Genomic DNA, 137,456 nt, shown 5'->3' with positions numbered 1-137,456 from the left:
TTTATAAGAAGGTCACCTATGTGAGTATGAAGTGGGGCCGCTTCTTTGAGAATTTAGGAAGGCGAAATTCTCGAGAAAATACTTGCAGAACCAGGAAGGGGTGTCATGGCCAAAACGAACCCAATAGTGAGAACTGAACTGTGTTGGAGAAGTTCCGTGTGATGCCTGTTGTCTCGGTTTACACAAACGGCAGAACAGTTCAAGACAACATGTTCACTGGTCAGCCAGTAAATCCGATAGGTATTCACAAGGGAAGGTTCAAGGCCAAAAGCTACCTATCCTATGCGGAATTTTTCCTTTGTACTCTCTCTCGTATCAGCTTTGTCTCCCGAGTCGGATTCAGTCAATTTCATTCATGTGGGGGATTGTTGGAAAAATGGAATTTTAACCAAAGAGAATTTGGTGGGACCCACACCGCGCGAGGTGGACCTAAATTCCATTGAGAGATGAATGAGAAATTGTCTCTCAAAGTGGGTTTTGGACCGACAACAGTGCACGGTTGAATGGTCAAAGCTGGGTTGATTACCCAGAGTTATTACCCATGATTGTGTATTCAATGTCGAGAATAATAACTGTATCAGTTTTATTTCAGAATTGAATTGCGGAATCAATTCCCCTATTGATTATTGGCTCCTCCATAAATATTCGTATTCATTGTCGTATTGATGGTAGAGGCTCCTCCTTCAGCTATATAAAGGGACCTCTATCTTTGGTTTCAACACACCGAAAACAATCCAAAGCATTCTTCTGCAATACGATTATTTTTTTTCGAGAGAGAGAGTACAGACACAAGTTGGTTCGACGGGCAGTCTACGGCGGTGCTCCGGCGGCTGAGTGGTAACCGAGTCAACCCTGGGAGACGAACACCGACACAACCTCCAGCACCGGTGAGGCGGCGAATTTGTCTTAAGGGCACCGTTGTACAAAACGGGTCTCGGTTTGGAATTGTCAAAACTCTTTTTACAGTTTATGTTTACATTTCATATTCTGTAATTTTGCGATTCATGTTTATGTTGTAATTTTCAGAAATAGTAAAATTGTTAATTGTTTTCCGCACTATTTTCCTACAATCTTAAGTCTTGAGCCCCACAGAAATATGCGGTTGAGGAGAGTCTGGGGCACCACGTGACGGCGCCCCTAGGGCCCCAGGGGCATTGAATAATTTTACTTGATTAGAGGTGATAAACAAGCCAAATGAGAGTAGTTGATCAAGCTTAGTTTTAAAACTTAACGAGCTTCAAATATAAATGACCGGCCTTAGCTTGTTTATGAGACAAGCCGATCTCAAATAGCTTGAATTTTTCTGAATAATAATCGAACAAGCCGAGCAGTAGCTTGTTTATGTTTAGTTTGAATTCTTACTTAATTTTTTTTAATATCAATTTAATTGTGTAACAAGCTTTCAACAACGAACATGGCCTAGACTCAGAATAACTCCTTATTCGGTTGTTGGTTTGGAAAATTTTTGGGTTTGATTTTTGGGCATTGAGTAAGAAGAGAAAATAAAGTAATAATTGGGAATAGGGGTAATGAGTGAATAGAGATAGAGAGAGAAATGAAATTAATGATTGGATATAGGGATAATGAGTTGAGAGATAAATGAAAATAATAATTGAAAATATAGGTAATGAGTGGATTTGAGTTTGGAAATTCCAACGCAAAACTGAACAAGGGCTAAAATTTCACACCCAAAACCGCAAACACAATTTATTACTAGAACACATACAAAATCATCTCACTCACATCACACTTACACACTTCACACGATACAAATTATATATAGAATCAAGTATAGAGAAAACGCAGATAAATAAATAAAAAGTACAGAGAATACAAATCGCTAGCCACTTTGTTTGGCCCAATAAGTCAAATGGCTTATCTCTTTGTTTTTATTTAATTTTTTTCGCATTTGTTAATTTGTCGTCAATTTTTTGAAGATTAATGGTTGAGGAATCTAAAAAGTAAAAAATTAAAATCGAAACCTGAATTTTTTTATTAAAGACAAAAATAAGCCAATAAACTAATTTTTTCGTCTTTATTAAAAAAAATTAGGTTTAGATTTTAATTTTTCTTTTTAGATTTCTATTGTCATGATGAAACAATAATCCACAAAAAATTCACGAAAAATCAACAAATGCAAAAAAAATTTGAATAAAAACAAAAAATAAACCATCGACTTATTAGGCCAACCGGAATTTAGCCTCCCAACATCCATCAGAATACCCCCACCCCAACCAATTAATTAAAAGCTTATAATAACACACATCAGGAAGGACAAACTCTTACCCACGCCAATTTGGGTTGATGCCTCATCATATTATATTATATTATATATCCCACCTTTTGATAAAAGGCTGAAATTGTAATCTGGTAGCATCGTTGTCCACTCTAATGCATCCCACCACTCCTGATAAGTACTAGTGACCTCAATTCTCTTCAAATTAGGAGCGCTATTAGCGTCGAAGGGGAGTTTTCTCAGCTTCGGACAATTTCTTATCCTCACCTCCTCCAGTGATTGCCAACGCATGGGAACACCTTTGAAAAAGCTGACAAATTCGGATAAGTCCTCGAGCCACAATCTCCTCAGTTTGGGCAGAGCCTCGTGTTCGACAATTTCATCCTCTGGAATCATCCCCTTCAAACCTCCACAATTTCTTACCCACAATTCTTCCAAGTTGGATAGTTGCTGAACCATGAATCCACTTGAGAAGACCTGCTTAATTAATGGGCATTTCACTAGGTTCAAATCTGTTAGGTTGGTAAAGATGTTTGCATTTGGTGGCAGTGGTGGTAGTAATGCTCCCTCCTCCATCTCCAAACAAAGAATTGTCTTTAATTTCGGCAGGTCAACCAAACGTAAAACTTCTAAATTTGGAAAGGCACCCATTTCTAGCCCATTTCTGTCGACGATTTTTTTAAGCACGACACATCCTTGAATCACGCAATATTTCAACTCATACGTGTTGTGTGCACCCACTTCTAAAAGAGTATTAAGTTTTTTATGACCCCTCAATCCAAAACAATTTGAACGCCTAAGTACATCCTGTATGGCTGAGGGAAGACCGCTATCCCTTTCTCCTCCTCCTTCATAAAATAGACACATATTATACTCCTTTAATGCTGTTAACATAAATGGATTGATTAAGGGCCCACACTTGCCAACAAAGAACCAGAATTGCATCAATCTTCCCTCTTTCCATGATCTGCTATTTTCAAGAAAGTGCTGCAGATTACCTACTCTCCGGAAGTCAAATTCAAGGGAAGAAAGTGAGCTCCACTCGCTTAGTTCTTTCGCAACAATCTCTGTACTTTCATCACTCAGCCAACTTGTACCTGAACTACTACTTTCAAGGGTAAATACTTCAATCTGAGACAGTCTGCATATCACTCCAGCAGGGAGAGCTTTCAAAGAGCGGCAATTTGGAAGGACAAGTTCTCGAAGACTTTCCAATTTAGCTATTGAAGTTGGCAATGATTTGATGCCGGTGCGTGACAGATCCAAAACTTTGAGGTTAGGCATGTTGTTAAAAAAAGTTTTTGGTATCACCCCTAAATAGCCATTTCCTTGAAGCAACAATGTCACGAGCGCCGGACAGTTTGGTGATTCCGGTAAATTGCGCAAGTCATGATTGATAAACGATATTCTTGTTGCCTTTTCCCATTCCACCGCATTTGGAATCTTCTCTGAAGAAATTCCGGCTCTCACTAGATGTTGGGGTTCTCCTCCTTTTGGGGAAGTCATTGCTAAAACCAAGTCTCTAACAACATCGTGCATCTTCACACATTCATCTTCATTGCAATTTTCCAACAAAGACGAATCTATGAGAGCTCGCAACATTGCATGTCCCTTAACATGTGCCTCATGCAAAGTAAGTTCCCTAGAAAGAATCCCCTCGGCTCTCCAATATCCTATCAATTTAGACTTCTTAATCTCGGAGTCTTCTGGATACAATCCACAAAACAAAAGACATTGCTTTTTTTGAGTATCTTCTAAGTGGTCATAGCTAACCTTTAGTATATTGAACACCTTTTCATTCAAGTCTTTAATGAAAGACGTAGCAGGGGACCTTAATTCCCTTAAGAAATTCTCCCAAACGTTCACATCTTCCTCCTTCCGTAGCACACCACTTACGACCTTTAGCGCAAGTGGCAAGCCATCGCACTCTGTGACAATGCTTTCAGCATGCTGTTTGATGGCGGGACGCCTCACGACATCTCCCACATTTGCATAAAACATCTTCCGAGCTTCCTCTTTTGGCAAAACCTTCACCTTGATCTCAATATCGGTTCCCATCTGACGACAAACTTCGAGCTTTCTGGTTGTTAAAACAACTTTGCAACCATTGTTCTGATTGGCATTTGGTAACCCTACAGCATCTAAATCCACCATATTCCAAACATCATCTAAAAGTAACAAGTACTTCTTGCCGTTAAGTTTCTGACGCAGTTTAATTGCTACTCTCTCATCAGACTCACCCTTCGTTTCTACAGATAAACGCTTCCCAACTTCTTCTTGTATCGTTCTAATGCTTTGAGATTTCGAGACAGTCACCCATATCACAAAATCAAATATTCTTGCGATTTCTGGTGTGTTATTCAAGAGTCTCAAAACAGTTGTCTTCCCCACCCCACCCATTCCCCAAATACCAATCTTTAGGGTGCTTTTGGGTTGCATTTTGTCCAATACCATGTTGAGTGTACGATTTGCGGATTCTGCTAATGTCGAAGGGGGGTCTGGTTGATTCTCAACTGTAGCTATTGGTGCATTAACGAGAAATCCTCCTTCAAACTTAGACTTATCGAGGAGTTCGTTAATGTCATCGATCATGTTTACAACTCGCTTACCAAGCTCTGTACGAGCAAAAATGTCAAGACATAATCCCCCAACACATCTCTTCTCCTCATTCAACTTAGGTTGTATAGTCTTAACCATGGTTTCCATCTCTTGCACCTTTCCTATCCAATCATCACATTCATTCGTTGCAATTTTTTGCGGATTAGATTTTTCAATTTCAGCAACAATATCCTTTAGTTTGAGACTCAAGTCATGTGCTTTCTCACAGAGCACTTTCCTATTCTTCAACAACTTTCTGGCATAATTGATGCGTGTAGCAATACGAGCCCATAAACACTTCCCAATGTCGCAGACAGGTTGGGTGCAAGCTGCAAAAGCTGTAAAATGCAAGCAATACGATGATTAACAAAAAAATTGCAAGTTTGATTGTGGTTGCTAGGTTCTTAAGGATAAGCAATTTGAATAGTTTCCTTCAAATTGCGTTCATGCATGCGCTTGAAGCTAAAGATTCCCTTCTAAGTAAAAATTGGAGTGAAACTATATTAAAAGCACATGCACCTTGGGTAGATAAAATAATCTATCTTCACTTGGTTACAAGTCAAGTAAACTCACTTTTACATAGGTTTGGGTCAACAGGTATCAGGTGGAATGGTATTTTTAGTGACTTTTTCCTCAAACTTAGATTTGAGTCAAGATTTCCTTTTAACGAGTCGAGATGCCCTTGCTAGGAGATTTACGATACAAAAATATAACAGCAGAACCCATGTAATCCGCAATCATTGGGGGATTATGGCTGAGTAACAAAAATAGATAACAAAAATTATGGCTGAGTAAGAGTTAATTAGAAGTAATATGATTGGCTAATTAGATTAACATTGTCAATGGCTGTGGTTCTCTAATTGTAAATGTGTAGTACTTACAGAGCCGGCTTATAGCCAAGGCGAGGGAAGCGAGCGCTTTGGGCCCCCGAAAAAAATTAAAAATGAGGGCCCCCAAATTTTTAGGATTCATATATATATGTATGTATATATGGTCCACAAAAAATTGCACTAGACTTCTTTACACAAAATAGGTCCAATTGAAATTTAGGAGTCACAAAATAGGCCCAATTGAAATTTAGGAGCCACAAAATAAGCCCAAATTGTGAAATTATTCATTAGAAACATTAATGCATTAAAAAAAAGAAAAAGAAAATAACTTAAAGGTCGACAGGAACTAGCAAGGAAGATATAGCCAATCAAAAAAGATCAAAAAAGAAAAAGAAGATATAGCCGATCATAAGGAGTAAGTACGACAGGAACTAGAAACGCTTCATGCTTGAGGAGTCGAAGGGGAGGAAAGACAACAACCAACGACTGTGGACGGAAAATACTTGCACACGGAATTCCTTGAGAACTCTCTTTTACTATCTCCAACTCTCCACCTTTACAAAGTAAGTTTTTTATTATCTTAACCAGTTGACCTAATTGTTTGATTTGAACCGTTTGGATTCTGTCGAGGATGAAGCGTCGATGTCCTCTTGTGCAAATCTTGAGGATCTCTTGAAAAGTGGTGAGTTTTCTGATATTGATGGGGGAGATTTATTTTCAAAATTAAAAGTTTTGAAGAATGTTTTGCCAAAAGATAAAAGAAAGCCAATTGATCTGTTGAATTACTTGAAGACATTGGATGGTTGTTTCCCGAATGCATGGATTGCATACAGAATATTGTTGACTATACCGGTTACAGTTGTATCGGGGGAAAGAAGCTTTTCAAAGTTGAAATTGATCAAAAATTATCTTCGGTCAACCATGTCTCAAGAAAGATTAAATGGATTGGCTATGTTGTCTATCGAGAAGGAGTTGGTGAAGCAGCTTGACTATGGAGATTTAATCAGTGCGTTTGCAGCAAAAAGTGCGAGAAGAATAATTTTCAAATGATGGATTTTGAGGTATTGTAATAGTTGCATTTTTTTTGGGATAATTATATACTTTTATTTTGTAATGGTAAATATTTTGTATTGGTTTTTTTTATGACTCTTTGTAGATCACTTTTGTATGAAAAATATAGGGTGGCCTCATTCAAAAAGTTCGCTTCCGACCTCCAAAACTTATGAGCCAGCCCTGAGTACTTATGTGGAGATATCCATTTTTGAGGCTCTTTAACACTGGAGAGAGGAGAGGTCCAAAAACGAAAAACCTTTATCCTCCTCTCTCCCTGCTCTTGCTTCTCTCTTCCTCCTCTCATAATCCGGCTCAACCGTAGCCACCACCATGTTGAAAGGTGAAGTTGAGAAAAATACTTGTAGGCTTGATCAGTCCAAAAGTTATTGGGTAAGAAAAAGAGACTATTGAATGAATTGGCGAGTAATACCTTGAAGACCACTCAATTCCGAGCTGCATTGTGAGCAACTCTAGAACTTGCATCTTCGCCTATTTATATATAGGTGTTGCTTGTGTGCCGTAGCAAGTTATTGAGTGAGAAAAAAATAGGTTATTCAATGATTTGATTAGAAACACTGATTCAAAACTAGCCAATTGAGAGGACCATCACGAATCTCGCCAATTGAGAGGACCATTACGAATCTCTTTCAAAACTACATATCTTCATCCCATAGTGCTGGTCTACTATTTCATTTTGCAATATTCAGAAATATTAAAATCCTTTTTGAACAGTCAAACAAAAAAGTGGTCAGAGTTTCATATACTGAACCTCACAAGTGAATATGATTGTAATAAAACTAAGGAACAAGGGCATTGTTAAAAGGAAAATGATAATACCCAAAACCATTTAGATAAATGTCAAAAAAAAATTAGTGCATAATAGTGTTGTACTCTACACAGTAAAAGGAAAATATGGTAAGAAGAAAATTTTCAGCTGGGCTATTGGGGAATAGACAAATTTCACGGTTCATTTTATTAAGGAAAATTCTAAAATCAGCCCAGTGGGCTGACAATAATGAGTGTGAATTTGTATTAAAGGGTATAAAAAATACACAGAAATACGTGTTTTTCTTGTCTTATAGTGTGTTTATTGTCATCCCAATGACAATAGCAAGACCGTTTTATTAAAACGAAAATGGTGGCAAGTGGTGGTTAGCAGAGAATATATTCAAAGATGGTCGCTAACAAGAGTGCAAATAGCCATTAAAAAAAAAAAAAAAAAAGACCAAGTGAAATCGATGTGATCGGGGCCATCACCTCCCTAAGGGTCTGGAGTAGGTACGATTTCACTTGTTTCTATCTTCCCAAAGTAGTCTATCGTCCTCCCTTAAATTTCATCGGCTATTTTTGCAGCAAAAGTCCATGAAAAAGTCACAAGAAAATGTTTGTCAGGTGACCAGCTGCCAGAGGAATTTGTCACAGTGGCCGGACGTGGTAGTTATAGGGAAGGGCATATTAACTTAACAAGTAGTGGCAATCTTTGCATCTAGGAGGCTTCGAAGAAGAAGAAGAAGAAGATAACGAAAATTTTGCTTCGAAAATTTTGCTTCAATTGCTGAGGGAGGTCCTGAAAACATGGCGGCATTGCAATTCCGTTGTCAACCGCACGTCAGCTTGTGGCCTAACAACACACGTCAGTCCTAGTAGGAGTGTACAGCAGGTATTGAGGAATGTCATGAGAACATGGTATTTTTGGAGTTTATGGGCCTTTCTAATGGGTTAGACTTTTGACCTTAATTAGGATTAGAAGGAATTGACTAATGAATAAAATTTGGCAAGCCCAATCTCCCATCACCTAAGCGCGAAGATATAAATTCAAAACACAAACACGTGAATGTAAATATTTACCTTCAGCCATGGGAGATACTTGGAAAAATATCAAGACGTCGAGAAAGAATCAGCTACTATTTCCTTCCAACACTGGAGCAGAGAGGATTGGAGAAGCAAAAATGTTGCATTACTGGTAGCAACTTGACCTGTATATTCAGATTAGTTCATTTGGGGACCAAAGGATAAACATCAAGAATGATGATTACCGTAAGATATACTTTGAAACTTGCTACAATGTTGGCATATTAAGCTAAAATACAAGTATTAAAAGAGGAAAGTGATTTTCACACCCCTCTTCTTAATCCACCTAAGGTGACAAAATACCATATCTAAAAAGCAAATTCTCACAGTTCAATGTCATTATGTCAACAATGCACGCGTTTGGTGGCAGGTATGGTGGTGGAGGGCGCGAGAGGGTTGGGGGGCATCTAATGGTGATGGTCAATGGTTGTGTGAAACTAAAATTACGACTAAAGGTTGGTAGAAGACGAGAGAGTTTTGCACTACATTAAACTTTGTAGGTGTGCGTAGATAGAGAATTCCCCTGGACGTAATTTTTCAAATGTACTTTTGTCTTACATTTGCAATGTCAACCATTCGTCTTTTGTAAAATTAAACTTATCATAGACTAAGAAATGCATGATCTTTGAAACTTGAGATATAAAAATGAAAAACATATGTTTGGGAGACAAAATGGATAATGAAACTAATTTCACCAACAAAGTCATAGCCATTTTGTCCAAGGGGATTTGGCAAGAGGTCCTTTATACAAGGTTTCCCATGATAACGGAACAATGTAACTAGTTGACCACCCACAACCACGCAAATTAAGTGTCTAAATTCAATTTTTTATGGAGACTGTAGCAACTGTCAAATGAAAGCGATATGATGAGTTGACGATATATGAAATTTGATTGGGTTGCTTAGCTTTGTAAGCACAAGCAATGCGGTGTAAGAGGGCAAATTGAGCTCGTTTCTTAGTCAAATAAATAATAAAACAAAAAAAAAACAAGAAAATAAGATCAGTAACCACATTGTTATCTCCTTATAGTTCTTTGATCGTTTTTCTTATTTCATTTTCCCCTTCAAATTGGCTCTTGCAAATTCCTTGGGACCTCATGGACATCAAGGTGCACAATAAAGTAATCGTCCAAACTGAAAATTGGTTTGTTCTAAGCTTCATCTAAATGATTTGAGCAACAACTGCCATTTTATTTCTACTTCTTGACAAAAATATTCCTCTGTGTGCAACATTTCTCCCTAAGGATTCCGACTTAATGACAGACCACATGGTCTATCATTCCTCTTCTTTGTTCTATTTACTTCTCTTTAATTTTTGGTTTTTACTGAAATCATATATGGTCTTTGGAGTCACAAATTGATTCATTAATTAATCATCTAAAATTGAGTAAGCTAAATCAACTAGGAGACGACTAAGGGTCATCATCGGGCCGGGCCGGCAAGTCGCTGCCCAAGCCCGCCCACGGGACGGGCCGATCGGGATTTTTCTTTTTGGCGGGCCGGGCTACCTACCATAAATTGAAGCCCAAGCCCGGCCCATAGGCTAGCCCAATTGGCGGGCCAAAAGCTGGGCGAGCTTAAATTTCCTTGGGCAAAACTATTTCAAGGGAAAAAAGAAAGGGTTTTGTGGGATTTTGGGCTAATAGGGGGCCCGTTGGCGGGCTTTTGGGCTACTACCACGGGCGGGCTGACAGACCGGGCCTATGGCGGGCCGAGTAAAAATTCATAGGACCGAGTCCGCCCATTACAAATTACAGGTCGGGTAAAAGCCCGGACGGACGGGCTTTGGACGGGTCGCGGGCCTTCGAACTAAATGATGACCCTTAGAGACGACCAACTGCACTAACAATGGTTTCTCACACACTCTTGGTTCACTTGGTGTTTTATAATCTTCCATACACGTTCTAACATTCTAAATAGTGATTATTATGCTAAAATGTTTAACATACACTTTAATGGTTTGACATTGACCTTAGAAATTCTATGAACAGACTAATATATTCTTTTCCGTTGGCACCTCGTAAACATTGTGGTGCTTATTTATTTTTGTTGTTTTCGTTTTATTTTAAAATTTGAGGGGCTTGGAGGTAGGTTCTGTATTTGTGACTAGCAGTTATAGAAGGGTTTCTATACTCTTCAAACCTCTGTCAATGCATTTCATTGCCTATTGTACTGTTTTCATCTTTGCATTTTTATGATTAATGAAAAAAAATTTCGCCGTTCAAAAAAAAAGTATTAGTTGAAACATAGACAAGGAGTAAATGAACTGCGTAAAATTACCTTAAGCCATGAGAGTAATTAATTGGAAATTCTTAGCAATAGTAACTTCGGTCTGAGAGGAATGGAGAAGCAAAAACGTTGCATTAACAGGGAAAACCTTGACCTGTATAATATTTCAGATTAGTCCATGTGGAAACCAGAGTACAATAATATGATATAGTACAATGGAAAATTGCCATCATATTGCACCGTAAGTTACAGTAAAAGCACTAAAATATAAGTGACAGATTCGGGGTCTTGAACAACGATCCGTTCCATTGAGTAATTTTAAAATAAATTTCCGAGTAGGCATACGAAAAAACAACTCGATCGAATAACTATATGTGTTTCATCCAATCCTCTACCAGTTTGCAGGATCTTGAAACTGGAAAAAATTTAGAAAATTAAATGAAGGAGCTACAGTTGTCCAATCAAGCTGATTTTTTTAAGACCTACCCGAAATTTTGTTTTGAACTTCCTCGATGGATCGGATCATTGTTCAAGACCCCGAAGTGGTGCAAAAAAAAGGGTCGGTGCACCGTGCACCACGATTGGTTCGTATAGACGGACTCTTTTATCCTTAACACTACACATAGGTATACTACATTTTTACACTACATCTTATGTGAGGTCCATTTTGGATCCCAAAAAAAATCAAAAAATATCAATAAATTTTAAAATATTATTTTATGGGTCCAATAAAAAATCAGCTTAACGGATATCAGTGAATATTACTTCTGGATTCGTTAGGGTGAAACTATTCAATTTTTTGTCATTCATTAAACCTAACCTACTATATCCTAGGAAATTTGGGAAGGGAAATAAGTGCTTACGGGAATCGATTCAATCGAATCCTACCTATGTGCATGGAAATATAAAGGAGACACCAACTGCAATACATCACTTGCCTTTTATACCTAATTCAACTTCATAAAGTTGTAAGATAAATCTTTTTAAGGTTTTGAATATAATAACCTGTTAATCACAATACTCTCTTTTGTCTACAATACAAAATTATGCTTCAGAAAGTTAAATTTATGAAAAAAGTAATAAATGACTGATAATATGATCTTTTAAAAGTTAATTACAAACAGAAATTGTAAGAAAAAATTCAGCGTCATAAGCATTTTGTACAGCTGGACTCGGTGACAGGTATAGGCCATAGGGTATGCCGTGTTTAAAAAATCTCCGATGCTTATCTATTTTACAGTAATACTTCACACACAGCAAAAGTTTACAGATTTGTTGTGAGGCCCACTAGCCTATATAAATAATCCAATCTGTTCCTTAAATGTAAAATATTTTTCAACGCCCTCCGCGAAATATTGGCTCAATCCAATATTTTTAGGTGCTCGATTTAATCATTTAACTTTTCATTTGGATTTCAGGTTAATGAAAAGTTAGATGATTCAATCGGGCATATATATGTATCGGATTAATCTGATTTTTCGCAAGAGCTCTTGAAAAAATATTTTACATTTAATGAACGATTCGGATCATTCGTGTGGGATTCGGAGTGGGCCCCAAACACGGATCTGTGTGCAATCTTTGCAGAAATTGTCAGCGTTAACAGACTTACTGCCCAATTTATTCTCCATAACCAAAATTTGAGTAAAAAACTTAAAAATCCATCTCCAATGTCACGTACCCATTTGCATATCCATCTTAAGTTCAACCCATTTTCTCACCCAAATTTGGAAAGACTCAAACTCATAACCATTTTTTTCAAACTCTCTTTTCACTCTTATTAATTATAAGTATGTCCCTCATTAATTACAAGTATGTCATTTAATAATAAATTTGGATAAAAATATGAAGAAAAAAAATCTATACCATGTGGCCGTGCCCAAGCGGTACCCGAACAATCTATCCGAACCGTCCAAAAATGTGTTGAACGGCCCAAATTAAAGCCTTTTTTTCTTTTCTCACCCCACTACTCTCTCGTTTTTTTCTCTTTAAATTCGAGCCGTCATAAAGAGTTAAACACATGTTACCACTAATATTTCGACATATTTCTACGTCAAAATAGTTTCTGTCCAAAATCAGGAGGACCTCCACTGGAAGTACTTGTCACTTCGGCGTTCCACTTTCTTTTTAAAAGTTCTTTTTGAAAAAAAAAAAAGTAATTTTAAACTAAAAAATTATGTATTTAAGTAAATAATTTTTCTATTAATATTAATCTTGTTTAATAAATCTCATTAAAGTCTTTTAAATGGTATAAAAAAAATTAAAAAAATTATTTTTCATTTTCATAATATGTGAGTTTGAAATTACCTTCTTTTTTTTAAAAAAAAGGTTTAGAAAGAAAACGGAACAGGTTCTAAGGCCCCCATTTCAGAACACGTTCTTAAAAAATAAGTACTTATTTCATATTTTCAAATTCAAAAATAATATAAATGAAAATTAATTTTTTAATTTTTTTTGCACTATGAGATTTTTCAAACAAGATCCATATTTCATATTTTTATATCTCATTAAGCCAATTATTTTTGAGTTTGAAATTATCTTTTTAAAAAATAAGTACTTAAAATCCGTTCTGGAACGGGACAGCCAATTATTTTTGAGTTTGAAATTGCCTTCTTAAAAAATAAGTACTTAAAATCCCTTCTGAAACGAGGCATAAGGTCCCGTTCCAGAAAATTACTTAAAAAATAAGTACTTATTTTAAAACTTTTTTAAAAAAATAAGAAAGATTATTCCACAAAATCTAAATAAGTAGCTTATTTCATATTTTTAAATTTAAAAATAATATAAATGAAAAATAATTTTTAAATTTTTTTGCACCATATTAAAGATCTCAATAAAATCTATCAAATAAGATCTATATTGATAGAAAAATTATTTGCATAAACACAGAATCTTGAGCTTGAAATTATCTTCTTAAAAAATAAATATTTATTCACTTTTTTGTGAATATGGCTTATTATTAGACAAAAATAAGTTTTTAAACCCATTGTGAAACGGGCCCTAAGCAAGTGTATCTTCCACTGAATTTTTTTATTTATTCTTTTTGATCCGCTTTCACTGAATAACGACTTGACCATTTTTACAGCAAAATATGGAAGAAGAAATGCCAAAACGATTTTCCGCTAAGAAACTGAGAAACTATTCAGATCTGTTCCAAGTTTGTGAACAGAACATCAAGGAAGAAAAAACAGAGAATTTGGGAGCAACAGTAGTTCATTACCAGAATTAATTCGGGGTACTAGATCTTCCACCGGAAATCGGGGTGTCGGTACTACGACCGAGGTAGTAAGAGCTACCGATTTGCAGTTAATCTTCAGAATTCGGGGTGTTTTCGCCAGAAACAGAGAAGAAGGATCAGAATTGAGATGAGAGATCTCCAGAGAGAGAGAGAGAGAGAGAGATTTGTGTTTCCAAGTGTTACGGACGTACAGTTCCAATTTGATCCTATCTCAAAAAGCAGAAGTCAACAGTTTACTTTCCACCACCAAAGAAAACAACTACTGTACATGAGAAGATTACCAATGCTCTGAACCCCACATTTCTTTGTTGTCAGAATATTTTTTCTGTCTTTAATGATTTTTTTTATCATTTAAAAAAATGAACCTTTTTTTTTCTATTGATCATAATTTTATACTTTTTAGATTTCTTTTGTCGAAATAATTAATTAATCTAAAAAAAACATGCAAATCTAACAAAAATTTAGAAAAAACGAATTAAAACAAAGAATAAGTCAAGTTTAGAGGAACTTATAAGACCATGGATGGATCCAACTATACATTCAGCTAGTTGGAGAAAAAAAATAAGAAAATTAATATTCGCGCTCTTAAAATTACTTATGGCGCTCCATTTATAAAGTGAAGTCAAATTATAAATAGAGTGCCGTCAATAATTTTGGAAGCGCGAATATCAATTCCTAAAAACAATGGTTGTTTGAACATAAACCCAACAAAGGTGCTCAAAAAAGGACAGAGAAACTTTTAATTACCTGATCGGTGCCACTCTAAAAGTCTTCTGGCCAAGTCAACTTTTTTTTTTGTTTTTTGGGTAACAACTTGTATTCATATGTCCTGTCATACAATTTGAAGGTGGATATTCAACTCAAGTGGACCACCACAAATAATGGAAAGAAAACAAAGGCTAACCCACAATTATTTTCTTGTTTTGGGAATCTCCATTATTAATAAAGAAGACAAAAAAAGGGAAGTGAGGAAGATGTTACACAAAGCTGCCAACAGGCTACAACATCACTAAAGTTTACTGGATGACCACAAAAATTTGTCAAGCAGTGAACAATGCGGTTACAGTTAAGCGTACGGGGAAGAAAAATGCAGATATTTGTAAGAGCGTGCAAGTAATAAGGGTGCAGGATTTAAACAATGAAACAATGGAAAAAGATTGTAATTCAAACCGGTATGCAAGTCAGAAAGCGGCACGTAATTGATCAGACTAATTTTCGTTCCTAACTGAAAGTAGAAATGTATAGCTCCAAGTACGTACACATGGTAAAGCACCAGAACTTGTGCTCGTGTTTCATTTGATGTTAGGAATTTCCCCAACTAACCATTTAGACAAGTTAACAAACACTTGGCGTGCAATTGTACAACCAAGTCCCCAGTTGAAGCATGTGATGGCTAATCTCAACAAGCCTATCAAATATGAAATCAACTATAAAATGCAGCTAAGCAGTGAAGTAATCAGCTGGAGTACCACAAGTTTAACCTATGTACGTGCGCTAACTATCAAGCGATTAAGAATAAGCAAACAACCATGAGTCCGATTAACAATTTTATATTAGTAAAAAAACAAATGTTTCGGTGATATGAGAATTTTTTTTTTTTATGACTGCATTCCTGGGCGAGCTTCCGCGCTCCTCAACTGATTCTGAAACCTGAAGTTAATGATTGGGCAAGCCCTCTAGTCAAAGACGGAGTTAGGAATTTTTTTTCCCTAACAGTGACGAAATGTATACTAAAAAAATAAAAAGATGCATTGCAATATGAATAATCATTGACTCTAGGAAAAACTCAATAAGGGATTTTTTTTCCGTATAGTACAAATACCATCTATTTCTCAAAACAAACTCAATGAGGGGTTTAAAACATTCAATAATTTTTTTAACGTCAATAATTTTTTTATTTGCTCTCTAAGTTGAATTGATTATTGAAAAATTGAAGAAGACTATCTTTTTTTCAATGGAGTTTGAGAAATTCACACAAAGAGCCAAACAATAAATGACTTTTTAATTTTTCGGAAGTCCACTATTGCACAGTGCCGGCATTGGAAATTTGGAAGTCCACTAAATGAGAAATTCACTATTGCTGAGTCGTGCACAATGTCAACTATTTTGATTTTGGTTAAGTTGATTTAGGTTGAAGTGTGGATTTTTTTTTTCCTTAATTAGACCTCATCCTTTATATTATTTTACTTTGGCCCATTAGATTTAGTTTTGGAATACTATTTTGGATCTTTTTTCTTGAGAAAAAAATAGAGGATTTAGGACTAGTATATAGCAAAAAATAAGGAAAAAAATCTAGAGGTGGCAAATCGATATAAGTTGGGGATAAAAAAAAATTTTACATATAATAATTGAATTTTCTAAAATTCTTGCCGTGGCGGCCGCCCGTACTAGACCCGCCCCCTGGCTACAACCTTGCCTCTAGTGGTTCTAAAATTTGAAATGTTTTGCCTCCGTAAGATTCAAATGTGCAATCTCTTGGTTTTGACGATAGTTTTTGTGACACGGTAAAAATGTGATTGGTTTTGAGAAGGGACTCAAGTTGAGAAGAATGGCATCTGACTAGTGGGCAATGGCATTTCTCACATCTTCACTTTTCATTTCCTGTTTGTAGGGGCTCACTATATTTGGGGATATGGAGTAAGACATGCAAATTGCAATGATATATGAATCGTTTCTAGCACGATTAACGCGCATAGATTATTGGAAGGAATCCTTATGGAAAATACCTCAATTTTGTTGTACGAGTATTTCTCTCGTCCATTTGATGGCGCACAAAATCTCTTCTTGTCAAGAGTAAAACCGCCAAAGTAAAAGAAGCAAGTCATTGGCGGCTCCAGAAACTTGTGGTAGGGTGTTCAGAAATTACCTTAACTCTTCTAGTTGATTTATTCACCAATAATATATGTAAAAAATCTCATAAATTAGTACAAATAAGGGGGTAAAAATACATAGCCTCTATTCTAAAAAAATTAACTACGAGGCGAAATAAGAACTCAAAAATATATAATACTTCCTCTGTTTCTAAATAAATGTTAGGTGCGCAAATCTAGACTTTTAAAAATGTCACGACCCAAATCCATGGTTATAAAGAATCTGTGACCGGCCAGTGATTTAAGAATCACCTTAGACCTTTACCAACTCATGTCCGTAAAATTATTTTATATGAATTGCCAGTTTTATTATGAATTGATAAATAGGAGTGTAAAAAAAAAATACATATAGAGCTCTCTAATGTACAATCGAAATACATACTCACCCAACGACGTTAATTTACAATCTGTGGCCCACAACTACGGTACCACGAAATAACGATAGCTTTTAGTTATTACTGTAATATCCCAAAATTTTCATTAAATAAAAAATTTGTGATATTATTTCAGAAAAATTATTTCCGTTATTAATCAATTTTTGGAATATTAATTTGATTAAATAATAGATGTAATTTTAAATTCAATTTGGATGTATTAATACCCACAAAAAATATTTTCTTGGCTGTCGAGATTCCTGTTCCGTAAATCGAGACTGCGATTAGTCTCAAAATATTTTATTTAGACTACGGTATTAATTTCGTAATTTTTCAAAAATCAAACCACGTTAGCAATCCAGAAGAACCGGAAGGTTAACAGAACCCAACGCAACACACCTTCCTACCAATCGACCCTTAGTAGATCAATCTATTGGGCGGATAGTCGTAGTCAGGGGACCGTCGTACACCGCGTGACCCCGTTTCCGTGCCCGCAATAATAAATTCTCCCACCCAATGATTCACGCCAGTCGCCAGCCCCTTTCCCTTTCCCTTTCCCTTTTCTTTTTTTTCTCCTTTCCTTTTTCCCTTGCCCCCTCCCTTACCCGACAAACCAGTCTTCTTTTCCTTTTCCCACCCCACCCCACCCCACCCCACCTCACCTTATCTTTTCTCTTTCCACTTCCCACCCCACCCACTCCTCTTATTGTGGGGGTGTTTAATTTTTGCATTTTCGGATTCTCATTTTTCTTTTTTGGGTGTTTGGCATTTCATTTTGAGAATGAATTATGGGAGAATGGATTTTCGGTTTTTGGGTTTAGAGGCAAACACCTAGAAGTAGGTCTAGAGGTGTTTTTCACATTTTTGCATTTTTGGATTCTGTGGTCAATTACCAAAATACCCACTTTCCTCCCTTCATTTTTGACAAAGTAATAAAGACAAAGGGCAATATGGTAAAAATCCAACCCATAATTCATTTTCGACAATCATCTACCAAACACTACTACATTTCAAAATACATTCTGCACAGATCTTTCAAACATTCCTACCATACTAAAAATACATTCTGGCCATAATCCAAAAAGCCAAAAAGTAGGTTCCCAAACACCCCCATATACAACATATACTCTTCTTAGGCCTCGTTTGTTAAAAGTATTAGATGAGTCGGGATTCATAAAAAGATGAAATTCGTAATTTGCAGGTTTGTTTCGTATGAAATTAGATGATGAGATTATTTATATCATACGTATTTCACATAGAATTGGATTGGATTGATAGTATACATTTTCATTTTTGCCCTTACCAAAAAACTAAAGGATAACAACACCATGCATTATGCATCAAAAGCAAACCGGTAAAAAATAAATAACCAAAGCCAATATCAACTGTTTATGTATTAAAAATATAGTTAAAAAATTAAGTGTTCCAATTTTTAATTTCTCTGAATCGATGCGGAAATTTTATTTTTTTAATTATTTTATCCTAAATGGTCATAATTAATTTTTAACTTTAGGGCTTTCATGAAATAGTCATAGAACCAAATAAAAAGCAAATACTTAATTATAAGAGCCCTAAAGACAAATTAATTATGAACTTTTAAGATAAAGTGATGAAAAAAATAAGATCTTTGCACCGGTTCGAACGGATTGAAAATTGGAGCACTTAAATTTTTAATCATATTTTTAATATATAAACGGTTTTACAAAATTTAGTGCTCCAATTTTCAATCCGTTTAAATTAGTGCGAATATCTTATTTTTTTTATCATTATATCTTAAATTGTTATAATTAATTTTTAGCTCTAGAACTTTCATATGAGAGCCGTAAAAGAATAGTAGGACCAAATGAGGACAACTTTGTCCCTTTGAATCAACCCACCTGGGATAGGATTATGAATACTAAGTCCCAGGAGGGATTCGTAATAACCCCTATGGAACTCACTGTTCATCCCAACAGAGTAATAATCTGGTTATCAAACAGGAGTTTTGGAAGCCTTTGGAATTGGTAGTCCAATCCTAAGGTATAGTCTGATTATCAAACGGAGCCTTAGTCTCAAAATATTTTATTTAGCCTACGGTATTAATTTTGTAATTTTTTGAAACCGAAAACCAAACCATCCTACACCGCGTCACGTTTCCGCGCCGCAATAATAATTCTCCCACCCCATGATTCACGCCAGCCCCTCTCCCTTCCCCTTTTTGGGAAATTGCAGAACAGTGGGAAGAGGGGCAAAAAATACCCAAGTCATGAACCAGTTTTTCAGAATTCAAAATTCATGGAAAGGAGAAGAATAATTCCAAAGACATGGAATTCAAAACAAACCTTGACAAAAATACCCCCTTCTCTTACACAACGTTTTCCCTCCCCAAAACGTGAAACCCTCCCGCCCCAAATCACTCTGAAACCCTTGCGCCGAAACCCCCCCCCCCCCCTCGCTCTCTCTCTCTCTCTCTCTCTCTCTCTCTTTGTTGCTCTCTCCCTCCCTCTCGTTGCTCCCTCTCTCTTCCTCTCTTTCTTGCCAACCGACGTCCAGAGAGCAGCCCTCTTCCTCGATCAAGTTTCGGAATTCAGTGGGTTTGAACTTGGGGGAATTTCCAGCACGGATTTGTTGGAAGCAAAGAGCTAATTCTTCGAGTTCAGGGTAAGAGTTCTTGACCTACACAACTTCAATTTTATCTCATTAATACGCACTTACTATTATTTGTTCCAGTGCTTTATTGTTGTTTTTGCCACATTCTTCAATTTTATCTAGGTTTGAGCTTCCGAAATCCCCTGGGTTGGAGATATTTTCTACTGTTTCTTGCCGTCTGTAACAGGTATTTTTCTATGATGATTAGTTGTTTTGCTTTTTCTGGGTTACAGGGTTAATATGTCGTGCAGAGGTTTGTTCTGACAAATTTTCTGGATTTGTATCTGTTTGATTTCGCTGTGGGGATTGATATAGGGGGCCCATTGATATATAGAACATAGAACTTTGATTTTCAGTTTCCCATCTCTTTTTCGTATGCCATTTCTCGTGCATGTGTTTGTTAGGATTTTGTGGTAATTTTTTTTTGATGTTTGTGTATTATGTGTTGAGACCAGTGGCACTAAAATACAATTAGTCACATGATTAGGAACAAGAACACATATTTTGCCGTGGGTATATTGGTATTAGATAGGGCTATGAATACAATTTTGGGATGGCAAAAACAGTTGGGAGTTAATGCATGTATTATGTAGTTATCTAGGCATAAGATCAGATCTTAGGGCTTGATTGTTTTTGGATACCGGAAAATTTGCTAGAACATAAATAGTGTACAACGGAAAAAGAAAGCAACCTCAGTGTAAGGGAGCAAAAAATACATGTTCATGACATTTTCACTTATGTGCATTTAGTCTCTCTCTTTTTTAGAATACTTTTTGCAGCTAAATCTTTAAAAGATCTAACCCATGTTTTGTGGTTCATTTTCATTTTGCATGTTAAATTTAATGGAGAATTTGATTTGTTGAATTTATTATTTATATTTGATTCATTGATCATAATTTAGTAATTGATATTATTAGTTGGCTTTGTCAATTGAAGCAATATTACGTCACGTTGACCCGTGCCTTCAGGCACGGGCATTTGCTAGTGTTACATAACTTAAAAAGGAACCTCATTTCATACTGACCAACACACAAGGGTAAAGGCACAGCCATTCAGTGAGTTAAAAACATGGGTCACTGCCCTTAACAGTCTAGGGCGTACTTTCTTACATGGAGAGCAACAACAGTTCTTACAAGGAGAAACATTAGGTGACTTAAAGAGCAACTATTATATTTTCTGGAAAAACAAACTTCCATTGCAATGGGGGTACAGAATGGTGGATCAAATGTTGGTATCAATATAGTACCTTTTTCTCCTAGGGGGAACTAATGGGCAAGTCTCAATATTGCCCCTTCTATTCCTCACTCATACAATGAAAAAAACCAATTTGCGTACAAACAAAGACACATAGACGAAATGAGAGAAGAGAAAATAGAGAAAACTGCAAAAAAATTGAAACACCCAACCCAAAACATTCCTTACCAGATGCGTACGTTTTCCGTTTGGAGGACAAGATCTTGCTTCTTCTTCCGTGGAATGGAAAGAGTACTGTACCATAGAGAGAGATGAAGTCAGAGATGAAGAAGAGGTGAAGGAGAAGAGGTCGAGAGGAGGAAAGAAGCAGAAGAAACCCAAGAAATCCTAACTCTTGTTGTTCACTTCTAGTCGGTCGTCCTGTTCAGAGCCGTGTGGGAATTGGGGGCAAATGAATGAGAAAGATGGATGGGTGGATTTGAGGTTTAGGGTTTTTTTGATGAGGGGCTTCATAGTCTTTTCATGTGACCTTTCCATGTATTGGAAAATACTTTTCTCCTTCCTATATTTACATGAATTTCCTAAAAACTACTCCATCACTTGGGCATTGTTTGCCCCATGGACCACTGTCCGGTAATTCTCCCCATTTTTTTTTTTTCCTCCTTTCCTTTTTCCCTTGCCCCCTCCCTTACCGTACAAACCACTCTCCTTTTCCTCCTTGGCTCCTTTCCCACCCCACCTCACCTTTTCTTTTCTCTTTCCACCTCCCTCTCCACCGAAACCGCCACCACTGCCTAGAACCCACCACCAGCCGTACCTACTCCTCCAGCCGCACCCACCTCGAAACCCCACCACCCGGCCCGTACCCATCACCACCGGTGGGCCTGCACATCCCGGTGCCTTAAAAAAAAAAAACAGCCGTGAGTTTCGTGCGCCACCGCCACCGCGGGCCCCGACGGGGTGCCGCCGGACGCCGCCTCAAGATTTCGAAACCACCACGGCGATCCACGAACACCGCACAACTCTTCCCCAAGCTTAGAATCGCGTTTTAAATAGTTTTCCAGAAACCCGAAACCTTAATCTGCGTTTTAATGGAGTTTAGAACTAAAACTTAATTCCTGTTGTGGATGATAACCTGATTTTAATTAGAGAAGTTAATTAATTATTATTTAGTCCTGTTTTCATTAATATTTAGTCCTGTTTGTGATAGAAAATCAGTGGTACGGCCTGAAATTGAATTTTATTCGTAAATTGAATATAAGCTCTTGATTCATGTTCAAGGGAAACATGTGCATGTTATGGAATTATTAGATGATTAAAAATTTTGCTGTATTAATAATAGAAAATTTCTCGCTAAGTAGTTAATTTAAATTGTAAAAAGAAAAATATAAAAGAGTTTCTAAATTAAATATATATGGAAGAAATATTTTAGCCCTAAGATATGGTATTGATTAAACCAACTTGTTAACAAAATTCCGTATTTAAACTAGTGTACTTGTTACACAGGAAAATTATTTTTAAGTATTGAATGAAAATTAGAGGAAATAGTATTTTAAGAAATACAATAATAGTTAGAAAATATAAGTTGATACTTCCTCCGTCCCAAAATATTTGTCCGGTCTGCAAAACGAGGACTTAAAAATAATACATTTCTTTCAAGAAAAAATTCAAAATTTTTTCATAAATTAAAAGAACTCATCGATATCTAGTGAATTATTGAAAAAAATTTAAATTTTTCTTGCAAAAAATATATTATTTTTACGTCCTCGTTTTGCAGACCAAACAAACATTATGGGACGAAGGGAGTATTACGAGATAAAAAAAAAGAATAAAGTTTAGTAAAAACTAAAATTAGTAATAAATATTTTACAATAAAAACTAGTTTGTAAAATCTATGAATATTATGAGAGTTTAAAATAATGTTTAAACGGAAAAATAGTAGAAATGTTTTATAAAAATACTAGATGTGAGAAATAGACTTAATTTTAAGTGTAGTAATTAATTGTTTGACTAAATATTTATTTTGTGGTAATAAAGAAATAGAATAAATGATTTCGAGAATACTATATAAGTTGATATCATGAATTTATAAAAGAAAAAAAAACATTCATTCCTCTTGGTTCCCATTTTTTAGAGTAATTTTTAACTTTCGACACAGTTTCCAATAAATCTCTCTATCTCTCTCCACTCATTATCACTCAACCCTCAAAAATAACTTTCTAAGAATTAAACCAAACAAAGTGATTATCTTTTAAGATAACGATTTTATTCAAACCGTCGTATACATATTTTTGACTTATTCGTCAATTGATATTTAATAAATTAGAATATTGTTATGTCAGACTTTATGCATGCGATATTGTGTTTGTGAGTTTTGTATGCTGTTGATTATTATGTGGATTATGGCAATTTGAATTGCCACGTGAACGTAAAATTGGACAATAGGAACATTGGGTGGTACTCGAGACTTAAATAAGCGATTAGACGTTTAAACTCAAGGGAAAGTGAAATGTTGATAGTCACCGTTGTGACGGTTACGGTCAGGAGATAGCCAAAGTGGCCGAGGACCGTTGATTACTGAAAGAATGGGTAACGGTATCGGCACTAGTGGTTTAAGACCGGTGGATTTTGATAAATCATGTAAACCCTGAATATGGCACTGCTGGATTTATCTTGTGGAATTTCAGGGGGTGTTTTTATTGGTTGAAACCGGAGTATGGGTATCATTTCTCACGGTTGGTTGGTTTATCATTTGCCCCTTGTGATGGTACAGCCGAGTTCGATCTGACATGTAGTTTGGTCTTATTCGTCTGGGACCCCAGGCTAGGCAAGTAAGGAGAGGGTAATTTGGTAGAGTTGCCATATTTCAGAGGTTGTTTTTCATGGTGGAGAGATCTAAAATTCACTAAAAATCAAGAACTATCTAAAAAAGCTACTTGTGACTGCGTATCGTAATTGCTGTATAACTTTGTGTTATTTTCATTGAAATTGCAAATTGTGGTATCGGGTTTTAGGATTTATACTTGGTGAATTATCACTCAGGATACGTTTGTATCCTGATAAATCAGTTGCTTCGGCGATCAATTTGCTAGAGCGTGCAGGGTTCTACAGTGGAGCAGTTGATACAGGTGGGACCCCTGGAACGGAGGCCGGGCCAATGTTGCTTGAAATTCGTGTTAAAACTAGAGTCGCTCTAGAGTTGTTTTTAAATAAAATGTTCGTAGATTTTTGTATTATTTTGAGATTATAATTTTTGTATAAGCAAAAATAAAGGCCTAGAAGTTTGTAAAAGTTAGCGTATTTTAAAAGTAATGCGCCTGAAATTCCTTGAAAAATCGGGACGTTAAAATTACAAATTTTGAGTCTAGCAACATAAAGTCACGACAACAATAATCATCAACTATTAGCTACGTACACGATATTCATGTAGCCAACTTTACCCCTGTGTCCTGGAATGGTTTCATAAACACAAAACCATTCCAGTGAGCATCACGATATACCAAGGTTACATAATTCACATGAAAAATATCAGATAACAATTATTTAAGAGAGAGAAGTCAATTTTCAGGCTCGAAACTGCTAAACTACATTTGAGAAAATACACATATCGAACGATGCATCTATCATGAGTGGAACACCGGCATTTGATCTGGGGAGCGACCCCATAGGCAGGAATTGATATCAAGTCCCTAGGATACCCGGATATATCCTTTAACACTTTGGGCGCCAAAACTCAACGCCCAGATTTCTTTTTCGATATGCGTAATACATTTCATTCTTTTTCCTTTAAAATACAAATCCCATGCTTATCATTGAAATTCCATCTTTCCAATTATGCTCATTATGGAGGATCAAAAAAAAATTATGCTCATTATGCACTAGACGTTTCCATACAAGTCGTCTATTTTCACAAATTCAACATTTTATAGTCGCATTACATTAAAAATAAATTATGTAACCAAAGTATATTCGTAACTCACCTTTGAAGAGTGAAACCCAAGCTAATATACGTACAAATTCTAATAGCCGGCACCCAAACTGTGGAAAGAGAGAGGGAGCTCGCCGACCTTGTGGCTCGCCAGTGATGGGTCACGCCGGAGCGGAAAATGATCGGAGATGGAAGCGTCGATGAGGATAGATTGGCAGTGGATTTTCTCTAATTAATGGAAAAGAGAGGATAGATTGCCTCCGTGATGAAGCCTTCCCTTGGATAGCAACCATGTTCGGACTTTCACCGAATTTGGAGACCTTAGTTATGACCAAGTCGTCTTCCAGCTCTTTCTGGGTGTGCTTTTCAGAGCCCTCTGTGATGAAGCATTCTATCTTCTCTTTATCTTTTTTTCTGTTATCTGTTCGTTCCAGTCAATAATAGCTTGTCGTGATCACTAAATTGAAGCGTGCCTCTATATTGGAAGTGAAAGACGTACCATTTCTCGAGATTGGAAGTGATTCGTTAGAAATTACTTCCCTGACACGTTTATGCCTTTGAATCTCTTTTGAAATGGCCTTTATGTGGGCAGTTGTATTTAGTGAGCATAATATGCCCTCCTTTGCGTAGATTTATTGACACCCTTTAATGTATTGAACTTTAGCATGATGTATGAGTGCAGGGTTGTTGGAAGAATGAAATTGATTGTGACAATGCAGAGCACTACTGGACAGCCCAAAAGAGGATTTTCAAGTGTTTGTCGCCGCATCTCGAAGAAGTTGTGTTTGTTGATTTAAGTTGGTTTCACGATGAATCCAACTTCTTCTCTTTTGTACAATTTCTTTTGAAGATGCAAAGGTGCTGCAAAAGATTACTCAAAATGTCAATGCTAGGTGATGCATTGCCAAAGGAATTTTTTGTAGCAGCTAACAAGTTGTTGACCTTTCCAAGATCCTCTCCTGATGCAGCAGTTATGTTCTGCAAGTGAAATGGACAACTAAGAGTAACTCCACTTTCTTGCTGAAACATGCATTCCTTTTATCATTACTGGTTTCACATTTAACTGTTTCTATTTTGATAGTGCTTGTAGCCGTGTCTGAAGACTGAATATTGTTGGCTTTACGGGAGATGAGGGTAGACTGAATCTTGTTGGCTTAAAATGCAAAGATGCTAAAGACTGTTGATTCCGGTGTTATGAAGGGACAGGTTGACAATTACATAGAAGTGTGTGTATCTCCAAGTTCTCTGAAGTGAGCAAAACTTGTTTAGTTCTCCGAGAACCACGTTTGAAGGGAGTAACCATGTTCTCTCAGCGACACCATGAGTTTCCTTAGTTAGAATTGCATTTGTTTCAGCAACTGCTATTGTGAGATTTGTAACCAATGGATGTGCCCCTGTGCAAATGAGTATGCACGTTTATTTGATTTGCTTCAGTCTAGACTGCTTATTTGCTTATTCAAAAAATATATGCTAATGCTTTGCTTGTCCAGTACCGGTGTCCTGTGATGGTCAATAGCCTTAGACCTGAAGAATTACATAACAAGTGTTTTCTTTTTTTTTTTCTTTTTTGGGATCCGGTTTGTCAGTTGTTTGTGGTCACACGGGATGAAGAAGTCCACTTCATTAATCCTTTATAGAAGAATTTCCTCAAAATTAGCTGCCGCGCAGGGATGGTTAGTGCAGATTTTAATGTTTGTTTGATGAAATGAAAGCTTGGGGGAAACCATGTTGACAGTAGTGCTGTGGGGGATTTCCAATATTGACTGCAATGTCGAATAGATGAGTTGTCCATATCAGCAGGGATGCGGGCGCGTGGGAGGCAACACGGAGGTGAAGTTGAAGCCCTTTTGGCAGGAGGTGTTTTGCCAATTTTAGGATTTGGATTACGTAACCTGTGCCGTTGTTCAGAGACATTTGAACCAAAACCCAATTGAGAGTGAGAGAGAGGCAATCTCCATTGATGGGGAAGAGAAGATTCTGGTGTTCAAAGAAGTTTTTCCAATTTTACTAATAACGATTGGATTATACTGAATATATTGCATAAGTTGGAGGTGGCTAACTAAGAAAAACTGAAACTCTGCGGATCGTGTTCACATTTAACATTAAAGACCGAGGGTTTTTGCTAAGTGTGCATCTGAAAATTGAATAAAGAAATGGAAAAGAAGGGAAAAAAAATTTATAAAAAAAAAAATCCCCATTGTTTGGTTTCTAGAAAAAGAGAGGGAAAGTTTAAAAAAAATTTAATTTTCTCTTCAATTTCTTTTCACATTCTATCTAATTTTTCTCTTCATTAATTTCTCTTTCTTTCTATTTCCATCTCCAAATTCCAAACAGAGCCTTTATTAAATGAAGTAATAATAATCGTCAAATTATTTCTACTTATAGTAATTGATAATTTGATATATGAGAGAAAAATAATCTGCTTAAAAGCTCGTAAAAATGAAAACTTGACTATCAAATGATACTAGTATTTGCTACGGGCTTTCTCATTCCCAGTATGGGATATCTGCCGAAATCCCAATCGGCAATCCGCCAATACCTCCTTTCAAAAACGAAAAATTTTAAGAAAATAAATTAAATACCAATCCCTCATGTAGTCTTTTGGGTTCGAAAATCATGTTCGAAAGAACCTACAATCCTCTCCGGTCAACAGATGCACTCTCCGACTAGAGGTGATAAACGAGTTAAAGGAGCCCAACAGTTAGTTGATCAAATTTGGTTTGATAACAATTGATCAAATTTGGTTTAAAAATTTAATGAGCTTTAAAAATATATCCTGGCTTAGTTTGTTTATGAGACGAGACAATCTCAAACGAGTTTTAATCAAGTCAACACGAGCTGATCTTAAGTAACTTGAATTTTTCTTAAAAATAGGTCAAACATGACTAGTAGTAGCAGTTTGGTTTGAAATCTTGATGAGAATCAAAAATATGTTCGAGCTTGGGTTTTTTATGGACCCGGGGGCTCTGCTGCCCGAGGGGCGCAGGAGCCCCTGCCCACACTTGGCCACACGCCAAAAACGGTAACGTTTTGGTTAAATAAAAAATCCCAACCACCAATTTGCAATCCTATGAAGCAGAAACGTGATTATGAGACCCTTAGAGACAAAATTTGATTATGTCTCTTTAGAATAATATGATCAGAATAGTAAGATCTTCACACCCGTTCAAACAGATTAAAAATTGGACCACTTAATTTTTTAATCATATTTTTTAATATATAAACGGTCTCAAAAAATTAGTGCTCAATTTTTCACCCCGTTTGAATCGGTGCAAAAATTTTGTTATTCTTATCATATTATTCTGAAGGGTCGTAATTTATTTTTATCTCTAGGGCTCTCATAATCACATTTCTGCTCCATATGGTCCTAAATAAAGAATATATACTTAATATGAGAGCCCTAGAGATAAAAATGAATTACGACCCTTCAGAATAATAGGATAAGAATAATAAGATCTTTGCACTGATTTAAATGGGGTGTTAAATGGGATGAAAATTTGAGCACTAATTTTTTGAGACCGTTTATATATTAAAAATTATAATAAAAAAAATTAAGTGGTCCAATTTTTAATCTATTTGAATGGGTGTGAAGATTTTACTATTCTGATCATATTATTCTAAAGAGACATAATCAAATTTTGTCTCTAAAACTCTCATAATTACGTTTCTACTTCATAAAATTGCAAATAAGTGTTTGAAATTTTTTATTTAACCAAAACGTTGCCGTTTTTGACGTGGGGCCAGGTGTGGGCAGGGGCTCCTGCGCCCCAGGGGCAGCAGAGCCCCCGGATCCGGTTTTTTATATAACAAACCAATCTTGTACTAACAAAAACAAAAACAAAAAAACTTTTACGACTAACAAGTTTTCGACAACGAACACGAGCTTAGTAGTAGTAGGTTGGTCAGTTTGGAAGAAGCCCTATCGCCGACCACCCCCCGAAAGAGGTAATGGGTCAAGTTTGGAGGGGAAGCCACGTGAAGAAACAGACAGTGCAGCCCCAAACCACTAAACCGATGCGGACGACCTCAGATGGCCGAAACGGAAACCGATGTAGTAGTCGGAGGAGGAAACCCGGCGTTGATCGACTCAGTAAGTTGCCTGACTCTGTGCTCCTTCATATTCTCTCTTTCTTACCAATCGAAGACGCGATCGGAACCGAGGTTTTGTCGAAACGGTGGAAATCCCTTTGGACTTACTCGCCGTCCCTCATTTTCCGTCAATATACTTATGATGATGATCCTGAAGACGAAAGACCAATTTCTCACGATACCTACACAGAAGAATGGATCGTTTTGGAAGATCGCAACTTTGTTGCCTTTATTGACAAAACCCTACTTCTTTCCAACTGCTCCAAGGTCGACAAGTTAGAGTTTGATTTTCAATACAAGCCGTGTTTGGCTTCCATGGTCGATTTGTGGGCTCGCTTCGCGGCAGTGAAAGGAACTGAGGAGCTTCACCTTTTATTCCACGATGAGAATATTTATGCGGATAAGAATCGTCGTTACGAGTTGCCACAGCATCTATTTACGAATTCGTTGTTTCGAGAATTGAACTTCCGTAACTGCAGGGTAAACCCTAAAGGGAATATTGGCTGGAAATCACTGAAGAAGTTGTCGATTGGCGAGGTGAGGTTGAGGAATGAGTTGCTAGAGAAGATACTATCGAGTAGCCCGGTGTTGGAGATGTTGGAAATATATTGGTATGAAGGCTTCAGCCGTTTGCACGTCAATAATGCAAGTTTGAAGAAACTTATCGTGAGAAGTTATCAGGGTCCCACTCCCTCATATGAAGAAGATGAAGCTGAAGCTGAACACAAAAACGAAGAAGCCGATGCTGAAAATGACAATGGAGAAGATGAAGCTGAAGCTGGTGGGGCACACGGTGCTGCAGAAGATGCAGCTGATGGCGGCAACGCGTTGGAAGGAGATTTAGCAGATGGGGAAAACCCTGCTGAAGAAGATGAAGCTGATGACTGGCACGGCTTTGATCCGGAAGGGCTGGAAATTTCGGCTCCTCATCTCCAATCATTGGAGATTTCTGGACGTCTAGCGTAGAACTGCCAGCTTATAAATGTATCGTCTTTGGTTGACGCTAAACTCGCCTGCAACTTGAAAAGTGATGGAGGTGAAGAAGATGTTATGAGGATTCAGAATGAGTTGGGAGGACTTCTCTCGAGCTTTGCTCGTGTGACGAGTCTCGCAGTAGGTACTTGGGCAATGCGGGTTAGTCTACCAACAATCCTTTTTCATTGCGATTGATTTTGATGAACTATTTATTTTATGCTTTCCTCTTCAGAAGAAACCAAACGAATCTTCTATTTAGGTTTGCCTATAGAATTGATTTTATATGATGCTTGAGTTTTGTAACTTCTCATGTAATTTCAATATTTGTCGCTAGGAAATCATTCATAGGCTATGAAGCACGGATACGCCTAAACCAGTCACGTACAGGTATCGGATACTTTCCAGATACAGATACGCATCCGATACGCCCCGATACGTATCGGATACGGCAAATAAGTATCCTGTAATTAAATTAAATGTTTTAATTTTCGGATACGCGAGGGATACGGCCGGATACTTTTGTGATACGGTGGCAGTCACACACACAGCGAGAGAGAGAGAGAGAGAGAGAGAGAGAGAGAGAGAGAGAGAGAGAGAGAGAGAGAGAGAGAGAGAGAGAATCAGAGACGAGAGAGACGACTGGAGAGAAAGAGGAGAGAGAGAGAACCAGACGACGACGGCGGCAACTAAATCGACGACTGATTTTTGTACCCCTTTCGATCGACGAAGACGGCAGCTAGATCAGATGTAGATCGTTATGTTTTTTTGCCGGGTTTCTCTATTGTTCTGTACTTATATATATAGAATACAAAAATTACACCATAGCCCCTTAAGTTATTTTTGTTTTGATCATACCCCTTAAGTTCTTTATCACGACACTAAAGTCCCTTAATTTCTAAAAATTACAGTTTTATATCTCCCAGACTCCTAGTTTTATATTTATCTCCCAGTTTTACCCCTAACAAATATAAACATTACATCATTTTGACTTCTTATGCCTAGTAGGAGACTAATAATTATGAATATATATAATTTGCACAGTCGTATCTCCGACGTATCCGTATCCTAGTTTTTTAGGTTTTGCCGTATCGCCATATTTGTATCGTGTCGTATCCGTATCCCGTATCTGTATCCGTGCTTCATAGTTCATAGGGCATTTCCATACAGCCATTGATGTTGTGAATGTTTCTTGTATTAGAACGGTATTGGATGAAACCATTAGTCTATAGCACGGCTTGAGAGCCTTAATTTGCAATTGATAACAACTTCACCTACGGATTATTGACAGGTTGCCTATTTCCCTAATGTTCCACCTGCTGCACATATTTGGGTGTACGGCTTGCCATCAGTTTAGACTTACCTAGAGTTGTTTGTTTGGTAGAGATTTATGCCGTGACATGACCAATTAATTGGGAGCCAGATATTGGGTTTGAGTCGTCTGACGTGGAAAAACAAAAAAAGAAAAAAGAAAAAGCTCTTACTGAGCCTAACCATGTTCATGTTTCAGTGCGTGACTGCATGTTTTTGTGTACTTAATAGCTTCAGTCCACAATTCTTGTCCGAAAGTAAAAAAATCTAATTTGGTGCTAAGCACTTAAATCCTTGGTCTGCAGTACTTGTTACTTTTGCCCCAATTTTGTAAAAGCTCTACCCTCCTTCGCTATGTAACTATCCAAAGGCATGGAAGGGCAGAAATCTTGGTATTATGGTTTTCTAAAACTTCTTATTTTGGTAACTCTCTAGGAGTCATCTTTAACCTTGAATGTGGACCAATGTTGCGGATACATGAGCTGAAAAATTGAATAGTAGCATCTGTCAAACACTTAAGAATATTCTATTCGGTTGTTTCATTTTTTTTTTGTCTTCTGTCCATTGAAAATTTTCCTTGACGGGTAAAGGAACTATCATCCATGGAAGCAAAAGGCGTGAGTTCTCCGTTGTTGAATTGCACTTCTCTGACACTAGAGGCTTGGCTAGGGGATGACGTCTTCCCTTGGATAGCAACCATGCTCGGGCTTTCACCGAATTTGGAGACCTTAGTTATGACCAAGCCGTCTTGCGGAAGTAATACGGTGTGTTTTTTCAGAGCCCTTTCAATGTCTTCTTGAGATTATTTCATGAGATGTGCAAAAGTGGTCCTCATTATACATTCCATATTTTATGTATGAGTGCAGAAGGATGAACTTGGTAGCTACGAATTACAGCACTACTGGACATCCCAAAAGAGGATCTTCAATTGTTTGTCACTGCATCTCAAAAAAGTTGTGTTTGCTAACTCAAGTTGGTTTGGCTATGAATCGAACTTCTTCTCTTTTGTACAATTTCTTCTGAAGAATGCAAAGGTGCTGCAAAAGGTTATTATCCATACGTCAATGCTAGATACTGGAATGCCGAAGGAATTTTACGTTGCAGCTAACAAGTTGTTGACCTTTCCCAGATCCTCTCCTGATGCAGTAGTTATGTTCTGCAAGTGAAATGGACTACTAGAGAACTCCACTTTCTTGCTGAAACATGCAGTCTTCTTATGATAACTAGTTTCACATTCACTTTTTGCTTAAAGTGCAAAGATGCTCAGACCGTTTGATACTGGTGTTTCAAAGGGGCAGGTTGACGATACATAAAAAGTGTTAATATCTCAAAGGTCTCTAAATTGAGCAAAATTGTTACAGTTCTCTGAGACCCACTTGTGAGGGAGTAACTATGTTCTCTTAGCGACACCGTGAGTTTCATTTGATGGAATTGCATATATTTCAGCTGTTGTTGTTGTGAGTTGTGTAACTATGGATGTGTCCCTATGCAAATGAGTAGTATGCACGTTTATTTAATTTGTTTTCAGTAAACTGCCCATTTGCTTCTCTGGCAATTTTTATGTCATTGCATTGCTTGCCCGGTACTGGTGTCCCATGGTCAATATCCTCAGGCTAGAAGAATACCAGAACAAGTTTATTTTCTCCTTTTGTAAAGATAAAATTGTTTCGCTATTCTATGTGCAGTAGATATAAAGAGAATTGGTTAAGAGGTTACTTTAATGGCTCATCTTCTGAAATTGTCACATTACAACAAGAAATGTCCTATAATGGTGGAAGGGTTTACTAACCTTGGGAACTAAGGAAATGGTTGTCGCATTCCACTCCTTCAGCAATAAACCATTATAAAAAATGTACATTATAGCTACCACCAAAGCTAAACCAACCATCTTGATCTCAATTCTGTTGGTAAAAAGCTGAGTTGTACTTAATTTCCTCTCAAGTATTGGGTCTCATTAACTGATCTCCTAATTACTGATCTCCTTAATTTCCTCTCAAGTAATGGGTCTCATTAACTGATCTTTAACAGAGACAAGAAATTTGTTTTGAATAGCTTGAGCCAACTGAACCTTTGAATCAATTCTGAACAGAAATTTACTTCCTAATAAACCTGTATAGTAATCAACAAAATCCCCAATTTTATAGCGTTAGGTTGTCAATCATATTCCCATTAGCATCCAACAAACTAAGAATTGTATTTCTTGCTCTGTGTACCCAATTTTTGTGGGGGACAAATTGTGTTAGGGAAATGATAATGCCAAAACTGTTTTTGTTGTATAAGACTTTTATGCACTGGAGTTTTGGCATTATCACTACTCATTGTGTTATGATCCCCTAATGCGTTGACTTTGGACCTTTTTCTTTTGACCTTCATAATTGGAAATGATAAGCTTCTTTTCTTGAGCTTGATAATGCACTGTTGTGCAACAATAAATGCAAGACATTATATGAACAAATGAGCTTTAAGAGCTGAAAACCAATCTTTATCTCCGGAGTCCTGAGTTATACTCATGCTGAAGTTTTGGTTTGGTTGCAGGGGTTTAAGGCTTAATTAATTTAATACTTGTTAATACCAAACTATTCGCCACCGACTTCGAAAAGATTTTGTTTGTAATTTTGGAAAGGCTAATTAGACGAAATTGATTGCGCAAAAATGGATTACCAACTTCTGCAATCAGGGTAATAAGAGTGCAAGTTTAACCCCAAGGAAAAGTAGAAACTTAGAGCAGCGGCATAGCCGCATAAATATCATCCATTATTTCCGAAGTACCAAAAATAATATAAATAAATATCATCTATTAGTCCAGATGATTTTAATACGGTGAATTGTAAGGTTTGCTCATTTTCATAATCACCTACCGAGTGAAAAAGTCGGGGTATTCCTATCCCCCTCCTTCAGAAATTTTCAATATAGCTTTTGAAGCACGTAACTCTTCTCTTGCATGAACCGATTTCCGAAGAAAATCATTCTTTCGAAAGATCATCGTCCTCACCATCATCGTCACTATCCTGCATGTAACATTCTGGAACCTATGGCCGCAAGTATTAGCATTCTATAACTGCAAAACTTTTGCTATCTCTGACGTGTACAGCAGCAAACTTGGAGAAGTCCCATACTACACACACACAACCCCCCCCCACCCCCCAAAAAAAAAAAAAAAAAAAAAACCCTTCTGTCTGGACACACCAATTCAGATGAACTACGGACAAAAAGTCTCTATACTAAATTGAAGAAAGCCCAGAACAACATAACAGACAACAATAATCAAAATTCGCCGATTCAGATGCTTTACTAAACTAGTAGAAGGATACCTTTCCAGTTTCCCCCAAAAAAAGCACTAAAAGGAACAACATAACAGACAACAATAATCAAAATTCGACGATTCAGATGCTTTACTAAACTAGTAGAATGATACCTTCCCCCAAAAAAAGCACTAAAAGGAGAACTCAACCACAAAGAATTCACCAACACTAAACCCTTGACCAGATTCTAACAGAGCCTAGTATTTTTACATCAAGTGACTACCATATATAAACCAAATGGAATGATAACGTCCAAGAAATACCTCACAGCACCAATATCAACATGGTTTCCCCCAAGCTTCTCATTTCGTCAAGAAACAACATTAAAATCTCCACTAACCAACCTTGAGGCAGCTAAATTTGAGGAAATTCTTCTAAGTTCATTCCATAGAGCCAATCTATCAGACATAGTACTTTTTTTTTATCTGGTATAAGACGAGGTACACTAGGCAAAACAAAAGTTACAGCTTTTAGGCCACAGTTTGATGAACTTGAACAGAGATACATTGTTCTTCCGATCAAGTCATTGAACGAGAGAAATCATGCTTCCGATATATCAAACAATGGTGTTATTATTACTACAAGGACCATCAAAATTAACATTGGACGGTACTCCTCCAAATGGTCAATACTCCACAAATCTCTGATTCAATCGAACTTAGATGATATTCACCCATAATACAGTTACTACTACAAATGATAGCTCATGCCGAACAAAAAAAAGTGTCAAGGATAGCTCACAAATCAAACAGCTAATAAAGTTCAACCTGTTGAACTTGAGACTACCAAGATATCCAATAGAGTGCATGGTTGCACTTCTAAAAAGAGAAACATTACATTCTACAAGCTCATAACTAAACTACACTCAGAAAATCAAATTACTGAAGCTGTCCATTTCACTCATAGAACATTACCATTGCATTGGGAGAAGATCTTGGAAAACTTAAAATCTTTTGGACAAATTCCGTATTCATTTTAACATTATCTCTTACAGCATCGAAAACCATCTTTTGCAGCATCCTTGCATTCTCTAGCAGAAATTGTACGAAATCAAAGTTCATGTCATGATATAACCATCTTACACCAGCAAACTTAACTTTCTTGAGATGCAGCATTAGACACCCAAAAGCCCTCTTTTGTGATTTCCAATAGAGCTTTTCATCAAAATTGCAAAGTTTGGTGAGAGTTTCCCCAAAATGCTGCAGATGTAAAATACATTATGCTCAAGTTGTATAAAACCTAATGCATAATGTGCGCATCTAAGAACATCAATGAATGCCTCTTATGCACAATAAAATTATTCAAATATCTTATGCAAAGGTCATTTACAAGGATATCTACGCACCAAAAGATATGGAAGTGATTCCATAGATTCACTTCCGATCACAAGTAGTGCAATAGTGGCTTATAAATAAATGAGATACAAAACGCACCTCATGGTAGCCGTTGGAAGAGGACAAGGTTATGACTAATGTCTCAAGATTAGGTGAACTTCCCAACAGGTTTTGTATACCAGGAAGGATTGTTTTACTGATACCCGCATCTAGTGTTAAACATACGCACTTCAGTAGTGGAGAGGGCAAAAATTTTGCTTCCATTATTGACAGCACCTGCCATCAGAGCAAGATGCAAAAGGACAAAGGAGATCAGAAGACTAAATTATTCAGTAAATCCTACAATTAGACTCCACATATTGCACAAATGCGTTGTGGATGTGCACCATTGTTTGATTTCCAGACCATGTATTTTCGAGCAATAGTAATCACAAAGTATTGAAAAGCCAGGATTGGGTTTTTTAAACCTAATAGTATTGGCTTTAATAAACAGGCACGGAGTTTATCTATCCACAACCAGCCTACAAAATAGACACATGCGGAATTAAGGAAACTTACATCATGATCTCATTGCGATACTCTCATACTTGATTAGAAGGACTGAGCAGTAAAATATGCTTATGTCCGCAATGATGGTTACAGACCTTAGTTGCAGGAACCTTCAACTATGCCCACGTTTCTTCGACGGAAACGCGTTTCCGCGTTCCCGTCGAAGGAAACTCCAAGAAACACGTCCCAATGATGACGGGAACTCGTTCCTTACCTATACGGGAACTTGCACCCAAAAAACGGTTGAGAGACTTACGATTCAAGTTGCAATTGGTACCTTTAAAGTTGTTTTGATCTTGTTAGTGAGCACATCTGATATTAACCTTCTAGAGTCATATCAATGCCCTTAACTTTTACGCCTACTTAATATGCACAAGAGCTCTATTGTGTAATCATGTGCTACAATAAAAATGTTGAAATATAACTAGAAACTTATAATTTTAATAGTAATATTTTATGTGGTAGAATAATATTTATATATATACATTTAACAATATAAAATTCCAAAATATATTTATAATTTTAATAATTTTTCCTAACCGCTCCCAATGGCGCTCCCACACTTCTGTGATCATCCGCTCCCCCGTCCCCACCCCCGCTCCCGCTTCGTGTAACTAAGTTACAGACTATGAAGCACCGACACTTCTAGAGGCCGGTGTGTCCCCGTCTCGGACACGGGGACACAGCAAAATACGTATGAAACACGCCATCCATTAAATTTGATGAACTTTTTGAGGGGACACGTATAGGGACACAGCTTGGGTTAAATATGCATTTTTGGAGGAAAAAAATAGGGGTAATTGTGTCTTACTTCAAATATTTTGTGTTAAAAAGTAATATGATGTATATATGATGCTTGTTTCTACATATTGATGCTTCATGCTTTTACATATAATAACTATGTTTTCATTCGTATAGAATAAATTTTATTTACTTATTTATATATTTTATCAAAAATCCCGTGCCCGGTGTCCGTATCTGTACTACATAGGTTACAGATGTGGTAAGACGAAAATATCTCCACGTGATCATTGCAAGTGAGGTTGTCAAGGGCGGAGGTGTATGCTATAATCTAGATGACCGAGCGCGTAATATATAGTGCATCACCATGAGTTTGTAAGAACCGCAAAATGGCAAGTGACAAAAATAATTAAGAGATGATGATGACTAGCAAAGGAATGGTAAATTTCATCTTCACTAAATCATCGGCCAAGAAAAGACAATTAGAGAAGGTTTGAAAGCCAATAATATGAGATGTTATAAAACGAAGTGCAAAAGTAAGCGAAACGAAGACCTCAGCTCCAAAGATGGAATTTCATTGTTTTCAGTTAACTTGCAGTGAGATTAGGACCTTCTGAGGAGGATGTATTTCACAAGGGACAGCAATTTGATAGTGTATAATTTCAAATGGCTACACATAAGTTATGTTAGGGCAGACGAAGTGTTCTTATGCACCCCATGAGTGTGCCATTTTGTTAGATTAGCATGGCTAAGGAGAAGACAGAGACGAGGCCATCACTCCATCCACTGTTTTTTTCCCCAACACGGATGACTTGAAATCAATATCTGGCTGGCCAAAATTAGTAAGTCATGAAATCAATGACAGTGTCCTTATCAATAAAATCTTGGTCTTAATTAATTACTTGACAAGATAATGAAAAATTGGCATTTTGCATATATACATGTACACAATTTGAACGGGCCTTAATATGATACACATAAACATCTGAGTATGCCTTTTCCACTTTGACTCTAATACCATACAAACCATTTTGCAACCAAAGCACTTGGAAAATAAGAATGTCAAAGAGAGCATTTTCACTAACTTGTACATAATTTCAATAGTAAAGAGAAACATACTAAATATGCCCAAACTTGGCAGATTTGAAGAGCAAAAATAGTAAAATTTAGTTTTAACTCCTTCAAATGCCAACAAAAATAAAACAATCTCAAGGAACTAGTTTTACTTATCTACTGACCACGGTTATGTAAATCACTCCGTGTTTCTGAAAAAAAATCTGAAAAGAAATTGATAATAAAATCATTCACGTTAAGTTTTGTGTATTGTTCAATGGCACAAGGAAAAGATTGTGAAAAGACCAACCTGTAGAGCCCAAGTACCTAATGTAATATTCTTCACATGGGCAAGGCTCTCAAGAAGTCCTCTCAAGATATTTTGGTCTCTTTCATAATCCTCCAAGACATCTTCTTCATGACGCAAGTCAAAACTAAGGGTAGCATCAACCAGAGAAGAAACATCCAGCAGCCGACAATTCTTCCTTTCCAAACAACCCAACATCTCCATTGACTGAAGATAAGGAGCAGATATTTCCAACTTAGAGTCATCAGAAATATTGATATCGTCCCAATATTCCCTCAGGATCAACTTTTTCAAACTTGCATAACCCAAATGCAAACGACTGACACCTTGAAAGTAATACAACTCCAAAATCTCCAACACAGGACTACCACGTAATATCTTCTGGATCAACTCATCACTCAATACCACATACCCAATTGACAATTTCTTCAGTGAATTCCAGCCAACCACTCCCTTAGGCGTTACTCTGCAAAGAGAAAAATGCAATTCTCGGAACGACGAGCTTGTGTATAAACGTCGAGGCAACTCGTACGGACAATACGCAACCATCGGATCCTCTGAAGCATTGAAATTAAGGTGAAGAACCTCAGTCCCCTTCGCTACTGCAAAGCGTGTCCACAAATTAACTTTGGTCTCGATACGAGGGTCGTAACTAGAACGAAAATTAACCGCGAATTTCTTCAGCATGGAGCATTTGCAGAGGGTTAGGGTTCCATCAACAAAGTCAGCAAATTTGAAAACGTCTCTCTCAACAAAATCGGAACGGTAGGAGCGGAATACGAGGGACGGAAGGTAAGTCCACAGGTACTGCCATCGTTTGGACAACAATTGGGTTTTGATGGCATCTTCAATCTGTAAGAAGGAGAGAATGTGAAGGAGTGAATGGTCAGACAACTTACTGATTCGATCGACGGTGCTCTCACTTCTACCCCTCCTCCGCCGCCGCTTGGGATAGGATTCCAAGTGACTGCTGAGTTCGTTAACTGGGCTCGTCGAGTCTCTGCTTATTCGACCGTGGTGGTCGAGATCGTGGCCGTCGCCTGAGTCGTTATCGTTTTCAGTCGACATTATTTTTTCGGAAGAAGGTTTAGGAGGCGAACAGACAAATTGGACCCCTCTAGTGCCTCTTAAGCATTCTTGCTTTATCCATCTTTCGTGCTTCTTTACCTGAGTCTTTCACTGATTTATTATTTTCATTATATTTTTACAAAAAGAAAATATATTTCATAATAAATAAAATGTAGGACCAAACTTGTGAAAAAAAGTGGTCCTAATCTATAAAATATGTCTTCCATTTCAAACTTATATTTAGCAACAACAACAAAAAATCTACTACTTTTTTTTGCTAACTTTTTTTATTTTTTTACTAAATAGTGGTTATTTTCCAAAATATTTAGGTAAAAATAAAAAAAAATTGCTCTTTCGATTCCTCTCGTCGAGACGAATCAATAATCCACAAAAGTTTTTCATAAAACTAACAAAAGCGAAAAAAAATGTGAATAAGGACAAAAACGAAAAAAAGTCCTAAAAATTGTTGTCGCTAGTGGAACGGGGTCTAATTTCTTTCCATCTCATAAAGAAACTCCACCATCTCCGCAACCCGTTATGGCTACGTTTTGCTTAACTTTTAGCACTTTTTGGAGGTTGTCCTTATAAAAAAAAATCACATTCATCAGTTTTGTGCCAAATTTTTGTAGATTATTGATTCGTCTCAACGAGAGGAATCGGAAAAATAAAATGTTTCTACTTTTACCCAAATGTTTTTACTTTGCGCCACGGGATCGTCGTCGTTATCTTCACGGCCTAGTTATCTCTGATAGTGGAATGCACTTTACTTCTCAGCTGTACTTTTCAAGGTTGATCAAGGTGGGTGCATGGGTTCGCAAGCAGCCTTTCTTCTCATCATGTACTTCTGGCATGTATTACGGTACGTTGACGCGCTACGAGTTTGAGATGATGCATAGTAAGGTCTCGATGGCGCGGATCCTTAATTGGATTGGGACCTAGTTTAGGGTTGGTCCGTGTCCCTGGGCTATCCTTGTCGTGTTCGTGAGCGTGAAATACCTTCCGGTGTATACATTTCCAGTAGAGGAGAGATTCATCGTAATATTACGGAGTCGATTTTTTTTGGATTTTGGATTGTTCATTAGTGAAGGGTATGGTGAGCGATTGAGGCAAAGAGTTGAATACCGATTTCCAATTGACTGTCAAAGTTTCCAAAGGAACTTGACTTTCGTAGAGAAACTGATTTCTTCCGGAAATACCTCATTTTCATTTTCTTCTCACTTTCCAAATGTGAAAATCAAAACAAAAAGAGAGTAGCTTCTTACCGTAATTTAATTTTCATACATTTCTTCTTTCCGTTTCCTTTCTTTCACAAATCCAACATCCAAACACCCTATGACCCTATGGTCACAGAAATCGTTAAGTAGAGGCAGAGGCATATAAAAGATCAATTTGAATGACCCCGTAACCCAGCAATTATATATTGTTCCCTGGACTAATAAAGGACAAACTAAGAACGGCTGCCTTGTGCCGTTGGTTCTTACCCTCCCCTCCCCTCCTTACAGGAGGGGGAGGTTCGTGCGCGTGGGCAGATTTGGGAGGTTCGTGCGCGTGGGCAGATTTGGGATCAGGGCAATGGACAGTCCCTGCACCCCCTAGTGCTAACCTAACACATCCCGCTACTCCGGCTAACTATACAATATTGGCACACACAAAAAAAGGACAAAACTAATATGTAGAAATCAATTTGATAAAATATAATGCAGTAGTTAAAATGAAAGAACACGATCAATTGAAACAACTGATCATTCATGAGAAAATGAATAGTTTATAAATAATTTCTTTTGATTCTATCTTGAGCCGGATGATGAAAAAAAGGATCTTCCCGATTCTCGGAGGATGAGCAAATTACCCTCCAATAAGAGCACATCCCCAATGGGGATGTATTTTAGAAGGGGATGGATAATTATTTTAGATGTAAAAAGTGGTTAAAAATTAGTTGGATATAAAATAGAACCTACCCCTATCTAATTGTGAGATGTAAAAAATGATGGATAATTAACTAACTTTTCCTCCTCCTTAATTTTCCTCAACTTTCTTAACCCTAATTCAAGTACTTCCGTTGAAAAATAATTTTGGTATCCGATAATTGAGGACTTAAAAAAAAAAAATTATTCCGAATTGCTTCATCTTGATCAGAGGTGAACGATTTTCCTCTCGCACTACAACTTTCCTCTGCCATAGTTGACACACTATTTTTTTTGGAGGATGTTTGTAGAGAATGGAGAAATTTTTTGTTGTGGAAATCTTGTTAAAAACACCCATTTATAGGTATGAAAAATAAAAAGCCCGTTGCTGAATTGATCCGTTGATCAATGGGCAAAAGATCAGTTGGGCTGATGATCAACGGTCGGCTCAAACCACAGTCCTGTCCATATCAACAACTCAACTTTACTCTCCCTATCTTTAAAAAAAAAAAAAAAACTTTACTCTCTCTCACTCTGTCTACGAACGAAATCAGTGAAACCCCCCACCCTCCCTCCCTCCCTCTACGAACCAGAGGAGATGAAACCCCCCGCTCTCTCTTTCTCTCTGCCGTTGATCTCTCTTTCTCCCGTTAAGGGAGCGACTGAAACCCTAGAGGAGATGATCACCGACTGTTCCGTTGATATCTTTGTCTCTCATCGGCGAGATCCCTCTCTCTTCCTCTCTCACCTCTCTCTCTCTCTCTCTCATTGGATTCCGGCAATTTTTGGTCACTCCGGCGAAGATATGCAGAAACCAGCGATGAGGAACAAATTCTAGCCAAGTTTCCAGCGATAACAGGTAACTCCGGTTGTCCATTTTTTCTGGTATTTCAGTTGGATTGGATGATGTTTGATGACCTGTAATTTATAGCTGCAGCCAAAAGGAGATGTAAATATACATCTCCCTTTCCATTTGTGCTATTTTCCATCTCCGAAATTGCTATTTTACATCCCCATTGGAGCAATTTTTTTCACATCTGGATTGTATTATAACTATAGCACCTGATTTTACATCCCCATTGGGGATGCTCTAAGATGGTGCATATAATGAAAGAGGAAAAAAAAAGTGAGGCAGGCTTGCCTCATGGTACCATGATCAGCGTGTGGCAATTTACATAAATTGCTCATGCAGCCTTCTCGTGTCCAACAAAAATGCACTGTCAACTAGCCTCCATTATCTCTCTTTAAGATGAGGAAGTTTCAAATTTAACTCCGATCACAACAAACAGATCACTTTTTCTTCTTTCATCTAAATTTCACTCGAGAAAAAGGGACCCAAACTTGTATCTGAACTCGCGCACGCACACACACACAGAGAGAGAGAGAGAGAGAGAGAGAGAGAGAGATGCAACAAACCTATGTATTTGCATGGTATAAACCATGGCTTAGGTTTATATGCATTAAAAAATAGTACCAATTGTGGGAAGGACCAAGGTTCCAGACTTGTATTTGATATTTTCAACAGATACAAATAATAGCTTTACACACAGTAATAATTTCTTCAGCTTTTACACAATAAAATATATATATACTCCTCATTGACAATCCCAAACCAACGACGTATAACCTCAGTTTCAAAGGGAGCCCATTCTCCCAACGCATATTGTACAAACCACCTTTACCAGTATAATGTGATCGATAACTTCCTATTATAGCTCATAATACATTTGAAAAGCAACATTCCTTGGCGGAGCACCCAACTACACTACTTGGATACCTGGTTTTGCGCCGGATGGATGGCCCTGTGGTTTTGTTTGGCACATAGCTGACATCAGACGTAACCGTCCGGCAATTTCTGTAAACGATGGACGTACAAAAGGATCGGGGGCCCAACACTGCTCCATAAGCAATTTCCATTCATGGTCACAGTAAACAGGCACGGGTGGCCTCAGTGTGTTATTTACAATACCCCCTGAAACCAAAGACACAAGTAATCAAACAATATGAATCAGGCCCCATTGCATAAAAATATATTGCGTACATCGGTGATACCACAAAGTGGTCACAACCCACTGGAATGACAACGGTAGGGACCACGATATCATTGGGTGCCCCTTTCAATAGAGTCTTTTCATTTGTTGGTCACACACATTGTATTTCGTAATCATCATACAAGATATTTTTCCCACTCCAGGAGGTAGTGGAAGGAGGATTCTTTGGCATAGTGATGCGATATTACAGCCTCTACTTCAAGCATAACGATAGAAGACATGTGCATCTGTCTGTGCATATGCATGTGATTGTGCGGGTTATCTAAAAAACAATACTGCTCCCCTCACAATCTAATGAAAATTGCTTCATTTACGGGAGTGATAGTATTAACCAGGTCTCATAGCCACCGGCCTTTTCTTGACTTACTTGTCAAAGGTACATTATGTTGCCATAAATAAAAATGAACTTGTGCTATCCTCTTACTGAAGATGTAAAATAATAAAAGATAGCATCGTCAAATGGCAAGTATCTGTTTCTGGGGCTCTGTTTCTGCTTCCTTTGATTTTCCATTTCTTTACAGCTTTGCTCTGTTGCTTTCTGATTTCTAACCTTGAAATTCTCACACATAACGTATTGTAATAAGTCCTTTTGTCAATCCTCGTCCATTTGTTTTCGAGTGGTGCTAATAGCAAAACTGTTTTTTTTTTTTTGATAAGTTAATACCAAAACTGTTTTTGTTAATAACAAAACTGTTGTGCATAAAAGGCTTGTACTATGTGCAAAGTACAAGACTAATATGCACAACAGTTTTGACACTAACAAAAAACTGTTTTTGACATTATCATTTCCCCCCTTCTTTTTTAGTAATGAAGGTGTTCCAATGAGTGTTCCAATAAACCAGACTAATCTCTTCAGCCCCTCACACAGTCGTTTTCACGCGTTTGCGTAAGGTGAGGCGGCCCAGAGGACAAATCACTGTCGAGGAAAATCGAGCCTACGGCCTTGGGGTGGTAAGCCCTGCCGAGGCAAGTCGAATAACCACTATGACAACCCCCTTCGGGTTAATCCTCTCCCAAATTTGTTTTCTTGGTTACTGTCCAACACTTGCCAAGTCATATAACAGTCTACATTTCCTTATTTCTAAGTTTAGTGACTGAAGAGGCTTCTATCTGCCATATGTTTTTGCAAGAAGTTTACAGACTTTATAAGAACTAATTAACATGTTGTATTTGTCAAATATGTGTTAGGGTTAATATGTTGGGGTTATCTTTTTATCGTTTTCACTGCAAGGGTAGCTTAGTTTTTTTTATCACGTTAGGGGTTGCATAAGTTTAATAAGAATATCGCAAAGAAACCTTCTTATCATTGTATTATTTTTATCTTTGCAATACAATATCTCTGTTTGGAATCTATCGTGGTATCAGAGCTGGTTGAAAGAAGGGAATAGCACTGGCTGCCGTAGCCGGATTTGCACGGTAGCAATCCCCGGAAAGCAGTCCTTTGCATCTCTTCTCTCTCTCTACATCACATCTCTCTCGAACAATAACATCGCAGGACTGAGTTTGGCTCTCTCCCATTTGTTCTCTTCTTTATCAATCTCTACCTGTACCTCCGGCCACCGGCAAAGCTCTAAACCCTAGGAATCTTTTGGAAAACCCCTGATCTGTTATAGAGTCGCTTTTTTTTTATTATATTAGACCCTAATTCGTGACTCAGATCATCGCTAGAGCTTCTCCTACCTCCAATGACTTCCGGCGAAAGCCCCTCCACCCTCGACGACTGTCGGCAACTACTTTCCAGCCACCGACGACTCTTGGTTGTTCTGGAAACTCTCTGATCTGTTGATTAGTGGCTGTTTTGGACTGATTTCTGTAAATAGCATAATCATATTTTCCCTCCGACGTTTGGTATACATCGTCGGACAACCTATTACGTCTGGTGTTAGTGGCTGTTTTGGACTGATTTCTGTAAATAGCATAATCATATTTTTCCTCTGATGCCTGATTAACATCATCGGACAACCTATTACCTCTGGTGACCTCCATAGCATCTCCGGTGACCTTTTTTTATTTGTAAAGTAGATTGCTCAGAACCTCCAGTTTAGCACTGGTCAGTACTGGATCACACTGTTCAGCACTGGGCCCCGTTTTTCGTGTTGTTTTTTCATTGTTCGGGAATTTTTTGGCACTATTTCAAACTGTTTGGGTGCTGTTTTGCAGTATTTGGGTACTATTTTGCACTGTTTGGCAGCAGTTGGGAACTGTTTGGCACCTATTTAGCAACCAATTTTGGCACAATTTTACATAGTTCTCTCTTTTATTCAGTTTTCATCATGGACAAACAAGCTAGGTTTGAAGTATCTTATGTTGCATCTCTCACTCAGTCAGTCTTTGTGAATCCATTTGTTCCACCTAGTCGGTATTTGGCTCCTCTTTTGCCTACTCAACCATCTGATTCATGTCACTGGCAAGTCTAAGCCACGAGTTGCAATAGCTGAATGCAGCTTTTGCCATCAGAAAGGTCATTGGAAGAATGCGCCTCCTAAGCTTGTACAGCACAAACGCAACTATTCCCATTTGGATGCTCTGTCATTTTCTCGACCATCACAGCAACTCCATCATCCGCGGGCAACCCCTTCAGTTTCTACTACTAGTAGTGTTCCATCTTCCTTCTCATTTGACCAATTTCAGGCTTTCATGGCTTTCTCCAAAAGGGGTCCTCAACAAGCTTCTTCCATGCCTATCACTCAATCAGGTTTGCATGGTTCTTTACCACAAATATCTTAACCACCCCATGAATTTTTTATCCCGGTTCTTCCCATCTTATGACTCCTAATCTTTCTCTGCTTAGTAATTGTGTTTCCCCTACTTCCCCATTAGTTGTCACTGCAAACGGATCCCCTACGAATGTTGTTTATGCTCTGGTTCTATTCTCCCTACTTCATCCCCTTTACCATCCACCCCTAATGTCTTCTATGTGCCTCAACTATCTTTTAGCCTTATTTCCACAAGTAAATTGTCCGATTCTGGTTTTAACATTTATTCTCTTCTACTGGTTGTATTGTACAGGACCAGGCATCCAACAAGCAAATTTGAGCCGGCCATAAAGTTGATGATCTCTAGACTTAGGAGAGCGTCCAAATTCCTATGGAGTCTAGTTCCACTGCTATCATCATTTTGTTTGGATGAGAAATCCTCTTTCTTCTTTGGCATTCTAGATTAGGGAATCTATCTAGTGAGTCAGTCAAGTCTTTTGGCTAAAATTTCTGTTAGTGACATTTCGGAGTTCATCGATTGTAAGTTTGCAACAATGTCACCTTTGCCTTTCACTAAAAGTAATTCTATTCTACTTCTCATTTTCAAAATGTTCATACTAAATTGTGGGGTCCTTCTCCAATTGCAACAAAGGATGATTCTATGTATTATGTCTCTTTTGTTGATTATTAGTCGGTATACACGGGCTTATTTGATGACACATAAATCTATTTTACTATTCATTCAATGGTTCGTCGTTCTGATTTGGGTGGGGAATAGTTTCTTTCAAAGTTTATAGACTTTTTAAACACTCATGAGACTATTCACCAATACTCATGTTCAAATACTCCTGCCCAAAACAGTCGCCAAAGAAAACGCTGTAATCTCCTTGACATTACTAGGTCTCTTCTTCTTTCTTCCTCTGTTCCTTCCGTGTTCTAGGGAGAAGCTGTGCTCATTGTAGCTTATCTCTAGAATCGGATGCCTTCACCTCTTCTCGCTGGTGCTTGTCCTACGAGCGTCTTAATGGCCAAGTTCCTGCATGTTTTTGGTTCAGCTTGCTTTGTCCTTCCAAAAAGGGACCACACTAAGCTTAGTGCTTATTGTGTCCTCTATGTAGGTATGTTATCAATCAGAAGGGCTATCAATGTTATGACCCTTTGACAAAGAAGTTGTATGGGTCTAGGCATGTTAAGCGCTTGCCCTTTTTCTCTCTTCCTCCCAAAACTGCATCTATAGCTAAGGATGACTTGATTCATAGTGATCCATTTCCGTCTGATGTGTCCACTGAGGAGAACATTTCTACTCTCAAAGTATCTGACCTTCCCACAGAGTCCTCTGCTCCTCGATCTACACTCCTTCCGCCATTTCCATATGCATCTCTCTTCGCAATGCAGCTTCTCCGGCACAGCCTTCCTGCTTTACCGCCCCTCAACCTGTCTCTTTGGAGACTGCGTTCCTTCTGATCCCCAGTATCTTCCTCGTGAACGTCGTCCAGTGTAAGACTTGGTTTTACTATTACTTGCTTTACTAATACCTATAACACCTTTCTCTCGTATCCGTACTCATGTTGAACCCCAAGTCATATAAAGAAGCTTGTAATGATCCCAATGGCATGAATGATGAGCTCACTGCTCTTGCTAACACTCAAACCTGGGATTTAGTGTCTCTACCGGTTGGTAAAAATATCATTGGTTGCAAATTGGTCTACAAGGTTAAAAGTCATTCTGATGGTTCTTTGGAATGCTATGAAGCTCGACACATTGCCAAGCGTTTTACTCAAGAATATGGAATTGATACTAGGTGACCTTTGCTTCTATTGCTTAGATGACCAAGGAGCGTCGTGGTCTCTCTACGTCAAGAATGCATTTCTTAATGGACATATGTCTGAAGAAGTGTCTATGTGCCCTTCTCCGGGCCTTTCTCACCCTTCAGTCTTGTTTGTTGTCTCCGACATGCTCTCTTTGGTCTTGAATAGTCTCCCTGTGCTTTGTATCAGGGGAGTCATTCTATAGCTCTACAGATTGGGTTTCAACAGAGTACTCATGTCTCAGCTCTTTTTCTCCGTCAGACTTTTGCTGGGCTAGTTCTTCTCTTGTTATATGTAGATGACATGATTATTACAGGATATGATTCTACAGCCATTCAAGAGGTGAAGTCTCATCTCTTCCGCAAGTTTGAAATTAAAGATTTGGGTCCTCTTTGCTATTTTGTAGGTATCAAGGTGGCTTTCTCCCCCAAGGGATATTGTTATCGCCGATGAAATGTCACTGATATACTCCATCGTACTCATCTCACTGAAGACAAGGTTGTCGATACTCCTCTTGAATTGCATGCCTAGTTCTTGCCTTCTGATGGTGTTCTCCTTGACAATCGTACAGAGTATCGCGAATTGGTTGGTTGTTTGGTGTACCTTACAGTAACTAGTCTAGACAATGCCTATGCAGTTCACACAATTAGCCAATTTGTGTCTACCCCTCGTTCTACCCATTGGGTCGCCTTGCTTCGTATTTTGCGCTATGTTCATTGCACTATCTATCAGCGTTTATTGCTCTCCTCTACTTCTAGTTTGACTCTTCGGGCTTGTGCTGATGCTGATTGGGTTGGTGACCTTACTGATCGGGAATCCACCTCTGGTTTTTGTGTTTTTCTAGGTAATTCTCTCATTTCTTGGAAAAAAAAGAAACAAATACAACTCGTTCCACTGCTGAAGCTGAAAATTGTGCTATGTCCCATCTACAACAAAAATTGTTTGGCTTCGTTGGCTCTTGTCTGTGTGTATTTTCCTTGACTATCTCACCCGTCTTTACTGTGACAACAAGGGTGCTATTCAGTTTGCCTATAATTCTGTCTTCATGAGCTTATAAAGCATATTGAGATTGAGTGTCAGTTCATCGTCACCAATCTTCAATTGGGCACTATTGACCTCCCTTTCGTTCCATCCTTAATGGTAGACTTCTTCACAAAGACTCACACTATTGCTCGCTTTTTCACTTTCTCCTTGGAAAACTCACAATGCTCGCTTTTGTATTTGCAATAAAATCTCTCTTTGTCTGGAATCTATCAGTATTGTTGTTCACTCAGGCTAACCATCGAAATGTCTACAGTAGATGTGGCATGTGATTCCAACCAATAACAACAATGATGGTTGCCAATGCACAACTGCAATCAATAAGGTGACCTACCTTCGCTATGGAATTCATTAGGATGCCTCTTCCTTTCAAACTTTTTATTCTAAATAAGCAAGATCAAGATGGATTTCACACAAGTCTTGGTTCAAAGATAAAGAATCATGTTGGAAGTTGAGATCGGGAGAAACCAAAACTCATTGTAATTATCTAGTAAGTATTTTTTTCCTAACAGAATAATTGGCCATTGCGAACTCCATATTGATTTTTTGCAGGTATAAACTATTAAACTCTCCTTGCTATCTTCCATACAAAGCAAAAGTAGATTGAATGACGTTTCTTCGAAGTTTAAGAAAATAAGGAGAATCAATTGAGCATGGACTCAAGCACCTATGCCCTTCTAATTGAGTAGACATATGGAGAAAAAGAGAAGAGGAACGGGAAAGAAGGGGGCAGAAGAGAGCAAATGAACATACCTATGATCGCTCCATAATGCATATTTGCATAAGGCTCCTCACCAGTGAGAATCTCCCATAGGACAATACCAAAGGAGAACACATCAACCTGCACCACCAAAAAAGTTGGTGTCATATACTTTAAAGGAGCATCTCTAGTATCTTTTCCTTTTTGTCTTTCTTCTAAGAACTCATAATTGTTGCTCTCTTGTCTCTCGTATAATTGCTTCTACATTCAGAGATAATCAATTGGCCAACTAATGAAAACATTTGTAAGTGCACACCAATGCCGTGTTTGGATCTTGGATGTATGAAAAGATCTACCGAGTAGAAAAGGTAATCAACATATGCAAAAAATTTCCTCTCTTTGCTCCTACCATTTATTTTCCCTCCACATATCAACACCCCAGATACACCCTATAAGAAATCTGGATGAAACAATTTAATAGGGAACCATTTGATTCACCAATGTTTATTGTTAATACACCCTCCGTCCCACTTTAAATGTTCCATGCGGAATCCGTGCATTTTCAAGCCCAAAAAAACATATTTCTACATTTTATTTTATTTTCTTAAACCAAATTAAAGTACTTAATGAGCACTTTAATTTGGTATAAGAAAATAAAAATATGTTTATGGGGGGTTTGAACTTCCACGGACTCCGGTAGGAGACATTTAAAGTGGGACAGAGGGAGTAACATTTAAGACTGGGAAACTATCATGTTAAATGTTAAATAAATTTCTTCTCTTGAATTAAGGTTCATCAAAACAAAACTCAAGGCTGCAAAAAAAAAAAAAAAAAAACTCTACTCAACAATCAGGAATTCATTTTCCGACATGGTTTGAGACAGATAAGTCTCAAGAAGATGACTCGTGAGACCTTACCTTTTCAGAAACCTTACTGCTGCTACCATTTAACAGCTCTGGAGCCATCCATGGAAGGGTTCCCCTAACACCCCCGGTAACCAATGTATTCCTTTTAATTTTTGACAAACCAAAATCACCAACCTGGACAAACAATGTATTAGGTAGCAGTTTGTGGATTTGGAATCAGAAATCATGAAAACATCTTGGCCCTATCACACCACCAAACAAGACCAATTTTTCACCAACTCTTAGCCAAAACCTTGTTAAAACGTAGAATAGATTAAAATATCAAAAAGTGTAAAACCAATGCATCGTTACCTTGCAAATGGGCCGTGAAGGATCTTTCAAGTTAACCAGGAGGTTATCACATTTCAAATCAAAATGCACGATATTCTTTGAATGTAAATACTCCATTCCAAATGCCGCATCCATTGCAATTATGAGCCGCTTGCGACGATCAAGCTGTCTGCACAATTATTAAGGGACAAAGAAAATGAAAGAAAGAGCGCTTCCAACAGCAGGTTTAAGGTATTTAAAGAGTAAGACATTACCTATCCTTGCTAACTAAAACATGTCTAAGAGAGCCGTTCACCATGTATTCTGTTACAGTGGCAAGAGTTCCTCCTGGTCCATCCTGCACCACCCCATAAAATGCGACCACATTGGGATGGTGAAGCTTTGAGAGAATATCAGCTTCATGCCAGAACTCTGCCGCCTGCAGATATATGCCAGCTATCAAATGTGGAAGTAAAAGAATTGGCATAAAAATCTCAATCCTCCGCAATAAAAGAAGGTTCAGATAACATAAGAACTTGCAAAGAACTAGCCCAAATCCAATTCCCAATATACCGGATCTGAAGCACTATTCATCCCCGCAAATTTGTAGTCAACCGAGTTTGCAGTAAAACTGCAACTGATAATGTAGGTTTCACGAGTAACACTGTGCTGGTTTTGCAAATCTGTTTTATCCATCAAGTAAACAGGACACAAAACATGTGTACAATGAGTGCAAAGAAGCTCACCAGTCTCTCTTGCTCAGATGAACGCCCTGTAAAACAGCTTTTCTTTATCCGTTTAATAGCAACGTCTGTTCCCCTCCATTTTCCATGATAGACAGTCCCAAAAGTCCCAGAACCCAATTCTCTCAACTCTTCAAGATCCTCATTCTTGATGATCTGCTTCAGCAACAGGATTTGAGAATTAGCCAAGTGACCAAATTAATTAAGCAGCCTCTATAATTGACTGAAATCCATTAACAGGTCACCACATGATCCACAAAATGACTACGGAGAGCACGTTAGAACTTCCAGTTCCAACAATGGGCTAGTGACGAACGATAGATAATACTAAGAAATAGAGTTTGGGAATTCCAGGAAAAATATTTCTATGAAAGTGGATGAAATAAAATTCCATTTCTGAACAGCAATGAAGTTCTCAAAAAATTCTCACTATGCCTAACACGCATCCATAAACCACCCCACATATGATGCATCTCCTATACACTTCGTAGGAATGAGTCATGAAACGCAGAAGCAACTATCTTCTCATAGTATTCTTAAGGATCGCGCCACGAAGAGAGAAGCACAGGGATGTAAGCAGATTGGATGGACGGTGAGTCCTAAAGAAACAAGCGAACCGAGTCTCATTCATTGCTCCCCAAGTATCCAACACTTAATTTTGACTGACGGGAAAGCAGAATACACCCCTAAAGGGCCATGCTGCTTATATGGATAGCTCTGAATCTACGGGATATGCCAGCAGGTATAAATGAATGAAACTGGAATTTGCAAAATGAAAGTCTCATTCCAACAATTCTCAGCTTTGAAGCTTTGATCCAATTTCAGGGCCCCTGTTCTATCCACTAAGCATGTACAAATATGAAGGGTGGAACGGTGCTGTAGGCACCGGTCGGATTCGAACCGACGGTTCCCAATCAGGTCCATGTCCTGCCCCTTGTCTGACTTTTCTTCACAGGGTGAGACTAACGACATCAACATAAGATGAGGCTTAACAGAAGAGTAAGAAGGTGGATACATCCACAAGCAGGAAAAAGATAGAAATGGTTATCTGTGAAAGTACAAATAGATGCTTTGTTCTGACAATGTATGATTCAGGCTTCCTCATTTACTGCACCCGAATCAAGAAACGAAAGAGGCTTGCACTGGAATTTGCAAAGTGAAAGTCTCATTTCACCTTTTCTATCCAAGGGAACCTAGGAGATCATCGACACACTGCCTGGCCTACTCAAAAAAGGCACACATTTTTCAAAGGAGAGACAAGTAATATTCTCCTGAAATGCTTCTTGTTAGCTTGATATGAATTTTTGGGCTTATTTCTTACCAGCTTAGGCTATTGGTATGAGTGTTGTTCTGTCTATCTTTCCCACACCTTTTTCAAGTCAATCTGTTTATCTCTCCACGTGCCAAACGGGTTGCACAAGAGGCTGAGTTTTGGTTTGATATATACTGTTGGTAACCATTTCCTACTAGGTTAAGCTTTTGGGACAGTTGGTGATTTCATACTTCTTATAATCTAGAGATGAAGAGATTCTTTCATCAATGAGATTACTCCCTCTCTCAAACACAACCAGTCAGGTTTAATTTGCTGCAAGAAAGCAGGAATCACACAGGCATAGCGTAGAATACACAACACAAACTCTTAGAATCCAAGCAGAAATAGTTCAACAACAATTGTGAGTCGAGCACTGTCAATTAACACTTTTGCAAAGTATGCCTGACGAACAAGAAAAGCGAAGAACTCTTCTATTCATATTTATATATAAAAAAAAGAAAAGAATAGGGCAACCAAGCAACTTTGGTTGAGTAGCACAAAGAAATATGTTAGAAAACATAGAAAAGAAACATGAGCATGCGCATTTTGTGGTGGTATTAAATAAAGGTGGTTTTCCAGAATGGTGGCCATTGCAGCTGCAAAAGAGAGTATAGTGGTAGGGAGTAGTTGCATTTGCGGTGATAAAACAGAAGCATTGATGTGGAGAAAATGGAAGTAGCAGTCAAGATGCAACAATTACAGTTACGGTGGAGGCTAAGGTGATACTAGGCTAAAAAAAGTCCAAATAGTTGTGCACGAAACTCAAAATGTTTTCGGCTTTTACAGTGACGACAACAGACGTGGTTGTAGCAGCTCCAAACTCCATCAATTGAAAGAAGGTACTAGTCAGAAATTACACCGGTGTTGGCACATTCATTGGTGACAGCAATAGTCTGACAAGTGAGCAAAATTAAGTAACAACAAAATTCTGTCTTCTCCCTTTTTTTTTTATCTTGTCTGTTTACTACCCAAAGAAAAATAAAAAAGGAAATAGATACTATTAGAGGAATCAAGGTAAAAGATATTTCACCAGAACGGAAAAAGAAAAACTCAGCAAATAATAGCTGCTGTGAATGCCATCGTAACCCCTTTTTCCTCATTTTGGATAAGTACATACCTGCAAGGTACTGAGATCAACTTCGTCCGGAGAAAGATCTACAAGGGGAGCTTGAGGCACCTCTACCTTCCCATCCTAAAAACAAGAAAAATACATTAGATAGTAGAAGAGCACCTGCAATTTGACGAAAGTGTATACTATATAGGAGAAAATTATTAATGCTGATAAATAGCACACCTTAATATCAGATTCTGGTGATTTGGGGTTAACCAAACCCTCGAACTGTGAGCTTTGATTGCCACTAAACTGACTGTTTTCTGGATGCAGAGTCATGCTGGTAGGCCCAACTGCACTAGATGACGGAGGCTGAAAATTAGCCTCATAATCAACATGGGCATCCATTCGACCCAAGGCAGCTCCTTCATTTCTCAAAGGTGGAAAACTATAATCTATAGGAGCTCCATTTTCTTTATTTGTCAGTGAGGAACCAAGGTGATCTTGATCCATAAGGGAAACATCTTTCCTGTGAAAATCACTTTGGACCAGCTTTTGGAAGAATGACCAACGCTTAGGCTCATGGTTCTCCATGTTCAAGCTCAAGCCAGTTCCATCACCATGCAGCGGATTGATTCCAACATCATCCTCAGCATTTCTAGCCTTGGAGAAAACATCAGACAAGAAATCAGGTGGAAACCGGTCGTTGATATCAATAAGGATATCCCCCTGCTCTGGAGTACCAATACTAGCGGATTCCACTAGAGATGGAGCTCTAACTGGGTTATCTCCCTGAGCAAATGATTCAGCATCACCCCTATGAGACACTTGTGACCTAGAAGCAGAATTTTCGAGGAGTTTACCAGAAGGTGCGCGACTTACAACCAGGTTTTTAATTGCAGATGTTTCTTTGTCAATATCAGACGGATATAGGTAGCTATTCACAACTCGAGCACTTTCGTGGCCATTAACTGGTGTATGCAATAAAGGCTTTAACCCAGGATTCTGAAACTTCGACTCAGAACCCTCTTCAGGAATCGTTGAACTTATTTTGTCACCATAACCTGCTGCCTCATGATACTTGTGAGATTGTGTGGGTCTATCTTCCACAGTTCGATTCATAAATGGCGGTTTCAGAGATGAAACAGACTGCTCCAATTGGGAAGCTATAGTCCTATCATTCAACTTATCCTCTGATTCTACAATCTGCTGTGACAGATCAGAACGTGCATGACTCAAAAGAACCTGAGGATCAAAAGAATCATCAGATTTTGACAAACGATTCAATTCCGCCTGCTCCCTAGGTATCCTCTCAGAATGAAAAACTCTCTGAGGAAGCACCTGCTGTTCAAGATGGCTTAACTCAGCAGAATCAACCCTGAATTCTCCATATCCGGGAGCAAAAGGTTTTCCAGATGCATTAAAGTGGTCATTATTGTCAGACTTGTTTGAGTTCTCTTCATTTATAGCTCCGGAGGAAAACGCATTACGTACGGAATCATCGTGCTTCTTGTGATTTTCAGCAGGCAACAAGAACGCTCCCATGTTAGCGGTAATTTTTGGAACAGAACTGTCATGTGGATGCGAAGAGACAGTGTATTCCTTTTCCAAAGTCGATGTCTTTCCCGGTTCACCCATTTTCTGGAATGAGCTGTCTCTTTGAATTTTTGCCTCTTTCACAAGCACTTCCTTCTCTAGAGTACGATTTTTCTCAAGTTCAACTAGGCTATCTCTTTTCACTTTCTCCTCCTTTGTTGAACTAGGCAATTTTTCTACAGGTCGCTGACCTGGCCCTTCCTTTCCAGTCATCTGCCCAGGCAAAGGTGTCCGAACTAAATTTTCCACAACCGGTGCATAGGTAGAGGGATAATTAACATTACCATATTGCAGCGGGATTGATGAAGGCACAGTACTAGGGTGGAGAGAAGGCAATGTATGCAGCTCCCCTGCATGATCCACCATCTGATTATTGTAAGCTTGTGAATTGGTTTCATATGCGCTAGAAGTGGTTGGGACCACCGGCTGAGCAGAAATATTTGTAGAAGGCATTCTAGCAGTCAAAGCTGAAGGTACAACCCCCACGGGCTTACCAGCTTCTCGCTCTGTCTCCCTTTCCACATTCAAATTCAATAACTCATCCAAATTGTTTCCTGAAGTACTTCCCAAACCAATTGAGTTCATTCTTGATCCTAGGTCCATGCCGTTCACAGCAACTACATATTGAATTTCAGAATCACCCTCGACACTGCCCAGATCCATCTGAGAATCATCCAGATCACTGCTGGAAAACAGAAACATCCTGAGTTTCTGAGATCCTCCATCTTCAAGCACATTACATTCCTCCATCATATTCTGTAAGTCCTCATCACAAGAAACAGATACTAATGCATCAAGATCCTCTCCAGGAAGCTGATACTTGATTATGCGGGCTTGATTGTAAATGGTCACAGCTTTCTGCATTAGTTCCTCCCAAGTAATTCCCTTACTTATTCGAAGGATTCGTGTTTCACCTCCGACATACCTAAGTTTTCCATCACTGGGACGCGGCAGGATTTTACCACCAAAACTGCAAAGAATCTTGACCTTTGTTGATGAGCCATCAGAAACAAGTTCTGATGATGTAAAACCATGACTACTACCCTTACGGCTTTCATTTCTTGATGAGGTATGAGGTACTGATTGCATGGATTGGTAGTTCTCTTTGTCTTCAGTTACAAAAGTTCCCCTTCTTTCAGACTCTTGGATACGGCCCTTTTCCAGTGGTGAAATGGTAGAAAAATCCGATCCGCTTTCAGAACCCGCATGACTTAATCCCAATACCCCCTTCAGCTCTGTGTAGTTAATTGCAGTTTTAGAATCATCAGAAGGATTTGGAATGAAGTGCTGCTGCCTTGAATTCATCCGCATGAATTCAAACTCCTCACCAGTCTGAATGGAAAAATTCAGCACAGGGCGGGCACCAACTGGAATATTGAAATCCGGAGGTCTCGCATTAGTATTAACGGAATTAGATGGATCCTGAAAAAATCTTTGATTTGCAGAACCAAGTCCCTCATTTCTAGGTTCCACGGAACCGTATTGAAGTTGCTCATAGGGCTTATGTGGCTCCGTATTTCCTTTTCCGGTATTTCTCTCCATTTTTCCAACTACACTGGTACAAGCACCCCAAGTGAAATAAAGTTGATATCATACTGAAACATTATAAGCACAAACTCTGTGCTGATTTCAGTACACCACCTATTACAAAAGACAGAATAGAAGTTCTCAACCAGGATTCTGAAACAAGGATTGAGCTCGCTCTTATTTCTACAATCAGTGATCCTGACAGACAACTCCAGCTAAACAATTGTTCAGGCAATCAATGATCTTTCACCAAGAAAGACAGGAACTGCAAAGAACATGAATCCAAGATGTAAGAGATTTAATATCAATTAATACAAGTTAAATTTAACATTGGCTAAACCTTAAGATGTGGGAGCTATACTAAATTTGAATAAGGGTGCAATTATTTTAGAGAGCTTCTCTCTTGTTAGTTCTCTCCGTATTCTATTTCTTCTGTTTATCTAAGTACTGAAACATATTTTCATATAGAATTATCCATAAAATATTCAGCAAAATACATATGAGAGCTAGTGTTCTTTAAAATAGAACTCAGAGCGAGCTCTAGGGGGAGGCTGAGGAACCTTCCACTTCGGGACCCCAACCCTAGACCCAAAAAACGGGCCCCAAATTTTGGTAGACCATGTGTTACGCACAATTATCTTGTTTGAGCCCAACTGAGCAAAGGATCCATTTTTTCTTGGTCAGGGTTGCATTTCAAGTTTGGACGAAAACGAAAAAACAAACCAGTTGCCGTTGCAAAAGGGGCAGAAGAGCATGTTTATTTTTGTCACATTCCACGAGGGATAGAGACACATTTGGTTCTTGGTTGAATATTTTCTAAAGCAACATAATCCTCTGTTTTGCTTTGCAATGTTACATTGCTTTGTTTCTGGTTCTCAATTTCAAAAGATACTTGAATCATTGAATAGAATACAGTTAAAGAAGATATATATGGTTCTAACTACCAAACTTTTGGCTCAAATACCACAGATGTATGCAAGTAAAAACTAAAACTGTTGAAGTTATTTGTTTGTTACCTAGGGGTAGTTTTGTACGGTACCATTCTTCATATAAATACAAAGTGTGAGAGAGAAACCTAATTTTGGTTGGCTCTCTTTCTCCCCAAAGTTCAAATGGTATCAGAGCAATTGATCTACTTAGGTGACATATCAATCTTCCTTGTTGATCCTCGTCCATCAACGAGGACTTTTGTTTGCCTCTGTTGTTGCTTCTGAAATCCCCGACAGGCCTTTTCGACACCGACAACTCGCGTTTACCTCCTTTTTTCTTCAGCCGACCCTCAAAATCCACAATCGACCATTTCGGAGCTGTTTTCCCCCATTTTGGCACTGTTCACACTCGACCCAGCCCCTTTTCAAACTCAAATCAAGGTTTCAGCAATGATTAGACCATTTTGATGCTCGAAATTGTCATTCGGGCCTTCAAAAAACAATTTTCCAGCACCCAGAAATCCTATATCATTTGATCTGGAGCTGTAAGATCACCGGCGACCCTCGAAGCTGGCTGGGTCAGACGTTACCTCCATTCAGCCATTTTGGAGCTCGGAACAGTGACCCATACCAGTGCAGTGCCCTTTAGGTGTTCGAATCACTCGATTAAGGCTCGAACAGCCTTCGGTTGGACTCGAATCAGTGGTAAGGTTCTCCAATCCACTCTTTTGGCACTCAAATTTTATAAATCCTAAGTCCAGATTTAGCCGTAAAACCAAAACCGTAATTTCTAACAAATTCATACAACATATTGACTACATCAACCCATTTCAAACGTAAAACACAAAAGCCCCAATTTCTTGTAAACCCTAATCAGATTTAACGCGAAAACCCAGGAAAAAAAAAACAGAAAAACCTAAGTATGATGTTGCATGACCTCAAAATCCTTGCATACACTATCTAACAGTTAACATGGTTACCTCTACAAGCTTGAAGACGCAGCGATCCAGCACGGGTGAACAGATTCCCACGATCTTGCTACCACACGATATTCTTCTCCGCAATCGAACTACGCTATTCAGGTCTTGGAGTGGAGAACGATATCACCATCTTCAAACGAACTACGCGATCTGATCATCCTTCATCGTCGTCCACGACGTCGTCTCTCGTCTCTCGTCTCTCTCTCTACGTTGTGGGTTCTAGGCAGATGTGTGTTGGATTAGACAGAATTAGCAAGGGGTGGGATCGGAAATTAATAATCCCAAGTGTAATCCACGTGTAATAGGGCGTTCGATTACGTAAGAATTAAATCATGAGATCTCAATTGTTTGATTGGAAAATAACAAGAAATAGAATAGCAAATTGCATTTTTCAATTTTACCCATAGGTGAAAAACTTGATCTGTTGAATTGCATTTTCAAATTTTTGTTGGACAATTTGCATTTTTTATTTTGACCAATCGATTTCAAGATTCTTATTTGGGCAACCATCCATGTGTCACTGTGACATATATTCAAAATAAACCATGTATATATTTTTTATTCATGTCCCATAAAAGTAAGGAAATAAGGAAACAAAAACAGATAACATCCACGTTATATCCAAATTTATTTGAGCTAGATTACGTAGGCGATTAAAGTCCAAAAGTCCGTCTTCTCGTCTCCCTCGTGATTATGCTCCATCTATACACAACCAAAATTAATTACTTTAATGTACAAGACAAAAATTTAGCTTGATATTATTTAAACTGGAATAATCCAAACTACACATAATTTGTCAATATAGATAAATCACCAATAATTAAACAATGATATTCTAACTTCAAGCACTTATTTTTCATTCTATTAGAAAACTGAGGCTAGATGTGGATTAAAAATCACTTTGACTTATTTTTTTACTTCATTTAATTTTTTTTATTTGTTAGTTTTGCGTCAAACTTTTATAGCTTATTTTTATCAAAACTCATAATTTTTTGAATAAAGACAAAAATAAATAAATAATTTTTAACTTATGGATTCGTCATTCTTAATTACATAAAAATGTAAAACACTATTTACGAAAATGTCATTATCCATATATTCCTGCATCCCTTATCCAAACAAATCAGGCATAACTAATCATTCCTAATAATCTCGTCTTGAACCATATACCGCTCCTATTATATATCCCATACCTCTGTAAACTTACCCAATAAGAAATTTACAGATAGAGACTTAACCGAAATTGTGTAGGTTCCACCACAAATTAATTTCATTATTATTAAAAAGTGTATTGATTATATGGATGATGCATAATTTCTACCAACCACAGCAAATAGAGAGGGTAAACAAAATGAGAATAAATTTGTTCACCCTTTTTCAAATAGGGTAAATACTACCCTCCATGTAATTTGTGAAAATTGTGTAGATTCCACCGCAAATTAACTACTATTATGAAAAAGTGTATTGATTATATGGACTCTACATAATTTCTACCAACCAAAGAGGGTAACCAAACTAGTCTATGAAATAGGAGCAAGTTTTTACGGAGGTGAATCCGGACACTCCAGATTTTAATAAATCTTTTTTTGGAAATCTCTTCTCTGATTACATTAAAATTTGAACTATCCAAAGTCAAAACAGACAAGCAAGATCGCGTGGCTCGGTAAACAGGAGAATCATGGCTATCCGTGAATAATAAATCAATCTCAAACAAAATTATTCTGTTATTCTTCGGATTCATACTTAAGGAGAATAAAGTTATAAACTGAACAAAGATGCTACATGCACAACGGTTGTGCAAAACATCAAACACAACCAATCTCCAGCCGTCTATTGTTGAAATAAATGGTGAAGATTCGTTCAAACTTTTCTTTGGAAGAGTTAAACTTTTCATTAAAAGAGTTTTTTTAAATTCTAAAGCGTCTAAACACATCTGAACGGTTAGAAGAATTAGTTACACAACACATACAACGGTTGTATGAGTGTCATTTCCCGTAAACTGAAATCGAATCTCTCAAGTTCCCCTCGCCATGGCTCTCCCACTCAGACCGATACCCTCCAATTCAGCCACGAACTATCTTACAACTCCGCCGCCGAAGACGACTTCACCGACGAAGTCACCAGCCACGCCCTCACCCCACCACCACCCCTCAAACACCCCAAAACCACATCAACCCTGTTCACAACCCAGACCTAATCTCCACCTTCCCCGACCCCATCCTCCTCCACATCCTCTCCTTCCTCCCCGCCGAGCACGCCGTCGCCACCGCCCTCATCTCCAACCGCTGGCGCCGCCTCTGGACCGCCGTCCCCACCCTCCTCTTCCGCCTCTGGTCCTTCCGCCGCGGCCTCCACGAATTCGTCTCCTTCGTCACCCAATTCCTGCTCCTCTACAGCAACTCCGATATAAAAAAGTTCCATCTCGACTTCAACTGCACTATCCATTACCAGTCCCGAGTCTACGGGTGGCTCCATTTCGCCACGAGACACAAGGTGGAAGAACTCAAACTGGACCTCTACACGCTCCACAAGGACGAGAGGTATCCCGGCGTGTATTTTTATAAACTTCCTCAGTTTATTCACAGATATGGGTTGTTGAAGAAACTGAGCATCAGTTAATGTGATGTTAGTCCTAGTGGGTCTATTAACTGGAAATTTCTTCGTACGTTATCGATTAGTTATGCCAAATTGAGTGATGAGTTGTTGAAAACCGTTTTGTTGGGTGCTCCAGTTTTGGAGTCTTTAGAGCTGTATAAGTGTGCTGGGATTAGGCGCTTGAATGTTGAATTGGCGAGTTTGAGGAAGTTAGTGGTAAATGACAATTGGGGTGATCGTGGTGTGTTGGAGATCTCTGGTCGTAATTTGCAGTCGTTGCAGATACTTGGGTTGTTGCATGAGAAGCATTGTCGGGTGAGAAATGTATCGGGTTTGGTTGATGTTACCCTCATGTTTCAGCTATCGAGTGATTGTGAAGTGGAGCTTGATGGGTTTAACTATGAAGAGTATCAGGGGATGTTGAGGGAAATCCTTGAGAACCTTCCTCATGTTAAGAAACTCATGATCGGGCAGTGGTGTATTCAGGTGAGGTCTTTTCTGTTTCAACATTGTATTTGCAGTTATATAAGCTTATCTTGACAAATGGGCATTCATATTCACTGTCTAAGAAAAAACTTGCGTAGCAATTTGAATCTAGGAATTGTAGTATAATATGCTGCCAACTTGTCCTTCCTCCTTCACTTACTAGATAGGCCTCTCTCTTTTCTTGTTACCTTTTTTTCTGGATTTTCATGCAGTATTAGTTTGCTATAGAAATCTCTGGAACTCTAAAGATTGAATACACAGGGTATTTGAATCACTTTTGATTATAATATTTGTATATTTTTTCAATGACCTGATAGCCTAAGACCCACATCCATTCTTAAGTTAATGTGAAGAAAAGTTGAATTAGTTTTAGGAGGAAGTGTTGTTCGTCTGAAGGTCATGGGTTTGATTTGTAGGGACAGCCTCATAGCTTGCAAGGGGAAGGCAGCGCACATCGACCCTTCCACAAACCCTGTATGTGTGGGAGCTTGGTGCACTGGGTATGCCCTTTAGTTTGTGGCCCAATGAAAGACTTACGTGAAATCGTGTGACTAATTCCCAAGTATTTTTAATTCTTTTTGAAGACAATCTTATTACTATAGGGTTGTGTAGGTGCTAGTGTTATGTTGTAATATATTTGGAATAGAAGCCATTTGCATTGTTGTGGACTTACAAGCTGGTAGGAACCCTATTGGTGAGGAGTACAATCCATTGGCTTGGCCAAAGTTTGGACTTGGCCTTAGGAAGATACATTATTTGATTCCAGATTCAAAGCAATGCTGATTGTACCCTCTTCAAATTCTACTAATTCACCTGACATTACTTCATTAAGACCATGAATATGAGCAATACCATCGCCTCCTTATATGTTTGTGCGTGAGTGGGTGCGGGTGCGTGATAAATCCAAAACTCGATTCAAACGAAGCCTCGATCCAAGGGAGTCTTAGTATCCGGCTCCTCAACCTATTTCTACCCATGAGGATATAAGAGTCCACTGATGGTAAATATTTAGCCTAATTTCCCATAGGCATAAATGCTTCGAGATGATAGAAATATGATCATTATTCGATGACCACGGGGAGATCCATGATTTTTTCCCCACCAATATGACTTATCTTCAGACCTTCTAGTATGAAAAGTAAGGCTTCTCTCCCATTTACAACAACAATTTTCAGTTAACGTACCAGGTTTCCCACTGCATTGCTGCTTAGTTTTGCTTACGTTGTTCTTCATTGAGCCTATTTGTTTTTGAGTCTTATCATTTGTTCTGTTCCCAATTTTGCGTCTCTTTGGGTTACATGCACTCAAGCACATTCCTCACATGGCTCTTTCTGCCTTCCTCTTTTATCTTGTTTGCTTTCTTAGCCTTCTTTTGTAGATGGGCGTTATCCCCTTGATGGTCTTCTAATACAGTCTTCGTCTTACTTAGTGAGAAACTAAAGTTCTCCACTCCTAGCTAACTGTTTCATGTTTTCTGGATGTTTTTTTTGCCACAACACTTCCGTGAAATTCTTCATTATTCTATGAGGAATTAATTCCCCAATTCGGGTGCAGGATGGAAAGATCTTCAGTAGGTATTCTCAATGTTGAAACAAGAACTGCCGTGTGGTTCTGTTGGTAATTGTGACCAAGGTGTACTGGCAACTAGTTAGAGGATTTTTTATCAAGATATTTTGCAAGTATTTTCTTTACTTTGCGTGCATTATATTTGACAACTGTAATGTCTTAAACAATTGTTTCCTTTTTTTGTTTGTGCTGAAAATAGCACTGTTAGTAGTATGCTTTCACTTGACTCTGTTTGTGCTGTTCTAACTTTTGCTCGTGTGTCAAGGTGTTGTCAATATGTGAGATGAGAGGATTGCCTTCTCCAATGTCAAACTGCCATCATTTGATACTCGACACATGCTTGAATAGCTGGGACTTCCCTGGGATAGCAAGCTTGCTACGTTGTTCGTCAGATTTAGAGACATTAGTGATAGACATTACACCGCCTCGCAGTACAAAGGTGTGTTTTCCTCGAATAATTACCATTTTGTTGCTAATGCCATAAATGAGGTTTTATTACTCTCTTAGAGTAGGACAGAGAATTTTTTGCTAAGAGGACAGATAGTTTCTCACTTGTATTTTTTCTCCTTCATTTCCTCTCAGTAGAACTAGGCCATTGACTGGATTTTTGAGGTTGGCATGATTCAAAAGAGATGGAAGAAGTTAGTCAATTGCCTCAATTTTTTGTTATGAAAATGGGGATGGTTCTTCCTCGGAAAAAAATTGGAACTGGTTCTACAATCACTGCAAAAAGTGCAGCACATATTGCACTTTATGTGGTTTGCGGTCAGATATTCCTACTTTAGAAAGCGTTCTCATTCTTTGTCTGAAGTTTCTTCATTTCTCTTAGTGTTACCGTCATTGCAGTTTGTGTTTGATGTGAAATCTTCTCGGAAGATTGATTAATATGTGGCGAAATACCTGGATTCAAAGAGCATGAATTTCGAGAATTCTTTGCCGAGTCTCAAGACTGTTAAAGTAGTCGGCTTTAAGGCAGAGGGTGGTCGGTCCGACTTTGTGATTGCACTTGTGGGGTTTCTGCTTAAGAATGCAAGGGTGTTGGAGAGGAGGGTTTTCTGTGCATTTAGGCCGGAGGACTTCCATCCAGTGGGTCCAAGATTTTTGAACTTCCCCAGATCCTCATCTTGTGCAGAGATTATATTTAAAAGCTAGAAAGGTAATCATTTCATGCCTCCCGGGGCAAAAAAAAATACTACTAGAATCACTGATATACTAAAAGGCCCATTCCGGAACGTAAAATAAGTCTTTATTTTTTAAGAAGGCAATTTTAAGTTAAAAAATAATAGATTTATTGAAATCTAAAAATATGTAATATGGATCTAATTTGAAATATCTCGATGAGATCTTTTATACGATTCAAAAAAATTTTAAAAATTATTTTTTATTTACTCTATTTTTTAGTTTGAAAATGTGAAATAAGTACTTATTTTTTATTTTTTAAGAAGGTGTTCTAGAACAGGACCTAATTACTCCACTAATTCTTGTAATCTTTTCAGTTGTGTGAGGAGTATTTGAATTATTGGTAAGTAAACTGTTCCTTAATTATCGAAAGCATTGTTCGCAATTATCAGAAACAGATCGGAGTATATTTGTCTTCCAATATATGGGTTTCGAGGTGACAATTTGAGTCCAGTAATATATGGTTTCACCCAGCATGTGTGCGTCAATTTTTTTCAATGTAGATATGTTCCAAAACTATATTAATGGAAATTTGATCAACGTGGTTTTTAGCTTGGTTAAATTTCTCAACGAGCTGAAAATATAAGCAATTTTTGCTGAAAAAAAAACAAACAAACAAACGTTGTCTATCATAAAAGTGGATTCAGTATGGATCCGATGTTAATTATAATTGAATTGAATTTTGATTAAATAAGTTTTCGTAGAAAAACTTTTGAGAGTGTACGCTGGGGCACACCAGGGTGCCATCTCAGGCTTTAGTATTGTGATCGAAACCATTAATTTTGTTCAATTCATCGAGTTTGTCGTCCGTTTAAAAAATCACATAATCGAACGTTGGCTCTACATTAGCGGAACGTGGTTTTCTTGAGAAAATGTTGAATGGCTACAATTCAGAATAAGGTTAAGGGGTGGTTTGGCATTTTAATTAAGTCAGAAAGTATTTTTGTCCTTATTACAAAAATTCGTATTTGCTAGTTTTTTTGTCAATTTTTTAAGGATTATTATTTATTCATGATAAGACGAATCTAAAAAGTAAAAAATTATGATTAAAACTCTTTTTTTTGAATAAAGACAAAAATAAATCAATAAGTCAATTTTTTTTTGTCTTTATTCAAAAAAAATAGATTTTGATCGTAATTTTTTATTTTTATATTCCTCTCGTCATGAAAAAACAATAATCCTCAAAAAATTAACGAAAAACTACCAAATTCGATTTTTTAAATAAGGACAAAAAAATCTTTCTGGCTTAATTAAAATGCCAAACGACCCCTTAGAAAATTTTTATTCCGTTAATTCGTTTACGTAAGTGTTGGCGTCCGAACAATCTTATTTTTTACTATGAATTTTTTTTCAAACTAAACGAGTCAACCAGGATGAGCAGCTCAAAACACTGATGGATGCACTATGCGGCACGTGCCCCCACTCAATTCAATTATTTTGTTTACAAAAATTAATTCAGAAATTAATTATAAGAGCTCTAGAGTTAAAAATTAATTATGATTTTTAAGGATAAAATGATCAAACAAATATGATTTTCGCATCAGTTCAAACAGATTGAAAATTGGAACTTTTAAATATCTGCTTTTCATTTAAGTTTACGGCTCTCTTAGGGTTCTCATTTGAAAGCTCTAGAACCAAAAATTAATTACGGAGTATGACTCTTTAGTATAAAATGATTAAAAAAATAAGATCTTTGTATTGATTCAAACGAATTGAAAATTAGAGCACTTAAGTTTCTGCTCTTCATTTGGTTCTATGAGAGTCATATGGGATCTCTAAAGACAAAAATTAACTATGACCCTTTACAATAATATGATCAGAAAAAGATCTTTTTATCTATTCAAATTGATTAAAAATTGGAGTACTTAATTTTTTGAACAATGTTATAAGCACACACAATCACATTATAAATAATTCACTAATGAAAAAATATGAGCATTATTTTTTCCAATTTTGCCCCTTGATGGTGGCTCTCATGAGAGAAGCCGTAAAGGGATTATAACTATTTTTGCGTTTATTTTTAGGAATTTTTTTGAAATTATTTCCCTTTTCTCATATAATGTAGTTTAAATTTATATTATGCTTGATTATAGTAAATTTTTGTTCAAGTGTAGTAAAAATTAATGCCCCCACTAAAGAGAATTCCTGGATCGGTCCCGACTACTACCATCAGAATGGGTTCTATGGGAAGAGCACATTCTCATGTTGCCGCTGAATATTCTCTCCTCTACAATGAGAGAGGAATTTTTTTAGCATGATAATCAGGTGTAATAGAGGTATTGAATTTCGATGTACCCAAAAATAAAAAATAAAATAATTTTCACACTCTCCTTTTAATCATCTACACTTTTTTTTTTGTTTTTATCCACATGAATTTATAATATTGCTTTTGGATTTGTGAAAAAGTGTATTGAGTAAAGGACAAAATAATAAATTTAAGTGAAATAAAGACAAAAAATGGAGTGTGAATTATAAAAAGATGTAAAAATCAATTTTCAATAAAAAAGAAATGTAAGAGAGGAATATTTTCTGCCAATGCATTTTTTGTGCGTTGACCACAAAATCTGTCACTGTAGCACAATGTTCGTTTTGGAATTTTAGGTAATAAGCAGAAAGAAGTAGATAGAGAAATGATAATAATAATTTAGAGAAAATTTATTATGGATTGTTCGTAGAAAGAAAATCTAAAATTCAAAATTCCAAAACGAACATGGCCGAATGTTCGTTTAAAGATTTTGGTTTTGGGATTTTAGGTAATGAGTAGATAGACAGAAAAATAAAAATAACAATTGTGAGAAAATTTATTGGAGACCGTCATGCAAAGAGAAAATCTAAAATCTCAAAACGAGCAGAGCTATGTCCTCGGATCTAGCAACGTGGCAGCCACAGAATAGTAGAACAGAGAACAGTGACAGAAAAGGAGAGGCAGAGGATCCGGACACCGGACCCAACCGCACTTGAGTCTTGAAAGGTTCTCCTCTCTCCAGCAAGACTTCAAGAACAAACAACACACGCGCAGAAGCTTTTTAAGCTTCGGTTTCTCAGTCTCTCTCAACGATGCGAACGATATTAATCTGATCAGAACTATCGATTTGATTTGAGCTCTTCTTTCTACTGATTTTCTATCTGTGGTAAGTGAATTCAGTGAGCTTTAGTTTCTTTCTTCTTCTTTTTTTTTGCGGTGTTGTTGTTCCTTATCGATGTCTTCATGTTCTATTGAGGTCTCGAATCGACATTAATATTGGAGGTCCTTATCAAGGCCGAAAATCCCCATCAATGGTGTCCTAAATCTTACTAGCAAGCACTTTTAGGTATTTATGCTTCAAGTAACAAAGGCTTAGATGGATTCAATCTTTGATTGTGACAACTGACAAGTGAGTAATGGTCTCCAATATGGCTCGAGTCGATGCCCTCATATGCCAATATGGTTGTTGTTCGACTTTTATTAGTTGTTCAATCTTGTTCTGGAAACTGTTGCTCATCTACCAATATGTGGGTAAGCTTCAGCTAAATCTAATGAAGGGTCACTATTGCCAAATCAGGCACATCAGAACAAACAATGCACTCCTTTAGAATACGCCACGTCATATTTTTCAAGAGGTTCTTTTGGCACGTACAATATTGCTTCTTCGTAGAGAAGAAGGTAATATGTAGAGAATTTTAGCTGCTTGGTGTGTCCAACATGGTGTTCTTTATAACTTCTTTCTTCACTCCAAATCAATATATCGCTTAAAACTTGTTAAAGCTCTAAGGAAATAGCCAAAGCCTTTTTATGCTCTGCTAATTAAGACCAAGAGAAGGGAAGGGGAGGAAGGGAAGAAAAACCAGTTGCCAGAGATCACCAATGGTCTTTCAGGTTTTGCAAGTCTCATGTGTAATTCTGTTGGCCATTTCAAGTCACGCTAGCACCCAAAAGGCCATCTCTCTCTACTCATTTTTCTAGAGTAATTAGTTCTATTTTAAGATTTTGGTTTTGGCGACCTATTTGGAGTGTCAGTGCTTCATAGTCCAAAAGGAAAAAGAAGCCTCAATGCAGGTTGGAAACTGAAACCCTATGTTCCTAATGAGGAGTAGGAACTTATGTGACCACATTAACTCCATGGTTTGGTACCCTATAGGAAATGTGTTTGTCATATTAGCAATCCAGGTTATCTTTTCTTTTTCTACAACTTCTCTGTAACCAATCAGAGTTTTCCCCTATGTTACCATGGGACGCTTGTACCCTAGCGAATTATGTTTTGGTACGCACATTACGAAACATGGTACACTTCCATTCCAATACGGTAAATTTCGATCCCCTAAAGTTTTCCCAAAAATGAACTTAGTGTAAGGTAAAAATCTAGAGGGCGTGGAATATTTGTTAGAGAAAATATCAACAATTGGTATTATGCTCCTAGAAATGTGTTTTGTATGGTTGATTTGAAAAAAAAACCATTAGTTTTACTTGATGTTTACCGCTTGGAAGAGTAAGTTCAAATGCATTATCTATAGAATCCTACCCCTAACGTACCACAATTTAGGCATTTGGCGTACCACATTCTCGTTCCCGTTCCTCATACAGATACGATATGCGTTCTCAGTGACATATGTTTTCCCAAAACACAGGAAATAATTTCATCTTCAACAAATCTGCTAAGTACTTCTAATGCATCAATGATATGGGACCTGTTCTTCTGTTTAATGTCTTAATTATATGTATATTCCTTGTCTTTTCTTGTTTTCCTTCTATTGATTCGATTTGATTTGCAAATGGATCTGAAATTTTACTGCCGCAAATTGTTGTGCTGTAAAATTGATTTCATGAATTAACAACTGTAGTGGTTAAATATGAGAATCTGAGCAATTTTGTTTCATCTTCAGTTCTATTTAGTTGCCACTTTGTGATATTGATGCTTGTGTCCCTGATGCTACTGTTGCTTTGTTTTTAGATGTATCTACTAAACTGGAGCATGATTTCCATTTGAGAAAGCTGGGTATTCATTACAATGTCAATGGCAAGTTCTTTAAGGAAATTAGTGTCATGTGTCATTCTTGATCTGGACGGTACACTTCTCAACACAGGTAAATTTGTGATCTGGTATTTATTTTTCTTTCCATCTTGTGCGTACTGTGTAATATTTCCCATCAGAACCTTGTGCAGTCAACATGTTTCTGTTCTATAGATATGTTGGTAAAGTTGTTGAGTGTGCACCAGGGCATGTTAAATGTTGTTCCAGTGTATTCAATGATGTAGTTTTGAGAGGCTTTTTCTTTGTATTGTCTCTTAAAACTTAATAGGATTCCTGAGATTTTAGATTTCGTTTCCGTTGCTATATGTCTCCACATTAACATTCATTCGTTTTAAATCAGAACAAAGATAATCTCAATTGTGGAGGCTTTTGAGAATTGATAGTTGTTTCAGCCTGACTATATGAGTTTTGTATTTAACGCAAAACTGAAGCTTAATACTATTTGGTTCAACCATCCTTTCTCATAAGTTAAGACTACTATATTAAAACATCCCACTTTGCCATTACAGATTTCCTCTTTCCATTCGTAACCTTTTGCTAATTTTATGACAGATGGCATAGTGAGTGAAGTTTTAAAGCTTTACTTGGTTAAATACGGGAAGCAATGGGATGGGAGAGAAGCTCATAAAACAGTAGGAAAGTCACCATTGGAAGCTTCAGCAGTGATTGTGGAAGACTACGGGCTTCCCATATCAATCAATGAATTTGTTTCAGAAATTACTCCATTGTTCAATGATCAGTAATATACTCTATACTGGCTTTCATTTCCTTTAACCCTATATGTCGAGAGATTCATGGACGCACTTGTATATGTGAAACTCTCCCAAAATAATTTAGGGTACGAGGCTCGGAGCCCTGTGAAATTTGGGCAGAATATCCCAATTTCACTTGGAAATGATATATGATCGGAAACGCAAGTCAACAGCATTTTGGTTTGATTGGTTGTGAAAACGTCTCTACAGGGAGCTGGAACCTATGTAGAATTAAAGAAATGCTCACATAGACCTAACAACTATTGATGACTTTCCTGAAGTTCATTCCCTTTTAGCTATATTACCCTTTACCAACTTTGAGAGGCTTGTAATATTTTTTTCCTAGGGGGAAGAAAAAAATGAATTCACACTTTGGACATGCGAAGAATGTTTCTTAAGACATTTGGACAAAATCAGGTCATTATTCAATTTGCGGAGCTTTTGAAGCAACTGGTGTTCTCACCACTATTGTAATTGCAGATGGCACAATATCAGAGCTCTTCCGGGTGCAAACAGGTTAATCAACCATTTGAGGGGCCATAATGTGCGAATGGCATTGGCTTCAAATTCTTCTAGGGAAATCATTGAAAGCAAAATCTCTTGTCAAACAGGCATGTTTGTTTGAAACCTCAAACCATGTTCCTCTACCAATAAGATAACATGATCTTAGTTTTTTGTTTGGCAATTAACTGTTGTGCCCATCATTTCCGTCTATAGGATGGAAAGAATCCTTCTCTGTTATTATCGGCGGTGATGAAGTGACAGCAGGAAAGCCATCTCCAGAACTGTGAGATGCAACTCCTTGCGAGTTAGATCTTTATTCTCTGCACCTAAAGATATGGTATTATAAAATTCAACTTTTGCATTTTGTTTTTGAAGATTCCTTGAAGCAGCTAAAAGGCTTAATATTGATCCACCCAAGTGCCTAGTCATTGAAGACTCCATGTAAGTGACCTTGATTCATTGTGAAATTTGATACTCTCTTCAAATTATCTTGCCTAAAACAACGCTGTTCATGATATTCATCTGTTTAATGTTATGAGGTTTCTGTGTAATTAGATGTCTTTAAAAGTGGCAAATTTCCAACTTGCCATAAGATTTGTTGACGATAAGGTAGCTGATGGTTTCAAACCTCGTCGATGTAGTGACGCTTTTATTTGATATCTTCACTGTAGATTTCTTGTAGGAACGAGACCGGATGTTGGGGTTTGAACTTCGTTTTAGATGTTACGGACTAATGTTTCACTAGTTGATCTGCTTTTATTTTGGGGATGTGATGGACAATTTGCTTAGGTCCTTAGGTTGTTTTCACTTGGACGTGGATCTATATGGATAAATTATGATACTGCTGGTAGGTATAGTCTTACTGATTAAACAATACCACCTGGGGTGGTGGTCCACAGCCACAGGTCTCCGTCTTTGGTGGTATCTGAGGTCACGGGCTCAAGGCTACTGATGCCCCCTTAATGCTGGGATGGTGGCCTCACGACTCGGGTCATTGGACCCCTCTGACTCCCCCCTTGCGGATCGCTTTGGCTCCAGGTGGGGCAGTGCTCACCATTGCTTTTCCGTTCCCTCTAGGGGACCCAATGGGTTTGGAGGCTCTATGGTCATGCCCAGGGGCAAGTCGCCACGCCTGGTCGCCCCCTCCATTCCTTTTTATCGAGCGAAAGAAAAAGTCAAAAGTATTCAGATTTAAAAACTGTTTAAAGCATGTCTGGTAATGATATACTACGAGATGTCCCAAAGCCATAATATCCAATAAGGATCAAATAAAGCTTTGGTTGATTGGAGTCCGAAAAGCTTGGCACTTGAGCTGATTTCAGGAAGTTGTCAGGCTCAGCTGTAGTTTTCACTTGAGGATTTGAGGCAGTTGTCATGCTTATCTTTAGCTTTCCTATGATGGAGAATTATTGGAATTGACAGATGAATATAACCTTGCCTGGAATTCAGTATGAACAAAACTAATATGAAAGAGAGGGAACTTCCCTTGTTCGAGTAAAAAACAAGGATGATTGCGGAAAGAGAGGTCTCCTACCCAATTTTACGCCCAGCGTCCTGCAAGTCCCTTGGTTGCTGGTCTATTGAGTTTTAAGATATGCAAGTTGAAAAAATGACGAATCCGCAGTAAGTTTTCTTTGCTAGGAAGTTGGCTCTGAAATTTAGTATATATTGCATATTCATTGCCCATGCAACGTGTGTGACTTCTTAATGAAAGTATATTATCAACTGTTGGAACATTTTGGTTGCTGGAATGATTAGAGTTGATTGACTTCATTTTAGTTTTTTTCTTTAAGTTATAGTTTCTTATTTTTCCAAGTCATTTGAATTTGTTACAAAAAGAAGGGAGAATTTTTACCATGAGCGGATTGTATCAATTGAGCAGATATAGGTTCCATAAAAAATTGTGTCTCCAGAGTGCTAAAGGCAAGCACGACATTACTATGAGCATAAATTCCCAAGGTATGGAACCCAAAAAGAGGCTGGCCCAATGTAAATGGGATACGATAGCTTCTTTATGGTCTAACACTCTTACCAATATATTATCTTTATTCTGTTCCAGATTATAATCTCTTTTGAAAAATATAGCTCGGAAAGCTATGTAGCATGGATACGGACCGGACAACAAGGACACGTCATGGGACACGACAATTTTCTTCTAGATATAAAATATTTCTTTTAGCTATGCAAACCTACATTGTAACAATTAAATATTTTTGTAATGACTTTTGTTGGAAGATATAGGTGTTAGTGAGTCAGGAGGGTATGAATGATCGTCATTCATTTCGCTCTATAGAATGTAGATGAATGTATGTCTTTCGGTTAATGAAGAAACCCTAAACACTTCTCATAATCACCTAGCTAATAACTTCTGTGGGATGCATTATCCACCAATGGTGTTTGCCTATACACATACACATATCTTTTGTACCAGACTTTTGGGCCAAAAGTTTTGAAATAGTTTACCATGGAAAAGCTATTAAAATTCCTACCGGAGTGTCTGACATGGATATGACAGTCTCTAGGAGTGTCGGCGCTTTATAGCCGGAGAGCAAAAGCTGCTATCATGATGAACCCTGCGATGTAGTGGTGAGATGTATATAACACATCTAAGTAAAGTCTAGTGCTATAATTGCATAAGCAGTTAAAAGAGTACATTTCATGTTTTTATAAGTAAGATGAGATGAGTGTGTTATCTAAAGTTATAGTTTATTTGGGGAATAAGTGTTGATTAAGTTTATTTGGTTATCTACACTTAATAGCTGATCGTTGGGTATAAGGGATTTTCATATTATTCTCCTTGTGGAATAAGTTTATTTGCTTCTCTTGCTAATAGTTTCTTACTCAGTTGAGTTTGTTTATCTACAAGGATATTCAAATTCTTCTCCACGTGGACATGGTAGTGGAATGGTTTCTAGTTTCTACGTTTTAAGGATAAAGTACTTTTACTACATGTTAGACCAGGTGTAACGGCCGGTAAGGCTGCTGGAATGGAAGTCGTCGCTGTTCCATCTCTTCCGAAACAATCCCATGTGTACACTTCAGCAGATGAGGTGATCAACTCTCTTCTTGATTTGCGGCCAGAAAAATGGGGCCTTCCACCATTTGAAGATTGTAAAGCTCTCTCACAGTTTCTTCCAAATTACAGTAAAGCAGATTCTATAGAACCCATTTTATTAAAGCCATTGATACTTAATTGCAGGGGTAGAGGGTACCTTACCAATAGAACCTTGGTATATTGGTGGTCCTGTTATTAAAGGATTTGGTCGCGGCTCAAAGGTGCTTGGAATCCCTACAGGTGTGTATATCTTTATCTTCTGGTTAACCTAGATACCGCTGCATAACACAGGGACTAAATGTTGCAGTGCCGGTAACGTTCTTCAAGTGGGCAATAGCATTGCTTATATTCATGGTCTTGATGAGGGAATGGAAGGTGAAATAGTGAAGAGGGTATAATAGCCATTTTTTAAAATTTGGAATAAAAAAATGTCGTCATTTTAATGTGGCTGTTAAATTATTCAAGAATGAAGCTTTGGAGAGGCAACATGAAAATTGCTCAGATACCCATGTGTGATCCCTATGTGGCTAGTTTCATGAACTGCCAAATATCCAACTCTGAATGTCATAGCATGAAATTACAATGTTTTCTGATTGGTATCAGGTTCTTTATGCTTTGGTATTCTATTTTGATGATTGATCATGCTATAATCTTGTGGTCTTTGATTTTGGGAAAGGTAGATTGGGTAACTGTTAAAGGATCTTTGATTATGTGGCTTGGAAATAAAATTAATGGTATACTTGTTTTCACCTTTGCCTTCATTTCATTTCCTTAAGTAATTGGACCATTTTATTATCTCAGCTAATTTATCAACTGAGGGCTATTCAACTGTCCTTTTGGAACAACCCTCTGGGGTTTATTTTGGTTGGGCTGCGTTATCAACACGAGGCATTTACAAGATGGTTATGAGTATTGGTTGGAATCCGTACTTTAACAACCCAGAGAAGACCATAGTGAGTACGAATTGCATCAAACACAGTATGTTTTTTGTTTGAGTTCCTAATTTTTCAAATAATGCAGGAGCCATGGTTGCTTCATGACTTTGATGATGATTTCTATGGCGAGGATTTGCGTCTTGCTATTGTTGGGTATATACGACCTGAGGTATCAGAATACAACAATTTTGTTTTTTTAATGTCAATACATGTGTGTGTATTTCTTGTTGCTGCATTCCATTCTTTTTTCTTAAAATGCGGTTTGGACCATGCAGGCCAATTTCCCTTCACTAGAGAGCTTGATAGAGAAGATTTACGAAGACCGGAGAATTGCAGAGACAGCGCTTGAACTTCCACTGTATTCCAAATGTAGGGAAGACCCATATTTGAAAAGCTCTCTGAATGGGGATAACAGTCATCTATAGCTTCTGCAATACTAGACTTTCGATCTTTTTTGTAAAGTTCTCACTTGAAGTACGGAAAGTATATGAGTACATACAAATAGGTATATACGCGTTTTGGACCCATATTGGGTCCCCAAAAAATGATCCGAGCTGCTCATTTTATTCAAAATGGTTTGTTTAAGGTACCTGTAAGAAATAAACTCAATGAAATAAACTCAATCCGATATCGGTAAAATGTTTACAGAATATACAACTTTGCTTCATAATCCAAACCTAGATTATGAAAAAAAAAGTTAGATGTCTCATAAATGTCGTTACTGATTTTGAATTGAGTTTATTTTTTATAGGGCCCTTAAACAAACTATTTCGAACAAAATGAGCGGCTCGGATCAATTTTTAGGAACCCAAAACTGGTCCAAAATATGTATGTACATATTTGTATGTACCTATAGCAAAGCTGCTTGAACTTGAAGTATAAGTGATTGAGATTCTTCTGAGTCTCATAACATTATGCCACTCCATGATATCGTTAATGATCATACATCTGTGCTGAGAAGTTGAAGTTGTGACTAGATATTGAAACGAAAAAGTTCACAAATGATTCAAAACATTGCTTGGTACGATTGTTCAGAAGTTTATTGATAAGCTGCAGTGGAGCTAGCTAGTTATCTTGATTTTCCAGGTGCATTCGTTGCTGTTATCCCCATGTGGTTGAACACTTTGGCCCTCCCCATTATGATCGCCATCACTCTCCATTGTTTTGCCTTCTATTGCTAATACTTTTTTTTTTTATCAGAAAAAAGGGTGGGAGGGAGCAATCAATGTAGCAACCCCTGGGCGTTATCATAAGGGCTTCCTACCCGCTTTGGAATGTTTGGTTGAGCGGTCGTCACTACAGCACCACCAAGGTATACTAGCTGGAAGCCTGGAAGTAGTACGTCATCCCACCTGCAGGACAAGGACATCCCACCTGCAGGACAAGGACGTACCAGGACTCGAACTTGAGTCTCGTATGGGGGAAGCATCTGGCCTACCAAAGTAGCCTAGTTGCGATTTCGTTTTAATCTACCGATGTCTCATCAATTCCTTCCATTTAATTAGACCGCTAGTACTCTTTTTAACATTTTTCCCATTTCGTTAGACCACCGGAACCGTCCACATCTTCCTTTATTTGGGTGGTACGTGACCTTATATGTCCAGGGTATAGCTTTTTCTGGGGAGAGAATTAAGAGAACAAGAGAAAGGATGAGATACGTTTAAGGAACCGGAATAACAAATGATTACACAAGAAATTAGAAGAGATTGGAAAATAAAGAAAAAACATGGCAAGTGGAGTGACAGCCCAATAGTCGACACCGTATACTCATGTGCATTTGACCAGGGTTTGCATAACAGTATATCAAAATTTGGAGCTTCCACTGCGCATATTTTTTTTAACGGCAACGAGAACATACATTACAAAATGATAAAAGGAGATAGTACAAAAAAATGAAAGAAAGAAAAGACCCAAGAGGGATAGGTTGATAAAATATCTACCACGACCAACCAAAACAAAACAAACCATAAACAGGTAGCCAAAACCAAAGCCTAAACTCCCAAAATCAATATAGCCACAAGACCTCAGCAGCAAAGAAAGTGTACTTATTGCTCAATGTAATTAGCTCAAGTATACTTTGAGATCAGACGTAAACTCAATGTGGGAGGAGGCGAATAGGAAGCCCTTTCTCTGGCAAAGGGAAAGGAGTGAACAAAATCTTCTCATTGGGATGTACTGTTTCCCATTTGAACCTTCCCACCACATTATACATGAAAACGAGTATCGCGAAACGGGCATACTCTTTCCCGGGGCACATCCGAGGTCCTGCTCCGAAAGGAATATATGTGTAAGGAGCCGGTCCGTCCCCTTCAAACCTCGAGGGATCAAACTTCTCTGGCTCCGGAAAGTAGTCTGGATTCCTGTTGGTTGAACTTGTACTGCAGTATATCTAATACAAAAATGTAGCTAGACCTTGATCAATAGACATTCAAAGAAACATAATTCAATATATAAAAAGCCTATAAAGCATGATGTGATGCAGATCAGATAGCTGAAGAGTACTTGGCAACCAGAAACGATTGGAGGGCTCGCTTTTTAACTGACAGCTAATCACAAATGAAATAGAACCCAATCATTTTTTCGGTTTCTAGATTTGATTCTATGAATCATAAAAAGAAACACCATAAACCAAAAAGAAAGATGGTATTGAGATGAGTAGCATAAGCTTTAGTACCTTCCATCCTTTGGGAATAGAGAAACCAGCATAAGTGAAGTCAGTGACGGCCTGTCGAAACATTCCTTGAGATGGTGGAGTGAGTCTCAGTACTTCACTTGCCACATTCCAAGAATACTTCATCTTCTGTATGTCCTCCCAATTCAGTGGCTCCCCGTCTCGTTTCGCAGCCGAAACCCATCTTTGCTCTGCAACCAAACAGAACCAGGGAAAAAAACCCATAAATACTTTATCTTGTTTAATTTGAAAAACAAAACAAGACATATCTGTATCTGTATATATTACCCTTGAGAACTTGATCATAGATGTGTGGTAAATCTGCAAGATACTTAAGGATGCAAGTGATGACAGTGCTTGTGGTGTGAAATCCTCCAACCAACAAAACCATTAACCTTTCAGTGATCTCCATCTCCTTCATGAAATTCCCTTCTTCATTTGTAGTAACAAGCATATGGGACAGCACATCGTATTTCGCCGAAGCCGCGGATTTCTTCTCCGTCAAATCAGTTTTTCTTTGCCTTATGATTTCTAATATGGTCTTCCTGATCTTGTTCGCGGCTTTGATCCCGCGGCTGAGAGGGGTCCCGGGGAAGTTTATGGCTATGGGTGATGACAGGATCGCCGGGAGCAAACAGTAGAACGGCTCGGAAAAGCTCGCGACGCGTTCCGGGTCTTCGATGCTCAGGAACACGCCGCACGCCACTTCGAAGGTGTAGTCCTTGGCCAGAGGGGCGACCGTGACCTCTTCTTTCGAGTCCCACTTCGTTTTGAAATGTCTCTTCGCTATCGAATCCATCACCTTGACGTAGTTCTGCAAGGCATCGGGTTTCAGAAAACCCGTTGCCAATTTGCGCGTCATGGGGTGCTCTACCGGGGAGCTGGGAGCGCGGCGAGCCGAAGGGAAAACCTTGGCCACTGCGGGCGGAAACCAAATGGTGACGAGCTTGTTCTCGTTCGAGGACAAGAACTTGTGCCCTGCCGAGCCGCACAAGACCGCAACCGGTTCCCCTATCAACGAAGTTTTGAAGACATCCGGCGAGTATTTGGCCATTCGATCCGCGACGAACTTTTCCGGGATTCCTTTTCTCAGCGTGGAACCGAACTCTATTGTTTCACCAACTATCGGCCATCCCATTGTCCCCGGAGGAAGGTTTTTTCGATGTCGAGCTTTCTAGGGGAGAGTATTAGGCCGAAAGCAATAGAAAGGAAGGGAGTTAAGATGAGGAGGAGTAACCAGAGAAACAAGAGCTCCATGTCAATGTGCTTGTCTTGGATAGTTAGACCTGAACACTCTATTTATAGATGAAGAGATAGAACAGGCTTGTACTGTCTATTGTTCATTGATTTTTCTTTTCTTTTCCTTTTTGGTTGTTTTAAAAAATTATTGGGTTGTGTAGACCCCACATATTCGTGATAATGTTGGGACACCGGTGTCCCAAAGCCACTAAATAATTATGCGTTATTTCGGTTGTTCCGGAGATGGAATCAGCGTAACGTTGAATTTTTCATTAGTTTTTATTTGTTTCATCAACATACTCAATTCCACAATTTCGAATTTCAATAAACATGCAACCGTCAACCCTCTTCAGTTGTCAGTAAAATTGGACAAGTCCAATTTAGGCATTTTCAAGTCGATCTGTCTCAGACTCGGGCTCGGACACGGACTCAGTTTAATGATCTGAACATTTCATTATGTAGAATTCATCGAGAAGTAGAGTACGCTTAGCCTGAATCGACATGCAGCATGACTGAATAACAGTTAGATGCTGATCGGAGCTTAGCATATCTACTTTTCCTTAAACGTTTTCCAAGTTCTCAAGAGTCCAATTCAATTCGATCATATATAATTGAACACAAGTAGCAGGCCAAGGAGGCCTCCGCACATATTAAAGATCATCCTGTTTGCTTCGGATGACGTTGGCCTTGATTGATCTTGTCTGCGTAACCTAGTTTTACTTCTGCCTCTGCAAATCACCACACGGCGCGCGATAGTCAACCACTTGATAATAACTACTACTAATTAACATCATCGATCTCCACTAGAAAAAACCGTATCCGGCCGGCTGTATCCTTCCCGTATCCCCATGTGACCTAAATTGAAAACAGCAGTCCTATTGGTACTTGGTACAGATTTAATATTTGTGCCAACGTATACAAATTTTTTTTGGGCCAGCTCAATCCGGTATGAGCAAGAGTGTTTATCCAACTTTGTTTTAGAATTCAAGCTTGAATTCTAGAATAAAGTTGGATGTTTTGTAAACTCTCCTACCGATACATGATTGAGTTTATTTTTTGCAAGGACCATAAACAAAGTATTTTAAACAACATAAGCGACTCCAATCATTTTTTGAGACACAAAACAAGTTCAAAAAGTTTTTGTACGCGCTGGTACAGATTTTATGTATGTACCATTATCATTTCTGAATTGAAAAATGTAAAAAAACTTGTTGGAAACTTATTGGGTAATTAGATATTATACTTATTGGGTAATTAGATATTATACTTATTGGGCTGTATATTGCGTGTATTTGTATATGATACCCTTACGGTACTTATCTTGAAGTACTGTATCCGTGCTTCATAGATTTTAAACTTATCGTTTAATTCCTCAATTTTCATTTTCTTCAATGTTGGGTTTCTTCAAATTTTAGGATGACTAGGATGGAGACTTTATTGTGTCTATGGTAGGGGACCTATCTTTAAGTTCCCCTTTAATTTTGGCCAGTAAAATAATGTCATCGTTCTAGGCGTAAAAACTTTTGATATTTTAGCCATAACAATTTAGTATCTGATCGTCACTTATTTTTTTTATCGGCAAAAGGAAATTTATTAATGAAGAAATAGAATAGATACAAAGGATAAGTAGGATTTTGATCTGATCATCAATTATAGACCCGATCATTTTTTTAAATTAGTGTCACTGCTAATTTTGTTTTTTGCAATACGAAATAAGGAATTGAAATATGGTTTCCCTACAAAAGATAAAGGTCAAATGAGCATTATTAACTCAATTTTCATTTAGCTGTTTTGCAGTTCTAGTTGATAAAAAAAAAAGAAGGTCATTTGGTAAAATAAGAGAATACAGAGGAAAGAGACAGAGAAGGAAATATGTCTCATTAAAAGTACGAGTACCAATTATTTTCAAATGTGTAAATGCTTTGAATTTTCAAAATTGGAGCCATAGCAATCTAATTAGCGAATTACCATCCAATTTTAATTTGTGGCATTAATTTTTATTGCCATAAAAGACAATTCTGTTCACAAAAGGAAAAAATTACACACACGAAATTCAATGTATCTAAAAAGGTCGTCTTAATGCGGCCTTCCAATTACATGCTCACCCACTTGAATTTCTGTAATCCGAAACAAATCTGTTTGATTGTTAAGACTTAATTTGCTTGTTTCTCTTAAAGGATGATTAATTAATTAATGACCAATTCTAGGGATACAACTTTCAAACATAAATTCAAACATAATTATGTCCGGAGTCTTTCGGCGCATGCATCGAATGGCAGAGTACTTGTGTTCTCTAGTTACTATATATTTCAAAGGTGCATTTCTGACATCTATAAAAACAAATGTGCATTTTTGCTATTGATAATTAATGGTGTCCGGAGCCGTTTGACATGCATCGAATGGTGGAGTTGTGTTCCTTGATATTTGTTAATTAATAGGCCTAAATATAAGTGATTAATAGGATGCTGACTTGGACCATTAACCAGGACACATAAAGAATAAATAGGACAACGGTAAGCTATTAAATGAGTCATTAGAAACAATGTTAAATGTTGGTACCTTGTCAACTTTGGTTGTTGGCATGTGGTGTAGCAACGGGGAGTCGATGTGTTTTCTTTGTTCGGACATATCTCTCCTGCCTTGTTGCTTTCATCTTCGTTCCTTTTTCTCGTTATACTTTTCACTGCGAGTTAATAAAATTTCTTTTGTGAAGGAAAAAAATTAGAAGGCCAAAAATGCCCCATGATTAAAACACACCAACCATGTGTGTAACACTAGTTAGAGGATGAACTTACCGTTCCATTGCCCTCTATTTAAGAGACTTGCGTATTATCCGATTTGTCCTACAATTTTGGAAATCGAATAAAACCCAACTGGCCCCACTCTCTTGTATAAATACTCAGATGTAGTTTTTGGTCGACTCATTTCACTTCACATTGTACAAACGGTTTTTTAATACCTTTTTCTCTCAAATTCGAAAACTTTTAGTTTTTTCTTTTGGCGCACGAATTCATGGCCACTAAAAGCGTGGGAAGTCAGACTGGGTCGGGGCGACACAAAAAGAGAATCAAAAGAGATCATAACATCAACGACAGTACAACTATTACTCCTAACCTTAGTGAGGATGTTGTAGAGAAAATTCTCTCTTTCTTGCCAATCAAACATGCCGCGATGTGTGGATTACTCTCCACGAGATTCAAGAAATATTCTTGGCTTCGCAACCCTAACTTCGTCTTCAACCTAGATTTCGCTGTGGGTAGAAGTAGGGGAAATTTTGTGAGGGCAGTTAACCGTATTTTCAACCAACACTCCGGCTCCCATATCCAAAGATTTCAGTTGTATTTTGATGCAACCGATATCGAGGCTATAGTGGAGTACTGGGTACATATGATAACTTCCAAAGGGGTTGAGGAGGTAGATCTAGATTTTACTCAGGGAGATGAGCCTTTCAATCTCCCTTATCATCTCTTAGAGTTTGAATCCATAAGAATTCTAAAGCTAAACTTTTGTCGATTCGAATTGCCTCCCAAGTTGAAAGGTTTATGCTTCTTAAAAACTATTGCTCTTAGGCAGGTTAATGTTACTTCAGCCCTAATCGCGACCATTTTTTCCAACTGCTTATGTCTTGAGGGTATCGACGAAGTGCAATGCTCAGGAATTTACCATCTAAACATTGCTGCTCAAGAGCTGAAAAAGTTTAGGCGTTTCGTGGTAGGGGATTGCAAGGATATGTGTCTTATTGATATCGACGCTCCTACTCTTTCAACGTTCTTTTACCGTGGGGAATCCCCTGCCATCAACTTCATGACCCAGATGCGACATTTGAAGGACGTGATACTTAATTTCACGCTTGTCAGATGTTTTCCTCATCTTTATTCAATGAGCAATCTCATGCTCAGACTATCTGTCTCGAACATTGAAGTGCTCAGAATTAGCACTACATTTCTCGAGGTATGTTGCTCGATCTCGATCGTATGTTCTTTCTTTTCATTACTTACTTCATATTTATTTGATTGCAAACTTATGAAAATCGTTCTAATTATGCCATTGTTAATTTACTTCATATTTCATGTTGTAATCAGAGGCTCTCTTCGAAGTTCAAGAACGGGACTTACACAAAAATAAGCTTTTTGCTATTGAATTTGAAGGAGTTTCACTTGTTCACGGATGGAGCAATTACTGACATTAATCCTTATGACATTGTTTCTTTCCTCAAGAATTGCCTGTATGTAGACAGAGTTTTCCTTGATGTGAGTATCTTATATTTATTCTTCTTCTCTACTTTGTGTTTTGTAAACTTTCATTTTTATTTTGGGTGTTTTTTTTTGTTTTTTTTGTTTTGTTTTTGTTTTGCAGCTTGGTGAATATTCTTTTGAATATGGATATTATTGGAAGATGCTTGGAAAGCAAATGTTTGAGAACTGCGATGCAAATTTCTTCCAGCTTAAGCGACTTACAGTGAGCGGCTTCAAATTCGAAAAGCTTGAACTCGAGATGCTGAAGTTTTTTCTCAACAAGTCCGGAGTCTTGGACAGTGTGGAACTCGTACCGGCCAAGAATTGGCGGTTAGGAGTATTTACTCGAGAGGAGCATGATATGTATAATCAACTTTTTGATTCTTGGAAAGTATCTCCGAATGCGAAAATAAGCATATTGAAGAGTATCGAGTTGATTAATGTTTGGTCGTTCTAATGCCAAATCAAATAAACATATTGAAGATTTGTAGTCAAATTTCTGCTGCTATGTTTTTCATCATCTGTTGGTGCATTTCGTGGTTTGTGGCAATTCCTGATGGTTCCTCTCTCTCTCTCTCTCTCTCTCTCTCTCTCTCTCTCTCTCATCAGCAAAAAGATATGTATTATAAATAAACTATAAAAGTACATCCAAATAAAAAGAAGAGGAAATACAACCAACAAAGCATTGGATGCAAGAGCCTAGGCCAAATTAAACAGAACAATATCTTCGGAACCATGAAACAACAAATTAAATCATTCCAAAAGACAAATAAGAAAAATAAAAATCATCGTACCCTTCTCTTTTAATTAATACTAAAATCTCTTCTCATTGTGATGTTCAATGCTTTTGCTCCTTTTAATCATTGTACCCTTCACTTTTAACTAATAAAATCTCTTTTCTTTGTCGTTCAAAAAAAAAAAAAAAGAGTTATGAAAAGTTAAGTTTATCCTCTTGTGGGGCATTTTTGACCTTCTAACAAATCATTCAATAGACTACTGTTATCCTCCTTATTCTTTAAAGTGATATGGTTAAGGGTTCGAGTCAGCATCCTATCAGATCCGTCGTTCAACGAATGTATCGAACTACTGCGGAGACAATATTGTACGTATTAATTATGTTCTAAAATTGTGTCCCTAGCATTGGTCATGGATTAATTCTCTTTTATGAGAAAGAAGCAATTAAGCAAAGGATAACTTTATTCAACCTGATTTGTTTTGGTTACAGAAATTCAAGTTGGTGAGCATGCTTTTGGAAGGTCGCTTAATTTAAGACGAGCTTTTGATACGTTTCCCCTTGTCATGACTAATTTGTGAAATATTTATGAGCTTTCTAATTTAAGAATTTGGGTAATTTTTAAATTTTTTTTTTGTGAATAGGATTTTCGGTGTAACATCCCGTATTTTTCTTAAATGATAATTTTACTTGAGTTGAATATTTAGATAATATAGGGGAAAAAAAAAAGAGGCATTCAGTGGTGGACTTATCTCACCGATTTGGGTTTTCGTTTTCTTCTATTTTCTAGAGCTTGTATTAGTATTGCATGGGTCCATGAGAGGAGCCTTACTACTGCCAAGTGGGATTTTCCTTGGAAAGAGTGAACCGAGAGTTGTGAGATATCATGAAATACAAGCCTCTTTGTAGTATAAATGGGTGCCCTCCCATTTCATCAGAGGATGCTTCAAAAGGAAGAAACCAAAAACAGTTAAAAGGATATATGAACTGGAGTTCTTAGACCAAAGGTGATTTGAAATCTGATTAGCGTAATCTTTGCGAGGTTATTAAAGGTTGGGTCCAAATATTCCATAGGCTACGACAACGATCGTAATTTGAGGTACCGGGTAGTGTGCAGTACATTCTTAGCTAAATCTCTTTGCAAAGAGTGTTCTTTGATTCTTTCGTATTTATACTCATTTGATCTCTAATCTTATTGACTCGATTATTGTCACTTCTTATATCGTGACATAGAAAATATTTCGCTGAAAGCCATGGAGCAGATTGGTATGTGTACAAGCCCACCAGGTCACAGAAGTATGAAAGATGTATGATTGACTACCCTACGGGGAGTCCAGAATGTTTATGGGGCCCATGTGCCCAATATGAAGTTTGACCTGGGTGGTGCTTGGCATGTTACCGAGATGAGCCGGGTATGATGCTACAAATGAAAAGCGTTCCGAATGATCCTACTTGATTTGTTATCCTCGTTTATTGAGCATATTCTTATTGCTAGCCATGTTATTGTCCTCGTATTGCATATACTACCTGGGCGTTTTATATTTTTCAGGTGCAAAGCCAGTTAGTGGGGACTCGAGTTGGAATATTGAAAGACTCAGTTTAGAGGTTGCTTAGGAAATTTGTATCCATTTGGAGGTTTTTAGGCCCACCATGTATAATTATCTTGAAGACTTGTAATTACTGGACATGTATTATTTTTGAGGCAGTGTAAAAATTCGGGTCGTCACATTCGGTGTGCATGACAATAAAAAATTAATGCCACAAATTAAAATTGGAAGGTCAGTAATTCACTAATTAGATTCCCATGGCTCTAATTTTCAAAATTCAAACCATTTATTACACATTTGAAAATTATTGGTACAAGAACTTTTAATGAGACATATTTCCTTTTCTATCTTTTCTCTATATTCTCTTGTTTTACCAAACGACCTTTTTTTTTTTTTTTTAATCATCTAGAACGGCAAAATAGCTAAATGAAAATTGAGTTAAGACTGCTCATTTGACATTTATCTTTTCTGGCGAAACCAAATTGAATTGCTTCTTTCATATTGCAAATTACAAAATTAGCAGTGACACTAATTAAAAAAAGAAGACCGGGTCAATAATTGACGATTAGGAACTAAATTGTTCTTGCTCACACCGTATATGGTAGCTCAATATTTCGTCTATATTAGGTATTTTCAAAACATGTGATCTTAAAATTCAATTAAAAACATTTTATTTCTATTAAAAGTGTGGCATTATTGGAACATTTTAAGTAACATAAAATATTTATTCCTTTGGAAGTATCATCCTTTATTTCATTTACCGTTACATATCTTATTGTCTATTAAACCTATTGTCCGTCACAAATATAAATGAGATTCTAATCATTATGTTTAAGCATTATTACACATGACCCTAAATACCTATATAAAGAGATATTCTCTATAGGCTGAAGATGGGGAAAAACTGAGAGAAAAAATGATGTGATGTCTATAGGTTGGGGAGTGTACATGTTAGAGATTGAGATTCTTATTCTATACTATTTTCTATGTTCAACGGGCAACGCGCTTGTTCAAATCTCCTGGTGGTCATCAACATCGATCGGATGAAAAAAGTTTATAAGCGCTTGGGCTGAATCTTGGAGCTAGTACATTTCACTTTTACCTTCACGAACTGAGAAGAGAAAACTCTTGAAGGCATCAAAACTCTGAGACTCTCTTGCATAAATACTCTCATGTACGATGTAGTTTTTGTCTCATTTCTCTTCACATCGTACCAACGGTTTTCTACCTTTCTCTTTCAAATTAGGAAAAATTGTTTTTCCCCTTTGATACACGATTTCATGGCCATGACAAGCGCAGGTAATCAGACTAGGTCGTCGGGGCGACACAAAATCATCTCTTTCTTGCCAATCAAACATGCCGCGAGGTGTGGAGTAACTCTCCACGAGATTCAAGAATTGTTGACCTCGCAACCCTAACTTTATCTTCGACCTAGATTTCGCTGTGGGTAGAAGTAGGGGAAATTTTGTGAGGGCAGTTAACCGTATTTTCAACCAACACTCCAGCCCCCATATACAAAGATTTTGGTTGTATTTCAATCCAGGCGATATCGAGGCTATAGTGGAGTACTGGATACATATGGTAAGTTCCAAAGGGGTTGAGGAGGTAGATCTAGATTTTATTCAGGGAGATGAGCCTTTCAATCTCCCTTGTCATCTCTTAGAGTTCGAATCCATAAGAATTCTAAAGCTAAACTTTTGTCGATTCGAATTGCTTCCTAAGTTGAAAGGTTTATGCTTCTTAAAAACTATTGTTCTTAGGCAGGTTAATGTTACTTCAGACCCAATCGCGACCATTTTTTTCTAACTGCTTAGGGGTATCGACTTAGTACAATGCTCAGGAATTTACCATCTAAAACATTGCTGCTCAAGAGCTGAAAAAGTTTAGGCGTTTTGTGGCAGGGGATTGCAAGGATATCTGTCTTATTGTTTCGATGCTCCTACTCTTTCTACGTTCTATTACCATGGGGAATCCCATGTGATCAACTTCATGACCCAGATGCGACATTTGAACGACGTGATACTTAATTTCACGCCTGTGAGAGGTTTTACTCAGCTTTGTTCAATGAGCAATCTCATGCTCAGACTATCTGTCTCTAACATTGAAGTCCTCAGAATTAGCACTACGTTTCTCGAGGTACGTTGCTAGATCATACGTTCTTTCTTTTCATTACTTACTTCATATTTATTTGATTGCAAACTTATGAAAATCGCTCTTATGTCAATGTTAATTTACTTCATTTCATGTTGTAATCAGAGGCTCTCTTCGAAGTTCAAGAATGGCACTTGCAGCAAAATAAACATTTTGCTACTGAATTTGAACGAGTTTCACTTGTTCACGGATGGGACAATTGCTAACATTAATCCTTATGACATAGTTTCTTTCCTCAAGAATTGCCTATACGTAGAAAGAGTTTTCCTTGATGTGAGTATCTTGTATAATTCTTCTTCTTCTTCTCTAATACTTGCTTTGTGTTTTGTAAACTTTCATTTTCATTTTGGATGGTTGTTCTTGTTTTGCAGCTCGGTGAATATTCTTTCGAATACGGATACTATTGGGAGATGCTCGGAAAGGACATGTTTGAGAACTGCGATGCGAATTTCTTCCGGCTTAAGCGACTTGTAGTGAACAGCTTCAAATTCGAAAATCTTGAAACTCGAGATGCTGAAGTTTTTTCTCAACAAGGCCGAAGTCTTGGACAGTGTGGCACTCGTACCGTCCTAGAAATGGCGGTCAGGAGTATTCACTCGAGAGCCGCATGTGTATGATCAACTTTTTAATTCTTGGAAAGTATCTCCAAATGCGAAAATAAGCATATTGAAGAGTATCGAGTTGATTAATGTTTGGTTGTTCTAATGCCAAATTAAATAGACATATTGAAGATTTGTAGTCAAATTTTCTGCTGCTATGTTTTTCATCATCTGTTGGTGCATTTCGTGGTATCCTGATGGCTCCTTTCTCTTTTATTTATTTTTTATTAGCAAAAAGATATGTATTGTAAATAAACTCGAGAAAAGTAGATCGAGAGAAAAAGAAGAGGAAATACAAGCAACAAAGCATCGGATGCAAGAGCCAAGGCCAAAACAAAAGCAATGGCAATAAAATCTCTTCTCATTGTGATGTTTCATGCTTTTGGTCCTTTTAATTATCGTACCCTTCACTTTTAACTAATAAAATCTCTTCTCTTTTTCATTAAAAAAAAGAGAGTTATGAAAAGTTAAGTTCATCCTCTAGTGGGGCATTTTTGACCTTCTAACGAATCATTCAATAGATAACCATTGTCCTCTCTATATTCTCATGTTTTACCAAATGACTTTTTATTTTATTTTTATTTTATCATCTAGAACGGCAAAATAGCTAAACGGAAATTGAGTTAATAATACTCATTTGACCTTCAACTTTTGCGGGGAAACCAAATTGAATTGCTTCTTTCGTATTCTAAATTACAAAAATTAGCAGTGACACATTGACACTAATTAAAAAAAGATGATCGGGTCAATAATTGACGATTTTTTTTTTCACCAACCGATAACAGATATTATAACCATGAAGAAAATCATTACATCAAGAATGTGACTCGTCTCTAATTAAGGGATCAAGTAACCACGACGGTGGGGAATCAGTCCAAAGACAAGACCCCATACCAAATATAAGGGTTGCAGATATTATAACCATGAAGAAAATCACTACATCAAGTAACCATGATGGTGGGAAATCAGTCCAAAAACAAGACCCCATACCAAAGTAACCACACGGTGGTCAATAATTAACGATTAGGAACTAGTAAATTGTTAATAATGCGTTTTAACGCCTTCACCAATTAAGTTTTGTTTTTAATCCGCCAGGACCGCCACCAGTTAAGTTTCATTAGGAAGTTCCTTAAGTTGTTCTCCGCAAGGTGTGTACATATAAATAAGTTCGAAAACACTGCTTACACAGATGCTTTTAACACATTTTTTTTGTTGGGCTCATTCCGGAGTTCTACAAAAATATATGTGGAAGTAGAACAGCCCAAATAAATGTTAGTTAAAGACGAGTCCTTTTATGGAAACCGACCATATGTGCATAACGGTGCACAGGTCGGCATGCGGGGCTCACTCCAGATCCCGCACAGATAATTCGAGTCGTTTAATAATTTGAAAATAATTTCATGAAAGATCAGTTCAATATGATAAGTATAGGTGCTTGATCCAATATTCTATTTTTTCATTCAAATTACAGGATCCTACGATCTGATTAAAGAGGGTACAGATTTTTGGCAAGTCAGCTAGAGACGACTGGTTAAGGAAGGGTATCACCTCAATATATTGAATCCAAGGCAGACATATTCTTTTACAAAGTATATTCCGTTATTATACCCTTGGAGGATCCACCTTGGTGGAGGGCCGGAGGCTATCATGAAGCCGCGACTACGAGTTTAGGGCTGACCTCTAGTAAGTAGTAAATCCTATGAGAATCAATATCTAGTGCATGAACTTCGGGTTAGTGCTATGCAGTAAGGTGCATAGTATCGTGTTGCGCACACTACTGCACATGCAACACCATCCCCCAATTCCTAGTGCATGACCTTTAATAGAACTTATAACCTGCAAACTCATGTCCACTACCGGTACCGTGGGTGTGACATATCGAACTTTGGCTCGAACAATATAGTTCAAGGTATAGGCCTAATTAATAATTATTTCTCAAAAGAGAAGCTGTTACTAAGGCTCCATTCAGTTGCCAGGAAAGTACAGGAAAGGATGAGAAAATCAACTTTCCCATGATTTTTGTAGTGTTCAGTTGGCAGGAAAGTAGTAGGAAACATGTTTTTAAGTTTTCCTGTAGGAATTACTTTCCTGCAAAAGTGATTCTGCAAAAAACACAGGATTTTGCGTCGCGGGAAAAGGAAAATGAGTGAACTCTCACAAAATTTTTCCAAAAGTTTCTTTTTCCTGACAAATGAACAACTAAACCTTAATTATTCTTGCAAAATTCTTTTGTCAAATGAACACTCACAGAAAAATAATTTTCTTTTTCTTTTACTTCACTTTACTTGACTTTTCTTGAGAATAACTTTCCTGTACAATATTCCTGGCAACTGAACGGAGCCTAAGTGTGGTTCAAGTATGGAGAATCCCACACCTATTGCGCGCATCGTATATAGTTGCCAAATATTTCGTCCTATATTTGGTATTTTCAAAACACGTGATCTTAAAATTCAATTAAAAATATTTTATTTCTATTAGAAGTGTGGCATTGTTGGAACATTTTAATTAACATAAAATATGGAGTATATTCCTTTGGAAGTATCATTCTTTATTTCATTAACCGTCACAAATTTTATTGTCTATTTTTTTTTCTCGGCAAACGGAACTTTTTATTAAATTCGACAGGGTACATCGATCAAAAACAGTAACTATTACATGAAACTACAGAGCTATGTCCAACCAAGATTAGATAGGAACACCTCACTGACTACCCTCCTTGTCTATCTCACCCTACATTTTCACTTTTCGGATCCCATCCAAATATCTTTTGAAGTCCTCTACCGTGTAGAGCTTGATGTCAAACTACAGAGCTTGATGTCAAATCTTATTGTCTATTAAAACCTAGGGAAAGCTACTGTCCGTCACAATATAAATGAGATTCTAATCATTATGTGTAGACATTATTATACATAAAGAGACATGACCCTAACTACCTATATGAAGAGATATTCTCTGAAGGTTGAAGGTGTGGAAAAACTAAGAGAAAAAATGATGAGATGTCTACTGGTTGGGAAGTGTACATTTTTAGAGATTGTGAGTCCTATATTCTATGTTCAATGGGCAACTCACTTGTTCAAACATTTGTGAGCGCTTGGGCTGAATTTTGGGGCCAGTATACTCCGGTTGTACCTTCACGATCGAATAGAGAAAGAAAACTCTTGAAGGCATCAAAACTCTGAGACTCTCTCTTGTATAAATACTCTCATGCATGATGTAGTTTTTGGTCTCATTTCTCTTCACATTGTACTAACGGTTCTCTAATACCGTTTAGTTTCTTTCGAATTCGGAAAACTTGTTTTTCCCTTTGGCGCGCGATTTCAAAAGAGAATCAAGAGAGATTGTAACATCAACAACAGTGCAAGTATTACTCCTAACCTTAGTGATGATGTTATAGAATTTTTTTTCGCTTTCTTGCCAATCAAACATGCCGCGCAAGGTGTGGAGTACTCTCCAGGAGATTCAAGAATTCTAGGCTTCGCAATAACTTTATCTTCGACCCAGATTTTGCTATGGGTAGAAGTACGGGAGTACTGGATACAACCGATATCGTGGCTATAGTGGAGTACTGGATCTGGATACATATGGTGACTTCCAAAGGGATTGAGGAGGTAGATCTAGATTTTACCCAGGGAGATGAGCCTTTCAATCTCCCTTATCATCTCTTAGAGTTTGAATCCATAAGAATTCTAAAGCTAAACTTTTGTCGATTCGAATTGCCTCCTAAGTTGAAAGGTTTATGTTTCTTGAAAACTATTGTTCTTAGGCAGGTTAATGTTACTTCAGCCCTAATCGTGACCATTTTTTCTAACTGCTTATTTCATGAGGGTATCGAAGTATTACTGTGCTTACTGATTTACCATCTAAACATTGTTGCTCAAGAGTTGAAAAAGTTTAGGCGTTCCATGGTAGGGGATTGCAAGGATATCTGTCTTATTGATATTGATGCTCCTACTCTTTCAAGGTTCTATTAGAATGAGGAATTCCATGCCATCAATTTCAAGATCCAAATGCGACATTTGAAGGACGTGATACTTAATTTCACGCCTGTAAGAGGTTTTCCTCAGCTTTATTCAATGAGCAATCTCATGCTCAGACTATCTTTATCTAACATTGTGAAGTCCTGAGTATTACCACTATATTTCTCGAGGTACGTTGCTCGTATGTTCTTTCTTTCTTTCTTTTTTTTGGGTAAATCAGCTTGAATTGAAAAAAGAGGAGTTATTTCTTTTTTTGAGCTACAATATATTTTAATTGATTGCAAACTTATGAAAACCTTTCTTATGTTAATTTATTTCGATGTCCAATTTGTAGTTAGAGGCTCTCTTCGATGTTCAAGAAAATCAATTTTTTGGGATTCCTCAAGAATTGCCCAAATGTAGAGACGGTTTTCCTTGATGTGATGTATTCATTTTTAGCTGTGTATATTTCCTTCATGGTTCAAAGAATCATTTTTGTTATGCCCTGTCTTTTTAACGCAGCTCCGCGTGAATATGCTTCTAAATATGGATATTGGATACTATTGGGAGATGCTTGCAAAGCCCATGTTTGAGAACTGCAATCCCAATTTCTTCCGGCTTTAGCGAATTATAGTGAACGATTTCAAATTCGAAAAGCTTGAGCTCGAGTTGATGAAGTGTTTTCTCAACAAGGCCGAATTCTTAAGACAGTGCAGCACTCGTACCAACCAAGAATTGGCTGTCGGTGGTATGTTCTCGAAAGCCGCACATATGTGATCAACTTTTTGATTCTTGGAAGATATCTCTGAATGCGAAAATAAGCATTTTGAAGAGTACAAGAGTGGGAAGATTTGTAGTCAAATTTCTGCTGCTGCTATGTTTTTCATCATCTGTTGGTGCATTTCGTACGTGGTTTGTGGCAATTTCTGATGGTTCCTTTCGTCTGCTGCTGCTATTTCCAACTGGTGTCAATGCTGGAAGCGGTCATGCTATTTGGGGTTCGGTTTTGATTATGCAATTTTCACATATCTGCTCGTAAGGGACGCTGCTGTTTTCTGAAGCTTAGAAGATTCCTTGGTTTTAATTATTTTGTTCAATTATGTACCTCATGTATTTTCTTCCAGTTCTTCGTTTTTTGGTTGGCAAGGTGTTGGCCATCCTTGTTATCCTTGGGAGGGTGCTAACCTCATTGGGATGTAAGCTTCCGGTTGTTATGCCGTCATGCCCCTTTGAACGATCCGCGACAGCTAAATTGTTGACTTTTAGCTTTGACCATGTCACAAAAGGTTAACATTGAGTTATAGAAGCTAATGATTCGTTATATACTACATCCATATCATTTTTCCCACCAAGGTGGGACTTCTTAATGGGTCCTCACAACCTTCTCCTTTTAATCTTTGTACCAATTATTTCAAAGATTAATAAATTTCTTTTTTTTCTTATCAAAAGAATTTACAGCTCCTTTGGCAACATGGCTGAGAAAAGAAAAGAAAATGGTGTGATTTCCCTTATCAGTGAGAAAAGAAAAGAAAGGGGTATGATTTATCATCATCTCATTTGAATGGACAAAATATAGGTAAGAAAAGAAAAGAGAGTATCATTTTATATTTTTACAAATTTAACCCTAACACAGCTAGGTCTACCAATTTAACCCTAACACAGCTAGGTCATGACTAACATCTGGGTTTGCAAGTTCTGGTCATTCAAACGCGGACGCTGGGGGGCTACTGTCCCCGAATTCGGGCCCACTCCAGTCTCGCTCCGATGATCGGAAGCGTTCACTTCATAGAGCTCGTCGAGTAGAATAACTATGCAAAAAATCAGCTTAATTGGATATCATTAAGTGCCTGATTGGAACCCATATAACTCTCGGTCCACGGGTTACAGTAGATTTGATTCAGTGTTTCGGATCCATTCTTTTCAAGATATAAAGGTTCCGATCAGACACTTAATGATATCCAATTAAACTGATTTTTTGCATAGTTGTTCTACTCAACGAGCTCTACAAAGTGAACGCTTCTGATCATCAGAGCGAGACCAGAGTGGGCCCCGAATTCGGGGACAACAGCCCCCCAGCGTCCTTCAAACGCAGTTTTCAAAAAAAAGAAAGAAAAAGAAACACAGCTTTCAAAACCCCAACCTCTCAATCTGGGTTTGTAAGAGAATCTGGGTTTGCAAACAACCTCTCGATCTAGGTTTGTAAGACAATCTGGTACTCTCGATTCTTCAAAATCTCAACCTTTCCCTTCTCTCTCTGTTTGTCTCGATCTGGTACTCCCGATTTTGAGGAGGGTGGGTTGCGGCGGTTATGATGGGCTAAAGACACAAAGTGGTGGTTTGCGGTCATGGTGAAGTAACTACATAGGTCTTCTCCTCTCCAATCCATCTATTTATTTCGTAAATGATTCTGATTATCAAAATAAATTCTAAAGAAGCCATCAAGGAGACTTAATTCTTTTAGGTTAAATTAATTGTTGTTAAAGACAATAGAATTATTTATGCTTAGTGATTTTTGGTGTCGCTTTTTACTAAAACTATTTAAACTAACGGTCTTGCTATTGTCAGCCCACTGGGTTGACGATAATCACATTAAAAGACAAGAAAAACATGTATTTATGTTCATTTTTTACATCTTTTAATACACATTCACACACCTACTATCGTCAGCCCAATGGACTAATTTTAGAATTTTCCTTAAAACTAATAGTCCATATCGATGAAAGAAATCGAAAAAGTAAACACTAGACTGAAATTCCAATAAGTCCCATCATTTTCAACAAAAAAAAAAATCGTCTTTCCCTCAAAAATTTTAAATTTTTTTAATCATAAGTTGAACAATTAATCTACGAAATTTGATGTAAATTTATAGAGATTAAGATAAAACAACCAATACAACAGTGACAAAGAGACAATGAAAATTTAGCCTAAACGTATCCGGATCGTGCAATTCGTTGTACCGGAGAAGATCCATTTCAATCAAAACCCGCCAATCAGTGGTCCTCACCATCTGCCAGCTTTGGCGGGACCTATCCAAATCCCAAGACGCCGCGTTTGACGCCTTGTTGACTCCACTAATGCAAAATCAATTAAAACCCACCGTGTAAACACCCCGGAAAATCCGCCAGCCGCCTATCTAGATTTCGAATCTTTTCCTTCTCTATGTCATTCCCATCCCAAAGACCTAAAATAGGAGTATAAACTTCTCTCTCTCTCTCTCTTCAACCAAAGCCACACACTCGCCTCCCCCACGTCCCCACCAAAATCCCTACCCTCCATTCGGGATGAACTCCTTTCCATACCTCATCCTTCCATACCCCTTCATATTTTTAATTTTTCGTTCATCTATTGGGTCCAAAACTATGATTAGAATCATTCACCTCGCAGAAAACGTAAAGAATTATAAGTCGAAACTGATCAGGATGAGTGGATATCGATAGATTCGTGAACACGTTACAAATAGTTATGCAGAATGAATGGTAAATACATTCCAGAGTTTAACCGTACATTTTACAAACCCAAATGTAACTTATTCATTTACCAATCGATATCCGATTGTACATATATTATGTAGACTTATAGTTCCAAGTATGTTTTACGAGATGAATGGTTCGGATGGTAGTTTTCGACCCGAGATACGGTAAAAAAATTGAGAGTACAGAGGGGTATGGAAAGGAGGTGATCCCCTCCAATCAACCCCCCCCCCCCCCCCCCCCCCCTACGCGTTCAAAAACTAGCGGCTCCCCTCAACCTTCACCGCCACGTGTCGGCAAATGAACCACCCCACTGACGCCGTTGAAACTACCGACACCGCCAACCGACTTGGACCGACCACTTCGGACACGTCACAGCGAAACCACCACCCGCGTTGTTTCCTCGCATCGGATCCCGCCACGTGTACCCCCTCAAACGGCTATTTTTTTTCCCTCCTCCCCTAAGTATAAGATAGACACGGACAGTGCCCCGTAGATATTTGCTTCGGAAATTTCGAGTCCTTTCCCGTAAATAAACGAAACTTCGCACTTTACCTAGATTTCCTTGAATTTCAAATATATAAAACCAAGATCCTCATCCTTTTTCCTGGTGTAGAGATAAACAGGAGTCTAGAAGAGAACTACAACTTGACTTTCTCCAATCGAAGCCTCCATAGTTGCAAAAAAAAGGGCGGTTGTTTCCTTTGTTTCCTTCCTCAGACCATCCGTTATTCCAATTACCCATTACTCCAAAGCCTCAATTTAGGGTTTCTCTCACACCAGGTTACCCTCTCTCTCTCTCTCTCTCTCTCTCTCTCTCTCTCTCTCTATATATATATATATATATATATATATATAAATCTGATTGTATATAAACCGTGATTTGTTTATTTGCTTTGGTATCTGCTGTGGGTTATTAGATAGATAGATTCATTTCCAATTGCTATTTGGGTTTGGGGGTTGATTTCCTAGTGAACTTTTGCTGTTGTGTTCACTCTGATTAGGCTTACATTTTCCCTATTGCTATATGATTTTAGTTTCAGATTGAATTTTTTTTGTGTTGGGTCCATTCTGATTGTTGTTTGGCTTGTGAAAAAAATCAGATCTTGTTACGAATTGTCGTGGAAAATCAGTTTAGTTTGTTGAAGAAGATGGCGTTGGGAAAGAGATGTGGGTCGAACGCGAAGACCGCAAGTGAAGGGTTAGGGTTAGGGTTCGGGTGTGTTCGGTACACTCGGTCGATGAGTGGCAAAAGAGTGGCTATTTCCAGCAACATGGAGGTTGATTCCACGGTTACGTCACCGCCATTGAAGAGGCAATGTAGTATGGAAATGGTGGTTCCAAGTTGTGAAAAGTCTCTGCTTGAATCCTTGCCTCAAGATATTCTGGTAAGTACCATATAACTGAATTCACTACCCTAGGTGGTAGATAAAGAAATGTGAATAGGGAGCTAGGTTTTTGACAAAGCAGTTCTGTTGAAATTGATTTTGGGGGTTTTCTGTTTTGCAGATTAGGGTTTTGTGTGGTGTTGGCCACGATGATTTAAAGCAGCTTTTCCACGTGTCGAAGCAAATCAGAGAAGCAGTAAGTTTCTACTCTTATGAGAATTGAAATCGCTGTGGTTTAAGGAATCTAGCTTCTTCTGGTGATTATTGATTGTTTTGTTTATATCTTGGGGTGATAACTGATTGAGGATTTTTGTTTGGTGAATTAACAGACTGTAATAGCAAAGCAGTGGCATTTTGCCTACAGCACGCCTAAAAAGATTTCAGCTTTCCGGAATCCAATCGATTTGGGTGATTTTGAAGAGGCCAAGACCCCAAATGCTCCTAAACAGTGTCGGTCCCACCGGAACCGATTGAGCGGGAAGAAGCTGGCCGACATCTCAGTGGCCTTGTTTGCTTCACCAGCAGAAGATCCGTGGCCGAGGAGAGACTTGTTTGCCCAAATGGAAGCCGAAACATGAGTTTTCTTGTTTTAAGTTATTGAGGGGTTTCTGTACATAGGCATTGTTGTTGTTGTAGCAGTAGCAGTAGCAGTTGGTTTGGTGGAGTTGAGGGTTGAGATCTAATGGGCAGATCTCTTCTGGTTTTGGTTTGGTGTACATGTTCGTTACACTTCTTACACTGGAAGCCATATTCTTCAACTCCTTTCATTGAAGATGGGTTTGGCTTGTTCTTTTTTTGTATCTGGTTTGTACATTTTAGGGTTTGCTGGAGGGCTATGGAATGATGTCCCTCCACTTCCAAAGATAGGGTGTACAAATGAGTCTGCATACTATATGATGTTATTTTGATCCAACTAAATAAATATATGCTTTTTTTCGTCGCAAATTCATCCTCTCTGTCATTTCAGCTGCTTATTTCAAGTCTACTTCTTTGCTTAATTTCAGAGTTTCCCTTTACGGCTGTATCCAAATATATTGAGCTCAAATCTTCTGTATCCAAATATCCTGATACAATAGTCAAAAATACATTTGGATGCAGGATATGATTCTTCATCTCAAATCTTCTGTATCCAAATATATTGAGCTCTCAAATCTTCTGTATCCAAATATCCTGTGATCCAATAGTCGAAAAATACATTTGGATACAGGATATGATTCTTCACCTCAGATGGATAAGCAGAAGTAATGGTGCCCATTGGCTTAAGTGAAAACTCGTTCTTTGGAGACGGGTTTGTGTTGGCGACAGTGCACAAGTACGCTGTGAAAGATGCGGACAGCTCGGGATTATTGACCATGGAGAACAATTTCCCCACGTTATGATTGTTTTTACAGCTTAGGAGAGCTGGCATTCCGTAGAAGATTGCTGGCAATTAGCGTTTACATGCAGAATTCAACAGTTCCACCTCTATTGTTAAACTGTTTTGTCCACGGGATTGAGGAATGTTGCAGATTCTGGTTGTCAATGGAAACCAACTTGATCTTAAATTAGTGTCTCGTCAATCTTTAAACGCGTCTTGAAACTACAAATTCGAGTCTGAATTCCGAGAGCGCATCCGAGCCGTCCATCAATTACACCCAAAAACTTCTCCCAGGGTTGTACCGAATTATGCAAGTGCAAATTGGCATTTACGTGCAGGTGATGGAGTTGGGGTTAATTCTGACTTTAGTATTTTTCTCAATGATCATCTGGATTGGAAATCCTTCCTTTTTACTGCTATGAGAGAAATCTTCATGTATTCCTCTCTTTCCTAGTATGAAAACTCAAGGGGTTATGTACGTCTCAACTAATCACGGGGGTTAATCGGGGGAAAGGTGAATTTAAAGCTAGGACAAAGTCTCATATAAACTAGGCACAAGAATTGGCAACGCTACGAACTTGAACCCGAGAAATGATCAAACCCTTAAGTCACATGCCTTGACTATCAAGCGAATCCATTGAGATTCCTCTCTTCCCTAATATATGCTTGTTCAATCAGGCAAAAGCCAACTTGAAAACTGAGTTGCGGCTGAAGTTCTAGATCATACCAGCCATAGATCATTCCAATGCAGGGGAGCACCAAGTTTTATGAAAACTTCTTAACAAAAGGAAAGATTAAGATATACCCCAAAAATGGAAAGATTAAGTAATTAAGTCTCCATCCACAACTCCATTCAACTGGTTCTCTTCTATAGTGAATTTGCCATGACAACATAGCCATAAACTAAAGGCGCATTTTGATATGTTGTACTCCTATCTAGAATTAGCTTCCCTTTACAGAGAAAAACTTATTGTAGAAGAGAGCTAGGCTAATGCTATGGAGTGCAAAGGACACAATGAAACCGCATAACTACACTTGTACTAGTAAAATTTTGTTCACCCTCCCTAAGAGAGGGTGAACAAAATCCTCTGCACTCGAAGAGATAGTGGGACCACTCCTAACCCAACCCAAGTAAGTTTTCCAAATTAAAATTCAAGCGAAAGTCATCGATTTGATCCTAGTACTCTGTAAATAAGTTTGTGTCTGAAGCTAGAACTTCTGTTAACTTCTCAAGGATTGTGCTTCGTCACCTGGAGATCTGTAACATCCTTGATCAAATACGACCCTAGGAATGGGGCCTACCCCAGGAAGACCAAAAAACTCTAGGCTGCAAAAGTCAAAGCAATGTACAAAGAACAACTTTCTAAAGTGATGTATACATTGTGGGTCCAGTGGATAAGCAAATGAAATGAATCCTAAAATTGTGAATATCTAACACAATTGATATATGCTGCCATTATAATTGTTCTTATAATATGTAGAAAACATCTCTTCTACCCACGGGAAATATATATTATATGCATTGTGGGCCTAGCGGATAAACACATGAAATGGATTCTATAATTGTGAAAATATTTCAATAGCTCGTGAGTTAGCATGCTTTCTAATGAAGCTAGGTGTTCGATTACAACTTTATAAGATAATATTGATTAGCAGTTTTCAGAGTGATTCTATTTTATTCTTGCGGTCAAATAGAGTGATTTTGTTGGTTTGAACTCGTAAAAGTTCTTTTTGTCCCTAATTTTCTTTTACACCCGCTTAAAGAGTTTATAGTTTAGTACCAAAATATATCCTCATATTCTATAAGCACTAAACCTAATATTTGAAACTCACCCACCAATTACCACCATTAACCGCCGCCCGAGTTCATGTCCGCTGGTGACCGCCACCATGCTAACATGATTCTCGCGGTCAAATAGAGTGATTATTTGCCGTTGCTTTTAGTGCCTGTCAAGTTGGAACTTGGAGATGAAACTTGGAAAAACACAGAGGCATTCCCATTGAAACGATATTAACGAACTACTGGAGTAAAATATTGATGCTTTTTAGGTTTTAGAATTGGCCCTAAAAACAAAAATAATTCTGGACTTATCAACCGTAAACAAAACTACTGCTCTCTTATGCTTTTGTTAGCGATTTTTTTTCCTCCATACGGATTTTGCATATGTTTGGTTTGCTTCTTCTCCTCGCTTGTCATAGTAATCAAAGATCATTGGTTACGATTTGATGCAGAATGGAAATGATTTATTATTTAAAAATAGATATTTAGTTTTATTATTTTGGGTATAAATTATTTTTGAATATTCCGCTTTGAGTGCCATTTGTTTTGTCAATTTTTCTTTTAATATTTAGTATTTTGAGATCAAATCTTTGATTTTGGTAACATTGAGTCAAATAGCGATTCACCGGGATTCAGCTTCCTGTTTTGCTGATTTCTTTTCGGTTTTAGATTTTTAGTTTAAAATAAGTTGTAGGGTCATATTAAAATAGAGTTGTTTTTTGAATTAAAGAAAAATTGAGAGTTTCTCATTATCATGTGTTCAAAGAGGGAGTACCTCTAGTTCATACATATTTGTGTTTATGTTTCAAAGAGAGAATCTTTAACATAAGCAAATTCGTGATCTCTTCTTGCAAATAGTTTCGTAAAAGGAGGCTGCGCTGCATCAGTTGGTATCAAAGCTCTCATTCCAATCCTGACTATGGCCGGAGGACGTGCTGGAGGTCGAGGTGGAAGAGGAGGTCATACAACTAGTGTTGATGAAGTCTATGAGCGAGGTGAGGTTGCTCGAGATGCTCGAATGGAGGAAAGGTTGCAGCAAGTCTTGGCAGCGATTGGGTTGCTTACCCAATGCATGGAGGCTTTTGAAGTTGCAAACCCACCTCGCCATCGTCCAGTTCAACCTTTGTTTTCGAAAGAGGAGAAGGTGTCGGATGATATTTCTATCACCAAACCTTTGGTTGATAATCATCAGATGAGGAGGAGTTGTTTTATGAATTAATAATGAAAATTTGAGAAGTTTTCTCTTAATTGTTTGTTCGTAGAGAGAGTATCTCTAGTTCAAACTTATTCGTGATTGTCCTTGTTGCGCGTCCTTTTATTTCAACACGCCTCCCTGCATCACGATTGGATCTTTCATAGCTAGGCACCGCACAAGATTTTATGACTTGTACTTTTGATTTGGTTGCTCTCGCTCGCTTGGGGGATTCGAGTTGTCGTTTAGAAATTTGTTACACGGGCTTTGTTGTTTACGAATGAACTTACATAGATGTTTAGCATGGTACCCATAGTGGATGATATTTGTTTGATAAAAAATGAACCCGTGAAAAAAAAAAAAAAACCCTTCTGACCGCACATGATGATCCATTTAGATTGATAGCATTGTACGTTTCATTGATTGGCTTGAGTTTTTAAATAAAAACGGTAAATACATTGAAATCTATAGAATTAATGTTTCGAATCATCAAATAACATTGCAATATTGGAGAATCTAAATTCAGGTTGATCTACACCTGGCGGAATCATCTTTCTGTAGTAGTATTATTTTTAGTGGCTTTGGGCATGACTCAACAGTCTCACAAGTCATACTTGTGTTGTGTAGAGATTATTGGGTGGCACAGGGCAGCGTCACCGGGCCCCGGAACACTAATCACTCAATTAACCACATGCATTGCTTTCGTAAAATGTTCCCGCTTGACCTAAAGTTGGGGTGTGAACACCAATTGACAAATGCCAACCTTCCACATGTTCTTTTAACAACAAAAAATGAGGACAATAGGATAAATTATTCTTTGCTCTCGAAGCATGACACATAGCACTCTGTATGTGTTGTGATTGGTAAATGCTACGAGACTCTTGACTAAGACACATAGCACTCTGTATGTGTTGTTATTGGTAAATAATGAAATAAAATAACATGTAGTGTGTCGTGATCGCTGTGAAATATTTGCTCCAAGATCACTAAGACCGTGTTCGCTTTGGGCCTCTTCACCTAATCTCTCTCGACGCACGATTTCTAATAAGTTTTTTTTTCCTCCAATTATTAATTTTATTTCTTTATTTATTTTTCTACACTCATTAGCTTAAAAACCTCCATCCAAATCCAAACGAGCCTAACCTCTCCGACAATGAAGCTATGAACTTTGAAAAATTATTCATTGCCCCAAGACACATGGTGCCTCAACCCATCTTTCTACAACACATTTGTGTGAATTCCATCACCTGATGTGTGGAGCCCACACAAATGTGTGCTGGAAAGAGGGGTTGGGGTACCAACTGTGTTCTCTTTGGGTCACCCAACCCTTTTTTTCTGTGCACAATTCCAAATAAATTTTCTTCTCAATTATTACTTTTATTTTTCTGTCTATATATCTCCACTTATTTTCCAAAAAATCTTTCTCAAAAACTCAAAAAAATAAGTCCGTGGACCTGAATAATCTCTTGTAAACGCAAGTGGAGAGGAGTGGAGTGCAGTTGGTGTCTCACTTTGTACTCCGATGCACATGGACAGGGTTCAATTTTCGTAAGCACACGTTCCTTCCTCCAAATTCTTAAGGATTAGTAGATTAAGGTTAACGAATGAAAAAAAAAACTCTCGCAAACTTTTGTTTCGTCGAATACACGTGTCAGTATCTCCGGCCCCAAGTCAACCAAAATCAAAAGCTGGACGGAAGATTCGTGACACACCACCACTTCACGTTTCACTCTCCTTCCTTCCCACCTCTTCGGGCCTTTGCTCTTTCTTCATTTTCCAATACTATTTCTGCCATTCTCCGCATCACGCCTCTCTCTCTCTCTCTCTGCTTTCTCTCTCCAAATTCACTACGTATGCAAGCACTCCTCCCCGAAACACATTCTTAGATCCAAGGCCTGAGAGGTTGAACTGAAGCAAAGATGCGAGGTTTGACTTTCTACGAGAGATTTTCTCGAACCTTCCACGACCATCCCTCTCTGGTTAAGCTGCTCGTTGTATTCACTGTCAGGTACTGGAAGATTAATTCCTCTGTTTTCTGTGCAATTGCAGCCCCTTCTGATTGCGCTGAGCTCATGATATGTCTATTTTTTTAATCTAGTTTTGTTGCTGAGAGTTAATTTTGGTTTTGATTTTCTCACAGCTTAATTAGACATCATTTTTTTCAGTTCATCTGTTTTGTGTTCGGTTTGTACTGATTTTGTTCCGTTTTGATGAGTTCGAAATCTGTGTTTGAACTGGACCGTAGCTGAGAGTGAGAGTTCGTTGGATTGAATTTTCTACAGCGTGATCAAACATTTATTGTTGTTAATTCCTTTATTCGCTATTCAAACTAATTGAAAAGTTGTATCCAGTTGAGTTCAGAATAGCGGGTGATCTGGATTGGTAGATCAGTTTCTTCACTTCTTGTGTATCTAGATTAAGGCAAATGATATACACCCTCCCTTTTGACCAGCCACATTCCATTGTTTGTCTTTTCCTGGGGCAAAAGTGTAAAATTAGAAATGTAGGATGGGCTTTACCAGGATTTATTTGGCCACGCGTAAGCTAGCTGAACACCTGAGTTATGGCAAAAAGAAATAAAATAAAAAATTTACATGCCTAAATTAATCACGTGCACAATTCCTAACACACGTTGGATTGAAGGGATTTCGGCTATTAACTACCCAAAAATGGATAACTTCTATATTTAAGATTTTGTTGCCATATAATGAGAGAGATGAGTAATGGAGTGAACTTTACCTTTGTTGGTGTTCATGAAAAAGGAGAAAAGTGGCTTGTTGGCTCCCTGTACCCCCTTCTGTCAGCCCAGGTTGGTGGGTATCTTTTCATCTGTGGAATTAGTTTTTTTGGCGATGGTTGTATCTTCTTTGCTAATCATACATCTATCAATCTCATACATCATTTTGATTTCAAATCACGAGTGAAGTTTCAATGGTAAGTGCTCTTTGCACAATTGTTCTCAATGTAATTACCATGATAGTGCTCTTTGAGCGATTTTTTTCCTTTTATCGACGTGTTCGGGCCAGCTAACGCGCATCTTGACTAATTCTAGGGCGATAAAGTTAACAACCGGGCAAACCTCCAGTGACCCCAAAGGAGTTGATAACATCTGGGAAGTTTCAAATATGAGATCTTAGGAGGTAGCAAACCCCCAAGTCCCAGATCTTAACCACTAGGCCAACCCCATGGGGTTGCTTTGAGCTATTCTTGTCGATGAAATTAGAATTTGCCGATGGCTAATGTTTCTAGAAATGAAATTAGAATGTTTGAACCTCTCAAATATCCGATGATTGAAATGAGTGATTTCCGGCTCCCGATTAACTTGATTGTTGTAGTACGTTAGATGGGACTCAGGCCTGGGCATCCTTGCCCCTCCAATAGATAGAAGAACCAAATATTGCTTCTAGAAGCACTACTAGAACAGTTAAAGAAGAGATTTGGAAGTAGAAACACAAAAGGAAAACACAGGCCAGGGTTATAATGAAAAGAAGAAGCAATTATTTAATTCGCTACATCAACCCACTTCCTAGTACCCATTCAGTTTCATTGTATCATGCTGTAATGGTAGATTAATTTATAGGGGGAGATAATCTTTGTAGCACAGCTAATGTTAGTGGAGCCATAGTCATATCAGGGCAAGACACAAACCAAACATTTTTCTCTCTATCTCTCTCCACTTATTACCCCTACTATTTTTCAAAAAACTTTTCAAAACACAAACCAAACACAGCATCTCCAATGGCTATTAATTACTGCTATGGGAAGTTGACGAGCTGTTCTGATAGCATTGTAACAAGTTTAATTGCACCTTAACAAAAGCCAATCTCGCACGTGTTTTATATTGAAATGAAGGAGATAGAAGTGGTTTTATCCATTGTATTTGTCATATTAGCATGGCAGTAACCTTGCGTTAAGAGTTTTTTTCCCCTGCCATTCTCTTTGAAGCTATGTCCATCTACACTTCTTATATTGAATATTTCCCCTTTCTTGCTACACGGATTTGGAGCTAAAGTATCTGCGTGGAGTCCCTTTCCCCTTCTGTTTGCTTCATTCTAAGAAGTAAATATCACCTGTTTTCCAGTTTTAGTCATCTAAATGATATCATTCTTTCTCAGCTTATAGCTTCTCATTCTTTCTCAACTTATAGCTACATTCAGAATAACATGGTGGGGACTATAGTAACTGTTGTGTTATCTCTTCTGGCTTGTTCCTTACCTAAACCTAACCCCTCAAATTTCCTGTTTTGGCAGTGGTGGTGGTCTTGTGGCCTCTGCGGAGGACAAATCCTATGATGGCATGAACATCGTGAATACACATGAAGCTAATAGCAAGAAGAAGAAGGTGGTGGTACTTGGAACTGGTTGGGCTGGAACAAGTTTCTTGAAGAACCTGAAAAATCCCACATATGATGTTCAGGTGCTATCACCTCGTAATTATTTTGCGTTTACCCCTTTATTACCGAGTGTTACATGTGGCACAGTGGAAGCTCGTAGCGTTGTTGAACCAATTCGCAGGATCCTTAGAAAGGTAAGGAGTTCTCGATCCAGGGTAATCAAATCCATTGCATTTTTACGGGAAGCATTTTAATCTTTCCAAGTTTTATAAGGTCTTGTTGTTTTGAATCCAACTGAAATCCTGTTTTCCAATGACCTCAACTACTATTGTCCCTTGTAATAGATATTATCAATATCAGGTCGTGTTCCATGGTGAAGTTAAACCTTGCCTAGATGTCATATGTCCTCTCACCTCTGGTCAGTGAAAGCATAAAGGTGTAAACTTATGACAGCAGACATGTACTTAGGTCAAATAATTTCTACATTATGATCAACAGTTCCATAGTCTCGTCAGATTCGTTACTAACTAATGATTCTTCTACTACTAGCAGAAACATCTGGATATTCACTATTGCGAAGCTGAATGTTTCAAGATTGACGCGCAAAATAAGAAGGTCTATTGCCGATCATCCCAAGATACCAACCTAAAAGGCGAAGAAGAATTTGTTGTGGACTATGATTATCTTGTCATAGCCGTAGGTGCATGCGTCAATACATTCAATACTCCTGGTGTTGAGGAGCATTGTCATTTTCTGAAGGTATGCTTTTGGAACTTTAATGATTGAAAATAGGATTTCGTACCTACCTATAACCCTATATGTTTTCTGAAGAATGGTGCTGGTATAAAAAAATAAAAAAATAAAGAAGTATTGTCTCTAATGGAATGGTGTTGTTTGGTATTTTTTTGGTCATTTGAACCTAGTCAATTGTATCCATTTTTGCTGACATTTCCTGGAAAATGTACTTTCATGCAGGAAGTTGAAGATGCTCAAAAGATCCGGAGGACTGTTATTGACTGCTTTGAAAGGGCCAGCTTACCTACCCTAAGCAATGAAGAGAGGAAGAAAATTCTTCAGTTTGTTATTGTTGGTGGTGGTCCAACTGGTGTTGAGTTTGCAGCAGAGCTTCATGATTTTGTAAATGAAGATATAGTGAAGTTATATCCTCAGGTGAAAGATTTAGTAAAAATAACACTCTTGGAGGCCGGAGGTCATCTTCTGAACATGTAAGGATGTATCTTGTCTGACAGTGTGTGATGTTTCTCTTGAACTTCTACTGAGATGGATGATCTCATTGACCTCACTTGTTAAATGATTCTACTATGATGCTGTCTGCTAGGAAATGAGAACTTCCTGGATAACAACATTTTGTTGTTTGTTTTTTTCTGGACGTATAAACACCCTATTCAAGGTCTTTGAGCCATCTTCACCTATAGGATATAGCTATCCGAAACCAGAAGATGGGGATTTACCTGTTGCTGGAATTTATAAAGGATGGCCTGCAAGATTATTTAAGGCAAATAATCTGCTAAAAGAGATCCTTGGTGTAATTTGATGCTTGCAAGTAGTACCCGAGCAGAACTGTAATTTGACATGTGGACTGCATCCGCAAAATGTGTTCCCCTTCTATCATAGTTAATACATTCCAGATGCGAATTTCGCTATTCCCTACTGATGTTTTTGAAAAAGGATGCAATTTTTTATATGTAGCATTGCCATTTCAAAAAAATAAATTCTCAAGCAGTGAAGCTCATGGTTTGCAGGTTTGACAAAAGAATTACAACTTTTGCAGAAGAAAAATTCAAAAGGGATGGTATTGATTTGAGGACTGGGTCAATGGTAGTGAAAGTATCTGATAAAGAAATCTCTACCAAAGCAAAAAGTGGAGAAATCTCTTCCATTCCATATGGAATGGTTGTCTGGTCAACTGGTAATGCGACTCGTCCAATCATACTGGACTTTATGAAGCAAACTGGTCAGGTATATTTATTTGCACTTAGTACCCATCTAATAGTCCAAGCTCTGTTTTAAGTTGTCAATGTCTCTCAGAATTTCCCTGTAAAAAATTCATTTCAGTAGCTTTGTTTTTACTATCTCTAAGGAGTCAGGAGTTGCCGATGAAAAAAGAAGATAGATTTGTATTACACTTACTAAGAGAACTTCAGTTTCTTGGAGCAGGCTAATAGACGTGTACTAGCAACTGATGAATGGCTTCGTGTTGAAGGATGTGATAATGTATATGCCATGGGAGATTGTGCGACGATTAATCAACGGAAAGTCATGGTATCTATTCTCTTTTCCTACATCATTTTGTTGGTAGTATATGTTTAGTTGTTGATCGACATCAGGAACCATTTTTGTTGAGTGTATAACTGGGATAGAGGTAGTTGGAGTTTCACTTGCAGAAGCACAGAATCAGCAAGAAACTGTAAACCATACCTTCTTTTGCGATTTATTCAATGCACCATCATTGCATTGTTGATGTCACTTAAAAATGAAGTAAAAAGAAGAAGAAGAAGTGCATAATTTGCAAGAAACGGCATGCATATTTTCTTTGTGATCAGTTTATGTTTGCATTGTTACTTTTCCTTCTATGGCCTTCTAACTATTTTATACAACTAATATTCCTGAAAGAAAATGAAGTGACATGTCCCGTGAAGATGGTAGTTCGATACCCTGAGGTCCTATGATTATGTGGCATCACACTGACGGTTATTGTGTTGCCGTTCAACCCTTTCTAATGCTACTATGACTCCTCAATCTGATCAAATGTGGTTGGGACCTACTATTTAGTCCGGTTGAGTGGAGTCCTTAGTACACTACTGAGGAAACCCGGGGAAGTTACCATAAACAGCACAAAGCATGCACAAGTGCATTTGTTTTAACGATGATGACAACCTAATCTGAGAATCTTTTTTAGCCGATGTCCATCCTTATGCACTCTGAAATATTGGGTGACTGAATAGAGTTCGTTACTATGTAGTATCAGGAGCAAGATGTAGTATCCTATCACACAAGTCGCATGTGATGTTGAAGGGGAATTTTCACTTCATTGCATATAAAAATAAATATATAGTAATGCAGGTTCAACAGAAAGTTGTCAAAGAGGGAATTGCTGATAGAATGATGCAAACTTGTAGTTTAGATTATATGCAGTTAAAGCCTGATATTTGTCATACATTTTGTGGAAGACTTCCATTTCTACTTATAAGTCTTTGCTAAGTATTATCACCATTGTTTTATTTTATTTTTCTATTTTTTGCAGGAAGATATTTCAGCAATATTTCGTAAAGCTGACAAGGACAACTCTGGAACACTGACAGTTAAAGAAGTCCAAGAAGTGATTTATGACATTTGCGAAAGATACCCTCAAGTCGAACTTTATTTGAAGAACAAGCAAATGAGCAGTATTGTAGATCTATTAAAGGAATCTAAAGAGGATGTCACAAAAGAATCCATCGAGTTGGATATTGAAGAACTCAAAAGAGCTCTCTCTGAGGTGGACTCCCAGATGAAAAATGTTCCGGCCACAGCCCAGGTTTTTGTCAACGGAATTATGTCAAGCTCAAGCTTTTATGGCTATCCTCAAGGACACATGTCCTTGAATGCTTCTAAATGCCTTGTTGATGGCATTTCAGGTTGCAGCTCAGCAAGGTGCCTATCTTGCTGATTGCTTTAATCGCATGGAGGAGTGTGAGAAAAATCCAGAAGGCCCTCTTCGTTTCAGGGGAGAAGGTCGCCATACTTTTCGTCCCTTCAGGTACGAGTTAAATTTCCATAACATACTCTCTCCAGCTCTACCAAACACACTATCATGGTCCCGTTCTGCTCTATCTTGAACGAAGGGCTGGGGTGCCCCCGGTGATGCTGAAGAAACTTAATTGGATGACACCCCTATACGGACCTGGTTGTAAAAGGCGGAATACCTCTCTTGTGACATTAACTTCCATGAAGTTCATGTTGCCTAGCCCCTATGAAACACCGAACTCCTTATTGAAGTGCCCAGCTAACTGTCGAACACATATCTCATACCCATACGGAAGTATTGAGACTTGAGAGTCCGACTCAAGTCTTTCATACATTTTGAAGAGTCCAACATAAGTGGCTATTAGCAAGGTTGAGTCTGCTCATAATAAAGCGAGGAGGGTGGATAATACATGACTCTCATCTTATTTGGTTATGATCAACAACACACTAAATTGGTGTCTTATTATTGTTCTGTTAATTCGTGTTCCTTTAGGTACAGGCATCTCGGACAATTTGCTCCGCTAGGAGGAGAGCAAACAGCTGCACAACTCCCAGGGGATTGGGTTTCAATTGGCCGTAGTAGCCAGTGGCTTTGGTATTCTGTGTATGCAAGGTAACACTTTCTTCTCTGCAACTGTATGGAAGTAATTTAAAGTATGTAACTATGTATAAGTAAATGATGTACTGGATTTTGATGATGTCTGTTTTTTTATATTCTCCCTTTTAACATACAGTAAGCAAGTCAGCTGGCGTACAAGGGCATTGGTGGTATTTGACTGGACCAAGCGTGTGGTTTTCGGGAGAGACTCGAGTCGCATTTAACAGCAGCTTCCGGACCCTGGATTTCCCTCGAAGGCTTCTGAATTTGAATATTCTGTGCTTGTATCTTTGTTTGTCTACACATATCACTCGAGTGTTTTTTACTTGAAATATATGAGCCTTCTGAATTTGAATATTCTGTGCTTGTATCTTTGTTTGTCTAACACATATCGCTTGAGTGTTTTTTACTTGAAATATATGAGCAATTTCCACGGCGGAAATGTTGTAGGACTACTGAGATGAGTTGGTCAATAATTCTGTCTGCTAAGTTTTCAGCAGTATATTGGGTGTAATGAAAATGATATAGGTTTTTTCTTGGTTTCTTGGTAAATGATAGGATTTGGAAGGATTTATGAAGGGAAAGTAATGTAAGGAATTACTAGTCGTTTTCTGTATAATGGAAAAGAATTTTGCACTTGTTTCCCCATAACTTGTGGTTTCCTCAGTCTTTCAATTTTCACAAGCAGCAGCTGAAATCACTGTTGGGTAAAGATTTGAAATAAGCAGGCCGGTCTTGGCCCCATTTTACTTGGTTGATGGCTAGGGCTTAGGGTGGCCTGGGCTCTTTTTGCAGAAATTAAAGCCCACCTTTGTGGGTTCGCCCGGAGTTGGATTTCATAATCGGAATAGTTTGAGTTCGTTAAGTTGATCGGAAAATTTACTTATATTTTGTTTGGATTGCTTTTTGAAAAACACAAATTATTCTTACTTTCAATCATTATTCACCCATTTCTAATTATTATTCTCATTTCTTTCTCTATCTCTCTCTAATCATTACATTTACTTTCATTCATTACTCATATTTCTCTCTCCACTTATAATTCTCATTTCTCTTTTTATCTCTCTCTAATCATTACATCTACTTTCATCCAATACTCTCATTTCTCTCTTTACTTATAACCCTACAAAATTTCTCAAAAACTCATCCTTAGTAAATATTCCAAAGGTGTTTTTAAATATCCATCATCAGACCTCATCCCGCGTAAGTATCGATCCGGTGCTTTTTGAATAGTTATGTTTTAATCATTTCAAATGATGAATTACCTATATTACCCTTTTCATAAGATATTTATATGTACGTGTATTTTTCCTTTCTAAATTAGTGGGATTGTATTGATTATAGTTGCCTACAATCAAGGGATGATTAACGGATAGAAATGGGGGAATTTTGAATTCTCAATCTTTCAAATCCTTAATGGATATATTTTAAACTGCTCTCTTTCCTTATTTTCGTGAATTTTCAAATCCTTACTTTTTGTGAATTTCATGAATTTTCGTAAATTGATCGTATTATATTCTAAACTTGAATATTCGCCAATTTCAAGAAAATTTACTTTTTCATAAATTATTTATGCAAAATTATCATAAAACATATTTTCCGAAATATGGTTGATCGTCAAATCGACCATGTTTTTTTTATAAATATACCATGATTTATTTCAAATTTAATCGAACCAAAATTATTATGATTTAATAAATACACCATGATTTTTTTAAAATCCGAGTCATGATTTCATAAACTAAACAGAATGCACCATAATTTTTTAGGAATACACCATGATTTAATAAAAAAAACATGAATAAATAACACCCACCAAAAAAAAATGAATAAATAAACCATGAGATAGATAAATAAACAATGAAATCGAAAACAAATCAAATGAACCATGAAATACATTTGAAAACCAAATAAACCATGAATTACATTTGAGACTATAAAATAAACCATGTTATCACCGTGTTAGCCGAATTATCCTTGTAAATTAGGAGTAAAAAATGGAAAAACTTCTTGTTTCCTTCCAGGAACTCATCAAACCCTTTGGCAACTCTATCGATTTTAAGTAGCATTTGCTCCACTTAACCCAGTTCACCCAACCAAGCCATGGAACAAAATCCCCATATCCAAGCTACCCATTAACGTAACAAAATCCCTCAACAACATCTTGAACTCATCGCCACTCTCTCCTTTTCCATACTTCTTCCCAAGAACCACTCTCCATACCACATCATTCGTAAGGTCCATAACCACCTCGCTTAGATTCACGAGCATCAACTTAGAACCCAACTCCTCCCCGATCTTCTCCACCATTAGCAGTTTCTTCTTTTTCTCCCAATCTCTCTCCTCCGAGCGTACAAAGACGAGGATGCGAGGGACGGTGACGGGGATGTGGAGGATGTAGACGAGGATGCGCGGTGGAGATGGGGACGAATTTGTGACGGTGATGGGAGACGGGGTGTCGGAACTCGATCAAGTCCATTTATGGATTTACCCAAAACCCAATTCAGAAAATATTCAAAATTCTAATGGGATTTCCATTTTGTGGGGGATCAGATTGGGAAGGGAGGCTTAATTCACGGGCCTATTTTATTGCTGGGATTTGAAATCTTAGGATTTCATCCCAAATTTATGTGATGTGTGTGTAAGGGCACTTTTGAAATTAAAAAAGAGTGGGGATAAAAAACACAAGTGTCAAAATTGAGCAGGATGAAAACTTACAGGGATTGAGTTCTGAAGATTATTCTTTAAGTCTCCCCCATCCCCCCATATCCATATTCCCAATTTTTGTTCACCTATCGGGCCCTTAACAATGATTAAAACCATTCACCTTATAAAAAACACAAAAAAAAATGAAGTCTAGTACAAAATATAAGTATGATTGCAAATAATAGATAGACGCATGAACCCGTCGTGAATTGTTAAACAAAATGAATGATAAATAGTAGTATCTTTCACAGTTTAGTCTGATAATTTACAAAACGGAATGTGACTTATTTACGTATATATATTGAGATTCTACGAGGTGATGGGAGGCGTGGGACCTTCTTCTGCTAGTCGACTGAGCAGCCCCTCTGGAGAGAAGACCCTATTTATAAGGAAGATCCAACCAAAGATGCCACAGAACAGGTGAAGACTCATTACTCTTCAGTAAAGGTTAAGGCTTTCTTAGAGAAGGCGGGTCAATCTGCTATTCAGTTAAGAAACCTTTCATTATGCAGTTCACATCATAATTTTGGACCCATACGAGGATGCAAATTGAGATTGTAGAAGGGTATGGAAGGGTGAGGTATGGAGAGTAGCTAACCATGTAATACATGCGACCATTTTTAATTGACATTAAGGCTTATGCTGTGTTCTCTGGACGCGGGGGCTCTGCTGCTCAGGGTGGGCAGCAGCCTCTACCCACACTCACACACGGCCTCTACCCACACTCACACACGGCACCGTTTCATCAACGAAAAAAAAAAAAACTCTTCCGCTTGCAATCTTGTGGAGCAGAAACGTGATTATGAGAGCCTTAGAGTTAAAATTTAATTATGTCTCTTTAGAATAATATGATCAGAATAGTAAGATCTTCACGTCAATTCAAACGGATTGAAAATTGGAGCACTTAATTTTTTAATCATATTTTTTAATATATAAACGGTCTAAAAAATTAAGTGTGCCACTTTTTAATTCGTTTGAACAAGTACGAATATCTTATTATTCTAATTATAATTAACTTTTGTCTATAAGACTCTCACTTTTGATCCTAAATAAAGAGTAAATACTTAATTATGAGAGTCCTAGAGACAAAAATTAATTATATCTCTTTAAAATAATATAATTAGAATAATAAGATATTCGTACTTGTTCAAACGAATTAAAAAGTGGCACACTTAATTTTTTAGTCCGTTTATATATTAAAAAATATGATTAAAAAATTAAGTGCTCCAATTTTCAATCCGTTTGAATTGACGTGAAAATCTTTATTATTCTGATCATATTATTCTAAAGAGACATAATTAAATTTTAACTCTAAGGCTCTCATAATCACGTTTCTGTTCCATAGAATTGTAAGCGGAAGAGTTTGTTTTTTTTTTCATTTGATAAAACGGTGCCGTGTGTGAGTGTGTGTGAGTGTGGGTAGGGGCTGCTGCCCACCCTGGGCAGCAGAGCCCCGCGTCCGTGTTCTCTCCCCTTTTTAAAAAGCATTTTAAAAAAAATTCCTCTTAGATTCTTCATACTTTCAATATTTCTCTCTCCACTTATTACCCCTACTATTTTTCAAAAAAATATTTTCGATACCAAACCAAACACAGTATTAATTTCTCAAAAGTGGTAAAAGAGCTTATAATTCCTAATTTTTAATTTTCAAAAAGTGTTGGAAGAGCTAAAACAGCAAAAGGGGCTTATTTGTATTTTGCAAAGAAAAAAGTCTCTCTTTCAAATAAGCACCTCTAGCTAGCCCCTTGAGCGCTTTTAGGAAAAGCCTAACTCGATGGACTAATCAAAATGAATAGATTGACGGACGGAGTAGTCCCACCTCCGTTGGTGCGCTTACCCCTGTCCATTTCCATTCCATTGGATAAGCCCAAGGCCAATAACCTAATGTCAAGGGGCCCCCTCTTGGATTGCCCATCAGCTGCCACGTGTAAAATCCCCCCCGCCCCCACCCTAGCTCCTAATTCCAACTTTATGGCGCAAAGATCTTAGCTAATGACGTAGACGTTAGGAAGTGCTAAGGTTAGTCCGGTTCGTTTGTGAGTTTACTCATTATATAATAGATATCAGAGTTCGATTCTTGAGGTTATTTATGCAAGTAAGAGAGTAATTTCTGGTAAATTTTTTAGTTGCAGTATGGATGACTTGTCTTTTATCGGACCAAAGAAGAGATTAGTTATAGAGTGAGGATGAGCTAACTCGAATACCGCTGACCGTCGAATAGAAAAAGAAATAGATGTAGACGTGAGAAGAAAAGGCATGGACGGTAGAAGAACATGGGGTTCTTAAAGTTTAGGGGACAAGAAACTTAAAGGGTCTATTCTAATTAATAAAGATGAGATGGATATAGGTACACAAATTATATGTGTGTATCATCGATGTGGAGGGAACAAAAACCCATATCTTTTAAGAAGTGGTGGTGTGGATTTTTCAAGATTAGGCAAGTTTTGATATATAGCAGAGACTATAATCTCTCATGTTATCCTATCTTCTATCCATTGGAGGTGGAAGGGGTGGGCGTGCCATTCCGAACGAAAAAAGCCCTGTTCTACTTTCTCTAAGGCTGTATTTGGATGGCAGGTATCTAAGAGGGAAATAAGAATATGATTTCGGAACTCTAACATTTCTATATTTGTGAAGAGTGAGAATGAGAATGAGATTACTGACCTTTCAATCCAGGAGGAATCTGATCTCTCCCACCTCATGAGAATCTTGGATTCCTGGCTCGATCAATATAAAAAAGAAACGTTTGTCTAAGGATATTTTCAAAATAAATGATTCATAGAGAAGATTACTTAATTAATTCAAACGTCGGAACAGAATTACTCTAGATATCGAATTACTAGGAATTTGATTCCTGGTAACCAAATTTCTATTCCTATAAAAGATTATGGGCATCCAAAATGAGTCTAAACTTTCTTAAGGAAATTTTTAAGAGGGAGAATTGTTTGGTTCTTCTCTCAGAAATATTCTCTCCAAAATTTTTGATTGTTTTGTCATCCGCATTTTTTCATCTTTAGTGATGTTTAACCAGGTTGTTTATTTATTTATTTATTTTACTTTTTAGATATATATATATATATATAATGTATTGCTATTCAAAAAATAAAAGAGTTTGTTAAAATGTTAAAAAAAAAATGACTAAAGGCGAAAAAAATACACAAACCAATAAATTCTTTTTTTTTTTTAAATCTCAAAACTGACAACCAAACAAAGTAAATAGCGGGTTAATACAGACTAAATCCGAATTAAGAAATGTGGTTGGCGATGTTGGAATGTGGTTGGCAATGTTAGAGCTTGCCTTCTATCCTGGGTTAAAATCCATAATGCTGATGCAAATAGTCTCCTGTGTAGGCAATGGAACTAGTATGGATGATAGTTTGGCAGTTTCAGTATTTTTTTTTCCCCTTCCAGACGATAGGATGTTATGGGTTAGTTTTTAATAGTTGCAACGTCCTCCATGAAAAATCAAACTCAAGACCTGTAGGGAGAAGGAACTAACCACACTAGATGGTGTTCGATCCTTCGGCAGCGCAGTTGATCGGTTGATCATTTGATTGGAAATTGGGTGTATAGCCTGTTGTTTGACTGATTGTTTGGGCTCTCAAGAATATTCCTTTTTTTTTTTTTTGATCCGCACAAGAATATTCCTTTGACCTTGTTTTTTTGGTGTGGTTCTTTTATAAAAGAATTATCTTACCCAAAAAATAAAATAAAAATGTACAATTAGATGGTTGTGATGATACGCCCTTTGGGAAGCGGCAGATACTCCTTAGAATGAAATGTATGATCCCATTTAAAATTTTAGGTAATGTGATCATGAGTCGGAAAAGGTATATAAATCTGGACGCGTTGCTCTTTCAATTGGATCTCTCTCTCTCTCTCTCTCTCTCTCTCTCTCTCTCTCTCTCTCTCTCTCTCTCTCGTGCGCGCGCGCGCACGCATACACAAACACACATTAAATCGCACCTAAAAGAAAGTTATTTGATCACACGAATAAGTAAACTATTTGGTAAAAACATATCATTTTAATGCTCGTAAGTTTTAGACAAGTATGTGAATTGCTATATACTGGATGTGCATATAAATGTGTGACTACAAAGAACATCGAGAACAATGCCCCAAATCACTAATAAACATCTTAATATGGAAATTGGCCATTGATAATTTCCAATTGCATTCATATTTACTACAAATATATACCTATATATAAATATGTACGTGTATATGTGTGTATAATAATGGGCTAAAGGGTCATTCATTAACCAGATCAAAAAAGGGTCATCCATTAACAGATATAAGGCTTGACCCACAGTACTGCCGGCAATTTTTTACTTGCATTCATGACTTCCTTCTTCTTCTTGTTTTTTTTTTTTTTTTAAATAAATCATGATTTTTTTTTTCACGGCTAAATAAATCATGATTGTGGTATAAAACTTGTACAAATTTAACATTACTGGTTTGGAGTTTTATAATATTGAATCATAAATCATGATCTGGGAGAATAAAATTCTGTAGTATTCCCCGATCGATCTTTTGGTTCAAATCTACAAAATTAATGGCAATAGCAAGAGCCGAAAACAGGAATCTGAATCCTCTATGAGGATCTCCTGAAACGAGACCAAGTGGGAAATGAATCACATGCCAAGAAAAAAAAGAAGAAGAGGTTGGAAATGAATCAATGTTTCTTGTTTGTGAGAATTTTTTCGCCTCAAGTATTGATCGAGTAATATATAGTTATGAGGCATAAATACTTCATGCGATTTTTCCCTATCAATTTTAGTTTCCAGCCATACCATTTTTTGAAGTGGTAACTAGTACGAAATATATATTAATAACAAAGAAGTTCCAACCCACTGTGTACAACTATTACAATAAGAATAATAAGAACATATGTACAGCTATTACAATAAGAATAATAAGAACATATATATGCACATAAAAGAGGGCACCGGCAATATCAGAAAGAAACTCGACGATAAAATAAATACTAATATATATACCAGCGGACATTGATAACAAGACAGCATGAAGTCGGAGATGTGCATGAAAATGGTAGATAAACAGTTGCAACAGTGGTTGCACTAGCAACGAATTTTTCTACAGAAACCAACCAATAGCCAATCAAATGACGAACAACTCAGGTAAAAAACGTTGCATGCATGGATAATACATGCAAACAAGCTAGGTCGACACGGAACTCAACTACAGAGTAGACACAACCATTTCATACTCTCTTCCTATTAGTACATTTTTAAATCATACTGTTCCATTCTTGAAAATGGAGATTTGTAGTTTTTAGGTCGCGGAAGCATGTTATCTTCTCCTCTAACCTAACCCACGTGAATTAATAGAATTCCTCATTTTAATTAGTTGAATTTGGAGCCCTAAAGTCAGGGATCAGGGCCCACAACCCCACTCCTCACATGAGTACAGAGTGGACATGCACTGCTGCACTTATTAGAAATACTGTGTACCAATAGTTTATTAGAAAAGTGACGTGGAACTTCAACTCTCTCAGGTGTGAAGCATAGGCTATTTCACTGATCCTGTTCTGTAATTTTCTTTGTATTCAGTTGCCAAGAAACTTATGGGACCCATATTGAGTTGAGCTAATTTTTCGCAATGTTCATTCGATTTTTTGTTTTAAAATTATTGAACGATTAAAATTTTCCGTACGGGACCCATAGTGGGCCCCGTGTGACCGTCGATACCCCATCGGTAGCAATTAACATATTTTTTTTTAAATTTCTTACCGGTATCCATATTATATGCTAAGAATAAGTTAGTAACTATAAGCATTTTCTTATAAGAGTCTTGCAAAAAAATTATTTTAATAATATACATAAAAGGGGTAACAAGCAAAAACACCCCCTCATCTATCATTCTTCATCACTTACACCCCCTCATCTAAAAAATACATCACATACACCAGCTCATCTATCCAACGTTATCACTTAACACCCCTCAGTCAAGGTTTCCGTTCAAATGTTGGATGGAGTGAAAGAAAACATGAAAATTAAGTCCATTATGCCATCCATTTTGGAGGGAAAATTCCCTCCACTTTACACTCTATATGTTCCAGCCTTCCCTCCTGCCCTTTCCTACCCTAAATCAAACCCAGCAAAGACCTTCTTCTTCCTCTCCTACTATTTCCTTGCAAATCCAAAACTTCCATGGCTTCCTCAGGCTCATCAAACATCAAGGTTGAGTATCTCATTTTTCTTTGTGGGATGCCAGCACCCATCCACACATCTAACACAGCTACAAATCCCAGAAGAAAATTTCTTAGTTGTGTTAACTACAAGGTAATTTTAAAAAAACTCTGAAGCTATCTTCTTCTATTATATTATGCATACTACATAATGGATGCAAAAAATTTGTTGTATAAGAAAAAAGAAATGTAGCTACTTCTATTAGATTGACCCACCCACAAAATAGGCCATTCTACTAGTAATTGGCCTACATTCTGCTACCTGCCCACCAATATAACTGAAAGGTGTTTCCACCAGTTTCCCCCCAAAATGAATAAGCAATGTAACATTGGGTTTCTCCATTAACTCTGACAAAGTATTAATCATGCATCAATAAACAAAAGTGTATAAGGACACTTTAAGCAAAAATAGAAACCACAAAACATTAAACTACCTCAATTGTTCAAAAAAATTGGTAGTGATATCGAGAATTTGTTGAACTAAAAAATTGGCAGAAACTACTTCAATTCTATTTTATTCAGAAATCGACAAGTTGAACTAAAAAAAAAATTGTCGTCTTCCCAATAAAGGTTGAAAAATAATCAAACAATACAAAAAAACACAAATCCCCCAAAATCAGGAATCTGTCATGTTGGATTTTTAGCTACTTTAATCAAGAAACACATCGCCCTAATAATTACGAAACCCAGACAATCATTAAGCATAAAAGCAGATATCTTTGCCATTAAGATGGTCTCTTGACTTTAAAGCCAAGTGAAGTTACGTGCTTGTTGTGCTATGACAAACAGGTTTTTTTAGGTTCCTCTACTTTAGACCAGTTTGTTCACCATCTTAATGGCTAATAGATTTCCTTGGCTTCTATTTACATACCGACTTCTTTGTATAAATTGCAACAAATTTCAAGGTTGGATTTTTACCTGCCAAGCCTTCAATCGAACAAGTTGTATTTCGTCAAATCCTTTGTTATGACTGGTCCTCAACCTTCATCTTCACTCGTCGCGGTCAAGGAGTTTGGGAGTGAGGAGGGATCGTGGTCGGAATCCGTGGTTGGAATAATGGGATTTGCAGAGAGAGCGATTATTTGGTGGTCGGCGATCTCAGAGGTAGAGAGAGAGGACTGATGTCGATTATTGGGACAGATATTTGCCCTAACTTACTAAAGGGTAAGTATGTAGTTTCATTATATTTGTTAACATCGTTACCCCCTTCCTCGTTTTTGCATAGATGAAGGGGTGTATGTGATGTGTTTTTTAGGTGAGGGGGTGTAAGTGATGAAGAATGATAGATGAGGGGGTGTTTCTGCTTTTTACCCTTTCTTTTATTTCACTTTTATTTCAATTTCACTTTCCAGCATAAATTTGCTTTTTATAATTAAACGGATTCTAAGGTAGGATAATATACACAATTAGCTCTATTGGAAAGAAGTTTTTTTTTGTTTTTTTAACTTACCCTTCACCTTCGAATTCGAATTATTAACAGCCACACATTTAATTCTTGTTGTGACGGTTCTCCGCTGAAAAAAAAATTCAAAAAACTTAAGAGAGAAATTCATTAGAGCAACTCAAAAAATTTGAGCCATGCATTTTTTTAAGCGAAATCTATTTTTTGGCTTGCCATTGTAGTATTTGTCAACATTTGATAAAGTTGATCCAATGATGCCAAAATCATTTTTTTTTTAATCTGAATCCATGAGATTCACTTGAAGTATTTCATATGAATTTTGATCAATAAAGTAACAACTCACAAATGCTAATGTGACAATAAATACTGATGTGGCCAAAAAAAAAAATATATATACTTATTCCCACTTGCTCCATAGCCTACATTAGAGGGAAGGATTATTGGTTGTGGACCTTCATAATGAGGTCAGCCTAATTTAATAAGTAAGAATTATTCCCTCTTTATTGTTTTCTAAATTAACTTGTCGTCAAATCTTTTGAATTTAATCATTCATTTTGACGAAATTTTTTTTAATAAAAATATGAATTAGAGTTGAAAAATAGTTAGATAAGACAATTCTAAGGACACTCTAGACAATGGAAAACTTTGTTTTTAACCTTTATTGTACTAGTGAACTCTTTGAGACTTCCGATAACAAATTTTTATTTTTTGGTTTAAATTATGTCTGTTAGAAATAATTAATTCAAAATATTTGATATCAACCTGATAAAAGTAAAAATAAAGAAAGCCTTTTCGATTGATAGATCACTTGGCTGTCAATAAACTAAGAAAATAGCAACAAAAAAAAATAACACATACTTTTATAATTTTCAAAAACCCTAACAGCTCGTTTGGATGGATGGACTTCAGGAGAAAAGAAAAGAAATTGAGGGAGTGGGTATTCTCTCCCTTGTTTGGATGGCCTAAAGAGTGAGAAATGGTGAGAGAGGGAGGGGAAGGGTGAGAATCAAGAACCCCTTAAACACCCCATTTTGTTTCTCACCAAAGTTGGTGAGATTCCGTGAGAAAGAGAACACGAGCTGCCATTCCGTGAGAAATTTCCATGTTTACCCCTGCTCGCCGATTGCAGTCCATCAATCACCAACCCAACCCACCGTCACCGCTGCAACCCACCCCCCTCAAATTACCATAACAGTTTTGAAATGTGAAAGCAGCGATAGAGAGAAATAGAGAGAGAAGGGAGAGGTTGGGGTTTTGAAGGATTGAAGAGCACCTAAAGAAGATGAGGAGGAATTGAATGATTGATTGGGGAGGAATTGCATAAGAAACCCAGATCAGAGCTGCTGCATTTGAAGGACTCTAGAACTTGCAAACCCAGATCGTCTGTCACGACCCAGTCCAAAAAGGAGAGAGAGTCGAGTGAGGGAGACGCTTTAGGGCTGTAAAAGGGGAGGTTATATTGGTAAAATTATATATGACATCCTCTTTTCTTTTCTCACTATTAAGGGAGACTACTCTCATTTCTTTTCTTTTCTCACCTAGGTTGCCAAAGGGGATGTAAGAGATTAGCCAAGTGGTCTTGACATGAGATTTAGATGTTTGCTCTATCCTATGGTCTCAGATTTGATTCTCCTTGCCAAGAATTGGGGCCACCTGATCCTTATGCGTAAGCATGTGAAACAACTGTTGGAGGAGCAATAGGGATTAGTCTGAGGTGGGCGCAAGCTGGTCTGGGACATCGTACATAAAAACTTTTAGAGTTTTCATTATACTTTGACAAATGTCACTACAGTATTTTACCTTAACATCAGTCCAATAAAACAATTTTTAGTAAACCAACTGGGGTTAGCTCATTTGGCACAAGTTCACTTATTTTAGTATGAGTAGTCAAATAAAATTGTTTTAGTATGAGTAGTCAAAATTATAAAAAAATTAGTCATAGGTCTATTATGTGAACTTTATAAGTTCACAAGTTCACTTATTAATTTTGTAATGTCTCAAATCCATTTTAGGGTACCCTAGAGTAGGATAGGGTATCTTACGATTTAGGCACTTCCATAAGATTTTAGGTGCACTTTTCTATTATAAGGTATGGTACCCTAAGGTATGGTAGATTACTCTAGTGTAGAGTACCCTAAAGGCGCTTTCATAAAATTTTAGGGTGCACTTCTATATTATAGGATTTCAGGGGTTTAGGCACTTTCATAGGGTTTAAAGTTTTAGGCATTTTCATAGGGTACTCTTGGGGTTATGTTGTGTGAAATTGTGGCTTTACGAAACTATTAGGTTGGCTTATAAGCTTATGAAATGTCTACAGTGGACTTATCATTATGCCTTATTCGGATTAGTTTTTGGAAAAAAAGTTCAAATTCAAAAAATACTCATTATCCCTACTTTCAATCATTACTCTTAACTCATTATCAATATATCCAATCATTATTTTCATTTCTCTTTCTCTATCTACTCATTATCCATACTTTCAATCATTACTTTATTTCTCTTTTCACTTAGAACCTTGAAAAATTCTCAAAAATCCATCCAAACACAGCATAAATCTTCCCAAAATTATAAAAAATTACCTAAGAGGCAATGTCAATAATACCCCTTTATATAAAAAGAAATTCTCGAGAGACGCCTTAGATTCGTTAAAGTTGATGACACCACCAGATCTGCGGTTGAGGAGGGAATCACGTGATTCCTCACATGACCCAATGGGTTTCCTTAATCATTCCTCATTAAAATAATACTGTATACATTTACCAGTTTAAATCCTGATTTGAATTCTCCACCTTCACTTGAGCTGTTCATTTTTCGTTAAAATACTTAATTTTTTTTTAATTGCCACCAACTACCTAACCGAGAACTCCCTTAACACGCGCCTTGCGCGCACTGCGCACCCACCCACGGTGGCTTCCAACACCCATGTGACTCCGTCCACGTGGCAGCATTTTAATAGTTCGGGGGGAAGTGCTCACATGACCCCACTGTGGACGTTAACTTTTCTGTATAGCAGCTTCGTGCATTTCAACTAATTTCATTGCCGTTCTAGTTGAAGGCCGGAAAGTCATGTCAGAATTAGAAAATTCACAAAATTTTTTTTTTCTACGACTTAACGCCAAAAGTTGAATTTGAGTAATTTTCTGAGGAACAAACTCACAAACTTACAGAGCAACCATTGTTTAGCGAGTAATTATTTAATAGTTTGAGAGTACCATCAAGTAGTGCTCCGAATCACTTTATAACCACGTGTTCCTGTTGGGTATATATATTTAGTCATAGAACCTACGTAAATGTGCGATTACAAAGTGATATGGAGTACTACATGGCGGTATAATTTCAGTTGTTTTAGCTGTTCTCTTTCCTGTCACTGTCAGCTTCATCTCCTTTTGCTTTTTCCTACTATTTTTTTTTCCAATAAAGCTTTCGAAAATATCATTTGCTGGAGTTGTTTGCTTTCTCTCTCGCTCTTCAGGCACTTCCAAGCTTCAACAGGTTAGAGAGAGAGAGAGATATATATAGATAAGAGAGATTTTATTTTTGCTCAGATCTGTTCATTACTGCTATTACTTGATAATCCAATGTTCTTACATCCTTAATCAGTCAATTAAACATAGAATTCCTGCTTTTTCATTGGTTATTATGAGGTTAGTTAAGCTTCTTCCATGGCGGATCTCTCTTTTTAGTTATACTTATAGAGATACATATATCGATATATATGCTTGCAAGCGTATCTTTATTCCTTGCAGTAAGTTGTTAATAGCTGACGATTTGTTGATGATAACTTCCTGAGAAAAGAAGTACAACTAATAAAAGCGGAGCTAGCGTTTGATTTATAAAAAGTACCAATACCACAACTCTGGTACACAATTACATCAGGAGCTGTTGTAGGAGGTGGTGGGAGGTGGGTCATGTGTATTGAACAGCTCCCAGATGCAGTTGTGAAGTTGACTTTTTTTTATTTTTTTATTTTTTTGATCGGCCTTCTTTTATTTTGTTGAGAAACAAATTTTCAGTTAATTGCAGATCTGTACTTATTTCAGAAGCATTAATTTGCATCTCTGTGTTTAATTTTTTGTTTTTTCTATGCATGTATAATATGCATGCATCTTCTATTCCTGAGCTCTTATGTATAACCTATTTTTATCACCATTTTAGTGCTGGAATGATTCAATATGATTATCTACTAGTAACATAATCTTTCCCGATATGGAACCAATTGAGTCTCAAAAGCACATGAATATGTTATGCAAGGGGTTCTGAGTTTGTGTTTTTTCTTTTGAATTGGTAAATGTAGATTCTGCCCTAAGACCTTTTAGGGCTTTGGATTTGGTATGGATCCAAAGAGGACGAGAAACTCGCCCGAGTTACTGGACTCATCCGAGTCCACTTGCCTTTCCCCATTCCCAGATGAGGTACTGGAAGCAGTACTCTCCCTCATGGAGTCACACAAAGACAGAAGCTCAGTCTCGCTCGTGTGCAGAGACTGGTACAACGCCGAGCGTTACACCCGGTCCCATGTGTTCATCGGAAACTGTTACTCGGTGTCGCCGGAGATCGTGGGCCGGAGGTTTCCAAGGATTCGGAGTGTGACCCTGAAAGGAAAGCCCAGGTTTTCGGATTTCAACCTCGTGCCGGAGAATTGGGGGGCTGATGTTCACCACTGGCTGGTTGTGTTTGCTATGGTTTACCCGTTTTTAGAAGAGTTGAGGCTCAAGAGGATGACTGTTACTGATGAGAGCTTGGAATTGTTGGCATATTCCTTCCCCAATTTCAAAGCTCTTTCGCTGTTGAGTTGTGATGGGTTCAGCACTAATGGCCTTGCTGCCATTGCCTCACATTGCAAGTAAGCCTCTTGTGAGGAAAATTCTGTTTGTTAATTTTTCTTATGTTACATGGACTCGACTAGGTTTGTAGTGTCGTATACTTCAAGGGCGGAGCTACATATGTGTTAACATTCTTCACAGTTGGGTATTTTGAAGGAAAAGTGCTCTAAAGTATGTCTATGTTAATGAGATGACTGCTAGATGGGTTAGCAAATTCTTATAACCATCGTTGCTGAACTTATAAGATCAGTTGTATTAGTGCATCTCCAGCCTTTACTAATATCTTTGCTCAAATTCCAGTAAAACTTTGAGTAAAAACATTATATGGTAATAAGAATTCCAATGGATAAACTCAAATCTAAGCAGAAATATTGGAAAAAGCTTCATTAATGGCATGGTTGTAAATTTTGAGTCTCCCTTGATTCGAGTATGAGTAGAACTCAATTTGGTATAGGTTTGTGCCAGGGAGTGGAGTGGGATTTTACAGGTTTTTTTCTCAAATTTTGAGTTTGAGTAAAAAAACTGGAATGTAGTTGCTCTTACAGCATTTATAGTACTTCCTTCTTTGTCACTTGTGTCTTGGAATCATAGATTAATTTAATCTTCTGGATCAGACTTTAAGTTCTGCTGCTGGATATACATGTCAAAATTATTTAAAGTTGCATTTCGAACAGGCAGAGAGTAGATTTTCTATTACATGCTCCATTGTTTCCCTTATAGATCCTAGTTGATCATTGTCATTGGATTCTTATTTGGCGGTCTAGTTGTGTGTAGTGTTGGGCGTTGGCCTATAGTTGTGCTTTATTAACTTCCACAGAATGAGTTTCATGAGATGGTTCTCTTCAGAAGAAAACATCTAAATCCAGTGTGGCTTACAGGAACTTGACTGAGCTTGACATTCAGGAGAATGGAATGGAGGATAATGGAGGAGGTTGGTTAAGTTGCTTTCCTGAAGACTTCACATCATTAGAAGTACTAAACTTTTCCAGCCTGCACAGTGATGTTAGTTTTGATGCCCTAGAGAGACTTGTATCTAGGTGCAAGTTGTTGAGGGTTTTGAAGGTCAATAGGAATGTCAACTTGGAACAATTACAGAGGTTACTTTTAAGGGCTCCTCAGTTGACAGAGCTTGGTACTGGCAGCTTTCAACAAGAACTGACAGCACGCCAGTTTGCGGACATTGAATTTGCATTCAGTAAATGCAAAAATCTGCAATCCCTCTCAGGTTTATGGGAAGCTACGTCCCTCTATCTCCATGTTATTTTCCCAGCCTGTGCTAGTTTGACTTTCTTGAATTTGAGCTACGCGACTCTGCAAAGTGCTGAACTTGCCAAGCTTCTTTGTTACTGCCCAAATCTACGGCGGCTCTGGGTAAGGAGATTCTTTTCACATTTATTTATTTGATTCCTTCACAAACGACTATCACTAAAACCTGTAGTTTCACATCAGGGGATATCATACACTTCATGAGGCCCTGGGGCCGTCGTGTGTTGGGTTTTTGCCATTTGCCATCTGATGTCTTCTATGTTCAATGCAGAGTAGGGAACATACAATTTTCTATTGTTCTTTCATAGTTTAATCTCAAGGAATGATGTGTCCAGTTCGCTTTTAGTCTTAAGGTTGCTTGGTAGAGAGTTGCATTCCTGCGGAGCTCCTAAATGCAGATGCGTGTACATATAGATTGTAGTCTGCCATCTGCATATCCAAGTGTGACATTACTATCAAACAGATATTGGATTAAAAATTTGTGAACGAGATCATATCTCTGTTTCCCATCAATGAGGACCATGACCGCATCTCTTTGAGCATTATATTTATATTTTATAGGATTAGGATTCCAGTCAGCCTTTTTGTCTCCCTTTTCCTTATCTGCCTTTTACTTCATCTTATTTTTTCTTTACGAGTCTTAATAACTTCACCCATGATGTTCGTCATTAATTGGCCTTGGACTAATGACAAGCAGGGTTTCTTACTAAATGATGGTTTTTGGTGTTGATGCACAAAATATTTAGCTCAAACATGCTCATATCTGCAGCAAGCCGTAGCTTCGGTTTGTTTGGTAACAGAACCATACATGTTCTACACTGCATGTAAGAAAGCCTCTGTTGCTGTTTATGCCATCTTTATGATTAGATTGTCCATTTCAACCACTAGTTCTAGTTCCCGCATTCGCTCTTCTTCTAACATGGAAAGTCTGAACGCCAATTTCTTGTGTGCTTCCTTTTGAGGCTTGCTCCCACTTTCTTTTCCGTTATTGCCCAAAATTGGAACTCCTCATTGCATCTACTACTTTGAAATGATAAGACGACGAAAGCATGAATGCAGATAACAATTAAACAGTAGTTTCCCCACTTCTTTGCAGTTTCTATTATTGCCTCGAGTTATGTAGTCACTTGTCTGATTCCTTTCGTCACGGTTCTCCATCTACTTCTGTGGAAACCAGTTGCCTTTCAAGCATCATAAAACCATTTGAGCACCATCAGACCACAAGTTTCCATGGGATTCTCGGATCATCATACCCCGAATTTTCAAGGGCTTCTCGAATACCGAGTATTCACCAAGTCAATGTACCCTGTGACCCACCATCTTAATTCTTTGTTTATTTTCAAATTGGGGTTTTCTTATTTGAAAACACTATTGTGTTGATTATGACATCTTTCAGTAGTTACTATTTGAGTTTCTCCTACGTGTATTCACTGTTTAACGAACACAGGTAGGTTCAATAGTTGATTTATGGGTTTGCCAAATCACGAGTTTACAAATAGTTCAGTTCTTTATCTGAAAACGATGCATTTTATTTTGACAAGTTATTTTGCTTCCTAATAAGGTTTTCTGCACACACAAGTAACTAGGCTAAAAGGGTTGGCACTGCTGGTATTCTTAAATCAACTATGAAATTGAAGTATAGACCAGAAGGAACATGTCCTTCCCCTAAGTCTGGACCAATTGTTTGAGCTTACCTACTTGTGCCAATCTAATATACTTCACGATCAAGGTTACACGAGCACTTCGTGTGTCAGTTCGAGTACTTCTGATTTTTGGAGGTTTTAATAACTAAACTCACGTATTATGCAGGTCTTGGACACAGTGGAGGACAAGGGACTGGAGGCCGTTGGGTCCACCTGCCCCTTGCTTGAGGAATTACGTGTCTTCCCAGCAGATCCCTTTGACCAGGATATCCACCATGGCGTGACCGAATCAGGTTTTGTCGCTGTGTCTCGTGGATGTCGCAAACTCCTGTATGTCCTCTACTTCTGCCGCCAGATGACTAACGCTGCGGTGGCCGCTATAGTTCAGAACTGCCCGGATTTCACCCACTTCCGCCTCTGTATAATGAACCCACGCCAACCAGACTACCTAACCAATGAACCCTTGGATGAGGCCTTTGGTGCAGTGGTGAAGACTTGCACTAAGCTTCAGAGGCTTTCAGTTACAGGCCTCTTGACTGATCTGACATTTGAGTACATAGGAAAGTATGCCAAAAATTTGGAGACCCTCTCGGTGGCTTTTGCCGGAAGCAGTGACTGGGGGATGGAGTGTGTGTTACGAGGTTGCCCTAAGCTGAGGAGGCTTGAGATAAGAGACTGTCCGTTTGGGAATGCAGCACTTCTTTCCGGATTGGAGAAGTACGAATCAATGCGATCTCTGTGGATGTCCTCATGCAATGTGACATTGAATGGGTGTAGACTACTGGCAACAGGAATGCCAAGGTTGAATGTTGAGGTGATGAAGGAGGATGAGAGTGATGAACTTGCTGATAAAGTTTATGTGTACCGATCTGTTGCGGGTCCCAGAAGGGATGCTCCGCCTTTTGTTCTCACATTGTGAAGATTAACATATGTTGGTGAGCTCTCTCTCTCTCTTGCCTTAACACAAAACGCCACTCAAATTCTCATCAAACAATTCTTAACAGTTAGTACAATGCGGAAGCGTCTTATTTATAGGATGGAAACCCTAGCTAAGGGAGGAACGAAAATCCATTTACTACAAGGAACCAAAATCTAGAGATCAATAGCTGAAGATGAAATAAATGATACTGTTTATTTAAGAATATGAAAATATGCTAGTTACTGTGCCCCCACGCGAAGATATTGCATTAGCACTAGTATTGGTTTTTTTTTGTCCGCTTCACTTGTAGTCTACCATGCATTCAGGAACTGATTAGAAGAAAGAATGGCATGCTAATGGGTCTTTTTATTGAAGAGCTGCTGGGCATATGTGAAAGCATTTACCTTTTTTGCCGTAATGGGAGTATTTTTGGTCTTGGGGCCATTTCTTCCATTGGTGCCCTTTGCCAATTCCATACAGTTGAGCGGTTATTGAACTCACTTGTTGCTATCTTTTCCTAAATTCATCCGTGCCATAGGTCGTAGACATCTTGTGTCTAAGAATTTCATGGATGAAGTTGCGGCCTATGATCTCTCATAGTGTATAGTGGACAGTATAGCAAAGGTTAATATGGATGTTGGATTTGAACATATTAGAATTTTTCTATGGTGGTTCTCAAAACTTTTGCGTTGTTCAGTCTTTTCGTGTCACTATCCACATTTTTTACTCCTCTATGTGGTAAAATTGTAAATCAATTATTTTTGGCATTTGCAGGTTTCATATTGGGCATTGGATTATGACTTCCGAGTCAAAAAAAGCAAAAATGGAGATAAAATGTGGAAAGAAAGAGACTTGTCTCCAGAGAACTAAAGAAGCAGGATGGAAGAAAGGAAACTTATGCCTCTGCACTCTGCAGCCTCCAAAGGCAGTGACAGGAAAGAAAGATTGTACCTTCACAGTCTCCAGGCGTAGAATTTGCCTCAGCTTCTGGATTAGCTGCATTTTTCGAAAGCAATCATGGCATGTCCCAAGCACATCACCAGCAGCATTGGGGCCCGGCCCCAGTCCGCGTGTCAAGATCTTGCATGGAACAAACGTACGCAGAAAATTTGAGTTGACATCTCCTTGAAGTGGTAAAAGCATGAGGATGGATGAGTTTCAAATGTTGCTTTTGGGGGGCTGAATTAATGAAAGAAAAAATACAATACAAGAGAATAGGAAAAGAAAAAAGAAGCTGCCCGTATTGGTGTTCTGGATTTATGCAGTGGCCGTTGTTGAGAATTTTAACATCAGCATTCCAGGAATGCGGGTATGATCAAGCGGGAGCCTCTAGATGTTGTATGATTTGTCTGGGAGATTCAAAGTAGTATTTAGCAGTGGTGTGTCCCTGAAGTTCATTTCTGGTTCTCTGCTAAGATGAGGAATGTGACACCCGTGTTTTAAAACATTGCCTAATTACGGAATTGTTCATGAAATCTTTTGGTTTTTTGCTTGGTCTCAAATTGCTTTGGTTACCCTCATTTCATTTTCGTGTTAGTAAATTTGGAGCCTCACTTTTGTCTCTTATTATTTTAAACCTGCTGCTGAAGCCTATGCTCTTGACCATCAGCTTCAAAGCTTTTTGATAATCTCTCTCTCTCTCTCTCTCTCTCTCTCTCTCTCACACACACACACACACACACACACAGATGAGATGGTTGGGCCCATAGCCATTGCCATAAGCGATCAATGTTCTCCATCCGTTGCAATAAATATCCCATTTGCAAACCGAGAACTTAAAACAATATGTTCTTAACTATTCGTAATTCAAAACAATAGTATCTCGAGGGAAAAAAAAGGGTTAGTAGTAGCAACATTTTTTGAACCAAAGTGGATTTACACCTTTTTAAGTTCTCATCTTGCGGTCCAGACAAAAGAGTATTTAATCCTAAAAAAGTACACGTATTGTATGATTAATCATACATTATAAATACATGTTTTGATAGACAGATTAATCGTCCATCAACCACAGTAATTTTTTGGTAGAAGCTTGGGGAGAAATTTTTGACTGGGGTGGTAGCCGAAATTGTTGACTAAAGGAGGTGTCGGATGGAACTTGGAGTGGGGAGGAAGAAAAGAAATGGCGTGGGGAAAAATAAGAAAAAAACTGTGCGGGGTTTGGGTTGAAAAAGAATAGGAATAAAATAATTTTATGTATATATATCTATATTAAACGTATTAATATTTACACTTTCAAATTAGTTACACTCATTAACAATGCAATAAGGATAATATTACGAAATTTTTATTATTAGTAAATTTTTTTCGGAATATTACCATTAAGAATATTAGGCCTATTTTTCACGTGTAATCTGTTAGGGAGGTAATTAGATGCTTTTATTTCTTGCTTTGAACTTTCTCTATATGAAGTTGTAGTTTATAGACATGAACATAGAAGCTTGGAAAATTCACATTTCATACCTCTCAAAGAGCCTCTCACATTAGCATTATAAATAGAGATAAACTTATCCGCCGTGAATCTTTGCGCAATCTCAGCCGTCCGTTTCGACAATCAATGGTCTGGATTTTAAGAAAAACTCTTCCAGTGAATAGTTTCTTTAAAAACCGGATCATCCAAAACATTTTTGGAAGTGCGCAATTGAGTGCCGTAAAGTATATTCACGGCCCCGCTGTAATTTTTTTTTGCTCTTATAAATAACAGGCCAGGCCTTTTATAACGTTGTATCATCCATCAACCAGTACAAAAATGAAGACTCCAAATGCTTCATTGATTTCACTTGTAATTTCTCTTGTTTCCTTGATTTCATGGGCAACTGCAGCTCATACTGATCATGAGAATTTTCTTCAATGCCTTTCTCCTCATTTTCCTAACTCCAACTTATTCTCCAAAGTTATTTACACTCCTCACAACTCTTCGTACCAATCCATTTTGCAATCCGCCATACGAATGGAGCGATTCTTACCACCTGCCCCGATCCCCAAACCTCTCGTAATCATTACACCTTTGGTAGAATCCCATATTCAAGCAGCCATTAACTGTTCCAAACAACATGGCATGCAAATCCGGGTTCGGAGTGGTGGACATGACTACGAGGGCCTCTCTTACATCTCTTACCAGGCCCCTTTCGTCATCGTTGATCTGGTAAATTTTCAATCGATCACTATCGATGTCGAAAGTAGCACGGCGTGGGTTCAAGCCGGGGCCACGATCGGTCAACTTTATTACACCATAGCTAAGAAAAGTCCAAGTCTGGGCTTTACGGCCGGTGGTTGCCCTACAGTAGGTGTCGGTGGACACTTTAGTGGAGGAGGATACGGGATGATGTCCCGTACTTATGGGCTCTCTGCTGATAACATCATCGATGCTCGATTAATCGATGTAAATGGAAGAATCCTAGATCGGAAGTCGATGGGGGAAGACCTATTTTGGGCCATTAGAGGAGGCGGAGGCGCTAGTTTTGGTGTTATCATTGCATGGCACATAAAACTATTACAAGTTCCCGAAACCGTCACGGTTTTCACCGTAGACAAAACCTTGGAACAAAATGCAACTAAGATCGTACACAAGTGGCAACACGTTTCGGGGAAGATTGATGAAAAGCTACTTCTCAGGCTCTTTCTGGGACGAGCCAATTCTAGCCAGGACGGAAAACAAACAGTACAAGCCTCGTTCGTTACCTTGTACCTTGGTGGAGCCGAGACACTCCTCCCATTGATGCAACAAAGCTTTCCTGAGTTGGGTTTGGTGAGATCAGACTGTATCGAAATGAGCTGGATCGATTCTATACTCTATTTCGCAGCTCTCAGTGGAGAACCGCTTGAGATTTTATTGAACAGGACTTCGCCGGTGACGTCTTCCGGTTGGTATTTCAAGGGGAAATCGGACTACGTGACCGAGCCGATTTCCGAAACCGGGCTTGAATCCATATGGAGAAGGGTCCTGGAATCTCCTGAGGCTGTCACCATGATACTTAGCCCTTACGGTGGAAGGTTAAGCGAGATTTCAGAATCCGCGACGCCTTTCCCCCATAGAGCGGGGACCTTATATGGCATTCATTACGGAGTCTTCTGGACCCAAGCAGGGAAAAGCGCATTGGACAGGCATACGAGAGCGATCCGAAGGTTTTACAATTTCATGACTCCTTATGTTACCAAGAATCCAAGATCTGCATATCTCAACTACAGAGATCTTGATTTGGGGGTAAATAACAACAAAGGAAACACTACAAGCTATGAACAAGCAAGCATCTGGGGTTTGAAATACTATGGGATTTATAACTTTAAGAGATTGGTTCATGTGAAGACCAAGGTCGATCCTGGTAACTTTTTCAGGAATGAGCAAAGCATTCCAACTCTCTGATCATTGTGGAATAGAAAAGTTTAGCCTGTATACATCTGTTTCCACATATAGCCATAGTAAATAAGTGTTCGGAAAGGATGCAGTAAATGAAAGAATTTTGTTGAATAAAATTTGTCAACTTTGCTTGTTTGGAAATAGTTTCGAGAGCTGAAAAAGCCGTATACCAAATAAAACTGGACCGTCCAAAATACGTTTGGACGGTTGAGATGCACGCACGGACACCACGTGGCCGTGCCCACCTCCATTGGGTCGGCAGAAAATGCTTGGTTCAACCTGTGGTCCTTGAAAAACGTGAATGAATGGAACGAGTTTTTTTTGAAATGGAATCAGTTCTCTCCTGTCCATATATAGTCCAATATTTTTCAATTGAGGGTCTTTTCCGAGCTCACTTTGATCTTTTATGGGTTCACTTTGATGATCTAATTTATTCACTTTTTAAACTTGTTGTGAACATTGACCGCGTCAAAAATTAATCAAGTTGATTAAATACCAGAGTATATGATTTCGTAAAGCATTAATCTCGAAAAAAAATTGTAATATCGGATAGAAACCCATTTAACCTATTTTATTTATCTCAAGATAAATACGTCTTGAAATTGTCTCATCAGTTGTGAGTGTTTGCGAAAAATTATTTTGACAGATTTTTAGATTCTAGCTAATTATAAAAATCTTTTTTATGAACACCGAAGTTTTTTTTTATTTATTAATGTAGCTAATCATAAAAAATCAGTTTAGAATGTTTGTCGAAAAATTTATAAAACTGATTTTCAAAATCTACCGAGAACCTGAAAAGTAAATAAATTCTCAAAATGTCAAAATTGGGTTTGGATAAGTTTTGAGATTATGCAACATAAATTTTCAAAAAAGAAACAAATTCTCATAATCTCGAAGCTGGAACAAACATATTTTTCAACTTCTACTAAAATCTGGAATCATAAATCTGTAGCAGAATCTGAAGCTAAAGTCTAAAATATGTATCCATAGTTATTACAAACACGCCCGAAGAGGAACAGTTCTCGATCACAATGTGCCATGTCAAATGGGTGATTTTGAGTAGGGATGTAACGCCCCAATATTTTAAACAAATATCGGCAGCATAAATTATTATTCTTCAAAAAAAAATTTCTTTAACATAGGGATTTCTTTATTTCAACTCAAATTAAAAAATACTGAGCTTTTATTCAAAGGCAGACCTTGGTTTGATAAGCATTGAGCCAACTTCTCTTGGAAGAGACTGCCTTAATAAAAAAAAAAAAACTTATTTAGCCTTAATAAAATCTAGCATTTTATTGAAATAACTTCAGAGCGATTCTAGTCTTGATACAGATCCCAAGCATACTCGGTCTCTGCCCTTAGTATTCCTCCTGTGTCAAACTGCTCCACCATTGAATCCTGCACATTATGGCAAATTGATCGCCGAAGCAACCGATTTACCAGGGTACAAACGTATCCGTGATTGATAATTCACTCAGTAGAATAAACTTAACCTTACCAACCCCTTACTTTTGTCACGCCCTCAATTTTCAGCATGAATAATAATAATTTTTAAATATTTAAAATCCTCGCAATAATAGAAATAATACCCCAAAAGATATTCAACTCCCAAATTTAGATAAACCTGCTTAACAGTTACAACATTCAAAAAAAAATAAACGATAAAGTGCAATACGATTTCTTTTACAATGATGTTAGGACAACTCTTGAAAATAGCTTTTGACCGCGATGTCCGCATGCACTCCAAACGTTCCATGCCTGCCCTTGTGTTGTACCTGAAATGATAATAGGTTTGAGCAAACACGCGCCCAATAGAGATCTCTATGCTCAAACTATATGGAGATGTGATGAATCATGCACCATGAATGAGTGAGTATAGACAGACACGCCCAAAGCATGAACGATTACCAACGAGCTGCATGCTTTGATAAAAGGATTCTAAGCTTCACCGGAACATCACTAACCGTTTATTCCTCAGACTAGATACATCAATGAATCCATGCCAACCCACCTTAGTCTACAACTAATTTTAAATCATTTTATTACTCTTCGTATGATACTACAATCTTCCTCGTGTCTACAGTCATCATTGTCAAATCCCTTCATTACAAAATCTTTCCTTTTAATCAGATATTTTCGATCAATAATCACTAGGATCACCTCGGGTCTAATTCCCTCGAGCGTAGGGTCACCCCGAGTCTATTCCCTCAATAACCATAATCAGTGGGGTCACCTCGGGTCTAGTTCCCTCGAGCGCAGGGTCACCCCGAGTCTATTCCCTCAATAACAATAATAAGTGGGGTCACCTCGGGTCTAGTTCCCTCGAGCGCAGGGTCACCCCGAGTCTATTCCCTCAATAACGATCACTTGGATCACTTCTCACACTTTTTATAATCGTCATTGTTTCATAATCAATTTCATCATCACTCCATCTATTGTACCACGAAACTTCGATTAACCATTACGTAATTCCACAAATATACATGTTCATGCCTTTTCATTAGTTTACAAATTCGCATCCTACATAATGTACTATGCCCATATATATATAATCCTACAATACTCTATCCATTTGTTATCCACATTCATTCCACTTCTCTTTCATAAACATCAAATCATTCAATCGAATACATAAGCCATTTAATCAGTCACATGGCATTATGAGGCCAACAATCTACCGTATCGCATATAAGGGATTACATATCTCAAAGTAACCTACCAACCCATAGTAGCTATAAGACATACGACCCGCTTATATTGACACTTAAACCTTAAATGACGAACGCCATTGAGAGCTAATAGCTCAACGAATCAATAGGACAAGAGGTCCTATCAGACATGCTCACGTCTATCCATAATACTCACTACGGCACCTCAGATAGCCCACGGTACTCTAAATTAGGTTTATGGTACATTTCCCATCTACAACAAACCTAAGATGACACTTAACGATTGTTTAGAGAGTGGAAATGATCAACGAACCGTCAAAGGATGAGTAACCAAGCTTAGAAATGGTTTAAAGGTGTTTTAGAGGCATTAGAAGTGATCGGAGGTCAAAAAGATGGAGTTGAAACAAAGCTGAAAAACTGTCCTTAAGCCAAAGGTATCGATACCTAGACAAATGGTATCGATACCATTTGACCAAGAAACTTTCCAGACGCAAGGGTATCGATACCTAAGACAAATGGTATCGATAACATATGATTTTCTGGACTTTGAAATGCAAAGGTATCGATACCTGAGCAAATGGTATCGATAACAAACCAGTTCGAACAGATTTTCTGCAGATTTTCGAAACTATTCCCGACAATCAAACCAACAATTTCAAGCACGATCAAAGCACACATTCAACTCATAGGCATATAGGAAGAGCTAGAAATCCCTACCTCGAAGTTGGAGAGCAAACACGCAAAGAGATCGGGCCACGCGAACCCTTGAACTCAACCTTTAAAATACGCCCATAATACTCCTCTCCGAGCCGAACCAGACAAGCTACAAGCTTAATGGCGTGTGAGTAATGTGGAATGGAGGTTGGTTTGAGTGGGTTTTGGTTTGGAGCAAGAGAGAGAGAGAGAGAGGAGAAGTCGGGAGGGAGAGGGAAGCGGACGGGAGGAAGAGAGAGAGGAGATGATTTCTATCTTCTACACACACACACTCCATATACATACTAACATATACACTAATCACACTTGCACTCCTTCAATTTTCAATTCCTTCATTCAAACCCCAAATCATATAAACACATATTTCACAATTTCCTCGTTTACGATATCGAATATACCTTTTAATA

The 137,456-nt window shown here is 37.8% G+C and overlaps 13 protein-coding genes and 1 pseudogene across 29 annotated transcripts in view; 10 read left to right on the top strand and 4 right to left on the bottom strand.

The window, feature by feature from the left end:
• Positions 1-14,154, bottom strand: part of LOC131314878 (probable disease resistance protein At1g61300) — a 55,817-nt gene extending 41,663 nt beyond the window's left edge. For 2 of the 8 annotated variants that reach the window (XR_009196526.1, XR_009196529.1), the window contains exons 1-3: positions 14,015-14,152; positions 10,849-10,951; positions 8,566-8,693 (exon numbers count right to left, since the gene is read on the bottom strand). Coding sequence is in view for 3 of the 8 variants with exons in the window: in XM_058343793.1 (XP_058199776.1) it covers positions 2,318-5,172; positions 8,566-8,575 (2,865 nt within the window). In the remaining 5 variants the exon portion in view is untranslated. Of the gene's footprint in view, positions 1-2,116; positions 5,173-8,541; positions 8,694-10,848; positions 10,952-14,014 lie in introns of those variants that run through there. The other 6 variants (XM_058343793.1, XR_009196528.1, XM_058343797.1 and 3 more) reach the window with 6 other exon arrangements.
• Positions 14,155-24,668: 10,514 nt separating this feature from the next.
• LOC131313569 (uncharacterized) lies at positions 24,669-26,515 on the top strand. 2 transcript variants are annotated; one of them, XR_009196244.1, is made up of 3 exons: positions 24,925-25,383; positions 25,709-26,029; positions 26,108-26,515. XR_009196244.1 is itself a non-coding variant. In XM_058341946.1 (2 exons), exons 1-2 carry the CDS (start codon positions 25,318-25,320, stop codon positions 26,012-26,014), a joined length of 372 nt encoding a protein of 123 aa, XP_058197929.1. In that variant the 5' UTR covers positions 24,669-25,317; the 3' UTR covers positions 26,015-26,515. The 2 variants fall into 2 exon arrangements, 1 of the variants encoding a protein (XP_058197929.1); XM_058341946.1 differs by having other exon boundaries at positions 24,669-25,383; positions 25,709-26,515.
• Positions 26,516-28,871: 2,356 nt separating this feature from the next.
• On the top strand, positions 28,872-32,945 carry LOC131313684 (putative F-box protein At1g49610). Its single transcript, XM_058342127.1, has 3 exons — positions 28,872-30,249; positions 31,989-32,162; positions 32,265-32,945. The coding sequence occupies exon 1, from the start codon at positions 28,975-28,977 to the stop codon at positions 30,079-30,081; it is 1,107 nt and encodes a 368-aa protein (XP_058198110.1). The 5' UTR covers positions 28,872-28,974; the 3' UTR covers positions 30,082-30,249; positions 31,989-32,162; positions 32,265-32,945.
• A 2,377-nt stretch (positions 32,946-35,322) lies between these two features.
• Positions 35,323-39,813, bottom strand: LOC131313786 (putative F-box protein At1g49610). Its single transcript, XM_058342296.1, has 3 exons — positions 38,688-39,813; positions 36,134-36,310; positions 35,323-35,899 (listed from the first exon to the last, which is right to left on the bottom strand). The coding sequence occupies exons 1-3, from the start codon at positions 39,750-39,752 to the stop codon at positions 35,597-35,599; spliced, it is 1,545 nt and encodes a 514-aa protein (XP_058198279.1). The 5' UTR covers positions 39,753-39,813; the 3' UTR covers positions 35,323-35,596.
• A 3,320-nt stretch (positions 39,814-43,133) lies between these two features.
• Positions 43,134-59,519, bottom strand: LOC131314889 (uncharacterized). Of its 2 annotated transcripts, none has more exons than XM_058343808.1 (9): positions 59,266-59,519; positions 54,477-57,621; positions 54,300-54,374; positions 51,874-52,026; positions 51,403-51,566; positions 51,170-51,317; positions 50,870-50,992; positions 50,006-50,093; positions 43,134-43,628 (listed from the first exon to the last, which is right to left on the bottom strand). In XM_058343808.1, exons 2-9 carry the CDS (start codon positions 57,369-57,371, stop codon positions 43,417-43,419), a joined length of 3,858 nt encoding a protein of 1,285 aa, XP_058199791.1. In that variant the 5' UTR covers positions 57,372-57,621; positions 59,266-59,519; the 3' UTR covers positions 43,134-43,416. The 2 variants fall into 2 exon arrangements, with proteins under 2 accessions (XP_058199791.1, XP_058199792.1); XM_058343809.1 differs by having other exon boundaries at positions 54,300-54,365.
• Positions 59,520-61,286: 1,767 nt separating this feature from the next.
• Positions 61,287-65,562, top strand: LOC131313236 (putative F-box/LRR-repeat protein At3g28410). Of its 3 annotated transcripts, none has more exons than XM_058341442.1 (3): positions 61,287-62,346; positions 64,178-64,351; positions 64,759-65,562. In XM_058341442.1, exons 1-3 carry the CDS (start codon positions 62,212-62,214, stop codon positions 64,795-64,797), a joined length of 348 nt encoding a protein of 115 aa, XP_058197425.1. In that variant the 5' UTR covers positions 61,287-62,211; the 3' UTR covers positions 64,798-65,562. The 3 variants fall into 3 exon arrangements, 2 of the variants coding, with proteins under 2 accessions (XP_058197425.1, XP_058197424.1); XR_009196113.1 differs by having other exon boundaries at positions 61,894-63,346; XM_058341441.1 differs by lacking the exon at positions 64,759-65,562 and having other exon boundaries at positions 61,311-62,346; positions 64,178-64,705.
• A 2,456-nt stretch (positions 65,563-68,018) lies between these two features.
• On the top strand, positions 68,019-76,388 carry LOC131313547 (bifunctional riboflavin kinase/FMN phosphatase). Of its 3 annotated transcripts, none has more exons than XM_058341913.1 (11): positions 68,019-68,222; positions 70,020-70,152; positions 70,653-70,839; positions 71,333-71,463; positions 71,570-71,639; positions 71,732-71,797; positions 74,313-74,467; positions 74,556-74,651; positions 75,213-75,364; positions 75,432-75,515; positions 75,622-76,388. In XM_058341913.1, exons 2-11 carry the CDS (start codon positions 70,077-70,079, stop codon positions 75,769-75,771), a joined length of 1,167 nt encoding a protein of 388 aa, XP_058197896.1. In that variant the 5' UTR covers positions 68,019-68,222; positions 70,020-70,076; the 3' UTR covers positions 75,772-76,388. The 3 variants fall into 3 exon arrangements, 2 of the variants coding, with proteins under 2 accessions (XP_058197896.1, XP_058197895.1); XR_009196234.1 differs by having other exon boundaries at positions 68,081-68,222; positions 75,213-75,368; positions 75,622-75,715; XM_058341912.1 differs by lacking the exon at positions 68,019-68,222 and adding an exon at positions 68,384-68,402.
• Positions 76,389-77,248: 860 nt separating this feature from the next.
• On the bottom strand, positions 77,249-79,393 carry LOC131313546 (beta-amyrin 28-monooxygenase-like; annotated as a pseudogene).
• Positions 79,394-82,268: 2,875 nt separating this feature from the next.
• LOC131314045 (putative FBD-associated F-box protein At1g61330) lies at positions 82,269-83,948 on the top strand. The gene is made up of 3 exons (XM_058342541.1): positions 82,269-83,207; positions 83,339-83,506; positions 83,613-83,948. Exons 1-3 carry the CDS (start codon positions 82,269-82,271, stop codon positions 83,946-83,948), a joined length of 1,443 nt encoding a protein of 480 aa, XP_058198524.1.
• Positions 83,949-87,611: 3,663 nt separating this feature from the next.
• On the top strand, positions 87,612-88,602 carry LOC131313792 (uncharacterized). The gene is made up of 2 exons (XM_058342305.1): positions 87,612-87,907; positions 88,294-88,602. Exons 1-2 carry the CDS (start codon positions 87,761-87,763, stop codon positions 88,537-88,539), a joined length of 393 nt encoding a protein of 130 aa, XP_058198288.1. The 5' UTR covers positions 87,612-87,760; the 3' UTR covers positions 88,540-88,602.
• Positions 88,603-96,442: 7,840 nt separating this feature from the next.
• On the top strand, positions 96,443-98,280 carry LOC131314162 (F-box protein At1g61340-like). The gene is made up of 4 exons (XM_058342651.1): positions 96,443-96,730; positions 97,051-97,335; positions 97,457-97,531; positions 97,665-98,280. Exons 2-4 carry the CDS (start codon positions 97,099-97,101, stop codon positions 97,911-97,913), a joined length of 561 nt encoding a protein of 186 aa, XP_058198634.1. The 5' UTR covers positions 96,443-96,730; positions 97,051-97,098; the 3' UTR covers positions 97,914-98,280.
• Positions 98,281-103,360: 5,080 nt separating this feature from the next.
• LOC131313570 (external alternative NAD(P)H-ubiquinone oxidoreductase B2, mitochondrial-like) lies at positions 103,361-110,920 on the top strand. 3 transcript variants are annotated; one of them, XR_009196245.1, is made up of 11 exons: positions 103,361-103,672; positions 105,915-106,191; positions 106,547-106,756; positions 106,973-107,223; positions 107,761-107,977; positions 108,176-108,280; positions 109,263-109,535; positions 109,636-109,757; positions 110,238-110,357; positions 110,479-110,659; positions 110,743-110,920. XR_009196245.1 is itself a non-coding variant. In XM_058341947.1 (10 exons), exons 1-10 carry the CDS (start codon positions 103,584-103,586, stop codon positions 110,564-110,566), a joined length of 1,752 nt encoding a protein of 583 aa, XP_058197930.1. In that variant the 5' UTR covers positions 103,361-103,583; the 3' UTR covers positions 110,567-110,920. The 3 variants fall into 3 exon arrangements, 2 of the variants coding, with proteins under 2 accessions (XP_058197930.1, XP_058197931.1); XM_058341947.1 differs by having other exon boundaries at positions 110,479-110,920; XM_058341948.1 differs by having other exon boundaries at positions 103,363-103,672; positions 106,550-106,756; positions 110,479-110,920.
• A 13,085-nt stretch (positions 110,921-124,005) lies between these two features.
• Positions 124,006-130,814, top strand: LOC131312817 (protein TRANSPORT INHIBITOR RESPONSE 1-like). 2 transcript variants are annotated; one of them, XM_058340816.1, is made up of 5 exons: positions 124,006-124,153; positions 124,956-125,504; positions 126,363-126,855; positions 128,560-129,328; positions 130,087-130,814. In XM_058340816.1, exons 2-4 carry the CDS (start codon positions 124,993-124,995, stop codon positions 129,310-129,312), a joined length of 1,758 nt encoding a protein of 585 aa, XP_058196799.1. In that variant the 5' UTR covers positions 124,006-124,153; positions 124,956-124,992; the 3' UTR covers positions 129,313-129,328; positions 130,087-130,814. The 2 variants fall into 2 exon arrangements, with proteins under 2 accessions (XP_058196799.1, XP_058196800.1); XM_058340817.1 differs by having other exon boundaries at positions 124,149-124,305.
• A 1,244-nt stretch (positions 130,815-132,058) lies between these two features.
• LOC131313654 (berberine bridge enzyme-like 8) lies at positions 132,059-133,672 on the top strand. The gene has a single exon (XM_058342088.1). It carries the CDS (start codon positions 132,059-132,061, stop codon positions 133,670-133,672), a length of 1,614 nt encoding a protein of 537 aa, XP_058198071.1.
• Positions 133,673-137,456: the final 3,784 nt, after the last annotated feature.

Source organism: Rhododendron vialii, chromosome 13a, assembly GCF_030253575.1.
Source record: "Rhododendron vialii isolate Sample 1 chromosome 13a, ASM3025357v1".
Classification (NCBI taxonomy): domain Eukaryota; kingdom Viridiplantae; phylum Streptophyta; class Magnoliopsida; order Ericales; family Ericaceae; genus Rhododendron; species Rhododendron vialii.
The sequence above is the reverse complement of the archived record's forward strand: the minus strand, read 5'-3'. Positions and strand labels throughout refer to the sequence as shown.

Excerpts from the sequence above, each read along its gene's own strand:
- LOC131313569 (XM_058341946.1), top strand. The coding sequence starts at position 25,318 with ATGTTCGGACTTTCACCGAATTTGGAGACCTTAGTTATGACCAAGTCG. Across the intron at positions 25,384-25,708 it reads CGTCTTCCAGCTCTTTCTGG|GGTTGTTGGAAGAATGAAAT; the intron begins GTGTGCTTTTCA and ends GTATGAGTGCAG.
- LOC131313684 (XM_058342127.1), top strand. The coding sequence starts at position 28,975 with ATGGGTCAAGTTTGGAGGGGAAGCCACGTGAAGAAACAGACAGTGCAG.
- LOC131313786 (XM_058342296.1), bottom strand. The coding sequence starts at position 39,752 with ATGTCGACTGAAAACGATAACGACTCAGGCGACGGCCACGATCTCGAC. Across the intron at positions 36,311-38,687 it reads TAGGTACTTGGGCTCTACAG|GTGCTGTCAATAATGGAAGC; the intron begins GTTGGTCTTTTC and ends CTCTGATGGCAG. Across the intron at positions 35,900-36,133 it reads CTTCCAACGGCTACCATGAG|CATTTTGGGGAAACTCTCAC; the intron begins GTGCGTTTTGTA and ends TTACATCTGCAG.
- LOC131314889 (XM_058343808.1), bottom strand. The coding sequence starts at position 57,371 with ATGGAGAGAAATACCGGAAAAGGAAATACGGAGCCACATAAGCCCTAT. Across the intron at positions 54,375-54,476 it reads CACCAGAATCTGATATTAAG|GATGGGAAGGTAGAGGTGCC; the intron begins GTGTGCTATTTA and ends TCTTGTTTTTAG. Across the intron at positions 51,318-51,402 it reads GTTTTAGTTAGCAAGGATAG|ACAGCTTGATCGTCGCAAGC; the intron begins GTAATGTCTTAC and ends ATAATTGTGCAG.
- LOC131313236 (XM_058341441.1), top strand. The coding sequence starts at position 62,212 with ATGTTTCAGCTATCGAGTGATTGTGAAGTGGAGCTTGATGGGTTTAAC. Across the intron at positions 62,347-64,177 it reads TCGGGCAGTGGTGTATTCAG|GTGTTGTCAATATGTGAGAT; the intron begins GTGAGGTCTTTT and ends TCGTGTGTCAAG.
- LOC131313547 (XM_058341913.1), top strand. The coding sequence starts at position 70,077 with ATGTCAATGGCAAGTTCTTTAAGGAAATTAGTGTCATGTGTCATTCTT. Across the intron at positions 70,840-71,332 it reads ACTCCATTGTTCAATGATCA|ATGGCACAATATCAGAGCTC; the intron begins GTAATATACTCT and ends TTGTAATTGCAG. Across the intron at positions 74,652-75,212 it reads GGTGCTTGGAATCCCTACAG|CTAATTTATCAACTGAGGGC; the intron begins GTGTGTATATCT and ends TTATTATCTCAG.
- LOC131314045 (XM_058342541.1), top strand. The coding sequence starts at position 82,269 with ATGGCCACTAAAAGCGTGGGAAGTCAGACTGGGTCGGGGCGACACAAA. Across the intron at positions 83,208-83,338 it reads TTAGCACTACATTTCTCGAG|AGGCTCTCTTCGAAGTTCAA; the intron begins GTATGTTGCTCG and ends TGTTGTAATCAG. Across the intron at positions 83,507-83,612 it reads TAGACAGAGTTTTCCTTGAT|CTTGGTGAATATTCTTTTGA; the intron begins GTGAGTATCTTA and ends TTTGTTTTGCAG.
- LOC131313792 (XM_058342305.1), top strand. The coding sequence starts at position 87,761 with ATGACCCAGATGCGACATTTGAACGACGTGATACTTAATTTCACGCCT. Across the intron at positions 87,908-88,293 it reads TTAGCACTACGTTTCTCGAG|CTCGGTGAATATTCTTTCGA; the intron begins GTACGTTGCTAG and ends CTTGTTTTGCAG.
- LOC131314162 (XM_058342651.1), top strand. The coding sequence starts at position 97,099 with ATGGCGTTGGGAAAGAGATGTGGGTCGAACGCGAAGACCGCAAGTGAA. Across the intron at positions 97,336-97,456 it reads CCTTGCCTCAAGATATTCTG|ATTAGGGTTTTGTGTGGTGT; the intron begins GTAAGTACCATA and ends TCTGTTTTGCAG. Across the intron at positions 97,532-97,664 it reads CGAAGCAAATCAGAGAAGCA|ACTGTAATAGCAAAGCAGTG; the intron begins GTAAGTTTCTAC and ends GTGAATTAACAG.
- LOC131313570 (XM_058341947.1), top strand. The coding sequence starts at position 103,584 with ATGCGAGGTTTGACTTTCTACGAGAGATTTTCTCGAACCTTCCACGAC. Across the intron at positions 107,224-107,760 it reads GGAGGTCATCTTCTGAACAT|GTTTGACAAAAGAATTACAA; the intron begins GTAAGGATGTAT and ends CATGGTTTGCAG. Across the intron at positions 110,358-110,478 it reads TGGTATTCTGTGTATGCAAG|TAAGCAAGTCAGCTGGCGTA; the intron begins GTAACACTTTCT and ends TTTAACATACAG.
- LOC131312817 (XM_058340816.1), top strand. The coding sequence starts at position 124,993 with ATGGATCCAAAGAGGACGAGAAACTCGCCCGAGTTACTGGACTCATCC. Across the intron at positions 125,505-126,362 it reads GCCATTGCCTCACATTGCAA|GAACTTGACTGAGCTTGACA; the intron begins GTAAGCCTCTTG and ends TGTGGCTTACAG. Across the intron at positions 126,856-128,559 it reads CAAATCTACGGCGGCTCTGG|GTCTTGGACACAGTGGAGGA; the intron begins GTAAGGAGATTC and ends CGTATTATGCAG.
- LOC131313654 (XM_058342088.1), top strand. The coding sequence starts at position 132,059 with ATGAAGACTCCAAATGCTTCATTGATTTCACTTGTAATTTCTCTTGTT.